Consider the following 119787-nt stretch of genomic DNA (forward strand, 5'->3'; position numbering starts at 1 on the left):
TCGGGATAGAGGGGGGATGGCTGCGCTCGGACCCCCTACCAGCCCCCAGCTTACAGCCGTGCCTCCGGGTCTGACTTTGCAAGGGGTGGAGAAGGGGTGGGGGTCCCGCTGGGGACGGGCTCCCTCCCTCCCTCCCCTCCCCGGGCCCCAGTTTGGGGACCGAAACTGGGGTTGCAAAACCCACCTCGGCGGCGGGGAGTGGGGCGGGGGGCCGAGCCGGGGGGCCGCCCCCCGGGGCCGGGGGAAGGCAGGGCCAGCGCCGGCAGAGCCGGCGGGGGGTGCGCGGTCTCCGGCGGAGCGGCGGCTCCCGGCGCGGCTGCGGGAGGCAGGCGGGGGTGTGCGCGGGTGTGTGTGCGGGTGTGTGCGTGTGCAGGGAGGCTCCTGCCCTGCCAGGGCACATCTGGCCGCCGGGGAGCTGCAGGGAGGAGAGAGCCGGAGCCGCGGGCTGCTCCCAGCCGAGGCGGCTCCGGGGGGGGGGGGGTCTGACACACGCACACGCACACGCACACGCACGGCAGCCCGGGAGCGGCAGGCGCCTCCTCCCCGCCGCATTAAAACGAGCCAAGTTTCCCCGGCGGGGGCAGCGGCCCGTCGGGGAGCGGCGGCGGGTGCGAGCGCGGCGGCGGGCGGTGCTGCGGCCCCGGCGGGGCCGGCCCGGCCCCGGGGATGCACCTGAACGCCACGGCCCCGGCCGTGCCGGGCGGCCCCCTCCACCCCTACCCCTACGCCAACGCCTCCAACCGCTCCGACCTGCTCCCCAAAGGGCCCGACGAGGAGGACCTGGACGTCAACACCGACATCTACTCCAAAGTGATGGTGACCGTCATCTACTTGGCTCTTTTCTTGGTGGGCACCGTGGGCAACTCCATCACGGCGTACACGCTGGTGCGCAAGAAGTCGCTGCAGAACCTGCAGAGCACCGTGCACTACCACCTGGCCAGCCTCGCCTTCTCCGACCTCCTCATCTTCCTCCTCTGCATGCCCATCGAGCTCTACAACTTCATCTGGGTCCATCACCCCTGGGCTTTCGGGGGGGCCGTTTGCAAGGGCTACTACTTCCTCCGGGACGCCTGCACCTACGCCACGGCGCTCAACATCGCCAGCCTCAGCGTGGAGCGCTACATGGCCATCTGCCACCCCTTCAAAGCCAAGAGCATCATGTCCCGCAGCCGCACCAAGAAGTTCATCAGCTGCATCTGGATCACCTCCTTCCTCCTCGCCATCCCCATGATCTTCACCATGGGGGAGATCTACGGCAAGGACCAGAATCCCGACTCCCTCATCTGCACCACCATCGTGGATGCCTCCACGCTGAAGACGGTGATCCAGGTGAGGATCCCGGCGGCCGGGGCGTCCCGAGCAGCCGGGGCCGGGCAGCCGCCCCCCTCCCCGGGCTCGGATGGCCGAACTTTGCGGTGACGGGCGGGGCGGGAGGGGGAGGTTGGGAGGCGGGGACCGGCTCGGGAAAGGGGTGTCCTGGGCAGCCCTGACGGGGCGGACCGGCCCGGGGTGCGGGCAGGCGGGATTTGGTGGGGGTGGGGGGTCTCGGCTCCGCTTGCTGTGCCCCACCCCGCACGCCCTCCTGGGGGCTGAGACCCTGCCCCGGGGTAGGTCCTGCCCTGCGGTTAATCCGGCCCCGGGCCGGTGCAAGCCCCCCCGGAGCTCCTCTCCCGGCGCGGCCGGTGCCCGGAGCTCCCGCTGTCCCGGAGCGGGACCCCCATGTGCTGCAGCCCCCGGGGCAGCCGGGCCCCGGGGAGGCTCGGGTCCTCCCCAGATGTGGCAGTTCATCGCCAGAAAACCCCCAAATCTCCACCCTTTCTCTGCATTTTCTGCATCTCCTTTCCCTCTGCTGGAAAACCGGCAGCAAGATCGAGGGAGATAAAACCCTCTCTCCCCCTCTCCCAGTTTCTTGGGTTGATCCAGACAGAGCCCATTTCCTCTGTGTAGCAACAGATCCTAATTTCAGAAAGTTTTGGGCACAAGGTGCAGCATAGGCATCCAAAAAGGAACTGCATCTTTAAAGCCAGAGGCTCGGTTTTTTTGCTGTTTTGGGGAAATCCGTAGCTGGTTTAACTAGCAGACCCCTCCTGACTTCAGACAGGCTTTGCTGGTCTCCACATACTGCTTAATCTAATATGCCCATGCGTGGAAAGGATTTCGGCATCAACGCTTGCTGCGCGCCAGTGCTCTGAGGGGTTGAGGCATTTGTTTACTGGAGCATCAGGCTTGAAAAATGTAAGAGATGTGGAAGGAGAGACAGAAAGAGCAAGACACCAATCTCCATGGTCCCTTTGCTGCCAGGCTCACATGTGATAGCATCTCAATCTTTTATTTTGAACATGAATTTCAGGTGGGTTTAATCAGCAGCCAACTAGAATTTAAAGCTGCATGTGTACTAAAGCCTTTGAGATGTTCCCACAGTTAAAGGGAGGGAACTTAAATGGAAACAACTCAGAATCATTTCTCCCAGTAGAAGCAGGCGAGGGTCCATGCGGTTAGATTTAAGCCCAGAGCCTGTGGGTGTTCAGACATGTTTGTCCAAGTTTCCCCCTGGACTGCTCCAGTGAATGAAAATCCACCCTGCACAGAAGCACTGGATCCCGTCTGCAGTTTGTCGTGATACCGAACTTTCATCCTGAGATGGTGGGGCTGTATTTCTCCTGCAGGTGCTCTGTAGATTTTGGCAGTGGCAGCCCAGTGTACTTAACCTAAATCCTTGACTCTCTAAGGAGACGTGAGCCATCCGATTTGAGAACAGTGTGGCTGAAATGCATTATTTCCAGTCATCCTTCTCTTAGGATTAAGCTGATGCTCATTGTTACTATGATAGGGCTAAAAAGAGAGGATTATTTCCCAGCCATGTTTTTGGAGATTACAGTTTAAACAATTCTCAACATATTTTACAGTCTTGCTATTATTCAGGCTATACCTTATCCTGTTACCCAAGTAAGAAGTAGGCAGACATGAATGCACAGTATGTGAAGTTCACCTGGGGGCTTTTCCTCATATATTTTCTTTTAATTTCACTCGTGAATTAATTTAGAAGTAAAAAGGAGGCAGCTGTTGGGGGGGGGGGGGAACAAACCCCACCATACTGTTCCTTCTCAGGGGATCTGGCCTCAAAAGTAGATGTGCTAAGATAGGAAGGTTGTTTAATGGCTTCGCTCCCCTCCTCCGAGCACAGGGAAGCAGCACACGAGGCAATGCGGGCCCCTGGGCCGGGGAAGGCTCCAGAGTGAATAAGCAAAGCAGCTGCAAGTCAAGTTTGAAGTGCATTAATGGAAACCATTGCACAGCGTGTGAGCGGGCATTCTCACGTCGTAAGCTGTGCAGAGGTTTAAAAAAAGACAAGTAATGGAAGACCTGTGAAAGAAAGGGCAGTGCTAATGTGGAGAGTGACGCGCAAAGGGCTTGCCAGCCAGAAATCTGGAGCCCTGGTCCTTCGCAGTGGATTCAAGCTGCTTTAGAGCAGGTCTTCGCATCTCTTTGCGTTCATTTTCTGTCGTTAAATTAAGCAGAGCAGTGATGCACTTGCTCGAGCTGGCAAATCACTTGTAATAAATCACTCAACATATTTCACTCCTCTTCCTGTTTGGCAAACTGTCTAAAGCAAATCGGGATTTTTTTTTTTGGAAGCCATTAGTTCTCCAAGAGGTTTTATTTGTTGACTGATTGAAAGGCAGTCCCAGAACAGAGCAATTGTAACCATTTATAGGCTAAGAGCCCAGTGTGAGCTATGGTTCTGCTTGGATCATTGCAGGAGAACATTCCTCCTTGGACTGGAACAAGCTTCCCAGGATGAATATTTGAGTGTATTAATTTAACATCTCTCTTTTTGCAAAAGTCCCTCACTATTTGCTTTGAATATTTAAGTTTGAATGACATTTCCGAGTGAAACTAGACTGTGTGTGAACAGTCAGGATTCCTTATAACAAGAAAAAAAAAAAGTGTTCAAACAACACTCGGTGTATTTGGTTTTTGCTCATATTACTTAACTTGTACCACTTGAGCTCCACAACAGCTGTAAGAAGTAACGGCTGATATTCTTCTAGTAATTACAGATTGCTCAGGGCAGCACGTAAGGATAAGCAGGAAGAGCAATTAAGTGCGATGTTCTTCAGGGCGTCACCATGGGTCACCATGATCACTACGGCCGGGCCCTGCACGTCTCGCCTCGTGCCATCGAGCCCTAAGCGCTCTGTGGCTCGGATACTTAAGTCTTGAGAACAGTACCATTTCCCAGCTTTGTTTATCACTATCCTTGCAGCTGCTTAAATCAGCCGGTGAATCTGGTTTATTATATATTCTTCACTGCCAAGCTTGCCTGTTACTTCTGTCAGTTAGGGACGTCTGGTTTGAATATTGGCATCAGCATGGGATCTGGTAGCAGGAGTAAGTCCATTATAGCCACATTATTTAGGTCTAGTTAACACTTTAACTGGCAGACATCCTCTAAAACACGCTGCAGCCAATCTTAGGTTTTTTTCCACAGAAATTAAACACCTCTTAAAGCCATCCCGATACAAGTAAATTCATGTTTTCGTGCCACTTCAGCTAGAGGAGGTTTTAAAAGCTCCTCATTGTGGCAGCAACAGAGAGGAGAGCTCCGAGGCAGAATGAAATGGTTCCTCTGTTCACTTGCGGGTTGGTACCTGTGGGTTTGGCTACTTCACGGCCGTGCTGCTGGCTCTGGGGCCAGCTCCCCCAAAACAGGACCCGGCTGAGTGTCCCATCCATCAGGCGCTGCCCTGCATGCCGTTAGCACCGTACACTCTCAGCCCTGTCTTTCAAATAGGTCTTAATTTTAATGGCCAGGTGGCTGTGCAAATAATTTTTCCTTTGTTGCTTCTTACTTTCTTACCTTTGTGCCTCTTTTCTGGAGTGGTCCTTAGTGGACCTGGGGAAAGAGGGGAAGTGGAAAGAAATACCTACAATCCTGGTGCACCGTCAGTCCCAGCACGCAGCGTCAGGCAACTCGTCAACCTAAAATCTCAGGATTTTAATTGAGCCTGGATTGGGCACACGTGCGAGGGGAGCCTGGGTGTGGGCAGCTCTCTTCCACCCTGCAACATGGGAGAGCGAGCAGCGTGTTGTCCCGCTGGCATGGCACGGTCTGTGCTTGGATGTCTCTGCTGCAAAATGTCCCCTAAGTTATGGCAAGCGCCTGGGTAGATAGTGTCTGACACATGCTAATGTTTTATTTGCACGGACAGCTGGTGTGAACCCATTTATTAAAACACATGGCAGCAGGCCCTGAGCCTCCATAAACTGTCACAGCTCTGTCAGCGCCAAGTTGCTCATTTGATAGGGCAACTTCTTGGGAAGCACACTGGGAGCTTCTCTGGACCTCCTCACGGGTTTGGGTGGACGGCTGCTCCAGCTCTGCTCTGCATCAGCCCACCCTTGCTTGGCTGCAGCTCGCCTGTCCCTCCAGATCCCTTGCTTATTATGTTTTGTGAAGTCTGCTCATAGTTCAGATGATTTGTAGAGTAAATAACTCCGCACGTGAAACAGCCGCTTGCCCAAGGACGTCCTCTGCTTTATTTCTTCCTACATCTCTTCTTGCGATGCCTTCGAAGGAATGTGCCAAAGAGCCTCAGGTCTGAAGGGGTCGGGAAGGAACGACCAGGTGATGGAGCTGGGAGAGACAAGGTGCAGCCTGGCCTCTCAGCATCCATTACCAAGCTCTCTACACACTCTTCCGAGGACATCTATTCAATTCCCGTTTGTGTGAGAGACCCACAAAGTTATTAATTCCATGCACGATGTTGCAATCACTCCCTTACACTTTCCTCTGGTGAGGAGCACAGTGGTGTGATGAGCTTTCTGCTGCGACAGCACACGGTCAGTGCCATGGACGGCAGGGCTCTGCCCACTGGCAGATCTGTGGTGCCGTGTCAATAAACATGACAAGCATCTCTCCGTAATACACAAAAATAGCAACCCATAAAACCAAATGGCTGAATTTTCTCCACGTTTGCTGGCAAATCATATCCAGGATTAGTCAATGGCTTCAGTTCAGGAATCGTGCATTTATACTAATGTTGACTAGAGGAATTGAAGTTGGTTTCTTTTCCTTAGGTCACAGCCAAATTCCTACTATAGCTTTTAATAACAGTACTGTTTTAAATCACTCACTACAGCTCCACGCAGTGATAATCCCACCCGTTGGGCCTGGCTGGTGAAACTGTTTTGGCTACACACACACACAAAGGATCTCTGCCCACCAGAGGAGCCCACGCCTGGGTGCCGCTGACCCCTCCGCCGGCACAGCAAACCAGCACCTTTGTGGCCGGACTGTGTCCCACGAAAGGTGTCCCGTCGGGTCACGGTGCTGCCAGCCCCTCGGGTAGACAAGAAAATGAAGATGTTGGTGTTTAAATGTGTCTGGATCTGTCCCCACAGTGATGGAGAGAGACACCCGCACAGTGGGGTGCTCGTCAGTGGTGGCAGGAGCATCCCTAAAGAGTTGCGTTTTCTCCATGGACTGTGCAGCAAACCCAGGGCTTTAATTCAGCATATGCATGGTGACAGCCCAGTTTGCCTAATCCCAGCCCGTTTACACTGTGGTCCATCTTGCAGCTAGATCTAAATTAAATAAGCTCTTGTGTTCATTGCTTTATATAACCATTTGGCCTGCTGTGTTTTGCCAGTTCTTACATAATTTCTTCTTTTTTTTCCCCCAATTGATTTTAATTCACTTGATTTCTTTTTCCCTCCCCCTTCCCGTGATGTCAGCTGGAGGGATAATAAAAGAATGAGGAAATGTGGCCGATCAATTTAGCTCTTAGGTTTTCCTCTTAACAGCAGTTTGTAAAGGCAGAAGAGACGAAGGTAATCTAGTGGTTCCTCTTCCCACAGAAAAAAAAAAAAAAACAAACCTGCAGCTGCCTTTAATCTTCTTCCAGATCGTTTAAAACAGCTATTTAATTGTCTTCTCCCTACTTCCCCCCTCCTTTCCCTTAAAGGCTTTTACTATCGTCTCTGTGCAGCATCTGCTTGAGACTCACAGATGGCACTTTCGCTTCCTGACGTTTAGAAACGCTTCTGTGTCCTGCCCGAGGCAGGCGCGACGGGCAGCAGCCCACTACGGGACGCACGCGGGGCAGAACAGGCCTGGGGCTTCGACGCTGTCGCCGTCGCGTTTTCCCTACTGTGAAATTACCCCTTGCTGACGGGCACGGGAGAGCGGGTGAGCAAAGGTATCTGGAGAGGCTGGGGAGCATGGTGGGGTCCAGAGCTGACAAGGTGGGAAAGTTTGAGTGTTGTGGCCATCTAGCCCTAAAGTAGATGTCATGAGATGCCAAACCCAACAGCCCCAGTGCTGACATCCCTCCTTTCCCTCGCATTAAGCAGATGAAGCTGAGTTATTGTATCCCCAGTCTGTCTGCTTGCCAGTATAAGCCACTTGTGCCGTATGAAGCTGGAGATGCTTCATCTTCCAACGCTTGTCCTCCCTGTATCTCCATACCCTGCGTCCCTCTCACGGGGGTGTCAGCACCCTCAGTCTGGCATGGTAGAGAAAATCAGATTATAAATTAATTCCGAGCTTTCCTAGCCTTTTCCCTGCTTCTATGCGCACATGAGCACCCTGCGGTTGCTTGTCTGGTCTGACCATCTGAGACCAGTCCAGTCTCAGCTCCTGGCCTTCATCACTCTCTGCAAGAACACATCCAAGCAGGGGACCTGGGCAAGCCAGTCTCCTGGTTTCATGAAGAGCTGCCATTCCCCAGGTGACAAATTTTGCTGCCTTTATTGTGGAATTTGAGTTGATATTTTTAAATTCCCTTACAAAATGTCATCCTTGCTAGTCCCAAACCTCTGTGCAATGCAAGCCAAGAGCGCTTTGCATCAGAATTAATGCTGGTCTGGCATCACAATGGTTGATGGCCCAGCAGCTCCCCTCCTGATGGTGGAGGGAGCACGGAGCTCCTCCAGCACGGCTGGGCATCACTTCCACCTCGTGTCCTGGGCTGCAGATGGCACCAAGCGCAAGGGCTGCTCCTTGGCGGTGAATGAGGAGTGAGTGCTGCAGGGCTGCAGCCTGGAGGGTGGCAGGACGTGTCTTGGAGGACGGGGGACGGAAAAATCACACTTGCATGAGCCCTGCCATGGACTGAGCAAGACATGGGCATGGGGCCACGTGCTGCTCCTCTGCCTGGCTGCGGGCACCAAGCACCCATGCCATCCCCTGCCCAGGCTGGGCTGAATAGCTCCGTTCTGTAACTCTGTGTGAGAGCGTGATCACTTGGAAAGGTTTGGGTTTTTTTCCCTTAAATGAAGCTCTTGGGGGAGCGGGCCGGCTAACTCATCATGCTCCAATAACATCAGCCCCCACATTTTGCCTCCTGTGGATGCCATTTCTTCTATTCAATTTCAAAGCATCTTAGGTGTGGGATTAAAAAAAAAGAAAAGCTGATGATAAATCAGTTGAGCTGCTGAGTTATTCAGGAAACAAGTGCTCGGGGCTGGTTTAGAAAAGGTGATGGTAATGGAGTACTAACCCTGTCTGGGTAGCAGAAATTTCTGAGCTGCTCCCAGTATTTTCCTGCATTCAAAGTATCTGTTGTTAAGTTTTCCATGGATGGGAGGGAAATAGCGGTGAGACAATTTGATATCCCTATACCCCAGTGCCCTCCTGGTGCATCTCTGCATGGAAGCCCACCCTCCTCCTCCCTCCCTGGGGTACCAGAAACCTGTGGCTCCCCCCAGCTCCTGCTGGGACAGGAGATGCTGCGGGACAGGGCTGGACCTCGCCGGGGAGTGCTGCTCTCATCCTTGGCCTTCGGAGAAGGTCCGTCTGGCGGGCTGGAGGAGCCGGTCACCCCCAGGTGGTTCGAGCATGTGAGATTTGCTTCTTGTCTCCTGTGGCTTTTTCACTTCAATAATTCTCAGAGCAGAGAGTGCACTGCCGGGTGTGACTTCATGGGGGCTTTTTGTCTCCTAGGGAGAAAAAATAATAGAATGAACAAGGTCTTTTTAACTGAACTTTTTTTTAGAGAGATAAAGTTCAGTGAGGTTTCTCTGAAGCTTTAAGTTCTCAGGGACTAGAGACAATTGTCAGTTGAAGACGGAAGCCAGAGATGAGATTTTCCTAGTGGAAATGGAAAAAAAAAAGGAAAAAACATAAACTTTCACTAAGTCTTCAGTATCTGAAAGGGGTAAAAAGGCATCTCTTTTATGCAAAGTGCTCATGAAAACTCTAGGAGTACCTCTAAGCTATAAAACCACACACAGAGCGAAAAGCTTATGCAGTATCAGTAAATCAGAGAGGCATCGGAGTGACAGCTAAGCCAGAGGACGTGCCCTGGTTTGGTGGCATCGCTCGTGGCCGCGTTGCCGGCTCGGGCGGAGCAGCCCCTCGCCATCCTCGCGGGCAGCCTCCCTGCCCGCCGGCTCCCCTGGCTTTACAGCCGCCCTGTGGATATACACCTCCCAAATGCTGAACTCTGTGCAGTAAATCTCCCTTCCAGGTGTCTGTTTGCCAGGCGAATTCCTAAATATATAAAAGAGAAACAGGCAGCCTAGTCAGGACTGGGTATATAGCCTGATTTCAGCATTTTCCCTTCTCTTTGAAAATACCTTCTGGTACTTTCCTGCCAATTATTACTCCCTCTAGATAATAAAGAATAAACTTCGGGCCACTGCTGTTACAGCCAACTTATGCTCTTGAAGCGAATGGTTTACCTTGTTTCAAGAGATTTGTTCCTGCTCCAGAGGAAACAAAGGAGATGATTAGCAAACAGTCCCTTAGCACGCGGTATGCCCATCAGGAGACTCCTGGGATCCTGGAAGCTGTCTGAGGACCTTCATTTCAGGGACTCAGGATGGATCTAGTTTAATCTTTCCATGCCTTCCCACTTGCTGAATGACCCCAGGAGAGATCACACTTCAGCACAACACTTCACTTGTGCCAGCAAGCCCTGCCTCCTGCCGACAGCAGGTTTTTTGAACTATCGTATGGTAAAATATCCTAAGTTGTCCAGGTGCTGTTTCTTTGGGGCCAATGAAAACCTGCTGTCCCTTTGCCTGGAGCACTTGCCTGACTTTTGGAGCCTGCAGGATGATTTCCATTGCAAGAGAAAGGGCTAACACAAGGTTGTCTTCTCTGACAGACACTGGCTTACAGAGCCGATGCACGGACCTCTATTTTCTGGGCAGGCAGTGGGACTCCAGGAGAAAGCTGCAGTCTGTTTGCCCTGGTTTCTGCCATGAAGTGGATGTGCTGGTTGCCTTCTCTTCCTGAGCAGCTCAGCCCTGCCGATGGGTCCTCTCCTGCCCTTGCAGGCTCAGCCTGACGGATGCTCACCCGCTGCCTTGGCTCTGCTGCTCAAGGCTTTGCACAGTGTTTAGCAGCAGGAGGAGCAATCTCATCCCTTAACCATGCCATTTTCTTCCTCCTTTAACCTTGAAGAAGGGGATCTACCAATTTATCAGCTTCACCCAGACCTGTGGAGCAAAGACCTGCTGCATGTCACCTATGAACACTTTGATGCAGGATGGCATTTAGCTCTGCAGACCACTATTTTTGATCAGGACTCCAAGGAGATAATTAATACAGTCTTTGCAATGCCCCATCCTATTAATTGTAACATAATCAAGAACAATGCAGGTCTGCAGTGCTGAACCAAATAAATGTGGTCTCAGTACTAAGTAGGACTGTCATATCACCTTGTTTCCTTGGAGAACTTGTTTAATAAGTCGTAAGTCTCTGAGGGGAGACCTTATTGCTCTCTACAACTGCCTGAAAGGAGGTTGTAGCAAGGTGGGGGTCGGTCTCTTCTCCCCAGTAACAAGCGATGGGACGAGAGGAAACGGCCTCAAGCTGCACCAGGGGAAGTTTAGGTTGGATATTAGGAAAAACTTTTTCACTGAAAGGGTAGTCAGGCATTGGAACAGGCTGCCCAGGGAAGTGGTTGAGTCTCCATCCCTGGAGGTATTTAAAAGCCGGGCAGACATGGTGTTTGAGGACATGGTTTAGTGGTAGACTTGGCAGTGCTGGGTTAACGGTTGGACTTGGTGATCTTAAGGGTCTTTTCCAACCTTAACGATTCTGTGATTCTATGATTCTATGTTCAGTACCAAATTAACCTGCTTTTCCCTCCTATCCTATGATTTTTTCAAACCCATCTTATAAAAATGCAACTCACACAGCTACTGGGAAAGTTTAGCTCATTGCTCGTATCACTCTATTGATTCCTCCTGCAAAGACCTTACATTTTATCCTCACAGGGACAATTTATACATTTTAATATACTCGTTTCATTCAAAAGAGAAACTCACAGGAATGAGTTTCCCTCCCCAGAGCCCTCGTTTCATTTTTTTATCACTGTCAGTCATGGGCTTGTGACGTTGTCATACGTACTTGTTCTTTAACTCCAAGGATGTGGTGTGATAAAGCACTGTAGGAGAAAGGGGAAATACAGGTTCAGACTAATAAATAGATATTTGCCCTGCTAATACAATGATGGGGTGATGTGTATGCCCCAAACAGTTAATAGACTGCAGCCACTAACCCAAGGGACAAACTCTACCCTGAGCTTGGTCTCCTTCACTGCTTTGGCAGCTCACAGGTGCTTCCCAGCCAGCTCAGGAGAGCTGCAGGATGGAAAATCCCTCAAAAGAGCAAAAAGATATGCAGGAATTTGGTCAGAAGGCGTATCACAGTGCAGCAGCCCAGCAGAGCAGGGCACACGGCCAGCCTGGCAGTCCTGGTCCAGCATGGAGACCAAGCCGTGCCAGGAAAGAAATCCTGTAATACCTGAGGCTCTGAGAGGCAGAGAGGAGCTGTGGCAGAGAAAGATGCTGGGGAAAAGCAGCAATAAAGTAACCGATAAGTTCACTGCCCCTTTGGGATATACTTTTTTTTCTCCCCTGAAAGTCTAATTGAATTTTCTTTGCTCCCATCCTCAGCAGTACAAGACGAGGTACAGGTACAGCCTCGTGCCTGCACGGTCGTTGTGAAGGAAATCCATAAGCAGAGCGTGGGGAGGGGGAGAGGAAAGCAAAGGGATGGGGGTTTGTGGTTTTGTAGGAGGTTGGTTTCAAATAAGCTAGCAGGGTCTGAAAGCTGCTCAGGGGGTTAGAGATGGATTAGTGGGCTGGGCAGCACCAGGCAGTCAGGAGGGCACAGAAGTGTGATGTTGCACTGATCGTGTACCTCCCTCCAAATATTTGTGATCTAATTTATGTCCTGGGGTGGAGGGATGTTTCAGGTCCATGCTGCCACGCTGTTGTCTGCCACGGATACCACAGCTATTCCCAGTGGCTATTACCAGGTTTGAAGCAAAACAGAATAACCCCAAACCCTTCTCTCCTGCGCTCAGGTCTAGATGGTCTTTCCCACCTTGCCGTCCTCCAGCCCAGGGTCCAAATCAGGCAACATCCTCCCACACCAGGGAGCAAGGGAGCCAGCACAACTCCCATTTCTTAATAGTTTACAAACTGCCTGACTCTAAAAATCACAGTGCTGGCAGCTGTGCTGCTGCGGCAAGGTTTGCAGGGAGCATGACATTTCTCAGGGTGATGGGTAAGTTGGGACCAGAGCCCCAGTTCCCACTGCCCAAATCTCCTCCTGAATTCAGGCCACTGACTGCTGAGGGGTCAGGTGGAAAGCAGGCGCAGTTTGTGTTGCACGAGCCGAGCCCCTGTGCCCATGCCACCGGCCGTGCTCGTGCCCTCGCTGCTCCTCTGAGCTCAGCTGCTGGCAAGACAGACCAGGGAGAGGGAGGAGAGCTGGCTCCCAAAGCTCTTCCCAAAAGGGTCTGTGCCGCAGGAGTCACGGTCCTGCCGCTGGAACACCCTGTGTTTACTCCAGGGATTTTAATTGTCATCATCAAAAGCTTCAGCTCTTTGACTTTTATGCAGTTAAACCCATCTATCAGTTCCTATAGTCTGAGGCCAGGAGCAGTTTTCTTTAGTTATTTGCCTAAAATACGTGATGAATTCATCTTGCTTTAGGACAAACTTTTTTTACCTTATTGCCAGAAGAGCAAGGCTGACTATGTTGCTATAATTAAGATGCTTATATATCAAATTAAAAACACTTGAGGTATTTTGCTGAACCTCAACTCCAGCAAACCTATACTCTATTCTGCCCAAGCCAAAGTGTCCACAATACAGCCAGCACTGCTAGAGTTTGGGCTGACACTACAAACCCCACTAAGGGGGTTAATTGCCCCCCCAAATGAGTTTCTCAGGGCGCCGATGATGGAACTTGCCACTACCATTTCCTCCAGCAAGTCAGGCAGCCGACCAGATCTGTCCGGTCCCCTGTGAACAGCTCTCACGCTTGAGTCTGCAGTCAACAGTGGGACAGTGTTTGACTTAAATATGGCCTTTAATTTATTTATAACTCCATATCCAGCACTCAGTATCATATTTAATGCAAATAACATTCAAGTGAAATCCCCACTGAGAGGCACATTATGAAGATTAACAGCCTGGCTTTTCTATTACTCTGGTTTATACGGTGCTGATTTGTGCTTGGTGCTTTATAGGCAAATGTTAAGATTATTTGAATCAAGAAATCTACATCTAAGACTGCCATTTTGCAAAAATCAGTGCCTGAAAGCCTGCTTGTGGTTCCACGGCCAAAGGAAAGGGCTGGAGGCATAAAAACCGCTGGGAAATGCTGACATCCAGGTAGGCAAGAACCTCGGAAGGTAACCTTCGCTGGTCACACAATAGGCCATCTGTGAGGGTTTTATTTCTTTTAATTATATAGCCTACTTTCCTTTTAAACAAGCTGTCAGGAAAATTAATCTCACCAAGTTTAAGATGACACTGAACATATTCTCATGCCCTGCAATTATCTGGAGCTGTTTTATTCCTTCGTATCTTCATGTGATGAATTTGTCAGGTGTAATGCCATGGGCTCAGCACCTCATTATGGACTTTATTAATAGGTTTGTGTCTGATCTTCTGTCTGGGTCCTTCTCTGTCCCTCCCATCCTCTGAGGAACTGAATGCCCTGCCCAAGTTCACTTTTCATGGAGGAGAAATGTGACCAACGTCACATTATGAAATGTGGCCAAACCCATTAGTTGCCAGGACAGGAATCAGGTTTGGTTTGCTTTTCACCATGGTTCAGGCTCACACTCCAGCTCTGCAGAGAAGCTGCTTCAGGCTCCACCACACTGAATAATGCAAAGGGCCTTTTGCAGGACCTTGGCTCTGCAACTTGTGTTGAGACTTGTTTTGGCATCTGCTCTGCAGGTTGCCATTGAGATGCAGTTCTGAGATGCGTAAAGGAAAGACACAAAACTCAGGGCCTAACCTGCTCCTTATTAGCTCCTTATTGCAGCTAAACAGCCATAGCTGTATGTATTGGGACCCCGAGCCCCCGGATCCTGTACACTCAGTCTGGCACAAACAACATTAAAGGATGATTCATGGAGGTATTTAAAAGACGTGTAGACGTGGCGCTCAGGGACATGGTGGACTTGGTAGTATTAGGTTAACGGTTGGACTCAATGATCTTAAGGGTCTTTTCCAAGCTAAATGATTCTATGATTCTATGTGCCAAAGAGCTCACAGTCTAAATAATCACCGGAGTGATGCCTCTCGTTCGCTGTGTTGTTGTACAGATTCTGGCTCTGTCACTGGCGTACTTGTTGCTCGCTAAGAGATTGCCTCTTGTTGCAAAGGGGAAGGGAAACCTCTCCCCCCTTTTCTCTAAGAGGGAGTCATGCAGTGGTGAGACCTCCTAAGGGCAGCTATTGCTCGAGGGCAGCGTTAGGGTATCGGAAAGGAATAACCAGCCCAGCTTTAACTGGAGACAAGTCAACGCAATGGCAGCACATCCAGAAACACTGCCTGATCTGCTGATTGTTTTCCAAGAGCATCCTGGAGCCAAGCAAATATCATTTATTCTTTAGTGTCTAGTGAGAAAGGGGGTTTGTTTGAAGATAGAGCAGTAGCAGCTACAATAGCCATTTTTCTGAGAGTCAAGGAAAATGGCAGAAGCCTATTAGACCTTCTAGCTCACTGCTAAACACACTCTGCTCGGGAGCAGCAAGAAGATCAAAGAATTTCCAATGAGCTCCATTATGGTTGTATTTTCCCTCAGTTCATCACCAAGCCAGAGTATGAGGGTCTCACTGACGTGTCTCAGGGCAGTGCTTCCAGTGAAAACAAAACCACAGTTATCCAGAGAAATGGACTTTTAAAAGGGGCCAGAGCAGAGAGGTGGTAATAATAGCAAAACACAGAGAGGCAGCAGCTCCCAGCACCCAGCTGCCCAAGTTCAGCTCCCAACCACAAACCCACCCCATCTGCCTGCCCCCTCCCTGCTCCTCCCAAATCCCACCGGGTCCAATCATGCTTCCCATGGTCTTGCCCCATTTCACCGAAGTTTCAGCTTGGTGCAATCCCTTAGCAACCTGCTCTTCAAATTCACCCTCTCTAGAGTGGCTTCCCACTGTGTTAGGGGAAGGCTGGGGGCTAAAGGAGGTGCTGGAAGCAAGAGGAGTATTTGAGGTTACAAGCATTGGTGGGGCTTTAGGATAGAGTAGCTGAGCTGTATCAGAGGGAGCTATTCTGCTCCTTTATAAGAAGGCACAGGCATCTGGTTCACCGGTGTTATTAATGCTAGGGGTCCACTAGGAAAAAAGAAGGAAGATGAAGCATGGCAGGAGCTATTTATTTCAAGAATGAGACGCCAAGCACATTACTGCTTGCCAGCTCTGTCTCTTCCAGCAAATGAGGTCTCCCACCCCTGTCACTCCCTGTCTAGCCTGAGTTCCTCTAAAAAGGGTTAGAGAGATGAGATCTGCAGGGAACGGCTGTATCACAGGGAGACGATGCAGAAGGTCTTCCACTTTTGTTAATGTTTCTCTTTTCCTTCTTCCCCCCCCTCCTTTTATCAACGGAGATGTTTCAGGAAAGACTACCACATATCAAGGGACAGGACAAGAGGAAATGGCCTCAAGTGGCATGAGGGGAGGTTTAGGTTGGATATTAGGAAAAATTTCTTCACCGAAAGGGTTGTCAGGCACGGGAACAGGCTGCCTAGGGCAGGGGTTGAGTCCCCATCCCTGGAGGTATTTAAAAGCTGGGGAGATGTGGTGCTTAGGGACATGGTTTAGTGGTGGCGTTGGCAGTGCTGGGTTAACGGTTAGACTTGGTGATCTTAAAGGTCTTTTCCAACCTTAACGATTCTATGATTCTATGATATATAGTGATGTTACAGCCAGAAATAAAGCTGGCTTTTTTCTTCATTCCTTTGAAACAAGTGTGTTTCGGAAAGGGAAAATTGCAGGTCATACTCTAGAGGTTTTCTCATATCGTGTAGTGCTGTGCTAAATTCCATCCCTTAAATTTGCCTGGGCAAAAGTTGCTTTTAAGGGCCCTCAGGGGCTGCCCCCCTCATTGAGAGGTTATGTCTCCTTGCTCTTGCACAAAACAAGTTCAAATAACATTTCTGTTTTCTACGCTGAAGGTTGCTGGTTTCTTCCCTGTGAAATAATGGAAAACTTTGTTAAACTCATCAATTATTTAGGAAAAAATGTAATTTACTCAGTTTCAATTAAAACAAAAAAACCTAAAGCAATAAAAAACCCACTGGCAGCCTGTAAAAAGTTGAAGCAAAGAGACAAGGGCAGAAACAGGGCAAGAAATGACAGTTTTATATACCTCCTGCTGGGTACTGATAGAAGAGGCCTTTGTGCCTGCAAAACAAAACTGGTTTTCTGTTAAAGCAACTATTGACTCAAACTCTACAACTGCAGCTGTAGCCTTGCACAGAAGCCGTACGCCAGCGAACAGACCGACTTCCTCGCATCTGCTCGCCCCCGCGCAGCCGGTTCCCCTGCCTCCGAGCTGAATTCAGCTCTTTTCTGAAGAGACAGGGGCCGCTTTCCCTTGCGGCTGTAAATCAGAGCCATGCCTTCAAACTCAGCAAAAAAAATACCCATTTCAGGTGATTTTTCAGGAGAAGGAGCTGGTTTGGGGGATTTGCATGACTTTTCCTATTTCCCAGTTTTACGGGGCTGGACCAGCATGGCTGTGACAGGTGGCTTTTGCTGGAGCTGTGTCTGACAGGGTGCAATCCCTGATTTTCCATGCGGATTTGCGCTAACGCCTTTCCTGAGCCATCCTCATGACAACGAAGAGCAGCTTGTTTTTAAGGCCATGCATATCGATCCAGCTGTAGAGATTATTGTGACTTGTGGCCTGTGGGTACTGTTGATACAAAATTGAAGCGCAGCTGAAAATCTTCTGGGCATTAATTCCTTTTCAGCAATGGGCTGCTTTCGTCTCTGGGAGTCTGGTCCACACCCCAGTGCTTTACACTAAAGGAAAACCTTAATAGTTAGCACATTTCCCTGTATTTCTGTCCTACAAATCTCACACAAGCACGTTTGCAAAACCTGCTTGTGCCGCATGGAGTCATTGCATCGACCGACTGGCTACTCCTCTTCAGACCCAGCATCCCCTTAGGAACGGTGCTGCTCTTCTGCCAAGAGCTAGCCCATGTCTGGGGCCTTTCAGGTCAGCGTCTCGGCAGCCCTGAACCACTCAGGTGGAGAATGGGTCTTTCTGCCTGGCTGCTTTCACTTATAAACAGACACTGGTCCCAAACACAAGGTTTGTGTCGCAGCGGGGCGAAGCTGGTTTCCTTCCTCCGAGCTGGGTGAGCCCGATGCTTCCAGCATCAACACTGTATCAGCTCGCCAAGGCTGCTTTTATTGTGCATGTGCGTTGCAACATATCTATTGGCATAAATCATGGACACGCAGTGAAGCGACAGGGGGATTCCTGGGAATCCCCCAGGAACGGGGTTGGCAATCAAAGACCTCTTCACCGGTGGTGAAGGGCTGTGCTCAGCATCCCAGGAGGCTGCTGGGGAGAAAATCCCCCACCCTTTCTGGGAATGAACCTGATGAAAATTGGTATCAGCAAACATCAAGGAAGAAGGCATGAAAAATGACTTTCCAGGCTGGGACAGTAGTTGTTTTGACAGAGTTTTCATACTTTCGTTCAATACTCCATTGAAGCTTTGCTGGAGATAAGTGATCTCATAGAAAACAGGGCTTTTGTGTCCAGTCTCAAAGAATGAATTGCAAAGACTGCTGAGGAAAGTGGAGTTATTATCCAAGGAGACAAGAAATTCAGCTAAAAATAAGCATGGCTTTTTCATTTATAATTCTAGCTGCAACTTGTCAGAAATCTGGCTCCAGCGAAGCTGATTGGGCTGGAAATGGGGCAAAACAAAACGTGCATTGGTCACCCCTAAGAAACCAGCTTGTTCCAAGACTTAATCACAAAATGCTTCCCGCTTCTCCTTCTGCTCACAACATAGTATTCAACAAAAATGGGATGTTTTTTAGGAGCACATGATTAAGGCAGTAATGTAGATATGAAGGGGCTGCCCTGCCAGCCTCTCCCAGGTGTTGGGTAAAGTTTTGTGTTTAAATTGTTTTAAAGTGAATGAGACAAGCTTGCCTGGAGCACCAGCATCAATCCCATAGCAAAAACGGACTGATTAAATAAACAGAGATTTTCCTGGTATTAGTGCTGTTTAAATAACTTTGAAATGCTTATTATTCAAAGTAAATGAATTACATAACCTTTTCCCCTATTTTTGGCTCAAGAAGGAGTCAGTGAATTTCCTTTTTCAGAGCAGAACATTTGTGCTTTTTACCATGATTCAGGGAACAGTCTTGTACTTTGAAACCGGTGCGTGGATGATTCACTGTGACACATTTTGTGTTGGCAACGGGCCTTGTCTCGAAAGCCTCGCTACGCCGTGTGGTCCGGGCTGCGCCTCTCCAAAATTTGGGCTTGCAGCTGCAGTGACCCTGGGGGAAGGAGCTACAAAGGGATTGATCCCTGGACCACACCAGAGTGCAAGTTAGCATCAGAGCTGACTAGGGCAGTCTTTCATTACCTTTTTTAGTTAGAGTACATCCTTATATTTGTGAAAAGTTTCATGGGTCACTTCACTTCCAGTTTTTCCTTTCTTTTTTCTTTTTTTCTTTTTTTTTTTTTTGTTTTTTTGCCAGCTTCATACATGCAGTAACTTCATTGCTTAGCCCCAGGCAGTGATGAGGGTGACCATCTCTGAGGCATGGGTACCCGCTGCTGCTCTCGCTCTTCCTCCCCATTCCCTGGCCAGGGACATGAGCCCCATTGGCAATGTGACCGCGCTCTTCTTCTCATCACCACGGCTCCATGTCAGGCCGTGTTTCTGCACACCCAGCTTTATATCCTGTAACACTTTGTGGGCATCATCTGGTTTGGAGCTGTGGGGCTTATTTTTTCTTCTTTTTTAATGCAAGACAGGTAATGTGGCAGGAAGGGTCGGAGAGTGGGCTGGCTCTGCTCCCCAGAGGGCTGTCCTTGCTGCACTGGAAGGAAAGTAATTTCGCAGCCTAGTTGTCCCTGGTTTCTAACACTGTAAGTGAGAAGAGACATGGAGTGATGCAAAAAGTATTGTGAAAACTGTGCTGTTTAACTCTCGGTTTACTGTGTTATCTATCAAAGTAATTACATGTGGCTCAGGAACCTCAGACTGCTGCAACGATATCATTCTCCTGTAGCTTTTCTACTTCCATTTAATTAAAATGTTATTGTTTCATTCACGTTAGTTTGCATTTTAAATAAGGAGATAGGGACAGAGTGGCTGATTGGTAACTTATTCTCTGCGTGGGTAAGATAAGCATTAATCACCCTGTCATACTCATGCTTTCTCTTTCCTTATGCATCTCAGACATCAAATTGCAAATAAAGGGGAGGAAAAGCCTGGGTCTCGATGACACTTGATTTGTTTCCTCTGTTGGGTCTCAGGGAGGGATGCTGAGATGCCCTTGCTGGCTGCTGGGGTAGTCACTGGCTGTACATCAGCTGCATTTTGAGGAATGAGGGAACTTTCATCCCAAAATGAAGCTCTGCTTTGGAATTTAATGTGCTTCCATCTCCTGTTACCTTTAAGTTGCATTACATGCTTTATCACTGCCATGCGCCTACCTCTTTGGTGTGTCAAGGCAGGGGAGGGAGAAGAGCGAGACTGGGTGTGTATGCAAACAATCCTATTAGAAACATAATCTCAAATAATCTCCCTAAATAATGCAGCGTGGCTCAGCAGCCCCTGTGTCCCCTCATATGCCAGGATTTGCTCCTGAAATGGCTGGCATGCAGCAGGCGCACATCCACACCACCCTTGGGAGGCTCAGCAGCCTCAGGCTCCATTGCCCTTCCCCGCTCCCTGGACACAAAGCACATCAGCCACGGCGGAGATGATCGATGGAGATCTGAGCATGTTAAATGGGAGCAGAAGTGCAATACTCAACACGGCTGGGTTTTGAGGTGGGGAGCAGGAATCTGATAATTTCAAATCTCCCCTGCTCCAGGTGTTTCTGTAGCCCTGAAGCACGTGTGCTTTTGTAGGGTATTTTTAGCAAATTTAAGTTTACTGAAGGTCACGGAGAAGTAGAGCATCACCATCTGGAAGAGCTGTCATTCCACTTCCAGTCTAGCAGGAGTAACACATTGACTTATTTATGAGAGCAGTCAGCTCCCTTCCCTCTGTGTGTAACAATCTGCTTTACCTCTCCCAGCTCAGAGAAATAATTTTATTGTCAACAAATCTGTGTCCTTAATAAAACCTTAAATCAAGTTAAGCGAGATTTGAGGGAAATGGAAATGTTCCCAGATATTATTACTTTTTTCATTCTTTCCAAAATATCCCACTCTTTCACTGTCTAAACCAACGAAGAGCAATCACTGCTCTGGCCAAAAGGAGGGGGAAGAAATTATGTTTCAAATCGTGAAGGCTGCTGGAGAAACCCTTGGCCCCAGCAATTCCCAGTGGCTGTGTGAGCCTTTGGGTGTTAATGCCATGCTCACATTTCCTAGTTTTCTTCTGTTTTGGATGTAGCTCCATCTTCCACCTCGGGAGAGGGACTGGCAGGAGGGCAGCATCTCACTAACACTGGCAATTCCCAGTTAGCTTTCCTTCCACCTCTTCTGAGCTGCACCAACAGCCCTTCCTTGCAGGAACAGAGGAGCCTGAGTGCACAGCAAACTTCAAGCAATTCATTAAATCTTGCAAGACAACATCCAAATATCTTGTGCCCAGTAGGAGAAGCTTGATCTGTTAGCTGGAAAATGCCCGTGTCAAGAATGACTAATCTCAGCCCAGATGATACCTGGAAAATGAAGCTATTTGATGCTCCCTGGAGAGAAAGATCCATCAAAATGGCAAGAGTAGCTCAACAAGCATGAAGAGGGAGAATGCAAGCCATCACAGCACTATCTATCTGGCTTATTTATGTTATTGTGTTACGTCATTGTGTGTTGATGCTATTGGGAGACATCTGGGAGAGGACATGGGGAGAAGTGTCCCTGGCCAGGCTGCCCTGGGCACATCGCAGACTCCCACCTGCATCCTCCAACCCTGCAGGACCTTCCCTGGAGCTGTGATTGTAGCAGCTCCAAATATTTTATTCCAGGCCTAAAACAGAGCTTGTGTGGCCAAGGATGAAAACTCAGAAGCAATAGGGAGGGGAGGCTGAAAAAGAAGCTAAGGAGAGAAGAAATTAGGGCTGCCCATGCTGTGCCTACCTGTCCCTGGGTAGGCGTGCACTGCTATTGCAGACTGTGGCCGCTGAGACGGGATGATTCCTGCCTGGTGCTGAGCTCTACCCTGAGCAGATCCTAAGTCTTCCCAGACCTCAGCACGGCCTTGCATAGCCAGGGAATGAGGATTCTCTCAGGACCTTTTGGGGTCCCACACATCCTCTTAATTTTAACCTTTTCTCCTGTCCATCCTCGATGAGTTTTGGCCATCAGAGTTTTTTTTCCAAGACAAGACCAATATCCTTCCAATATCCTTCAGACCAGTATCCTCACGTCTTCAGCAGCCAGAAGGGTTGGTTGTTGCGTGACACAAATCAGAGATTCTGTGCCATGGCTGTGTGAGCCTTGCCTTCCCCCAAAGGGAGGAGAGCCTAATCTGTGCAGGACAGTCAGGTCATAAAATGATGAAGAGCATCAGAGATGCTAATGACTAAGCATTCATAAACTTTTTCTAATAACCTTAATAATTTCCGAAGAAGTCTTCCCTGAGCTGAGTGGCAAGTGGCTGTGACTGGAGAGGTGCTAAGAAAGGAGGATTGCAGCAAAGGGTTGGGTTGGTTCCTCTTCCCATCTCTAAGCATCAGAAGTGTGTTGAAATTTTAGGCACACAAAAGTAGCACACAAATGACATGGCAGCATAATGATCCTTAGTTTCATTCTGTATAAATGATGGGACCTGATACAGCCCAGGCTATTCAGGGCCCCTCACCAAGACCCACTGTTTCCTCCTCCTTTGTTTCAGTCCAGATGAACTTTCTTCCTTCCAATACTAGATTTTTATTCTTTTTTTTGTGGCCAAAATACTCTGAAGGCACTGTTGGTTCACCTTTGAAAACAAGGTTGTCTTGTCACAACCTCTGCACCCAAATGCTGAGCTTCACAAAAGCACTGATGTTTGGGAGAAATCTTGACCTTCTGTATGATGTTAGGAGCCTGGAAAGATGTTGGATAAGCAGGCTCCAGAATGAGATCAGAGCAGGTGGGTGACCTCTATGGCACATTGCATAGAAAGAAGGCATGAAAAGCTGGAGGGGAATGAATGTACAGGGCCATGAAGACCTGCGACATCCACCTGCAATGTCCGATGAAGTTCTGAAGTCTGGTGGTGGGTTTTCTGCCTGAAGTAGACACTGTATTTGTGTTTATGGAGATGCCAGCGTGACTTCATTGATTACATTTTGATGTTACATCAAACAACACTTGCCATGAGTATGAACAGTCCAGAGCTGGTTAGTCAGGGTAATGTAGTTAGGCCTGTCAACCATCAAGACGTGCTTGGCTGAAAAGTCAGAGACTCTAAGCTGAAATGTCCTTGTGCTTCATCAATACAATTATTTTAATGAAAAATGCCAGTTCTCACTAAACAATTGCCTGTCATAATTGTCTCCAAAGCTGTCATTACCAAGGAGTCAGCTGTCACTTGCATAGATGTGCTTCTGGAGATATTTCTGCCTAATTCTAATGAAATTGCCCAGCAGAGCATTGCTACAGAATACAGAGATAGCCCTGGGGCGCAGAGGAGGGTGGTCTGTCTTTCCCCAGATGCTGGTGTGGTCTCTCTGGGCTGCAGCGGCAGGAGTTGATCCCTCCTACTGTTCTTATTCATTCTTTAGTGCTTGTCACAAGAAAACCAGGGTTGAAGACTGTGGAGATCCATCTGCCCATGGCAAGAGCTGCATTCTTGCTTCCAGCGCTTATGGGCTAGAGACGCTATTTCTCCTTCATCCCCTCTTTCCACTGGAGACGTTCCTCCTGCACTTGGGAGAACAATGGGGTTTGGGGTTGCATAGTGAAATAACTCATTTTCAAAGGGAAAAAAAATGTGTTTGTGTCAAACCGAGAAGAAAGAATTAAGAAATTTATCAGGGATGAGATAAACAAAGCCATTAATTTGGGGTTGACCTACAGCACTTTGTTTGCAAAGAAAAGATCTAGTTTGAGCTGAGGTGAATCACCCTGCTTCATTTTTGGCTTATAACCCATCTTTTTCTTCCTTCTTTTTTAGCTTAGGACAATTCTGAAACAAAACAGAAGTTCAGCATGTTTTTTTATTTAATATTTTGAAATTAAATGTGTTAGTGTTTCCAGAGAGAAGACAAATGTTTATTTGAAAACACTGAAATAGTTCAACATTTCCCCCACTTTCTTTTGTCAATACTGTTTATTGAATTATAACATGAATCCTCAAGTAGCTTTTGATTTCCTTCCAAAAATTCATTTTTCATCAGATTCACCATTCTCAGAAGAAGGTTAGCTGTCTATAACTGCTGCATACTTAAGCAAGGGCAGAATCACGTACCTCCGGGCTTGTAACTCCTCATCCTTTTGCGTCAGCCTTCACCTGGGTGACTTGTGTGAGTTGCTGGAGCTTGAACCAGAGATCTCCAGAAGCAAGAGCACAGCGTGTTACCACTTGCTTTAGAGGCTTCGTTCTGTAGGAGGTGGCCTTTTGCAGCCAGGGTGGGTATAGCAGCTACTCACAGGTGACAACACAGGTATAACAAGCTTCAAGGGGCACAAGATTTGCTCTTTCACTTAATCATGGCAATTAGGACTGCTTCAATTATTAGAAACTCCTTACAGGACAAAGACATTTTCAGTTGTTTTTATAACTTGTATTCCTGCATCTACTCAGTAGCTGTACTTTTCATTACCTTAAGACAGCGTGTAATATATCCTTAAATGCACAAAGCTTTTAAATTCTCCTAACAGATCTTTCTGATTATATTTTTCATACAGCTTTTACTATCTCACTGCACTGAGTCAAAGCATGTCTGATTTGGCTTTATCAACACTGAGCCAGGTTCCACTTCTTTTAAGCATTTTAATTAATGCATAATAAATAAGTAAACATAGACATAAATTGTCCCCTAAAAGTGAGGCGCAATCGTCTTAGCATTCTCTCTTGATTAATTTTATTTAAAGTATCTGTCTTCCAGTGTGTCTCTTTTTTAGACTGCTCATGTTCCTTCACTGCAAAAGATCAAATGTTTTTCCTTGTCTGTGCCAGGTATATGCCAGGGAGATCCTGGAGGAAGAGTAGTTAATAAGGTCTTTAATAGGCTCTAAATATAATAATCCAAATAGCACTCAAATGGTTGGTGCCTCTCCCTCTTTATGTTTGGTTCAGGCTCTTTATTTTTGTTCTCAGGTTGTGAGACTGACTGTATCATTAAAGATCAGACAAATCCCTTTTTTTCATCTATATGATACCTGCTTTACCAACAGCTGTGCAACAGAGCAGAGCTTCTGAATGCCTTTTCAACAAGCCCCAGACAGGTCCTCACCTGTGAAACATTTTGACGCACGCGAATTAGGTTTGAACTCTACCTTTAGAATTAAAGCTGGTCCTGGCATCACATGCACGCATTTATACAAAAAGCCATTCCTTCATGCAAAAGGAGAAAAGCTCAGAGAAGGTGGTTTCAAAATTGCACTGAAAGAGCTATTGCAGAGCCAACAGCCTTGGCCACTTGTAGCAACTGGAGCTGCAGAGCCCAAGGGTCTGGGGTGGGTGAGGAGTGACCTACACTTCTCAGCTCCCTTGTAGAAGCTGTGAACCTGATAAAGTGGTCAAAGTTGGCATAACCCTGTCATTGTAACTATGCTTTTCCAAATTAAGCAGTTCAGGAAATAGAAGGTGAAGTGAATAAGAGCTGTAAGTAATGGAGAAGAGAGGTAGTTTCAAAAACAGGCTGGGAACCCTGAGGGGGATTGCAGCATGATTGGGGCTGGGGATGGAAAGTTGCTATATGAACAAATAAAAAGGACAATATCGAATAGAGTTGGATCTGATGAGAAAGAAATGAAGGTAACCAGCAGCAAACCCTGTAAGATTCAGACGGTCGAGGAAGACAATGAGAGAAGGCAGGAGAAATGCGCCTGGGTGTGGAGATGTCTGGATCTGGGTGACCCAGCCGCGGCGCCGTGTCTGTGTAAGCAAGGAGAAGCAGCATGTCTAAAACATCCCCAGAGGAAAACATTTGCAGCAGTGATAAAGTGATGCACAGCAAATCCTCTGGGCTGGCTGAGATCTGGCTCTGCTTTGGCGATTGTCCTCTTCTCTGTCACTCACATGTTGATTGTAAACAACAGTCCAGCAGGGAGTTGAGTCTTGAGAACGTTTAATTTCTATCTTAAACAAAATCAAGTGATGTCTTCCTGAGCTGGTAATTCAATACAAGCTAAATGGAGGGAATGACTCACATCAGTGGTTCCCATTCCCACCAGCTTTACCTGCAGTGCTTTACCTTTACCAGCTCCGTTTAACTGCATCAGACATGAAGGAAGCATTTACAGCCTTGCTTACACCGTTTTTTGAAGACACTTAAAAGATGACAGACAATCAAAAGGAAAATGTGCTCCCACTCTTCTTGCTTTGCCCACGATGCCACCCTTGCTGAGCCCCACTTGCCCGAGTCTTTACGACCCATTGCTTCATGAGAGAGATCGACGTTCGGTGTAAAGCAAGCACTCTCCTTCGTTCTTGCCCAGCCTGCTTTAATAGCCCTCCTCCTCCTCCTTCAGCACTCTCAGTGCCAGTGGAATAATTGTGGACATGGATGTTTTAATTTCCATAACTTGGTTTCAGAGTTAGCAACATAAAGCAATTAGAAGAGTCACTTCTCTAAGGTACCGCAAATTCCTTTAAACAACCATGAACATCGCTAGCGGGCCAAATTGTCTCTCATTGGTGAGATGGCATGCTTTTTTCCTGAAATCTAAATTTTGCTTTATTAATTTATAATATCCGTGTACTCAGTCTGCCAGCCTGGCATTTCAGGTCCCCTGTGGATGTTTTTATTGCCTTTAGTCAAAGCAATATTACAGGGGAGTTGGATTGAGGTATGGAAAGTCAGACTTCCCAGGGCCACTTGAAGGCTTCATTTAAAAATAAACCGTGCTAGAAAACAGAGAAAGTAATTGTGAAAATGCTTGTGAAGAAGAAGTTTAGATCAGATCTAGTTATTTTCTGCCTCCATTTATTTACCTGAAAAACAGGAATAATAAAAACTTCCTTGGACCCAGAAGGGAATGGACAGTTTTGCTTAATGAATCACTTAATGTCTTTGTCCATAAAATGCTGAATAAATCCAATGTAATTCCACCAGTTCAGTGCTACGTATGCTATTCTCTCTCCATGAAAATTCATTGCAGTACCTGAATACTGAGCGCTAATGAGAATTCTCTGCACTTAAAGGGCTGAAATTAAAATACCGCAATTACTGAAGTATCTTCCATTAGATGGAATTATTTATAAGAACTTGTCACTTAAAAAACTCTGGGTTTTTACTGAATCAGAAATCAAGAAGTTTCAGGCTGTTGTCATATTTTTTTTCTACCAGACTGACACAGGAGCATCTCTTCCTACATTGCAATGAGTTATTTGGGAGAACAGAGTCCAAGATTTCTCACGTGTCTTCTCTAACCACTGTGGTTCAAGTGGAGTATCTCAAAACAATTCAGAGCTGAAGAGCTTCATCTTTACCAGTTTTGATGCTCATCCTTCTCATGACTGGTCCTTCATGGAAAGTGAATCTGGAAGGACTTCAATTTGTTGTGCTGGCATTCAGTTTAGTCCTAGGTGTTGACCACAGGGAACATCACCCCACCAAATAATTACATTTTTCAGTATTTTTCGCAGAGACAGGTCTGAACTTGGAATCCCAGGTCTTTAATGCTCCTCCTCGCATCTTCAAAGACGTAAATAATATTAGAATTAATTCTGTCGTCCATTGTGAGGCATGAGTTTGTAGGCAGAGAAAATATTTTTTATTAAAATAATGAACTGAACTGAAAAACAAGCAAGCAAACAAAAGATCTTGGTGAGTTCCTGGGCAAGCAGGTACTTCTTTGATCTCAGGTAGGAGCAGACACCTCAGGTATATATCAGAAAATCAATCCGAATGTAACTTACCTGTTCACAGGTTAGCAAGTGTGCGTCAGTTTGGTCCCTGTGGTGCAAAGATGCTGACACATAACACCCATGGGTGCCTGGCAGCAGGAGAGGTACATGTAGTCCTTGGGGTGGGGGTGAGCCGGGGGGTATCCTAGTGTGCCGTAAAAGCAATATGTGTCATATTCCGTCTTGTGTTAGTTAAAGCATTGACAGTGGCTTGTCTCAGAAGTAGCTGCTAATGCTTAAAATAGATTCCTTGGTTTAAGGATAGGAGGGGTCGCTGTGAATCTTGGGTTTTTAGTAGCCTTTTGCAAATAGGAATGTTTTTTGAGAAGTGAATAGTAATACTGCTGGTTCTCTGTGCCTGCCTTATTGTTGAAGGGACAAAAAAGGCTGGAGAAATTAATTGCATTTGAAAAAATATAAATATAAAAAAATTGAAGAAGTCGTCAGTCACTGAAATGAGGAGAACGTTTCATTAGAAAGCCAATTTGCTCTTTATTGAGACAGATGTGTGCAGGTACTTACTTGCCTGGCAGGATCTATTGGCTTTCGGCTGTGAGGCTCTGAGCAGAGCTAGCCCTCTCCTTGATGTATGGGCTGATCCTGTCCCTCTTCCCATCCCACATCGATGCATGTTCTCACAAAATCCTGGAGAAAAATGGAGTATCTTCAAAACATTTTGAGACAGAAATCAGCCACCAGAGAGACCCACACCAGCAAGGGCAGGGGCTGGAGCATCTCACCTCTCCTGTGTCTCACCTGGGTTTCTGCCAGCAGCTGAACCTCTGCACAAGGAAGACGAATGGAGTTTGGCACATCACTCCCGGGGAGGCTGCCAGTACCCATGTGAAGCAACACGGCTTTCTCCTTGGTCACTGAAATGGTGCCAAAGAGATGGAATGAATGGGGTGGCTGGAGAAGAGCAGCAAGAGCTCACCTCGCCGTTATGCTGGAGGGTACGGGGCTCCTTCCTTAGCCCAGCGCCTGCTAGGTTTAACTGGGATATTTGTGGGTAACAGGCTTAGGCTGACACACTGTCACCCTGGGGACAAGCTCAGGGCCAGGGAAGGGTCACTACATACAAGTGAGATCACAGGGTAAAAGCCAAGAAGCACCAAAAAGGCACTTTTTCACAAATCCACAGGCATTTCTTTTCAGCAGGCATCTCGCCCTTGCCAGGCTGGGGTTTGTGTGCACAGGGACGGCATCCAGGGCAAGTCAAGCATCTTCTGTTTGTATAACTGTGAAAGCCTAAATGCTCTGCCTGCCTGAGATGAGAGACCAGACCCAGCGATGCCAGCGACGGCACACGGCAGCTGTTCGTGCTGGAGATCTGCTTTCGTGGTTTGCACTGACCTTTCCTCGTTTCAGGCAGTAACAGACATGACACATGCTAAAACAACGGCAGTGCTGTCCAATAACTTCTACATAAAAGTAGCTTTTTGCAAATAGACCTAAGGAAAACAATTGAAGGATGATTTTGCCATCAAATTTTTGGTGTATGGGATGTTCAACAGCAGCGTCAAACAGAAAGGTAATGATGTGTTGGTTCAGTGTTGGGGTAGCAAAGTCAGATGTTCCCACTGATCCAAATAAAAGGTGCTTCATTTCTCTGTGCTTGTTCTGAAACTAGTTTTTAGTAATGAATTAAAACTTAAAAAAATTAAAGACTAAATACTCAATTCTTGGCTATGAATATTTATGACAATATTGGACTTGCAAATCTAAGGTAATTTAAATGTCAAAACTGGTGTAAAGTCTTTCCTTTGGAGGATAAGTCAGGAAAATTAATCTTGATTACAAGTCATAACAGTGGGAAATTAGCATCTTAGGGCATCAGTGATAAACACTTCTGTACTATCCCCTTTTTAAGCCATGTATTTTACAAAGATGAGAATTAATTTTAATAAAAAAATAGCCCCTTAATTAACCAGTTAGGTAATTAACAGGGAAATCCTAGTTGCATTCATGACACTGTGATTATTTCATCTTGCTAAATCACCTCCTCTTCTGCAAGGACTCTGCCTCCATTGCTGTTTGGAGAGGAATGGTTTCTACCTGAGATTGAGTCTTGTGGCTGGGAAGCCTCCCTTAAGGATAAAAGCAGTGATTTTTGCAGTGAAATTCTTATGCTTAAGAAGGAAATTATTTTAGTTAAGGCATAGCAAAGGCCAGTGTAAGCAAGTGCCAGCAACATCAGCTGCAACGTCTCTGTGAGCAGAGGATGATGTTACCAGCAGCCTCTGCAGCCACGCGCAGATCCTTGAACAGGACCATGAGTTACTGGGTATCTGCAGAGATTTAGCTCCTGATTCTTGCATTGCAGAAGCCAGGATGTTGGAAGCTGATTGCTGCTCCAGCTTCTAGGTCAAGGTTTTCAGCCATTCCTCCCCAGACCCTTATGGTTTTGAGAAAGGTAAATCTGAAAAACAACCCTACTGTTAACAGGCTGCAAATTGCTATACAGGAGGTTGAACTGCCATGGGGAAATAGTTAAGAGATTTTTCTAAACCTGCAATCAGAATCTTAATTTAAGGAATAGCAATTTATATCTTTGCAGGCAGCCGTGGCTCCATACAGAATCCAAAGAGTTAATTAATGACTTGCCTCATCCATCAGACTTTTAGCCAATCTCAGATGCTTTGGGGTAAGGTCCAAATAAATTTATAACAGAAAAGAAGCCAACTCACAGACAAAACATCTTCCTCATGCCAGTCACCTGATAGCTGAATTATGCCTTAAAGCAAAGTAGGTTACATAAGGACTGTATTCAGTAATGACTCCTCAGCAGCTAGACCAGAAACAACTCTGACATTTGGCCTATTAGTCTCATTTGCAGCCTTATCCGATAGCATTTGGTCCCACATGTTCATTTTGCACTTTAAAAAAAAAGAAAATCAATTTTGAGAAATGGAAATGCAATCAGGACTTCTCTTTGCTATGGTTTGCAGTAGAGAGCCATGACCTTCTTGATATGCTTTGCCTTAGGATCATCTTCTGAAAGACCATGCGGATTTGGGGTTACGGTGGCCTTCCAGCTGTCCAGTTAGGCTTTGGACCTGTAGCTCATTGGGACCTGACCTGTTCAATGCAGTGGGTTTTAATTAGCCAACAGACACATTGTCATCAGGGAAGGATGGCTCTCATATCCGCTTCCCTCTCTATCCACGCTGGATTTAGGATCTGTCTCTACTGTCGCCTTTCCTTGCTCGTCATTTGAGGCAGCGTGTACTTCCATACTGTCCCTACTATATGTGTATTTACCTGCTGATTTACCTTCATGGTGTTGTGAGGTGGCAGGTCAGCACGCTGAAACCTGTAGATCCTCTGAGCTCCTTGGAGATGCCAGGTCACTCTGCAGCCCCTCCGTTTGTCTCATCTCTCTGGCAAAATGGCTTTTCTCCAAAAATGTGCCCCCCTCCACCTCCTCAGGTTGACACCTGTAATTCTACAGTAAGAGCAGCAGAGTGCATAGTATTACTGTAAAAATACTAAATAGGCCCTTTTAAGTAGTCTGGAAGTCTGTGCATGAATAATCACCCCAGTTTCTCTTAGGGAGCTCGTGGTTTCCCATAGAACAATCTTTCGAGCCCCAAGGTGATGTCTCCATAGCAGCCCTGAGCACCCATCGCAGCACAGGTAGACCCATCTCAGCCAGCTTTAATACCCCTACTTGTGGAAGGTGGTATTGGCTGTGGATGGAGATGTCCAGGATGACTGTGTCCACCTGGGAACCTCTTGCAGCAGCTGCTCTTTTCCCTGAAAGCCCCACTCTTGCAGCACCGAGCTAGCTGAGCCAATGCTCACCGCTGGTCTCTCAGGCCCTGCTGCGGCTCCAGTTCCTGGCTGGTCCAACCCTTGCATCCATCTTGCATGGAGAGCGACCTGTCTTAAAGCTTCAGGCATGGAAATTGCTCACTGAAATGTAAATGCACAATTGCACCCAGTTCTCATGCCTCCTTTGAAAAAAAATAGCTCCGAGCATCTCCAGCTATCATGCTTTCACTTCTGTCCCTTGCTGTATTTATCTGAGCCATTTGTATTTCATCCTTACAACACAGAAAAGAAAAAGAACAAAAAAGTGATACACACATCGACTGAGAGTGAATGGGCTTTTGTTTCCCACCCTCTGGGCAGATTTCTTCCCTTTCTTCCTCCAGGTCTTCCCATCCTCAGCTCTCCATCTCTCCCTTGCTGTACATATCCTTAGCAATGGATGGACTCAGCAAATGTACTGAGGAACATGCAGTATTGTGGAGAAACCAACAGCCACACTCAGATCGCACAGGCTGGGCTGAGAAAGCACTTAAAAATGATGCAGATTATTAAAGGTCCTTCCCAGAACGAGAAGCTGTCCAAGATGGAGGCTTTCACATGCAGCCAGGATCTTTGCAGCTGAGGATGCTGGGGTCAGGAGGAGGACCAAGCAGCAGCCACCGTCCTGAGCAGGAGCTCTGGGAGGTGAAGGGGACACAGCTTCGTTCTGACCTCCCAGCTTTCCCCCAGGAGCGGTCCCTGGATTTGAGCACAGTGGCTACGACGTGCACAAATTTTCTGCTGGTCTATTTATTCAATAACAGCCACTGCAAGTACCCTACAGGAAAAGGACCTTATTTCAGCTGCTCCCAAAGTCAGCAGGAACAGACCTGAGAAAACAGACTGTAATATAACAATATAATGATATGTCTGGCAATTAAACCTGCCCAACAAAGGCAGAGGTACCAATGAACTCCCATTCATGCTGGGAGCACGGGAGGACCAAGTCGCTCCCAATTCACACTGTATTCCTATCTTTGTTCCGCTGGCATTCAGCTTACAAACTGGGGGAGGAAATGTAATTAGCGGAGGACACGCAGCTAGTGTGTGATAAAAGAAGAAAGACAAATCTGAGTTTGTGTTACATTTATGCCTTGCCCACAGCAAGAGTGAAAAAACAAAAGGATTTGGCCAGCGTAAAAGAGGTGCTCTGCGAAATACAGATGCGCTTTCCTTCTTCAAAAATAGAAAACTGCAGGGAAGTGACTGAAATTTTCTCAGGTTTAGTGAGATCATAAAGAATCTGAGACCTTCATGAATAGTCCCATGATGATAAATCAGTAAAACAAGTCTGTAAACAAAAATGTGCGTCTTGATTTGCCTTGGTCACACTGCTTAAGTGCAGCAGAGGGAGATAATTTTAGTCTTCCTCAAGACGCTACCTAGTCAACAGTTTTTCTTGGTAGCTCATCCAATCATCCTGATTAATAGATGCATAGTTGGGTCTCTCAGAGCAGCAGGAGAGAGATTCAGGAGAGATGAGCGCACACTCAGCGCTACTTGACCTTGCCTGTTTTCGAGAGGTCAGTTCCATTTCCGAAGCAGGAGAACATCTTGAAGGAGAGATGGAGATCTCTCCAGCCCACTTCAAAGCCTGATGAGAAGAGGGACAGGTACTGCCTCCTGGGAAGGACTGCCATGGAAATAGGGACTTCAAGAGGGTCTTACAGCATTACCTTACTCGAGAGAAAGCTAAAACCTCACACTGCTAAATGTCACCACTGTACCAAGGTTTTTATGTCGATCCGATGTTAGACTAGGATAGGTCCTGGTTGCTGCCCCTGGCTGGGGGACACTACTTTAGGCTGCAATTTATTTGTGTAAACTGGAAAAAAATAAAGACAAAAGATCTGCACTGCCACAGCTTAATAACACAACTTGGGGAGGAACTGTAGCATTTTCTCTGTAAATTAAGGAATGTTCCAAACTTTAAACTTCAGCTTTAAAGTTCAGACCCCCAGAGAGATTGTTAGATTTTAATTGCTACCTTAATCAACATTTATTAGTGCTAACCAAAGCTCCTCATGGATTTAAAATTCAACCCATTTGTCAACTACTAATTATTTTAAGCAGACAAGCTGTTATTTTACCAGCTCTATTAACATGACTTTTCAGCATATGTGAAATATTACAAATAGCTTCAGAAAATTTGATCCTGAAACATAATTCAACAGATAAGTCATTCTTTGCCATGATCTCACTTGTCTCTCAGACACCTATAGCACCTCTTACCCTCGTCTGCCTCCCCCTCACCTGACAGAACGTGCAAAACCAGAATCAGGTCCAATGTGTTTTTCAGCAGGAGAATGATTTGTTCTTTCCATTTGTTTTTTTTTACTTTAACTCTCCTTTAAATCCTTCTGTAGTCTGTGCCTTATGCATCAGGCTGAAGGCTTTAGTTGCTGTCTTGGTTTATAGCAAAGTTTCTATCTCAAATCTTCAGTATCGTCCTGGGGGATGAAGCTGATTTATTAATTACCCTGCACTGTGCTCGCCTGTCATCCAGCTGCTGGTTGCATCCCCGTTTTTCCCCCATGAAGAGCAGGAGAGGGGGTCACTGCTGCTTCGCACAGCCATGCTCTGGCCCCGCCGTGGGACCCCGCTGCCCAGACCCAGCTTGGACGCTGGTGGCAGAGGGGAGCCCAGCACCCCGCTCCTGCACGGCCGTGCTTGGCTGAGGTGTTGCCACGTGCCGAGAGTAAAACTGAAGTTTGATAGTCACCACGTGAGCAGAGCAGACCCACATTTTTCTCTGTCATGATCCATCTACCATACATTGCCAAGAGAGTGTGGGAAGAAAGAAAGCAAGCGCCACTTCATTTAACTGTTTACTGCTCTTCACAGTTAGAAATCTTTTCTTATTGTACTCCCATGCTTATGCCTTTTGCTTTATTCTACTCCTAAATCACTAGCTAGAAATCCCCACGCTGGCCTGCTCCCTGTAAGTGACTTCATACCCACGCAGGCAAAAGCCACCCGTTTTAATTATCAGGACTGAAATGACTCAATATTACCAGAACGAGAAAAGTTGGGGGATAATTGACTGTCACCATGGTTTGATTCTTTTTTTTTTGACGTGCTCTGTGAGAGAATATCCAAGCATAATGGTCTCATTCATTACAACAACTAACCCAAACACAAATTGAAGAAGTTTGGAATAACAAGCAGATGTTAGAGAAGCAAGGATCCCAGTATCAGCTCGCAAAATCAGCTGCTGTGATTTATTTGCATGGTGATACACCCCTAAAACGTACATGTAGTCTGCACTGTCATTAGGGCTTCAGTGGCTGCCACTCCTGCACGTGTCCCAGGCTGCAAAACCCACGCAGTGGGAGCAGGAGCATTGGATGTACTGAGCGCTTGCAGTCGTGGTTAACAGCATAGGAAAGAGGATGATTTTCTTGGTTTTGACAAGGACATCATTAGCTCCCCTCGGCAGAGAGCATCAGCCCACACCGGGGGAAGCACCAAGCCACGGAGGCACTTTCTCTGGATGAATCTCCACCACGTGAGCCCCCACGTCTTGTGTTAATGCGCGGTGGAAAAGGAGATAGGCAAGGGGATAGACACAAAATAACTGCAAAATCTGGACTAGGATTACTCAGATGTCGGGATGATTAGGCACTGTATGAACATTTATTAAATTATTTAGAGGGCTGACAAGCAGCAGAACTGGAGAAAACTAAATATATTGTGATAGGCGATGGGCAATATCCCGTTGGCGAAAACAAGTAGGAACCAAAATACCAGCAGATAGTGAGAACTGAAATCCAACTGCACTGGTAAATTATTTAAAGCCATATTTCCAACCTGTCATTTGAAGCTGAAGCATTATTTCCCCTTCAGCAGAATACAGCTGCTGGGGAGGGTGAAGGGGAAATAGTAACAAACACCTGCATGTTCAAAGGGAAAATCAAGAATGCTATTCACTGGGTTTTTGTTCAACCAAAAATATTGCCCTAAATAGTGCTATGGATAAACTAGATCTTAGGAGCAAAGCTGAGGCCAGTAAACTGACAGTATACAAATTGACATTATTCTCGCTTCCAAGCAAAATTGGGTAAATTTAATTAATTTACCTTGTAGCTCAATGTACCCAGTCTCAGGAAACTAAGAAGGAAGTTTTCCTGATGGAGGAAGGGGAGAAGAATTGAAGCTTTCAGGTTAATGATGACGTGATGGAGGATCATCGCTGCTGCTCTGTCACTTCCTTCCTCCCTCAGCAGGTACAGGGAGGCAGCAACCATCCTGGGCCAAACCCCTTCCATTTTAGCTTCCATGTATCCCTCTTAAACCGCTGGCAGGAGGCCCTAGATTAATTAAAGTGAGATGTACAAGTTCCCTAAACCCATCTACATCATCTTCATCAAGTGTAATCCTAGTGAGGGTTTGAGGGTTTTTTGTTTGTGGTTGGGATTTTTTGGTAACTGTTCTACTCTTTCATTTTTCTAAATAAGCATTCTTTTATCCTTCAGTTTTATCAAGTGATAAAGCTGGATATCCATGATGTACAACACAGCATTCTGCAACACAGAGTGGCAAACCTTAAAACCTTCCCATTTGCCCGTTATCCAGTCCATTATTTCCAGGATTTCCTGAATTTCACGGCTTTTCTCTCTTTTTGGGAGCTGGAATCGGAAGAACCATTCGGGTTTGAGACTGGTGTCCCAAAGATCAGGAGAGGAGGATGTTTTCTCTTATGAATAGTTATCATGAAGGTGGTTTTCTGGCATTTAGCAAGGTAATGAAGAGCTCTGAGGCTCCCAGGGAGTTTGATACTTAGATATTACCCTTGTGTACAATTAGGAATAATATGCTTTATATCAAACACTTATGTATGAATCATACCTTTTTGCCATTACTTACAATAAATCTGAAAATACTTTAGGCCACAGGATTGTAACTATGCATAGAAATGAGGTTAAATGATCTCTTCAGGTATCGAGTCAAGCTCAGGAATGCCACCATTCTTCACTGCTCTGACATCTTTGCCAACCCATCATGAGCAAGAGACCTGTTTAAGTTGTTCTGCATCAGATGATGTTTTTTATGAACAAACGATTTCTCCATGGAGGGAGATTTATGAAGGGGAAAGCTGGTGGAATGTTTTTGCCATAGAGATATGATGGATTTTTTGTCAGTATGCAATTTATTTCCATCTGTTCTGTATCTGATTAACTCCTGCAGAGTATGTGATTAACTTAACTTCTCAAGATCATTAACTGCTCTTCATTCCCATTATAGTTCATAAGTGTGGGACCACACACAGGCTTGAAAATGTTGCACATTGGTTACTCTTAATATCTTAATCCACACTGCCTGGTCATTCTCTCCTGATGGCCATGGATCTAAAGAGAGAAGGCATGTTACCAAGAAAACATCACTACTCTGGAGCAAACACAAAATGCTAATGAAAGCAGAGTTTAAGCAGATCCTCCTGATCGCAATGCTAGAGCTAAATTAAGCCCTTTGGAAGAGTTCATGTCTGGTGTAAGCCAGTTGGAGGCAACATGGGAGGCATCCAGCCAGCACAGAGAGCGGGGAGGACCACTAGCCTGTGAGTGGCTCCTGTGCGTTGCTACGTTGCACTGAACAAGTCCTGTTTTGCAGTAGGTGGCAGGTACTTGCACCTTGTAGATCTCAAAGTACCACACGGACTGCAAACAGTGCATGCTGTCACCGCAAGGCTTGTAGTAACATGCATTTTCTTCTGATATAAATATCTACCAATACAAAATCTGAAACATCTTAATAGAAGGAAGCAGCCAGAGCTCATGCACAAGTCTTTTGCATTGTCCTCTGAGTTGTCTTTTCAGGGGTTTTCCTTTCGTGAATAAGGCCAGTAAATGGATGTGTCAATAATAGAGACTCACACGTCCCTGCCATGCAATTAATTGAGTACCAGTCTCATTGATGTTAACGGCTGCAGGGCAGTAGCAACACAGGGACAGGACCTAGTCCAGTCACTTGGAGCATCCATCAGATCCATCTGATAGTTTATCTTCAGACTCGTGTGCTCTCTTTTTTCACCTAAGCAACAGTACATGCAGTCCTCTATTCCCAGACCCTATCCAAGAAGAAAACTGGGACTTCTGCAGAGGTCTAAAATACACGGGTTTGGCCAATTCAAAGTCCTGCAGCTGATGCCAGATGAGGTCAGCAAACCCCCCTGAGTTATTTAATCAGAGGTGGATTGGGCAAGATGTGCCTGTGTTTGAGGCTTTTCTTTGTTTGTTTTTTTTTTCCCCTTGAATGACACGCATGTGATGTCCTGCTCATCTCCGTGTTTAGATCGGGCTCACACCCGCATCACTGCCCTGACTCCCAGAGGTTTCGCTGCCTGTGACTGCCATCCATCACCCTGTCCCCAAGCAGCCGTGTCCTAGCTTCAAAGTTTGCTTCTGTAATTCGTAGCTGATCACAACATTTTGGCATCAGATACCTGTGCCTGTGAGCAATGTTTCATATCACCATAACCTTTATTTGAAATGTCTGGGTTTGATATTTAACGGTTTTGAAAAGGCCTCGCTGGAGCAGAGCGAAGGTGCTTCTCAGTCTTTCTGGTCTACGCTTACAGCTCCCAGAGATGAACAGGGGGGCTGTTTGGGATGGGATCAGGGCAATTCACACCATCACACTCTGTTACCTGATCAGATGTGTGGCATCCATACTCACCTATAGCTGGATAGAAGAGGTACAGGGCTTACAGTGTGATAAGGCTTTTGTAGTTATTTCTCAGAATGTTTTAAAGAGAAAATATTAGTTGGGTTTTGGTATCTTTTCTTTGGTTACTCATTAAGTTAATGATGGGATATAATGTCCCATCACCTGGATCTCCATCAGCTATTTACATACTGTTCCTGGTTATGAGGCAAGGGTCAGGTCATTTCACCCAGCTGATGAAGTCCCGAGGCAGCGTCTTTTGGGTCGCGCTGTCTGGTGGTGCAAGGGGACCCTGGAGGGACACAGGATTCGACCATACCCACCTGCAGCCGCCAAGTGAGGCTGCACAGGGCACCTAGCGCTACCCATCCACGTCACCGGGCAGCCTCCGTCCGAGGGTGACGTCTGTGTCACACCGTATCACGCTGTCAGGGCTGCTTGAGATAGCAGCCACCAGAAATAAAACGTGACAGGCAAACCTGCCTGAGTTAAAACCGGCAATGTGTACAGATCGAGCTCCTGCTCCAGTGTGCTGCTAGAGCTCCAGATCTACACACAGGCTTCAGCACTTGGCCCTATTCCTCTTTATCCAGGATTTGTGTTCGCACTCCAGGATGCACTTAACTGGGGTAAGGACCGGTGCCCGTATCCTGCAGTGCAGGTCCCGACTAGTGCTGGATACCCACTCGAGCATTTCAGATTCCTTAGTTTATTCTCTCACTTCCATGCTCTTTTAAGCTTCCCCCTTGAATCTGCAGATTTAATTTAGATATTTATTAAATGAATGACCAGAGAGAGGAAAGATTAGAACTATTTTCTACTAAAATCTAGTGCTAATACACTCTGAAATTAATAAAAGTTCTCAAAAATTTCCAGAAGAGCTGAATTCCCTTTCTAGACTGCAGTTGTTTGGATTCCACATTCCTCCCTGTGCCAGGTACTGGCTACAAAAGCAGTTGTTATTTTCTTCCATCACTCACAAACGCAGACCTCTTCTGCCCTGTTGTATCTAAGGAATGGCATTTAGCTGATAACCGCTAAATACTTGGCATGAAAATCTGGAAAGCTGTGCAGAGATGGGGTTTAATTAGATGGTAATTTATTTACTGGGGGAAAAAAAAACTTTGGAATTTTCATCAGATACATCCTGTGAACATCAAACACTAGTGCCATTGCCAAATGCTGCTTTTGGCATGCCAAAGCCATGTGCCTTTCTCCGTCCTGCTTTGTCTTCCACAGGTTGCCGTATCCAGGAATGTGGCACTGTGCTTATTAAAGGCTGAAATTATCCATTGGGTGTTTAAAAAAATGCTAATTCCGGCCACTGAGTGAGATAACCAGTAATTTTGTAAAGTACATTTAGTCAAATAAGATTTTTTGGCAGCCGAATGTTGATGTAGCAGAATGTGCTTTTCTGATTGACATATGCTAACAATACTGCCTCCACAGTCAGGGGGAGGATAATTTACTTTTCATTTCCATTGGAAATGAGGTGAACCAGAATGTGGTAGATGATTGTTAAATCCCAGCTACGTGGTTTAATTGATTTGCTCAAAACCACGAATCAAACGATACCCTGCATCCTCAGTCCTCTCCATCATCACTTCCAGGAAACCAGCAAAGACAAATCTCCTCCTGAGATACTTTTCAGCTCCTTTTGGGCTTCTCAATCATTTCCCCAGGCATGCCCTCAAGGGGTGGCTGGACTGGGGGAGAGTCTCTGCAATGAGAAATCCTCCCCAGCAGAAAATGGAAAGGCTGTCAGCCATTTTATAGCATTTCCCAGCCGGCAGGCAGGTGTACCACGGGGAAATGAAGTATGAGAGAAGCTTAGTCAGTCCAGGTGAAGTTTTACCGGCTCACCATTGTCCACATTTCTTCTCTATGTTTTACTTGTCCTTCTCACATCCCTGAAGAGGAAGGGGTAAAAATTGCTCTGAGCATCCCCGCTCACTGCTGGAAGGGGCCGTGTCTCCAGAGACGTGGCACTGACAGAGGCCAAGAATTTGGCTCTGCTGTCACCTCATTTATCAGGCAACGAGGGAACATCTCTGGTCTCTGCCACAAAATTGCTGTCATAACCCAGAGCTAAAATTGTCCCTAAAACTCAGCTGCCCTCTGTGTCCACTCTGGGGGTCTTGCTCCTGCTGGCAGGGGATCCTGGCGGCTGCTTCGTGGGATGCATGGGTGCCGTGCACCATGCCATGCTGCTGCTGCGACCAGCATTTCACGCTTCGTTTGCTTTGTGGGACTTCATTTACTTAGTTAGAAAAAAGGCCAGCTTGTGGGAAAACACAAGACGCAAGTTCAAAAGTCTTTTATGATCTCAGTAAAGGAACATTTTCTCATCAAAACTCTTTCAATTAAAATATTATGAATAGTTCTGGTTCTTGGCTTTTTTTATTATAAATACTTTCAGTGGAGGTGTTTAACTTGCTACTGTATCTCCAGGAGCAGCCTTTAGCCTAATTTTTTACTTTTAACTACTTAAGTGCTCCAAGACCTTGTAAAGCATCTACAAACACTCATGAACAGTTCTGTACCGCCCCAAAGCCATGCGCTGACGGACCATGGGAACAGTCAGCTCTAGGTGGCTCAGGCGATTGAGTTTTGCTGGGAGCAAAGGTGGCCTGTAAATGCCTGTAACATGTAATATTTCCCCTCCTCCCCTTCAGGTACATATAAGACAAAAGTCTAGGCTTGTAGGACAGATGGCAAAACCATCTTCTTCCAAAGTGGCCTCTGAGTCCATGTTCCTTAAGTCACCTTAGAGCACAAAAGAAAAAACTTCTGACTTACAGGACTCGTTGAAGCCCTCTGGGGAGTCCCTACGTGAAGTTACATGCTCATCTTCTCCATCACCGTTGCGAGTGAGCTGATGTCTGCTTTTAGTGGTAACCCAGGGAAACCACAGCAGGAAAATAATTTGAGGGACGACTTGGCAAAAGTAAATCACATCAGCATGAAGCTCAGCAGAGCCAGGGGAGCGGTTTTCCATACGAAAGATTTAGGAAAAGTCACAAACCTGAGAACTGGCTTCTGCTTTTTTGTCACTTGATTTTTCTGGTCCCTTCCCCCACGTCTCTCCCACACTCCTGTTTGGAAGGAAAAAGAAAGCTCACATCATGCTGAATTTTCTAGTCTCACGCAAAGTCTGATTTTTGTTGAGCTGACTGAGAGAGGCTGATAGCTGCATTTTTCCCTTCCAGAAGTGTGACTTAATTTCCATAAATTTCCATTTGCCTTCTCATGAGCTTGTGAAGCCCCATCCCCAGATTTTCTCTGTCTTCTGTGTCCTGCAAAACCCTGCATAATTTTAATGCTTCATATTTCAGCTGGAATTAAAATCACCTTTGGCAATAGAGGGCTAAGAGAAAGCTGGGATGAAAAGCATGTCATCATTAGAGAGCCAGGGAGCCTCAGTGCCCCCCATGGGGCAGGACCCCCATGGCCACCAAATGGGGCTGGGAAGGTCAGCGTCACCGCCCTGGGGGACCGTGCAGCCGTTGTACCTCTGAGGACTGCCTGAGTCAGAGCGGGTGTCTCTGCCATGTCTTTGCATCCCTCAAGTGATCAGATGTCTCAGGCATGCCTTCACGGGGACAGGGTCTAGGCAGAGATTTCTGCTGGAAGCTCACCCTCAGACGGCATGCACGTCGTCACCGTCCTGCACAGCGCAGCCAGAGAGGAGTGATTCGGGTCTCTGAGTGTTACTGCTCAGGCAGTGCTGGAAGGGAAGGTTGTTGTTCTGTACGAGACAAAACACGATTCGGTCCTGAGGACTAATCCCATCCCACAGATGCTGCCAGCCTGGTGTTTGAATGGTTTTTAGGACTGCACTGATTACAGGAGTAACAGCAGCATGGAAGTGGGTTAGTGTTTCATTCTGTCCTGCCAGTGGCAAACATTGTAGTATTGGATTTTCTTGGTTTTTTTCATGAAGATTTAGCACACAGTCACAGGGTTTGTGGTGTTGGTTGTTTTTACTCTGGAGAGCAGCCAGTGCTAAGCCTTTTCATGCACGGCTTTGTGCGTCTGCACTGTGCTCATGCTGCACATCACTGCCCGCCACGGTGCCGAGCAGAAACCTCGGATCTGGTGGGTTTACACTGATGCAAACACAGCAGTTGTAATGGAGAGGAGAATCAGACTGAACCGCACTTGGTGATAGCAGAGGTATGGTCAGACCACTCTGCTTGTGCATCCAAACAACCCTGAATACAGAATTAGTTTAGATCCACTATCACATAAGCTGTCCTTTCCATGGTGAGCCAAACATAAAGCCTGAGTCTTTCACGTCAAAAACGAACCTGGACACTGTCTAAATCCTCCTTCCTGGGGCCAGAGCAATCTGTAAAGGTATGTAAGAACCCAAAGGCTCCCGTAGGAGTCACTGACAGCCATAGCCACTTTAGTCCCACTGATGTTAGGAGTTTCAGTGCTGTAAAAAATGCCATTAAACACCTATACAAGTCTTCCTCCTGAAGACCTTTGAATGTGTAGTCTTGGGATCCCAGACTAGCTCCTCTTGAAGCAGGTGGGAAACTTTCCACGGGCTTTGAAAAGGTGTTTGAGGCATCAGCTCCAGCAGCATGCAAAGTCACCTGGCCATGAAGTGCTACTGCACTGACGTGCACGGTGCTCTGGGGTCCGGACTTGCACAACCCAGCAAGCAGCTCGCCAGAAAAACACTGAATACAGAGGGTTTGCAGGAGGGAGATTAGCTTTTCTAGCCTTTAGTGTCCTCGAGAGTTTATGTTTGCAAATAATTCTTTCCACAAATTAAAACCTTCTGCCTTTGGGGAAAATATTGATTTTTTTTTAACTGTATCAGAGTTTTGGTACAAATCAAGACATGGGAAAAATCTTTAAATATAGCCCTTTACAGAAAGCATACAATTTTCACACTTTTACCATAACAATTCATAAAAGGGAAAGTCAATGCTATTCTAGACAATTTCCCAAGCTCTTTAAAGACTTCACAATACAATTATAGAAGGAATCAAGGCTTTAAAGAAAGCTCAGAAAAGACTTCTTGAGTTCTGCATGATTATATTAGGCACTAGGGCAAAATTTTTGAATGAAAGCCAATAATCTCTGAAGCTGAGGTGACAGAGTGAAGCATTTCCAGAGTTAAGTGTTTCCTTTCGCTGATGTGCAAACATTGCTCAGCAATAGGAAAGAAGGACATTCAGCAACTAAAGCCATAGAAATAAGAGTGGGGAACTACAGGGCTCATTTCTTAGTCTGACCCGGTAAGTCTGAGCAAGTCATTTCACCCCTGTGTGCACCAATGCAGCCCAGCTGCATCCTGAAGGTTAAATAAATGGAGCAGGTTCTTTACAAGCAGAAATTACTCTCAGTGAAACTGTGTCATTTTGTACCAGCTGAGAACTTGGTCCCTACTGCTTGATGATCTTTCTTTGCGTCTTGAGGTGACTCCAAAAGAAAACTCTTCTTTATATGCAGGAGGCTGTGAGATGTGTTATCTTTTAGAAGCTTAGAAAACTGCTATATATTTAACAAAAGAGGCTATTAACAGCTTGTAATGGTGGGGTACATCTAGGAATTTCCTCAGTCCGCAGAGGAGTGCTATTATTATTGCCAGCATAAATGAGAGGTGATGTTCTCACCATGTGGGTTGCAAGAGACGAAACCCAGCTGGTACTTTTGCTAAACACGTTGAGCTCTGGAGCACAAAGCTGCATAGATATTTGATCCATCTAAAGAAAACTTTGGCAACAACAACACTGCCTGTCTTCACTGAAAGAGGAGTTGCATCTTTCTCAAGTTTATGAACAAAGAAACTTAAGTGCTTCTGATTGTCAGTGCACCTGCTCCCCATATGCTTATGTGCTTCTTATTTCTTTCTTTTATGGGTCCCCTGTAGCATCCAGGGGGTGTGGTTGGATTCTTTCTCCATCATTCCATTCATCTCTGGCATTTCTGAATCCCTATGGAGCAAAGAGACCACACATCTGCACTAGACGCTGGGTGTACAGCAAATGCTTGTACACTGAGGTGATGGGGCTGCGTGGGCGGGTGGGTGGAGAGGGGATGTCTTGATCCGAGCAGACGGAGCACCCGTGTGTAGATGAGGCTTTCCTGGTTTTGCAGTCTGCAGAGGGACGTGGGTTGGCTTGGGGTGCAGGGTTGCTTCTGTATTTTAGAGCACTGAGGTGCAAGATATGTGGCTATCTGGGGAAGAATTTAGCAAGCCTTGTAACCCTACCATAGAGCAAAGTTCCCTATTGGTTTTAGTAGTTTTATCTTTTTTGTCATTTTATCACTTTTAATAAAATTGCTTCCACAGCGATTTGGAGCACGCAGTTTAGTTCTTGTTAATATTTTGAAATTTTAAAACTTGAAGGGGCTTTTGATTTGTCCCACACTCATCTCAGTGACGTGCTGAGCCTCCTCCTGAGCCGTACGGTGGAGAGGACGAGCCCTGCGGGCACCCAGCCCCTCCGTGCTGCAGGGAGGGTCAGCACGGCAGCTCACCATCCATCCCACCGTGGCAGCCTTGCCACGAACGTGCAGGCAAATCCTACACATGCCACTGTTTCCCTGGGCTGCCGTTTGCTAAGCTCAGCTCCAGCCGGGTTTCTAGACAGCGCAGAAGGCCCTCACAAAGCCTTCCTGCTTTTATTTGGCACAAGCAGTGACTTCCACTTGATTCAATCACTGCTTAATTTGATCCTCCATTTAATTTTATCAAAACTGTAGTAATCAAATAATTTGTACTAAAAACATTACAACTTCCACTTGTTTATTCCGATCAATTTTAATCCTTTAAGGCACAAGGTTTATTGGCTAATTTGATTATGAGATAACAAAACGCTGTCATTAAATCTACAAGGAAAGGACAGAACACAAAAAAGAAAGTGAAAAAGATCCCAAGGAGTGCTCATAATAAAGAAAAAATACAGTAACATACTGTTATTTAGAAGTCATGCTACGCACAATGAAAGCTAAGAAGCGTCCTGCTGTTCACGAGATGAAAAGATCAATGGCGTGTTTCAGTCGAGACACTTCTGGCAATGAACTGCACAGAAAGGGGAAGACAACATAATTGGATGTGAATGAATTTGCCTTTTCTGAGTGTTGACCCACGTGAATGAATGTATGTCAGCAGTGTTTGAGTTTTCCTTCTGTGCAATAAGCCTTCAAAAGCCAAAGCCAGCAGAGTAAGAGGAGGGAAAAGATTTCCACTGCAGGCTGTTTCTCTATTGCTGTGAGAAATAAAACACAATCTCCTGCTCCACTGGTCCTTCCCATTCCTTGACTGCGCCATATCTCTCCCCTGCAGGTCAACACTTTCATCTCCTTCGTGTTCCCCATGGTCATCATTTCTGTGCTCAACACCATCATCGCCAACCAGCTCATGGTCATGTTCAAGCAGGCTGCCCAGGAAAACCAGGTCTGCACCATCGGCGGGCAGCAGACGATGCTCAGCATGTCCATGGAACCCAGCCGCGTGCAAGCCTTGAAGCACGGCGTGAGGGTGCTACGTAAGTATTGACATATTTTGGCATGGAACTGGCTAGAGGTGTCTTAAGTAAATATGATTTGAAGAGTAATAGGTTGAAATTGGTAAACGCTTTCACCCAAAAACATATTTTAAATGAAAATTAGCTCTTTTGGGAAATCCAGATTGCCCCCAAATGCTTTGACATTTGTCAGAATTGTCCAATTCTTGTCTCAAAGCTCCAAACTTTGGAAAACAAATTTGTTTGTTCTCTTGGCCTCTTTCCTTCTTCATCTATTTCTTGCTGAGTCACCAAGAGTTTTCTAGGGAATTTTACTGTCTATTTTCCACTATTTTCGTTTTCTCCCAGAGTCACTTTTCTGAGTCCTAATATTCCCTTAAAGGACAAACAAAAAAATCATGTCAAGAAAAGAAGCTAAAGAGATATTTGAGTATTATTTAATTAATTGTGCTCAATGGGGGAGAAGCTGATAAATGAACATTTCAAATTTAAGGAAAAAAATATATTTCATGTTCTGTGAAATAGAAACAACTGGACAACATCAGGTTTGCCTGTTTCTTTTTCTATTTCTGGCCAGCTCGAGCCTGAACGCCTCCCTTTCGGCTGGTGCTGGTTTTAGCTCTGATTGTGACCATGGGGACTGATCTAGTTTTAAAACCAAACTTGTTTTGTGGGATTGGGTTTGAGCAGCTCAGCCGGAGTGGACACATAGCACAGGGTATGCAGCCCCACTGGCATTGCCCATGGTAAATTAGATGTGCAAATTCCTCTCAGCTGTTACAAGGAGAGACTTTGGAAACCCGGTGCTGGTGGTTTCCTTCCCCTGCTCCTAAGGTAAAAGCAGGAGCTGCTCTGAAGGTGTTCCCTGCTTCATTAGAGGTGTGTGGAAAATCAGTTTTCCCCTGAAGATACACATGTAGGAGAAAAGAGTTTCTTGCAATCAGTCACAGCTTTAATTCAGATTTCAATTTTCCTCTCTCTGTTAGGAAAAAAAAATGGCCAAATGACTCAGATGATTAAAAAAAAAATACTTTTGATCAATTCAGACTCTTCCTAATGTTTCTCCTCTTCAAAACTCTGATAATAGCAACACTGATTTGATAGCAAAACATTTCTCATGTAATCCCATACACCTGGTGTTTTATAATATCCCAGAAATAACTCCACTGCACACTTGAAAACCTGAAGTGAGACAGTGGCCGGGGCGATTGCTGTGTTGTCTATGGTGAGAGAATTCCCCTATTCCTGTCCTGCACATAACGTGTCCTCAAGTCAAGTGTTCAGCTCTGGGGTAAGGTGACTTCAATTTATTGCCTTTCCCGGGGACCTAATGCCTCATTATAAACTCAGCAGAGTTCCCAAGGGACACGTGTGCACCCTTCTGTGAGTTGCACTTTACCTTCTCCCACCAGATATTGCACCCAATGTTTTCCAGATTCTGACCCAGCTAATTACGATGTATTTAAAAAAAAAAAGACATTTTTTGCCCCACGCCAAATTAGTATGTAGCAGAAATTTTTAGAAAAATGCTCCTTCTTATATGATTTTAACTAAATTTTGCAGCCCTTGGGGAGCTGGTTATCTAAACATATTTCAGTCAAATTCCCAAGCCCTGTTCTGGAAGATACCCTCATCCATATTTCACATGCAGTAAAGGGTTCACGTTTGCACACGCAACGTCTCAGACAACGCTGATAGCTGTGAGCACAAGTGGCTGTTTATGAACTGCTCGGGTGGGTATTCATAACTTCATGGAGAAACTCGACAGAACTTTGATCTCCATGGATGAAGACGGAAAGAGATTCTTTTTTTTTCATTATTATTCCAAACAACCACATTTAGGGTAATCACAAGTAATCCTTTTCTTTTGCCTTTGCTTGTTGTTATGTATTGCTAAAGAACAGACCTGCTCACACACAGAGACTCCCTGAAAAAGCAAAACTAGCACAGCATTTTCATGATTCAGTCAACAGCAACTTAAGCCTTGCATATATTGCTTTATTCCTTTTCTTTTTCTACAAAGCTTTGGTTCAGACAAAGGTTAAATAAAAGATCCTGCACCCACAATTGAGCTGTACTGCAAAATACTGGATGGCTTAATTCAATAAGCTGAGGAAAAGACCAAAGAATCTGGTAGCTTAAACTGACAGATGATAAAGCAAAAGCTCTTCAAAAATAGTACCCCCAAAAAATCTAATAAAGTATGCCGGTACCTGGTTATAAACTGTAAGAGTCCTCGTGCACATTAGATGGTGAGAGTTTGTTAGCAGAAAGCTTTTTGACCAGTGCTTTTCATGGCAAAGCTCTTGGTAAGTGAAGTGCTTTGGCCAAGGCCTCATTTTCAACAAGGAAAGACGTCCCTAGAGAAGGCACCAAGAACCCCCGTGAGATTTTTCCAGCTGTTTTTCACGAGGGATGCATCCCACGGAGTGCGCTACGCCCATGCCATAGGCAAGCCGCCGTGTGCGCCCCAGCTTCAAACACCATGCTGGGAAATGCCTACTGAGAAAAAGGAGAGAAAAACCCAGAAGACATTAAACTCCCCATAATTACCTTGTTGGGCTGCGGTTATTTACTGTCTCTGCACCCCGGTTAACCATCATCCACCCAGGGCTAAGAAGTGAGTCTTGCTTCGGCGCTGAGCCTGCAAGGACGGGGCCATGCAAGTCCTTCGGTTCCCCGCTATCTTTTTCTGTTTCTTTACGCTTCTGCCTACTACCATTAAGTGAGAAGCCGCCTTTTCTCGCTTGCAGTACGACATCTCACACCTCTCTCTCTCCTTTTAGTATTGTATACTCTTTTAACGTCAAAAGGAGAGAGCTCTTTATGAATAATAACAGAGACACCTAAATTTACACCTGCCGTTCCCTGGGCACTGGTCGGTGGTGGTGGAAGAGCATCCCTCACCAACAGGTCCACGTTTCCTCCGAGGCACTGAAAACCAGCCTTTCTTTCTCTGAATAATAAGCTTCATTTTCTTCTTCTCCTCCAGGCAAATTTTTGCTTTTGTTATGTACTGCAAAAGCTGAGAAAAGTTAGCAAAAGCGAGGGCTTCAGTCTGGAGCCTGAAATGGTGTAAAAGTGGGTCAGACGTGGCACCGTGGGGCCCCGTGGGCAGCGATGCTCAGCTATTACGTGCACCTCCGCGGTGCCACCCCGGCAGCAGGACTGAGCTCCCTTCCCTGCTGGGAAGGCAACGAGTGAGTGGCCGCTTACTCCTTTTCTGGACTGAGGAAGATCCAGCAAATAACAAATCCACCGTCAGCTTTGTCTGTGATTCACCACATCACGCAGAAAGGCTTTTTTTATCTAGCAAGCGTGAGTGAAATCCTGCTTCATTTCATTTTTCAGGTGCCCTTGATTACTGGAGGTGCTTGATTCACATTTACTTTTGTCACCTGTTCCTCACAACTTTTTTTTTTTTTTTTTTAAAATAAGCCAGGCCTCTGAGCTGTTTGAAAAGTAGCAAAAAATAAACAAGGACGCACATGATTTAGCCTGGGATCCGTAGAAGCCAAAACCATGTACACAGTTTAGGCTAGTTTGTGGAAGAGGATGGAAAAAGAAAAATGACACTTGTCCAGACTAATAAAACTGTTGGCACAAAATCAGAGCTTCATGGGTGTCAAAGTATTTTCCATTTCCAAAAGTGAACTTTGGCCTGAAGTACAGAGAGCTTGATTTTGTTTTAAGAGTGAAATGTTTCAGAACTTGCAAAACTAGTGCTCAGAAAAGAAATTTTTGCAGTTCCCGGTGCGCAGAGCTGTTGGATGAGATCAGAGCAGGAACCACCTTTCCTCCTTCCTCCTGATCCACTGAGATTATGTATTTATTTACATTGCAGTAGGAGCTAAATGAGGTCAGGCTAACAGCTTCATTCAAAACATCCACAACATCATTTTCTTCCTCTTTGGTAGCATTTATGTATTTTCTTGGCTCTGTCTGACTTTGGTCATGTATAAAATAATTAGGGAGATCAGGATCAAGGAACATGTCAGCCCTACTGCCTGGGAACCAGTTCGTTAATTCATTAAGTATGTGGTTTCTGATTGTAACTCTCCTGCTGTCAGTGTTCACCAGGTGTGAGGATCCCAATTCAGAGAGCTCGAGGCGCTGGCAGCTTCCCAGATCTTTTGTGAGGATAACAGGGCAATGTCTGCACCAGTGCTACCGCTAAAAATACCTCCCGCCAAGAGATTTCATCCCCTCCTTCATCCATCCAATATTCCTTCCATTTCTTCAATTATAAACCACCTCCATTTTTTGTTATTATTCCTTGGCTATATTGTAATGCTGGGAAGCTGAGTCTCTTGGGCGCTGTGTGATGCTTCACGGAAGGGTGAATATTCTCTGATTGCATAGCCTGATATGCCAATCATTTGATAACATCCTAAATAAATCTTAAACACACACATACACACATGCACCCTTCAGAATAAGCAGCCTTCAGCAGGTAAAACCTCATGTACACTGCCCAGACCATTGCATACTGTATCCAGCCATAGAGAGGCAATATAAATCTTCCCCATCTCAGTCTCACATTTCCAAACAGCAGCTCAAAAATGAGGGCATATTTGAGTTTGGCCCAGGCGGAAAGCACTGTTTGGCCAAAATGTCTTCTCGAAAGGGGACAGTTTTGTGACATGGACCAATTATCCCCATCAGTACACCAGCCTGCAGCCCGTTCTCCTCCGAGCAGCCCTCAACACCTCCCCGATTGCCTGTCAGATGGGTTCCCGCTGCGGATGGAAGGAAGGAGTTATTGAACGGCACAGCTGAGCTCTGATAGCAATGTTGAGACAAACGGATGGAGATCAAGGGGAGGCTTTGCATGTCCCTGGGTGGGCGTTGGCTAAGCCTATTAAAATGTGATCAGTTCCAGGTAGCATTTGCTCCGTTACAGAAGCTGCTTAGTGAAAGCAATTATAAAGCACTTAGAGAGGTTTAAGCAATTAAAAGAATATTCTTCAGTCTCCCACAGCTGGCTGGGTGATGCCTCAAAGACGCTTTTTAGGAGATGAAGTCAAACCATATTTTTATTGCATGTCTACGAATTTTTAAATTATGATTTTGGGGTCTCTGCATTTCTTCAAGTAATACTAGACAAAGGGCAAGTATTAATGAAATATCCATGTGGCCTGCATTTCATTAATTTGTGCATTAATAATTCCCCTTCTGAATAAATGTTTTGAAGAGTTCATTCATTTCTCCTCACCGATGTCCCAAGTTTGAGCTATCCGTTTCAGGAGGAGAATATTGCTATGAGACTTAATGTAACCATCCCACAAACAGGAATAACAAATAGCAAATACTTTGCAGCCTCAATACACAGAAGAGCACCAGTCTGAAAATCTGCTCCTTAAACAGTTGTATTTCATAATTCCTATATTCTAAGGAAATCAGATTAGTCCATGAATCATTTCTTTTGAAAAGGACCTGAATTCATGGCAGTTTGTATCCCTAATAAAAAGCCTGAGCAACTCCAAGTGGAGTTCAGCAAAACCCCTGTGACATTAAGCATGAGTGGAAGCTGAGTTTAACAGCTGAAGTGTCACACAGAAATTCAAGAGGATAAATTAGCTATATAACAGTTGTATATATTTCCCAGAGATGTTTGTAGGCGTAGATTTACTTTACAGCCTGCCAAGTGACATAAAGAGAGCAGTATCGGAGCGCTCTATAAACACCTTCTGAGGAGCAGAAAGGGACCACGGCTGCTCCTCTCGGGACAGGGAGCCTTTTTTCCCCTCTCCCGAGACGCGTCCCTTCGCTGGCACTGCAGCTCAGGCTGGCGAGGCATTTCTACTGGGATTCAGGCTCTCGTGGCTGCATCTCTGAAGACAACCCTAGGGCTGGTCAAGCCCAGCAAGCAGATTTTCCAGGTGTTAAACCCTGTCCATATCGGTGTTTAAAAAGCTAACTGATGTGTGTTTAAACATAAAGTCTGGCCAGGGCCTTAGTCGCTGCAGAAGCCTGCAGTAAATACAGCCCCAGGGTCCCCCTGGAGAGAAGGAACCATTCTGGGAGGAACAAAGGACACATGAAACTCAAACCTGGAGGGGAAAGAAGGAAGGGGCTGCAGAGGATGCCGGTTCGGGTTATACCTGATCGTACCAAATAGAAAGACCCTTGAACCTGGTGTGGAGAAGACAGGAGCCCTTATCTGTCCTTCAAAGGGGAAATTTTCTTTCTTCTTCCTTCTCCTCCAAACACCCAGACATCCCCAGGGGGAATGGCATGAATGAAGTTTAAATGGAATCAAGCAACTTCTTCTTTAATTTCCAAAAAAACCCAGTTACCTTAGAAGGAAACTGGGGAAGAGACCCCAGTTTGCACTGGGTCAGCAGTGCTGCTTGTTGAAGCCTGTTCTTGGGCTAGCTTTAGGGCTTTTCCAACCTAAATGATTCTATCATTCTATGTTTCATTTTCTGCCTTGCCCCTTATGGATGAAACTGGTGCCAGTGGACGATTTAATCACCAGCGTGAGCAGGGGCAGGAATTCACATCCATTTACAAATCTGTCAGCTGAAGCCATTGAAAATCAGGACTGGAGAATATAGTCTGAGTAAAATATGTTGGTTTTGCATGCCAAAAAGTTTTTCTATTCACTCTGCTGTCTTGCCACCATTAACAAAGAAGTATTTAGGGGAGCATGGCTCCTTTCAAGCAAGATAGCATCTACTCCATAATCCAAAAAGACACAAAAAGAGACAATCCTCCCCAAGTAGGAAAAAAAGAAGGAAAATTATACAGAAAGATAAACAGCAGATCTCTGGCTGCTGGGAATGGAAATTAAGGAGTCAAATCTAATGTTTACACTGCTCAGTAACATGTGCAAGAGCACAGGGGATTGTATCCAGCAAATGCTGTGTGTTTTCAGTGGTGCCTAAAGGAGCTGAGGGCTCCCCAGGCCCATTGCTATTCCCAGTTTCTCCTTCTTTGCTCTCCTGAGTACTACTGGTGCATACTGGTGGTCCCCAATCTCCGTTGGTTGTTATCGACTTTTATGGAAATCCTTTCTTCTGCAGCCTTGTGACCCAAATACCAGCATAAGCAGTTTTAATTTTACTAGGCTCATACCCACCCTTGCAGCTGCCATAATCCCTAGTTTGGAGCCCACTGGTATAAATATTGCCTACGACCTGTCAGGTAGTGCATCATGTTAATATAAACAGCGTCTCGAGGTTTAGCTAGGCAGTGCCAGCTACATCTACACTTGGCCCAGCTTTTACCATCTCTCATATCAAACGGCACGGTGACACTTGCTCCCCTTTGTGAGAGATTCTCTTGTAATGGCATCGACTAAATAAGTATATAAAACCCAGGAGCTTTGAATACACAAGGACTCTTTCTCCAGAAATCAGCATTAATGCAAATCCCTGACATGAGCCCCATAACACTGTCATATACGTTATTCTGTACCAGCTGGAGCTTGCATTCCTTGGGCAGCGTTGGAGACACACGGCCACTGAGCTGAAATGCAGAAAAGGCTGAGAGGTGTTGTTCAGATGGGTCAGTACATACCCAAACAGCTCCTGCCTTTGCTCAAAAATTAAACACGCTGTTGCCCAGCTGTATGCGTTTCAGCTCTCCTTGAAATGCAGAGAAAAAGAAATAAATTGGCCAAAATAATCTGGACAAAACTGTCAAGGAAGGATGGATCTGAGCATCTCTGGAGGCCTTAGCAACAGTGGAGGTGGTTAAAAGAGGAAGCAGCATCTCTTTTCTCCCTCTCCTGGAGAGAAAGGAGGACAGGACGGAGGGAGAGGGATACCCTCGCCGAGGGCCACGCCAGAGCCGCAGGGCTGTGACTCAGCACAACCTCAGAGGGGATGGAAGAGCTAAAACGAGGAGGAAAACACCATGCAAGTGCTTTGCACTGCGGCAGATCCCTGGGGTCCCGCGTGAGTTGGCAGTGGCACATTACCCACCGCTGTCCTGGTGCTCTGAGTCACGCCAAGCCTCAGATGGCCACAGAAGAGGGACAGGGGCTGAAAATCCCTCCCGAGCGTGGCTTCCACGCTCAGCCAGGCTGGCCGCCAAGCACCCGCCAGGGACTTTTTACATGTGATGTATTGCTCCATGCTCACGCTAACCCAACGTGAGTTTTTCAAGATGTTGGCCTTGGAGAAGGGCTGTCTCCCAGCCTCAGCCACAGGATACACACAAGGTAAAATATAATACTCAGTGCGATCTAATATAATTTAACTTCTAGGATTGCTTCCACATCTAGTTTAGTCTGAAAATCAAGACTGGCACAGTTTAAATCTTCTTTTGCACAATGAAAAAGATGTCACTCCAAATTTATGTTTCCCTCTGCAGGACTTCCTGCGCGATAAACAAACAAGGGCTCGTCTCTCTGCTGCTTCACCTTGCTCTCTCCCCTTCTTCCTTGGCATTCAAACAGACAGAGAATAGAGCCATTATAAGACAAAATAGAAAGCCACAGGATGCAATAATTCAGGTTTTAATACACTTTTCAATTGGGAGTTTGATTTAGAAGGGAAAGGAAGATGCAGCTCGGTGGAAGGATCATTCCCCAGCATCCCCAGCACACCAGGGTTGGCTTGCTTGGGTGTCCTCTCTGCTCCCCCGCCCTGGGCTTGCAGGTTTGGCACCTCATTTGCTCAAATGTGGGAAATATCAGAATTTCATGGAGCAGCCCTGCTCTTATTAAAACCACATTGAATTAATTAGAAGTGAGGGATGGGTCTGGTTTATTTTTAGTCAAAAAAATAGAGGCAGGAAAACTCCAGCCTTACTAATACCATTCTGGATAGTCACCCCCACCACACATTGGGTCGAATCCTTCCTCAAGCAGTGCTTGGCTCTACCAGGCTGACCTGCTCCATCTTACTCCACCAAAGAAACCCCTGTGTGAAGCCTCAAGATGATGGAGAACAGGAGCCAGTAACAATAATAAAAAATCATTTTGGCAGCCACTTTGCCCATCATTTGTTTTACAGCTTATCTGTTTTGATAAGCATGTGCCCGGGGAGGCACAAGACAGCAGCAAAAGGCACCAGGTATCAGGCAGAAAAGGGCACTTTCACGCTGCGTTAGATGAAAGTTAACACGTTCCCGCGTTTCAAATTCACCCCTGGGGAGGGGACCCAACAGGGCAGGATTGCCACCCTAAATCTGCTTGATCCCTTGTATGATAAAATTGAAACATACGGATTAAGGGTGACAAATACAGGTCAGGGTCTCCTAATCTGCGTGGCAGAGGCTGGCGGCACAGAACCGCACAGCGTGCTACCCAGCTGGGATTTCAAAATCAGACCATAAGTGTCTCCAATGCACTTAGCTATGCGTTTAATAGAGTTTTAATTGCAGAGTGATTGCATGTGATATTACAGAATTACCACAGATTACTTAGAATTGACTATTCATTTGCTGAGGTTAAGCAGATATTTCTCTCAATATGTGTTTTTGCTACTATAGATCCCTGCCTCCATATTATTTGGCACAGCATTGTCTGAGCAACAGAAGCAGAGATGCTTTACCAGGAGAAAACCACTTTCATTTAACACGCTGGTAAATTTAACAGGCAGGTGTTTGAGACTCTTAAAATTGGCTGTAGAAAGAAGCCAGATCCTGCCGTTCTTAAAGAGCTGCACGCAGGGGTAAGCAGCTGGGAAGTGCCTGTGCATGCAAGTTTCTGCAAAAATTATGATGTGCACAAATGAACTTGTGTTGGGAGCCATTTGGGAAGCTGCTTTCACAGCCTGAAAATCCAGCTAATCCTGTACAGGCACTGGGAAAGCAGATGGACTGGGGCTGTGATGTTGGCTCGTTCCCGTTAGCCTGAGGCTGATGGATGGAGGCGGAGAGGCTGGGGAGTATCGCTTCTCCTGTGGCCCCTGGGAGGGATCTCCTGGGGAGTCATGGGGGGACTGCTCCATGTAGGGCAAACCAAAGGTCTGTCCGACAGAGAAATTAATTTCTGGAGGTGGGCAAAAGCAGGTGCCCAGAAATGTGAAAGAGCAAGGCAGGCACCCAGCGCTCCCTCCGAGCTGCCTGGCGGACCTCCCCGCTTCTCCTGTGCCACGTGTCACTTCTGGGCTGTCCCCAGCAAAGTCCCAGCACAGCTCCTCAGGGCAGGATCAGACGTAGGTCAAATTCCTTCACCTGATGGCGTCAGAAGAGCTGCAGGCCATCTAGTGATGATTTACATCTGCGATCACGATGACCATATAGCAGCGAAAAACATTCACATTGAAATAATGAATTCACTTGGACAAGAGAATAAAAACAGACCGTCTAGCCTTCTTTCCAAAACACGTCCCTTCAGCTGCCTAAAACTTCATTGAAGAAATGGCTTTTGAAGCATTCCTGGAAGATGCTCTCATACATCATGCAGGCTGATGCTAAAAGAATATAACCATATCTCCATTGTTAGTTATGTGTTTAATAAAAGAGATAGCACGTGAAGTTGAAGTAAGGCTGTGAGTACGGAGCTGGACACCAGGAATTATTTAATTTCTGTACAAATTAGGCAGTGACTCTGCTAGTGATGAAACCCACAAAAATAGGGCACAGACTATTCCCTTCCCACTGTGTTACTGAAGCCTCCCCTGTGCCTCTTGGCTGAGTAACGGTCATGGGGAGATGCGACCACAGCCCGACTTGCTCCTCCTGGACCGTGTTTTTCAAGGGAAACACATCTTCTGCATATCTCCTCTATGAGCTATGGCATAGTCCCTGTGGGATGACGGCGTCTGGGTTTGGGACATATCCACATAAATATTTTCAATCCCAAGGCAGAAGGAGAAGCAGCCTTTGCCTCTGCATGCCAAATCCGCATTGCACTGGTGGTGCGTTGCTCCGTAAGAGAGCTTTGCTGCTTCCTAGCCCTTTACAGGTCACATAAAGGACAAGAATGATGTGGCCCTTATTCTCTGCGGAGCAAATCTGGGATAAAAAATTAACATAATTATTTTATTTAGCCTGGATTTTCTTCTTGTCCTTTATTGTGTTATGTTTTAACTGAGATTTCTTTATTTCCTGCTAGGATTCTGCCAGAATCCTGTCATTTCGTACGGAGGTTGAAATGCATATTACAAAAGGAAACAAATCTTTCCCTTGATTGCCTGATACATCTACTCATTAATCTAGATTGACAAACACACTCTACCAACAGCACTTTTAACCTTAAGAGTTGTTGCATTTTATTTTTCATTGTTTGATGTCCCTGGGCAGGAATTTGGAAAGGAAAAAACCATATTGTCTTTCTCTGCTTACCCTTTAATTAATCATTTTTATTATGGCAATGACCAGACCCAAACATCTTGTAATCACTGTCTCAGGTATTGGACAAACGTAGAACAAACGAACGAGCCCTGCCACCAGAAAGCAGCTCCTGAGGCTGTTTAATGATCCCCGGCACCGTGGGGACTGCGGCCAGTGGCTCCGCGTAATAAACTAATGGGATTATAGTGTCCCTGGCTCCCTGTCTACCTGGATGAAAAACATACACTAACTGTCTCTGCGAGTACTTTGGACAAAATACCCAGTGCCACAAGGGCATGAAACACAAGGACAGATGCAAATACAGTTTCATTTAAGCCAGTGTCTGAAGTAGGCATCAGCAGTCCATTATTTGTTTTGTACCTTCTTTTGTTCATAATGTCACTGCCGCCGTGCTTATTGCTGTTTTCTGTTATTTCTGTTACGCTTGTTTTTACAGACATTTGCAGGCTGGTTGTCCCTCAGGGTTATTAATTCTTTGCCCAACGGCAACAGAAGAACAAAGTGGGGCTTTAAGAAAACAGTTTACAGCGATAAACACCACACAGACAGGTCCCTTTTTCACCCCGATGAAGAATTGCTCATGAAAAGTAATGGGCTTTTTTTCATACCTTGCAGGTGCTGTGGTGATTGCCTTCGTGGTCTGCTGGCTCCCTTATCACATACGGCGTCTCATGTTTTGCTATGTCCCCTCCAGTCACTGGACAGAGTGAGTCTCGACTCGGGGGACGAGCTCCCCCCATGCCAGGACGGGGTGCGGGGTCAGGCTGGAGCTGGGGCTGCCGGGGCACCAGCGGGCTTGGGGACGGAGGTGGGGATCTGGGAGCAAAGGCGTTCACCATGCAAGGGGTTAAAGCCTCAACCTCCTAATTGTTTTGTTTTTTTCTTTTGGATTTCTTACCGTGATTGCCAGCCAAATTAAGAGTCGTAGTTTTATCATCAAAATCCCCCAGGTGTGGGTGAAGGAATCATCAGCCCCTCCTGCTTCTGTGGCTGCGGCCACAGACTTGCCCCCACGAACAGCGGTGATGGATATTCACCTCTGACAGTCCTTGATGCAATAACATTTGGACAGGGGGGTTTTATACATCCGAAGTGGATTGCTGTCTCCATGGCGGAGATATCGATCACCGGCCCTAAGACAGAGCAGCTCCTGTCAACACACAATTTAGCTCCACGATGCCACATTTCCTTAGTGATAGGAGAGATTACACAGGTGGGCAAATAACTGTGCTGCGTACTGAGTCTGGGGCAGGTTCTTTACTGGGTTTTGCAGGCAGTGGATCAAAATTAAATACTAGTAGTTGCCACTGATTAGAAAACGTCCAAATTCTCAGAGAATTTAGGGATAATTGCACGCCTACGCTGAATGCACGTGCGCTGTTCACAGATGTGCAAGGGTACACAAGCAGCTCTGTGCAGCCTTTCTGCTGCGTCAGGCCGGGTTCCTCAGCAAAGCAGCCACGGAACTGAGTATTCATTTTAAATACACAATTAATCATTAATGCTGTCTGGGGATATACACCGAGGCAGCCTGAGACGTCATGAGATGCGCTCAGTGAAAAATGTGTCTTTTCGCCCATGGTGTTATGTCCCTCTTGTCTCTGGGACTGGGTCTGTTTCCTGCAATGAACAGGAAAAGAAAATAAAATCTACAATACCAAAAAGCAGAGCAACTATGAGACATTAAAATTTCATAAACTCCAAGCACAAAAAATAGTAATTTACAATATAGCAGTCTACTGAATGGAGTCGTACATCCATCCATAGTAAAAACCAAAACCTATCTTCAGTCACGAAAACAGAGCTCTAGGCACACACTGGGACAAACTGTTGTTTCTTATTTGCTTTCCTATATGAAAAGCACTTAAAGAAGCAATCAATTATGTAACGACTGCATTTGCTTTGAGCAAGAGTCTGTCTGCAGTTAGTGTGAATTTATGCATTGTGGTTGCATTCACATATTTTTTTTCTTCTCTTAAAAGCCATGAGCCATTTTAGGAAAACGTTGAATTTACAGGCATATTATGAATGGTGAGCTATCAGTATGGTAGCTAATCAAGAGCTTGCAGCAGCTTGATGTGTTCATTTATAAATGCATGTGCCTACCCCTGAAGAAGGGAAATTTTTGCTATATTAACTCTTCACAACTACGTAGAGAAACTCTGCTTGTAAGAGCTGGACGGGCCATGCAGGACTTGGCAGTGCTGAGGGGGTGTGGAGGGATTGGTGATGTACTCCAGCACATGTCTATTTATCTTTTGTTAGACAGTGCTCAGACTAACAAAAAGGTCTGCAATTTCCACTGAGATAAATGATCCTGGGGAACATCTTCCTGAAAATGAGACCCATGATTTTATAAACGCTTTACCAGCTGAGAGCTGTGGATCTCAGTTGTCCCAAGGAAAGGTATTTCCAAAAGAAAAAAAAAAAAAAACTAGGCATTTTCAATCAATTCTAGTTGAAAACATGTGATGGTCAGGATATGTTTTAAACTCATGCTATCATCAGCTTGCCCCTAGAATAGAGAATGCTATCCCAGATTACAGACCCAGGGACCCATTGAATGAGCTGATGCAGCTCTCACTGCGGGGTGGGGGGAAGAAAGAGCTGCATCTGTTACTGAATCTTGGCTCTTCTGTAGGCTCTGTAGACCAGAACTGCAGCCAGAAAAGTCAAGCTAATGTATATGCATGACACAGAAACAAATTTCCATCTGGCTTCTCAGTTTCCAGAATACTATTTTTGAAGACAAAATGAACGCACGAGGTAAATATCACATCCGGACCCAGGGCATAAATAAGTTTCTAATAGCTAGTGATTGGCATCTGACCTATGTTTGGCCAGTCCCAGCTGAACACGTAGATGTTTTCCCGGTGCCTTGTGCATCATTGGTAAGCTCATGTCCCCAACCAAGAAAGGTTAGCTCATGTTTTTCTCATCCTTGTGACTTTGAATTATTTCAGGTGTCCACACGCTATTTAGATCTTTATCTTTCATCTGTCCTTGCAGTTTTCTTTTCAACTTCTACCACTACTTCTACATGCTGACAAACGTCCTCTTCTACGTCAGTTCGGCAATCAACCCCATCCTCTACAACCTGGTGTCTGCAAACTTCCGACAGATCTTCCTCTCTACACTCACACTCCTGTGCCTGCCATGGAGGAAGAAGAAGAAACGACTGGCCTTCACCAGGAAATCCAACAGCATCTCCAGCAACCACACATTTTCCAGCCAGGTCACAAGAGAAACTACATACTGAAGCCAAAGGAGGAAGGGAAATGCATTTCATCATGGAGTCAAAACTTGAGAGACGCCTCTGTGACTTTCCTGCATGGTCTCCAAATTCACATAACACAAGTGTGTTTAGCAAAGTCATTTTTGTTGGAAAAATAGGCTTTGTGCTGCCAGTAACTTTGAGGTTATTTTAAAGCATTGGCCTTGCCTCTTGTGAGTAATGTCTACAAGTTTTGTAACTTCAGTCTGGCATAAATCCAGGTGTGGTGTTAACTGGGAAACCAAAATATGTTAAACTTAGGCAAAACCATACTGCATTTCATCCTTTTCTCAGTGCAGAGATGCCATGTTCACATCCAAGGGTTTGAGACCATGTCTCTTGGTGGCACCGAGCAGAGAGTCTGATGAGGAGAAAGCAGTTTTGAACAGAAAGGGATATTTCTGGAGAATGGACATGCTCATCTATGGGATGTTCAACGAACAAGGAGTGAAAACTCAGGGAGCCAGGTGGTTATTTTAGAAATATATCTGAATTATGATTAATATGACCTAGGTGCTCCAGAGAGCCGCTCTGGCTCCTTGAAATTAAATAACAGCAGATGATGCCTTACCTAGACTGGGGTGGGTGTGGCCTGGGGAAATGAGGGTCATCTTTTCCTTTAGGGCATATATAGTGCCTGGCACCCTCTCTCACTGGTATTGGTACTGCAACACCAATAAATAACAAAGTCTCCAGCAAAGTCAAGAATGCAGAAACTGTGCCCAGCTGGAGTGCTGAAAATGAACAGAAATGGAAAATCTTACTGTTGCCATACAGCCAAATCCTATTTTTTACCAGGGAGAACAGTTAGCTGGCCTGCATTAAAAGGTGAGAAAACTCCAAGCTCATGAGGGCTCCAGGCTGCTGAGATAAGAGCAACCTGCCCCAATTCTGTGGGACCTTCAGATTTTTCTCATTCTTATTCCAGTTTTACTTGTTTCCTCACCATTTTCACAAGGCTGACATCTCATAGGTTATATCAGTTGTAGGCAACAGGGTCTCTACATTTCTTTTATTTCTTTTTGCTACCAGACCTGTCGGCACACTGATCTGCACACACAAATCTTCAGATAGTGCAAATGAAGAACACAAGAAGGTCTAAACTGGGGACTCTTAGCTCTAAAACAACCTTATTTTAATAAGCCAGAGGAACAGAAACAAGACTTGAAAATTCTCTTTGAAATTTCTCAGCTGGCCAGGATAGGTAGCGTGAGCTTTTCTCCCATATGGTTCCACCTCTAACAACCCACTATGTGATGCAGCAAATTGCTCCAGAGCCTTTAACGCCAGAAATCCCAGGCCTCTGGGACAAGCTAAAGGGCTTTCCCTGCTGTCACATCACCAGATGGTGACCTGCATGAACCTGGAACCAACCGATCAGCCTGTGCAAACTCTGCTGTGATTTTGCTGCTGGTAACCTTGCGTCCCCTTTCACACCACACTTCATTAGCAGAGCAGGGCTTGCCTCTTTATGACGACAAACTAGAATCATAGAATCATTTAGGTTGGAAAGGACCTTTAAGATCATCAAGTCCAACCGTTAACCTAACACTTCCAAGTCTACCACAAGAGTCACTTGGCTCAATTCAGCTTTCTGGGCTTTGCCCATACCCTGTCACTCTTCAACTAACAAGGACCCTTGGTACATAAGAGAAGTCTCAACGCTGGAGATGTGGATCTGGCCCCAGTGAACTGTCACACAATGATGGAGACCAGTTACTGATCCACTGGGTACCGGTGACTTCTCCTGGTACAGAGGTATCTCATGGGTTAGGCCCTGTTGGGCTCAGGGCATAGAGAAAACACCTGTGGGGCATTTGCTGTGAGTTGTGAGTGATGGCTATCTATTTCCAAGGCATTTATAACCTGGCAGTTGTACAGAGAGTTGTACAGAGTTGTACAGGTCTACCATGGTAGACCTGGCCACCATCAGCCAATGACTTCCAATCACACCTACCAGGGATGGGAGATTATTTTAATCCCTAGTACAGAACCGCTCCAAAAGAAAGGGCTCAAAATAGAAATCGGTGGGGCTTTAGTTTTTTTCTGATTCAGCCAAACTGCAAGCTCTGCCTTGTCATGCCTTCTTTTAATTTCTTGCCCTGGTTGTACCAGAGGGCAGAGATTATATTTGACAAAGCACTTTCATTGCTCATGCACAGTTGACTCCTCTTTGGCAAGAAAAACAGGTAATGACACACACACACACACAAAAAAAAGTCAAAAAGGAGACTGGTCTCTTTGGAAGGAACCAGCAGATGTTATCTGTGTGTGTTAGAAATGGCTTGGGCAGGTTGGAAGAAGCTCTAGAAGAACCGTACATACTGCTTTGTGGGAAAGTCCAGGGACGATGTGCAGAGGAAGAGGAGTCTTCATGTCACCCACTTAACATTGGCCTTCCAGGCAAGACACTTTAAATGTTTCTGGAGAGGACCCAAATTTTTTAACTTTACTTCTAAATAGAGTCAACAGCTGGGAGGCGGTTTCTGAAACCTCCCACGGAAGCTGTAACTGCGTTGCTTTGACTTTCATTAGGATTTAACATCCTGCGTGTCTCAGTTGCTTTTGAAATGTTAAACATTATTAATATACTTGTTCAACACCAACCTGCTGAAATGTGCTTTTCTTAGAAAACAGTGTACAAAAATTGTTGTTTCACATAAGATGCTTGGCTTAGATTTTCATCACTGAGATACACTGGCAGCTTACAGAATATTTGATCACAGCTCAGAGAAACTGGCAGGTTTGTTTTTGGTTTGACATGAAAATGGGAACAAGCTGGAGTAAAAATGAACTTATGATAAACTCTTTCCACAATGTTTGTTGGGCCACTCGAGTCCTGAAGAGCTGACTATTTGGGAGGATTTATGCAAGCGGTTTGCTGGCTTCTACAGCTCTGTTCCTGCCGTTTAACATGGGAGCAGACCTGAGTCTCTGGCCTTAAGCTGAGATTGCAGCTCAAAGCTACCTCTTCCACTGGCCAAATCTGACTACCTTGAGCTGAGAAGTGTAAGTTACGGCTGATTTCATCCTCTCTCCCCTCCTCACCTAGTTTTGCTGTATTTGACTGAGAGATTTAGCTCCCTTGAGCTCAGAGAAGTGAGGATAACTCACTGCAAGACCCCCATGGTTTTGTAAAGGAAAGCATGATACCGTGGAGAAGAAAAAGGTACAAACTGCCCAATATATGCTAGAAAAATTGTTCTTTCCATGCCTTTTAACAACGGTTGAACTACTAACCCAACAAGGTTTAGCTTTAAACCTAATCGAGTAGAAGTGGCTTTTGCCATTAGACAAAATGCATACTCCCATCCTTTGAATTCCTGTCTTGTCTGAACTCTCTACAGGGGCGGAGAGGTGAGCGTTGGTGCGGCACACTGTTAATCTATGCAAATTTCCTATAAGTGTTTTGAACTGTTTGTTTTGACTAAAAAAAAATCTGTTGAGCCCACAGATGTGAAGTGCTGCCAGATGGATTCTGAGAAATTCCCATCTGAAGAGAGTCTATCAAGTGACCTCTTCAAATATTATTTTGAGGTTTCATTTCTATTCACAGTGTTCTTGTCAGGGCCATCCATTTGGCAGCCTGTGAAATCAGAATTCCGAAGTCATTACGCTATTCAGAAATTTCCCCCAGACAGGAGTTTCTCACCAAAGGCCCAGTACCCATCAGTGTCTGAATGCTCTTCTGAGCTTGTCTTTTTTGTAAAGTGCATGAGACCTCGCTTCAGCAACTGCGCCCATAAAGGAGAAAACTAAATGGAAAAGTCGGTGAGGAGGGTTAGCAGGACACGCACTAGACATGATGCTAGGGACTTTTGCATTTATAGCGTCAGATGTTTAGTGAAATAAAAACCACGGTGCGCTGTTGCTGCAGACAGCTCATGTCGCAGGTTTGAACCCATCATCTGTGCGGCTGCTGTCGCTGCCTGCCCTCTGGGAGGGACACGCGTCCACACGGCGTGAGAGCGCTGGAGCTTTCCTGTGCAACGCCTTGAGCGTTAGTCTGCTATCTTCCTGGTTGTGTTGTTTGGTAGCTGTTTAAACAAAGCTGTATCTGCTAGAGCTCTGTCTGGTTCTTAACATTACAGCTCAACAAGTTCTTCTGTTCTCAGTCTGGATTCGTTTAGTACGAAACCAGAAATTGCTAATCCAAAAATTCATGATGCTGTGTCCTGGCTTTGTGATCAAGAGTCCTTCCCCAGCTGTGCCACCTGATAGTCCTGCACATATTGTATTTACGGCAAATATTTTTTGAAGTGCACCTTTTTTTTTCTGAAATACATAATGTTGATGTGCTTTATTTTCTGTGGCCTGTTGCACAATGGGAAAAAAAAAGAATGTTAAAAGTGTGTCAGCATCTCCTTTGTAATATTTTCTGTGACAAAGGGAAGGAAGAGGGTGTGAAAGCCTTTTGTGTAGCAATGGGAAACACTCTTTCAATGTACCGTGCTATTATTGATAGTGTATTTACTGATCAAACTGTAATAAAATGGTTATTTCCTGATATAGCCTTTGTACTGTATAGTATTTTATTGTATTTTATTTTGTCATTTATTGATCCTAAGAAATAAATATCCAAATTTAAGGCTTGGGTGAGTTATGCTTGAAATGGCAGCTGTGCCTTTATCCTACAGCCTGCTTACCAGCATAGGCTATTTGGCTGTGGTCTAAACTGGTGAAATCCCATCGACCTTGAACTGACCTTGGCACCTCCTCTGCAGAATGGCCCCCGCGTGCTCCTCTCCCACAGCCTGCAACCACTGGCGCCTCGGCACAACGCAGCAGCCAAACGCCAGCTGCTCTTTGTGTCTGCAAGTTGGCAAATAAATGGGGGGAAAGTCTGGCTAGGTCTGAGGGAGACTCCCATCAGTGAAGTTTGCCCTGAGAAATCCCTCCTGAGACCTGGCAAAACCAAAGAGGGTCCATGCCGTTACAGTCCTGCCGTGCTGTTAGGAGCAGCAATGGAGAGCATCCAGCTCCCTTTGGTTGAACCCCGGGGCTTTGAGCATGTGGCACGCACAAGCCTGAAGTATGGGAGTGGAGATCTTCTGGGCTTCAAGAAAGACCCGTGCTGCACAGAGGGCAGCTGCTGTGTTGAGATCCTGTGGCACTACAGGAGTCTGGCTGGTTTCTGAACTCCTGCCTTGCTTGTCTTGCCTGCTTGCTTTTCCCTGTTGTAGGGCAAACGTTGAAGACGTTGTACCTTGGCCATTATTTCTGCAGCAGCTCTGCCCAGAAACCTGAGCAGATCGGGGCTTTACTGCACGAGCAGCTGTAGGTACACAGCAAAGGAGACAGCCTTCACCCCAAAGAATTTGTTGCTGAAAAACAAAGCAGGTTGACTGTGGCTTAACAGTGAGATTTCCCTTCCTACCTTCCCCTCCTTTGCATGACCCACTTCCTCCCTGGCCGCCGTTTTTCTCACACAGATGCAATTTTGTGGGAACAGAATACTTGGGTATCATCGCCCACTATATTAAAGTGTCCTTACACTTAATGAGCAAAAATCAGTCACCTCCATTCTCCCTGCAGCGCCGTGGTAACGTTCTGTTGTGAAATAGCTCAGCTGAGCACCAGGAAAATCCACAAAATCTTCATCGTTTTTAGCCATTCAACACTATTGTTTTGATCTCTGGTAGAGGGAAAGGTTGCTTGGAAAGCAGCAACAAAATAAAATTTAAATATTTGGAATCATTCACGCCTGGGAAATTCATCCCCTAAAACCTAGCTGAAATGCACTGCCTCTCCAAAAGCATTTTGGTGCTGCTCCCAGATGAGAAGAGGAGGAGCCTCTATTGTCCCTACACCATCAATTATTAAAGAATCAAATAATTTATTTTATGGATCCTTTTATTTGGCATTCAGCCCTGCTCTGTTAAAAGGTGTATTTGCAGTCCACTGCCTAAAGAGCTGCAGTTAGTGTCTTCAGCAGTGAAAATCCACAACACGTGGCAACGTCCTTGTTTTCTGGCTGCAGGAGATTCTTGTGCAGGGCACAACGCTCCCAGTGGAGCCTCCATTGCTTATGCAGAAATCGAGACCACATTCAAGCTGGAGTGAAAATTGTTGCCCTCTTCTCTAGCTCAGGGCTAACTCCTTGAAAAAGCAAAACTCCTGGGAACCAGAGCTCCTCGCTTCAGCCGTGCAAACCTCCCACCCAATGTCACGCAATCGGGCATCACATCACGCCTCACCAACGCGAAGGAAAACAAAAGGCTGTGGAGACTCAATGAATTTCTTTTTTCCTGTATAAAGGCACCAGGATTGTGCCTCAAGCAATGAGGAATGCTTTCAATTTGGCCTGTATTTCTCATTTCAATTATAGAAGTAATTCCCATAGTTCACAAGAGGAAAATTTCAGGCGCCTTTTGAAACAAATGTTACTTTTTAGTAAATGGCTTCATAAAACTTAATAAACATCCATCCAGAAGTTAATTTATTTAAAATGTCTTTAAATCCTCCTCTGCCTTATTGAATTTGTTGGAACTGTAGATCAGGTTGGAGTATATTCATGAGGGCATTTCAGCAATAAGGCAGCGCACCCCGGTTATTATTGCAGGTCTCTTGTGGGCTGCGAAGCACGAAGCAGAGCATGAAGCGACTTTGGGCACTCAAGTGCAAAACCCCTCCAGAAGTACAGGAGCACAGACACGTCCCCGAGTGACGTGGGGTGGCCGAACCGAAGTGCTGGGATTGTTTCCCCAGGGAAAAACCACGCGGGGCGAGCGCACAGCAGCCAGCCCAGCCTCCGCCAGCTGCCAGCCCAGCCCCGGGCACACTCAGCCAAATGCCAGGGGAAAGGACGGTGATGGAAAGGTTAGGACAGGTCAACTGAGCCCACCAGTGACCGTAGCTACTAAGGAGAGAGAAAAGACAATTGTTTCGTTCTTGAAGACAGACTTACAGAAAGCAAATTAAGTGGGAGGATTCAAAAAAACTTAAATGAAACTTAAACATGTCAGAGATGGCCAGAATATCATCACAGGTGTGGATACAACAGCCACACACCTACCTGTGCATACACTCGCTACAAATTTTTGGTCTTTCCAGTGGGGACCTCTTTCTCTTGCTTGAAAGTACTGGAGGGCTCGGCTGGTTTGCATCACCAGTGACTTGACATTTAATTACGCTTGGCTGTTTCTCTATGAAATCCTGAAGAAATGGGAAGGAATATCCTTCACCCTTTTAATACAAAAATGTAAAACCATCTTGTAAAGCAGGAACAGTCCACTCCGCTTTCACACTGCTGCTGCTCCACTGTGCGCTGCTGAGGTGTCTCAGCTTCTTTGTAAACTGAAGTCACATAAAGGAACGATTATGAACATATAGCTTAGAGTATCTACTTCAAGATCTGCAAAGGTACAGAAAGAATAAAGAACTCCTCTCTTGTGACTAACATTAGTGTCTTGGATGGGCCATTTCATCCTACCTCATCTTGATGAAATGCAGCATGAAGATGAAAGGACAGACACACCGTATTTTGCCATTGCATTAGCTTCAGTCGCATTAAGGGCTGAACCAGTTAGCCCGGGATTTCTCTGTTCCTTTGTTCTGCTTCTCCTTTCTCCTGTCTTTGGAAGCTGCTCAGTAGAAAGGGTATGTCCAACACTTCTGCAATGCAGCTTTCAGCCTCAGGCACCACTAAAACACATCATAATTAATCAGGATGTCTGATTGCTCTGTATCTCATCACTACTCCTTAACTATGTCATCTCCAATGAAAATATTCACATACCATTTTTTCTTTATAAATGTCTCAGGGCTGAGCAGGTACCTACACTAGGTCACGCAGGCCTGTGGTTCATCTCCCTGCCAAAGACAAAAATGCAAGGGAAAGAATCCTAGGGCCAGAGCTACAAGGGAGGTTTGTAAAACTCATGTTTTTCCAGAAATGTGTGAAGGCAAAGCTCCTGCATGGCCAAGCTGGTGTTAATGTAGTAGGTACTCTGAATAACTGGAGTGTGGGTTGCACAACGTGATGCTCGCTCCTCTGAAATCACATTTGTTGTGGAATAGCCACCCCGGGCTCAGCTGGAGAGCAAACACTCGGCCACTTCTGCCATCCTGTACCTACATGCTGTACACAGGCACTTGTGGACTCACGAGCACCTCAACATTTCATGAACATAGTCGAGATGTAATAGCCATCGCTATCGAGATTTAATAGTACTAGCGCACTGCTAACAACCCAGCACACTCCATACCTTCATCGCTGCAAGGGTGCTCTTGTTTTATGATATGGTTTTCAGGCACAGAGAACATAAGGGATTTACTCAAGATCTCTAATGAAATCTTCTTGTAGACCAGAGATTTGAACCCCAGTGTTTCCAGCACAGTCAACTCTGATTCATCTTTCCCTTCATTCAGCTTAAGCAGGTAGTCCATGAGCTGTTTTAAGCCTCCATTCCAAGGCATATATTAGCAAAACATGCCAGTGTTCAACCACTTAAAAGCAACTTCTCGCTGGTTGTCAGCAACAGCAACAACCTTGGCATAGCACTTGGCAGCTTTCAAAGTGTTCTTGACGGTGCTGTTATCCTTGGTGTCTGCTTCCGTATAGAAAACACACAGGTTGCAGGAGGTGAAGCATTGTGTTCTGAATTTTAAAAATACCCAAACAGGAACAAACTCCATTAAATGGGAATGACCTTAGCGGTAACATGGAGAACTATAACGAAATCTGTGACACCTGACATTTTCAGTATTCGAGTTCTTCTGTCCACTTGAAAAGCAGCTACAACTGTCAACAGCATTTTTAGTACAGCTCCCACACAGAGTATGCATTCTTACAAAGTTCCACATTACTGCAATAAATCATTTTCATCTTCCTTCAGACTGGCAATTGGGATACGATTAATTTCTCTTCACCATCATCACAAGCATGAAATTAGATTTTTCGTGACCATCCCAGAAAAACACCTTACGTAGCCAATGGTGTTTCCTGACTCAGAACTTGAGACTTACCCCTCTCCTTCCCCTGGCCATGATCTGGATTAGGACAAGCAAAAGGTACAGGGATTTTAAAACTGGTCACCAATGACACCACAGCAAGGCAGCCAGATTGCTGAATTTTCTTGCCCAGAGAAGTGAGCATCCTTCCCGGGGAGGGGCTGATCTACCAAGACATGAAAACACAAGCCTATAGGCTTTTAAAATGAAAAAAAATGCAAATTTGTGGAGCATTTGTGAGCCCAGATGAAGGCCCACATGCACAACTGATATAATCAGTTTGCATCTGCAAAGAAACCCAGACTGCATTTTTAAGTGACCCAGTCTAGCTTTGTTTGTTTCTCATTTCTGAAGCTTTTCTTAAAAATATCATTTAGCAGGGGAAAAACGAAGCAGTTCATTATGTTCGCAGCTCCACAGCCAATCTTAAATGCCAGAGGCGCTGATCAGATTAAAACAGAAATCACAGTTTGTAGCTTGTGTCTGGAAGGAACAAAGACTCCGGTCCTGATTTTGATTGAATACAGGACGATATCTCTTGTTTATTGTATATATTACAACAGCAAGGAGAGGGAGTGTTTATCACAGCATGCCTCAGTGGGTTTTAATATACTGTTTATCATATGGAGCTCACCAGCATCCCCAAACCACCCTTCCAGATTTCACTTTGTATCTTAATAAGTTTTCATGGACTTTGGGCGACAGAGAAAAATGCATGTTCCCATGCTGCCACTCTCACTCCATTTATACGCCATTAAAACCAGCTCCTCGTCAAAGAGCAACGTCCTTGGCTTAGTAGAGCTAACCGGTAGAAATCCCCTTGCTCTAGGGTGATATGATCTCTGTGGGATCAGCCATGTTGCTATAAGCTGATTCCTGGGGAAGAAGGGCTGCCTTCTGCTGAGAAAACATTTCATCAGCAAGCTTGAGAAAGGAGTAAGTGGAAGGGGCAGTTTTATACCTGTGGTGAAGAGGAGAGCCAAAGTTACCCATAGATGAACGCTAAAACAGAAATCATGGAGGGCTCTCTCTGCTCCGCTCATCAGTCTGGGAGGCAAATGCAAAATTAATGAATCTCTGTACAGGGAGATAGAGGCAGAAAAGGTTTCTGCAGGGGGAAGATCTCGCTTTGTTTGGCCGCCCGTTGAAATGCATGCCAACCCAAAAGCTACTGACTTTTTAATGCTCAGCTTTGAGGAAGATTGTATCAGCTTAAGATGTAGGACAAAAGGTACAAAGGATTCCAAATGTCTTCAGAAAGCGTGGGAGAAGTAAGTACACAATAATAATTCTATTTGCTTTCTCTGTTTCTATATACATCATGTCATCACAAGGATTTGCAGACTTTTTCCAGAGAGAAGACAGTTGTGTTAGCAACATCAGCATATAACAAAAAACACCAGAAGAAGGAAAAAAAGAAAACATTCTGCTTCTGTCTGATTTTTGCAGCTTCACAAATCAGTCAAAAGCTTTTCTCTTCAACCAAAATCTCACTTCCACTTGTTTATGACAATTCATCCCCCTCTGCTATTCATTTTCCTTGCAGAGTGCCTCCAGGGCTCGGGGTCTGCCTATTTTTTATATCCATCTCTCCAGGAGGCACCGTAGGGTTTGGAGATTGGTTGCTTGATCCACAGGAAAATGCTGTTTTATGTAAGAAAGGGCTGTAAGTCACAGCAAGACTTTGATGAACCCAATAGACTTCCTTAGCGGTTGGCACCAGAGTACTGGAGAATTAGGAGCTATAGGACTGAAATGAAATACTGAATCAGATGACAGGATGGGAAAGATGTTTAGTGGGGCGACAGTTGATAAAGCTGAGGATATTGCATATTGATTTGAAATTGAGCCTACTTCTTGGGAGACACAGAGTGGAGTTTCTCAGGAAGCTGTTTAATTGTGCACAGACAGAGAAATACAGAATAGGACCATGATCAAAATGAACTAGAGGGGAAAGAGGGCTGGTCAGACAATGCCCCCGATGCAGTGGGATGAAGGAAGGGCATGGGTACAACCCCATTAACCTGCTCGGTAAAGCATCCCCTCCCCGAGCATCAGAGTAAAGCAGAGAAGCCAAGAGTTAAGTTTGCTCACGTCTCCCAGCAAATGCCTGTTCCCACAACTGCTGTCTCTTTTTGGCCAGAGTTCTGTATTTTTTAACTGTTCTCAACTGTCTCTTAGAGCAATTATTCCAAAGTGCAACTGAGGACATTTTCCCTTCTGCTCAGATGAAATTCACTTCTATTCAGTTTGGTAGTAGCTCCTTCAACCACTTAGAAGCATCTCCTATCTTTAGTTTCTAATCTGTACATACCCAACTGCAGGGAGAGCTGCTAAGCCACATGGAAAGTCAGTGGGAGAAGGCAGCAGAAGGGGAGAAAAAGGATCTGAGCTGATGCTGCAGAGGCTGAGGAATGGGACACTCACCTGGCTTACAGGAGAAAGAGGGAAGGGGGATAGCAAGGAAGGAGTTAAACATTCAAATTTGGGAAGGTTTGCAGGATTATCTGCTGCCAAATAGAGCTCCAGAGCATGTCAAGCTGCATTTTTACCAGTAACCTCCTTCCCATATCCATCTTTTCAATCGAAGATATTTTCACAGTCATCCCTATTCTACACGTGTTAAATTTGGAAAAAAATGGTCAGCCCCAGAACCTTAAAATGAGTGTGCGTTTGGTCCAATTTATTTCATCCCCACTGCAAATATTCACATCTTTCCAACCAGCTCCTTTTATTTAGGATTAACAAGTAGAAGTTTCACTTGAGCAGCTGTGGTTACACCCCATGAATGTTTAAATTGAGGATAATTTGTGTTTCTGTTCATATCAAAGTATCTGCTCTATAAAATGGCTTGAGTCCATTCTACATTTTTACTGTTTGTGAGCAGAAATATTTCTGGCTTATTGGCATTGTGGACAGATTTATTCCTAGCTTTGTTTTCTTTAATAAGACTGTAACTTTAACAAGATTTAACCACTGAGACTTACAGTATACAGATTTTAGATAAATTTGTTCACTGGTCAAGGCACAAAAGAGAAAATATTTCAATTAAATTGAATGTTAGCTTCTATATACTATTCTACCAGCAATAATGAATTGCAATCTAAAATACAATTCAAATCTAACCATAAATATTCAGAGCTAAAAGTCCCTATTTTCCCTTAAACTGTTCTGTGCTACTAGAAAATGTAATGTTTCAAAAGTCAAACACTGAGACCTCATCATAACCAGATGTGCCCAGAAAAACTGTGATACAGAAAAGTGGATTTCATCTCAAATAAATCATGAACTGTGGTGGGAGCAATGTTATGTACGGAGAGTTAATGCATGAAATTTGCATAGATACATAGAAAGCAGATCCAAGACAGGCAAAACTGAGATTGCAGCATCAGGATTAGGTGAAGACACCGAGATATTGCAGCCCCATCATGGGGATCATGAGCAGCCACTTGTGGATCTCACTTTTGCAGCTCATCTGAAGGATAGCACTCCTGCAAGCAGAGATCGGTTTCATTTTAAGCATTATTTTGAAAGAGGAGCTCACTTTTCAAGTGAAAAGTTTGCCTTCTCTAACATCTCCAACAGCCTCTAATCCTGGTTTCCCATCCAAGAGCTGACTCTGGCAAACCCCACTTAGTTTCAGAAGTGTCACAACCTCCTCCTCAAAATAATAGTAATAGAGAACGTAAGAGTCATAGAAAGCAGGGGAAGAGCATCAGAGATTTCTGATATGCAGAAGAGAAGCTGAACGTTAACGTTCGCACACCGGTATGTGAGCAGTCCAGATGTACTCTGCCAAAAGAGTTTCCACGCTGTCGATAAACTTACATCTCCTCAAGGGCCAACCGTGCAAACATTACATTTACCACCAGCTTCTTTGCAGGAAAGGGGACTAAGCTGCAAACAGCCAGGTTTTCAGCCAGTGTACCCGAGGCGGAACCAGACCTCACCACTGGGAACCATGAGCTGGTACTGCCTGTGTTGAACGTTGAGCTTGGCTGAGGGCAGCACAAGCTCACACCCCCTGTGGCATCCCTGGGCCACCCCTGCTCACTCACTTAATGCCATCTGACGGTGGGGAAGTGTGATGCCAAGTAGGAGTGCCAACCCTGTCTGTGTGGAGCCCGAGGGATTGAAAATAACTAGAAGAGGCTCAATCTACCTCTCTATCTCTGTCCCATCAAACTTCAAGAGGTGATCTAGGATCCTGGTGCAGGAACTGTATATTTTCTCCTCTCTGCTCCCATCCCATTGGCTGGCAGCTCACCATCCCTTTTAAACCACACCAGGAGTTTGCAGTTTGACATCCCCAAGAAGCAGGCAGCTGGGGACCGAGACATCTTGAACCAGTGCTCCCATCCTTAGACGCAGAGACAGAGGCACATTAGGCTATTTGCGAAGAGCGTTTGTGCGCACGACTGCATGGGGAGGGGGAAAGGAAGAAAGGGTGTCTTATAAACCCCATGACAAATGGGAAGACAAAGGTAATTCAATTGCTCTGCACAATGATGTTACCAAAAAGGATGAAGAACTTAAGTAGATAATTGTTTATCCTTTGTTTTCATTGTTGATTCAAAACTAATACAATTATTTGTGCAGGTGATGTCTCCGTTCTGATTCACATGGGGGAACAGTACTTCTTGTGCCTTACGAGCTGTTAATTCAACATGACAGGTTTGACCTGAGAACACTAATAATGTTGTCATCTCAGTTGTCTGTTGGCACAAAGCTGGACTGATACATTCTGTCTCACTAGTTTAGGCATTTTGTGGAAGCAGAGATCTCTTGAGTGACAACTGTGTACAAGGGGAATTTCCTTCCTTTTTCCCTTTTTTTTTTTTCTTTTTTTTTTTTTTTACACAAAATCACTTTCCCCATACCTTAAAGTTGTGGTACTCTTTCACTTTGGTTTCACCACCTAAGTCTCTCCTGTATTATAGCTCCAGTAACAGAACAGATATGAGTGGGAAAGTCATCTGCAGGGTGGACTTCGGAGTACAGCCACAATGTGGCTGTGGCTGGGCTGTTTACTCCTCCGCTTCCATCTTCTACTGTCAGCAGAAGAGAATCGTTTCCTTTCTCTCCTAATTATCCCTGACACTCAACTGGCAAAATCCTCACTCACATGTGTTTTCCACTTGCCCCTTCCCATGAGAAGAAGCAGGGCTGGTGCCAGGGTCCCTCCTGTTTGAGCCGTCCCAGTTGAAGCTTCCAAATCCTCCCACGCAGCCCCTGCCAGGTGGTCCCCTTGTGCATAAGTTGCAGTCCAACCACAGCCACCTGTGCTCCATGCTTTTGTGGTCCAGAAAGTACAAGAAGAACTTCCCAGGAACCTGAGCAAGCCTCCAAGCCTGCATGACCTTGAAGATATGATCCCTCCGGGAGAGGGAGGCTCAGCTCTTCCTTTCCTGTGTCCTCCTGTGATTTGATTTGATTTGACCCTGCCATGAAAAGTTTCCCACTTGTCTGGTATGTCCTTCCACCAGAGAGAGATCTGCAGTGAAAAGAGACGACTGTTAACACAGCTGCTGCATGATGCAGTGTTGAACTCACTCAGATTCACATGGTGTCATCTTCACCCTCCTCCAGAAACACAGCATTGCTGTAGGGGCCACGTTCAAACACTTGGAGCTCTCAAGATGGGTCTCTGAGGGAAGGCTGGAGGTTACAAAAGCTGGGTGTTACCAGTTGCTGGGTGCCTTCAGAAAACAACTCCTTTGCCTTATTCATCTCTATGGATCCATCTCAGTATCTTCTTTTTCCTCTTGTGCTGAATAGCTCCGTTTAGCACTAGGAGCCTTTATTTAAATGCATATTCCTTTAAATGAAGGAAAACAAGGAAGAGAGAATCCTCTTTACTTTCAGACCTCTGTCTTGAAACCTTTGCTTGGTAATTCTCCTCACCAACAGAGATGAGCATACACTTGCTTCTGGAGTTCCGAGGAAAGGAGAAAAGCTCTGTGCGCTGCAGCTGCTGCCTCATGATCTTCACTGCTGGGAACAGCTTCAGTTATTACATCAGATTTCCCATTTCCCCTTGCTGCCCCTAGCCGGGGTCATTATCGTGTCATTGGATGCAGAGGATAAAAAGCAAAAAATATATATGCACGCAGTGGGTATTCATTATTGTGGTAAGCACCTTGGCTGGTTCTCTTTTCTAGCTGATGACTATCCCTCACAGACCAATATCGTGGTACCTGGGACTTTCTGAAGATGGACAGATCATCCCGATCATCTCACCCTAGCTGTGCAGACTTGCAAAGCTGTTGCAAAAGCACCAGCGCACCTCGGGAGCTACCTGAGCCTAAAGGCTAAGGCATGGATCACAACAGATTCTCAACAGCATCCAAAGGAAACAATTCCCAAACACAGATCAGACGCAAAATATCCGCTAAGAACCAGAGCTGTGGGATGCCTCTTCTGACAAACTCCTCCACTCCTGCTGACAGCGGATGCTGAAATAAACTTGCTCAGATGTCACATTGGAGCCTGGAGACAGGCCAGGGGGAAGGGAGGAGGTGTGGGGGTGGATGAGGGGGAAGGATTTTTTTCTCTTTGCAAACATCCAGTTTCACCACTGACAAGTCTGACAGGTGGAAACCAATTAAAAAAAATCCTACTCACAGGTGCCCAGCTTCTTTGGAGAAGTTCCTCAGTTCTCCCCACTCCTTTGTAGCAACTGTTGGGTGCTGACGCAGGGCAAGTGAGCTAAAGCAGCCTTGCCTCCCTGGAGTCACAGCCCTCTTGCTTAAACAGGGACTGTGCTGAGGTCTTTGCCAGCTAACGGGGTAACGTGGCCCCAGTCCCCCTGCCTGCACACTTTGTGGGACCACGCATCAAGCACTCTGCTGCCCACGCTGTTTGGAACAACGCTGCAGAAAGGCTGATTGCAGTCTTTTGCTCCCATTTTCCCATGAGATGCTAACAAAGTGTCTCAGAAAGACAGAAGCTATTTCAGTTTGATGCTTAGCAAAGCAAGGACAAGGACTAGCCTATTAAGATGGGTCATTTGGCTTCAAAATTTCATTTTCTATCACATATTAAAAAGGATCTAAGTGAAAATATCTATGTCAGAAAGGCAGGTCCTGCCAATTCATCATCAGACAGGCTTGACACAAAAGCAGAAGATAGGTTCTTCCCCTCCCAGGATCAAGTTTGAGTTTAAACACACATATTCCTGGGAATCTGCATCAAGATCCTAAACAGCTCATAACAGAAAGAGCAAGATGGGCAAACAATGTTATTATTCAGCTACTTTTACAAAATCCCCATGCAAAATAAATGTGCATTAAATTACTGCTGCAGCATCCATGAATCACAGGCACCTTAACGTTTTAAAATTCCCTGATGAGCTTTGCTCTGCAAGATACTCAGCAAGTTTCCCCCTGCACCCTGAAGTCAGTAAGGGTGGGGAGCTGCCAACGCTTTGTTGGCAAAAAAAAAAAAACCAAAACATGAGATCTGAACCCTGCAGACCCAGGTAGAAGCAGTCTGGGTTTAATTTTCCACTTACAGATCAGACACCAAGAGTATCAGCTCCTCTTCAGCCCTGCAGCTTTGGGAAACATATCACCACGGGCTCTCTGGTTATGCTGTGTTTCTAAGCTGCTCCCAAGACAGGCTGCACACTGAAATGCAACAACCGTTCACCCCTTTCCCAGGGAGTCTTCTCACAAACAGGGTAAAGCTTGATAACAAACAGCTGGGTAACATCAGCAAACATGGTCAGCTGGCCACAGTGGTGTCAAAGGGCTTGGTTTCTCAGTACTTAAAATGATGGACTCAAATCCTTTGATGTCAGGAGAAATCAAGTCACTGTTCTAATTTAACAGTCCCCTAACCCCAGCTTACCCGTTACTCGCCAATGTCTCTTAGTCTGCACTCATGAATTTTCATCCTGTTGCCTTCCTCATAGGACTTTCAGAAAGCCAAACTGATTTTATTGAATGTGACAGGAGATAACAGTGCCTTATAATAATTGGGGTTTTTTTTTTCCATCATGAAGACTACATAACACAGCAACCTCTAGCTCGCTGACAAGCAAAGGGATGCCTTCCTAAGTCACAGGCTATAATGTAAGCAGCTAGAGCTCTACTTACCCTCATTATACCCCACGTAAAGAGGATGACCCAGGAGGTTAGCACTGACATCAAAAGGATCTTATGATTCAATTAGTCCCCTTTTGGACAGCAAAGGAGAAATTAGGATAGGAATAGAAACACACCAGAGTGCATCTCCCTTCTGAAGGACACCCTGCTAAGATGGGGAATGAACAAAATGGCTTGCTCTACCTTGTTATTCTAATTCATTCCTGGAGATGGGCGGTTAACTGTTGGATAATGCCAACAAGGAGTCTTCTCCCGTGGCCAAGAAAAACTCTGCCATCATTTGTGAGACTCAAAGGAATCAGTTGCTGAAAAGTTATCCAAAGCCAAAGGGAAGACTTCTGCCTACACCATCTGCCTCTCTGCGATGGGCATCACTCACCATGCATCAAAAGGACAGGAGACGTAGCAGGCTGGAACGTGGAAGGCTTGAGAGCAGAGGAACCAGGTCCACGTGTGCTTGAGTTGCGTGTCCAGTTGCATGTGTTGGCCAGGCAGAGGCCCCCAGGAGTGTCTGCAATTCATGCTACAAGCACAGAAAAGAATGGCTGCACATTTTGCTGGAAGAAAATCAGGCAGTTTAGTGAAGATTAGAGCCAGAGCAGGAAGAAATATAACTCCTGAGTTCTGCTTTTTGCACAAAACCACTGGTGCGGAGATATCAGTATCCTAAAAGAATGCTCACATACTTCATTTCTTCCTTTCAGCCCCATCGTTCTCCAGTGACTCTCAGTTTGCTCCACTCGTAGTGTTTTTCCTCCAACAATAATGAAATTTATGCTATTTTCATTACCCTCAATTTGCTGCACATTCTAAATAGCAGTCTCGGAAACTGGTACAGGGAGGGTACTGCTGTCATTTGAAAGCAAGAAATGATTAAGGGGCCTACAGCCAGCACTCAGATCTACTCCTTGGCTTAGCACAGCCAAAATGTGACAACGGAAGGATTACATCTGGAAAAGGGAACACAGCAATCACTCCTATGGCCTATGGCACTGAGCTCCAAAAAGCCCATCAGCCACTTCCACACATGCGCACACTGGAACATGCCCCAGGTTGTAGAGGCATACAGGCATGCATTTTGTGTGATCGTAGTATGGGTTACATGCATACTTCAAAAAATATACATGGATTCTTGCAAATGCATGTGGTAGATTGGCTTTCTGACTTGTTGCCCACACCAAAGCTTCGGTCTCTTTGTGCTGCCCACTTCACCATTCTTTGCTTGAGATGGTGGAATTTCCCCTTGATCTCAGAAAGGACCGGTGAGCTATGATGTTTTCTCCTCACGACAGCTCTCTGCATCAGCTTGACAGCAATAAGCCAGAGCAAAAGAGATGTAAAAAGTTCCTGAAAGCACAGCTGATTCTAGGTGCACTCACTCAGCAAAACTTTCTGTGAAGCTGCATGTGAAGGACATCGTGTGAAATTAATTGTACTGCATTTAATTAGCGCTCTGTCTCTTTTTCAGGTCTGCTACATGCATTTCCTTTCTTCCTGTTCAATTATTCTACATTACTCTCTTTCAACTCCGTTTTTCATTTAGCACTGTAGCTAATTCTGTAGCTGGTTGTTTGCTTAGGAAAGTGGAACTGAGGCAATTTGTACAGGAAAAAAATCCCTTCTGTGCTACAATAGGTATTTCTAGTGGCAGTCACCAGACACGGACTCTTTCTGCCTCCCCCTGTAGACCCCAAACAGCTAAAATCATCCCTGGCTGCACTATATGAAGCAGCATTGCAGCCTAGCTTAGATCTATGTAAATCCTACCTCCTTGACAGCATTTTAAAATCAGGAGGAGCCAATGTCAGTGGCCTTCTATCAAACTAAAAGAAGTACATCTATCCACCTTTGGATAGAGAATACGTCTGATTAATTTTCAGCTAAATACCACACCCAGTGCAGCTGTGTTATTCCGACTGTTTGGGCATTGTATCCCTGTTTGGATCAGCAGAAATTCATATTTCTGTTCTGGAATGATTATTATTCTCAGTACTCATTTTCAGCTGTACTGTGGTGTCTTTCACCAGACAGAAAGATACCTTGGCATAAGCAGAAGCACAAACAGAAGAAGCGACAGCATTAACACGAATATATTACATCCACAAACTGATGCAGAAACTATTGGCAGCCAAAGGATCAGAGGTGGAATAATCCAACGAGCATTCGCTAATCAAGGGCCTTGGATGAGCAAGCTCCAGGAAGGTGGCTGCTGAGATGATCTGTGCTATGCAGTCAAGGACAATAATACATTAACTTCTCCCATCATGGGCAAATACTGGTTAGCAAGCATATCCCCATGTTGATTATTATATCCCTAGAAGCAGCCCAACCTGCAGCCATCGCTGTTGGATGACGGTGACATTGAAGATAGACAGTAATATACTGTCTAACGAACTGATGGCAAGCAAAGCTGTGCAGCTTTGTTTTGCAGCCACAGTGAAACAGAGGTCTGCTCCCCTCCCAGCTCTCACTCTGTGAAAAATTAACTTTGATGGGACCTTGCCTATTTCTCCCTTCTCTCAGTTTTGCTAGAATTTCTTTGAGACATGGATACTGCTATAACAACCGGCTGAAGCGACCCTCAGTGAGCTCAGGTGTAAAGCCAGGCTTCCAAAGTTAGAATTTATGCAGAAGGGGAACAGGTATTTTGAGTTACTTTTGCCAGAATCTTAACTTTGATGTGCACAAATACACAAGCGTATTTCTTGGTGAAGAAGAGAAGTAAGTCAAGGTAGCAGTACATGAAATTGCAGTAATGCTCTCTTTTCTTTGCCAATAAGAATTAAAGCTTCAGGGCAAATGTCTATTCTTCACCTGATTTTATTATGTGGCCTGGATTTAATTGTGAGCATCCTTTATCAGCTCTGTTCGTTCTCTTCATCAGACTCCAGATGCACCCATAAAAACACCCATTAGTCTTCCCCTGCTATTTCAGCTGTCCCTGAAATACTGAAGCACCGGTTTTCAGGGCAGCATCCGTGGCTCCTGGGGTGCCAGAGGGCAGCTTAAGTGAAGCTGGACAAAAATGTCTAGCCAGTTAAAAAGCTGCCACATTACAGCCACATTAAATAAGTTGATGTGGTTGGAAGAAGCATGTCCTAGCATCAGGGTGTAATAGAGTGAGGATTTAAAAACACGAGGAAAGGATCTGTTACTAAAAAATCAGCCTGGGGAAATTATCACCTATTTTGTTTGCCCAGTTTTGCCTACAGATCTTTTTCTTTACTTATTTATCACTCAGCTTCACTATGTATTTCCGTAGTCATGCTGCCTATACACTATCCGATTGTTTTGGGTTTTTTCTCTCTCTGTGCCCTTACAACCCAGTTTCTGAAGTTCCCATCACAGCCTGGAAGCAAATGATACTGACAACGTGATTTTGTAACGCAAAATTTCATAATGAGGTTCTTTTCTTGCACCATTTCAAGCATATTAATTCAGAGGTGGAAGCCTCAAAATAGCACTACGGCCACAAGCTCGTACTGAAAACTGAGGTCAAATACATGAGGGGTCTTTACGAGTTCTGGTGTTAGTAAGCATAGCCTAAACCTCGAATCCAGAATGTAAGGAGAGCATTTTGTAATACATAAATACTCTTGGTCAGTGACACTGAATGTGCTACGAACATTACTGTAAGCGACCAGCTTGTAATTTTGGGTCAAAGCCAACTGAATTCAAAGGATGATTTCCTATCATTTCTGATAGGCTTTGGGCTCAGGCCCAATTTGCCTTAAATCGGGCATCTGGCACTTAAATAAACTAAAAGGTTTCTTAGTTTGTGGGCTTCCAGTCAGGCTAGCAGCAATACGTTGTGCAAAGAGAAAGCTCTCATGTAATATTCCTTCCTGGCTATAGCTCCGTCCCAAGATGACAAATTGTTTTCAAATAGACTCACATGATATAATTCCATTATGGATGCTCTGTGCATGTTTCATGATGGATCTTTCTACTTCTTTAAACTCCTTCAGGAAGCATATTTTCTATTGAGTGTATTGATTTATATATATCAAAAGCCATATGTTTAAGAGAAAAGGACAAAATAAGTTAATTTTTTTTTTTTTTTAAAGGAAAGAAAAGCAGGAAATAACAGAAAAGGACATAACTTGTAGTATGTTAGAGAAATTATCTGGTGAAGAAAGAGATAAAACCTGTTCCAAAGCAAGCTCGGGTAGGTGGGAACAGATAGCTCCAACATGAAATTAGCCCTTGTTTTAATTACAGAAGTGTCCTGTCAGAGATTTGTTTGTTCAATTGAAATCTGGTTTCTGCTCAACCCTTGGAAAACTGACCAAGCGTTTGCATGACCCGACTGGCACAGATGACGTGTTCGTCTTGGCCACGCAAGAGAAGGTTGTCAACGTGCTGCACTATACGTGGTCTTGGCTGACTCGATAAACAGAGACTCCTACATGTTGAGAGGATCTTGACAAGACCCTCCTGACACTGCTCCGCCAGCTTCAGGGCTTGGTTATTTCAGTTCTTTTACACATTGGACATTCAAACAGTTCCTCAACTGTTGCTGTTTTATCAGGAACAAAATGGCACAGCTTCGGTACAGGAGGGATCAAGCCCTCTACTGCCAAGAGGCTCTCATCTCAGTTTGTGCATCACTAATCTGCACTTACCATTTTTCATGCTGGGATGATCACGTATAGAAACAAATGTATGCATAAAACCCCTGGCACTCAATATCTGGAGGATCGGGTTTTGGCCAAGAACATTGTGCAAGAAATTCCATGTGTTAAATTCTCTGGATCCTTGTTAGAAAAGGCAGTCCCTAATATTTACTCTCTTTCATGTATATCCTTGGCTTTCACAGCCTCTTCATTCTCAATGACCCAAATAGTTCTGTCATGTCTTGCTGATAATCTGACTGTGATAAAACCTCTCTTACTGTTATTAATCTCTCATGCAGAACCACGTGAGCAGAGCCCTCAGACTTACCAAAGCCTGTTTCAAGAGCCTTTGAAAGCAATTCTCCCACTACATCCATCCCATAGACCAGGCTTCAAATATGAGAGCAAAATGTCAAGTTCATGTTAATATGCATGGGGACTCACTGCAAATTATATATACCAATGTTAGGTATGTGATTACCAACTATTATTACATCAAAGGCACCTGTAACTACTTCAGCTTTAATTATATTGATTAAACAACACAGGCGCAAAGCAAAAGGAGTTAATTGATTGCTGAGCACAGTGAAAGGCTCTTCCTTCATCTCAGGAAGATCCCGAGATGTAACTATAAAGATGCAGGTTGGCCCACAGTGCCCAAATTGTGTTAGGGCAATGGGCTGCCCTTTGCAATTTCTATCGTCTATCAGGCTTGTCTCCCCGTGTTCTTGCCTCTCCCAGATTTGTAGTGACATCCACAGCAGGAGCTGCTGAACCCTTGAGCTTTCTGCCATTCACTGGCTTATTCTGACATGAATTGGATGCACTGGGCAACGCTGGGGGAGGGTGGAGGGCAGGGAAGCAATTACCAATCGACCCGCTACAAGGATGAAACCATTTAATCTCAAGCAGCTGTGTGGAGGCAGTGGGAAGGAGTGCTTTCTTGAATGAGGCTCCTTCTTATTGCTCCCTTTTGGAAGGAGGACTAGAGGGCAGGGGTGAATTGGGATGTTTCTGTGTTTTTTGTTGTTTTTCTGTTTCTTCAGTCTCCCTTTTCAACAATGACAGGGTGTATGGCATGCAGCAAGGGCAGAGATGTGTGAAGGGATATAAATGGGGAAAGAGGTCAAGCCAAAGCATTCTTTGGAAGAAATGAAATCTCTCTGAGTTGTTGTATCTCTTCTCAGCATCTTTCTTTCTTGAATCTTTTGGCTAAATTACCAGGTCTGCTGTCACTGTTTCTCCTTCCCCACTCCTGGAGAGGGTGTTTTTTCTATTAATGGGCTGTTTTCTGGGGTTTGTGTTGGCTCTGTGTCTGCCCTGGAGGTGGAAGCACTACTGGCGCTTTTGGGAAGCGGAGACATGAAATGTGTATGAGCCATGGAAATATGATGTCTCTGTCTGGGTGCACCCAGTTAATAAGAAAAGCTGCAAAAATGTTGATGCTGGTAGAAGCTATTCCTCACAAGTATTACTTAGTTTACTATAGCACCTAGAGACAAGAGCAAAGCTAGAGTGCCTCTGGGTTTGATGCTAACTTGACAGTCCCTTGCCTGCGTTTGGGTTTCATTGCCTCTGAGATCCAGAGGTCCAGGAGCACCAGATGAAAAGCTTCCTTTTGGGCTCATCACTATGACAGGTGGGTGAGTTTTCTCCTTCCATGGTCTGAAGATAAGTCAATTTTTTTTCTCAAGTGTCAGCATAACTTTTATTGAGTCCTCACAATAAAGATTCTATTGTTCAGTCAGTTTTATTGTTTCTAGAAAAGGGATGATTGTCAGTGGTGCTGTGCACTGGCATTTTCTCTGGATTTGAATTGAATGAAAAGTCTAAATTAACAGTCTGCTACAAAAATGAAGAGATGGCAGCAGCTGTCATAAATCTGTCTCTCTGTGGAAAGAGAAGTGGAGTTTGCTGCTGATTTGCAGATGGCAAACCTGGGTCCCAGACCAGCGTGCAATATGCCAAATGGAGTTACGCTGAGGCCCAATGAGCTAAAGAGCTGTAACTGCATTGCCGAGAGGATACAAATCCTCTGTTACAATCAAAAAATAATCAGCCAAATTATTTCCACCTGGCTATTTCTTATGGCTCATGGTATGGCCTTATTCTTAGGAGAAAGAACAGGATGAAAGAGGACAGTCTGTAGGACTCCAGGAGAACGCTTGGAGCAGTTTCCCAGACATAGCGCATCATTTTGCATTGGCTTCTTTGTCAGCATGTCCAAGGCAGATGGGGGAAATTCTCATGGGAGGGATGTAATGGTGCCATAGCAGTAATGACTCGCAGAGTCCTGCAAGATAGGGAGCAAAAAGTTGCCAAAACCTTAGGGATCTTCTACTGTGAGCACCCTGGGGAGACAGAGGTAATGCGGAGTCTGTCCCAGACAGATATGCTGTGGGGACTGTGCATTGATGAGCAATCCAGACTCTGCAATTCTAAATTCAGTAGGGCACGTGGGGATGGAAGACAGAGGCAAGGCCAAAGCACTCAAATTTTCAAGATAGAGTTGTTTCTCCACTTAAGCTTTATCTCTTGAGGAAAAGGGAATATGGGATTGAAAGAGCTGTTGACAGAGCTTGGGATCTAGAAGAGCCATGTGACGTGTCAGTGGATTTTACCACGACTGCAACATAAACAGTTCATCTCCCTCTCCTTGCCTGCAATGTGAGTTTGTCATTTCCTCTGCTCAGGGGGGAAAAAAAAAAAAAAGATAGAAATGCTGTTCTGCTGCTGTAGCCCATCTCATAAAACATCACATCTGATGTGATAGCTGGAAGTGAAAGTGGGTCACTCTGCTACAGCAAGTGACTTTAATTAAACTTCTTGGCAGGGTCCATGAGGGCACTGTGTTCACACCTCTAATTTGATCTTTTTTGGGTGGTTGCATACGGCCGCAGGATCGCCCTGTCTCCCTATCCTCTGCTGGCACCCTCTGTGCCCTCTACTCCCTCTGACCCAGCTGGCCCATTTGCATGTAAGAGCTGTAGAGGGTAAAGCTTATTGAGCTCACTGGCAGGGTCTGGATTGGTGGCATCTTGAGGATTCCCCTCTGACAGCCCTTCTTCCCTTGCCGCTCTTCTCTAGATGGTCAAGAGGGGACAGGGTGGCACAGAAGCAAGCAGCCACCCGGCTGATACCAGCAGGTGCCTCTATCAGGCCTGCAGGCAATAGACAGGCTCTATCCACTGGCTTGGGAGATTTTGGTGGAGAATTAGAGCTCTTAAATAAGCCCTCTGCAAAATTTTACAAGATAATGCATCCCAGTATAAAATACTGAGTTGTGTCATGGTGCCTCCTACATCACACTGTATTAGATCAAGCTCAGCAGCAGGACAGCGTATTACACAGCACCATGGTGTATTAACTTGAATTTGTACTCAGTGTATGTGCATCATATGATAATGGTTTGCTGTCAGCAAAGGTTGTTGGAAAAAGGAAGACTATTAATACAGACGTAATGAAAACAGAGAGAGTGGGAATAATTATGTTTCCTAGTTCTTGTTGGAGGTCTACTGGGGCTGAGGGAGTGGCACACACCGCCTGAACATGGCAAGAAAGGAGCAATTAAGGGAACTCGGAATGGGGGGAAAAACGAAGTATTGCCACAGAAGCTGAGACCTGATGGACAACTTTTCTACTTTTTAAGTGAGGAAGGATCCTACTTTTTTTCTGAAACTATATGCCACCAAGTAAATAACTATTCATGGAGATGCTCTCTGGAAATAGCCTCATTTAGAAGCTTTGTCCCTGATAACAGACAAGCATTTATTGGGTTTATAGGAAGAACAAGGTGTTTCTTGGGAAAGATCTAAAGTTTCAGCCACCTTATTTCTGTCTTCCAGGCTTCTCATCAAAGGAATAAAACTTGATTTAGCACTGGATCGCTGTCTATGAGTCACCTGTAATTTAGACATCACTGATTTAGTGATATCAAGCATAAATGGACATGGAGTAAAAGCCAATGTACAATTGATATTTTTCTGTCAGAGATAATTTATAATACCAAAAACAGGACACGGCTGATTTTAAAGTGATCTCACTCTTGGAGAAGCAGTGAAAAACTTGTTAAACTATATCTTCTGCAGCTGTTTCCAACATGTATATATTCAGAAGACCCCAGAGGAACAGAGAAAACAGAACAGGTTTTTAGGATGCCACCTGACAAGTGAGGCTTGCAGTCAAGATATTAGACTGCAAGTTAGAAGAATATGCTTTAGTTCCTGGCTCTGCAAGAAATGCTCCCTGTGACCTCTAACATCTCGTTTATTCTCCTGCTGTCTCCAAAATATATAAAATAAGAAAAATCTTAATATTGTTGCCCAGCCTCCAAAGGGTACTACAGTGATAAATGCATTCATGCCTCTAAGGCACCTAAGTAATGCCATGACTACAGCCTTATTAGAACCAAGACAGATGCTTCATGCTTTGGCCCATCACTCACCTATGGGTCACCGAGTCAATCCATACCCTACAAATGGAAGTGACAGTCACACAATAAATTGCAGGGCTGTGGGAGAAATGGATCTGTCACGTGCTTCTGACCCCGTCACCTGCCCTCTGCCCACAAATGCATTTATTCCAGCCTTCCTCATCTTTGCAAGATCCAACCTGCCACCATTTGACAACTGAACCTCAGCTTTGACGAGAAATATTTTGAGAACTGCTTTGTGATAGCTGCAAGATGAGCGCTATTCTAATTCAACAGTGCTCAGATATCAGGGTAGGAAATGTCTCCCATCTTCTCTTTAACTCTATCTAAATTATTGCTTTGCATCGAAAGAATATTCAAGTGAAAGCCCTGCAGTCACCAACAACCAGTTTCATTTCCAGTGTCGTGGAATAAGTTACCATACATTATCAATAAATAGAGGGAGAATGTAATAATTCTAGGGAGAAATGTTGTTCAAAAGGAACTCAAGTGGACTCGAAGGGAATAATACAGCACAAAAAGATCACTGCGTCTACCCTTATCACCAGCTATTTGTAGCAAGCATAGCATCAGCCATATTACCCTAAGGCAGTCCTGTCAGGATCAATGACATCTTTAATTAATCTAGCCAAGAGAAAAACAAAGGAAAGAAATCTCTGCATTCAATACTTTCTTTACACTTTGTATATCCTGCTAAAATGAACTTTGGGGAAGGCAGCGTAATAAGGCATTTCGGTACCCAGCCATCCATCTGCCCTCCCCGCTCTTCCCTCCCAACTGCCTTGCAAGCTGCGCTGGGATAGGAAACAGTTGTCTGCACCAGAGAGGGTGTATTCATGCCCTTTCATGGCTCTCGTGCTTTTAGGCTCTAGTCTTTTAAGAGCCTGATTAGTCACAAAGATTTTATCAGCCCTTTGGTAAGGGCTAACCCCTATGAAATTTGGGGTGTCATACCCTTCGGATGAGGATATTTGCTTGTGTGCATTCAGTACCCAGTCTCTGCTTCAGTTTCTCTGAAGCAATCTAATGAAATATATTAATCTCTCAGTCTCTAGTCCCTAGCTTTTATTCTTAATTCTCCTTTGCGTTGTGCATAGAAGGCTTGAGAAGGGAAGCCGCCGGGGGCCAAATTTAATTTAGGTGGATCACGCACCTAAACAGACCTGATAAGCCACTGCATTGGCAACGCTACCAGCCTGGAAACAACGCTGCAGATGGCTGCATGACCTCAGGTAGACCAGATTGTTATTAAACATGATCTCAGAGCAGTTAATTCTTTAGAAACTAGAAGTTTATTAGGCTATATTGACATTCCAATCTCCAGCAGCTGACAGAACAAGCACAAATTCATCTTCTGGCTGACTGGGCAACCCTCTGTTCCTCTCATGTTGACGGATCTCAGCTGAAGCACGTTTTCAGTTTTCTTGGCAGATAAGTCAAGGATTTTTGCCATCTGAGCTCTCTCAGGCCAGATTAATTCACTGCCACGTACATACATGCCCAGCTCAGGACACTGGGCACATTATCTTGGTGCCAGGAAGCACATGCTAACGGACGGCTAAAAGAGGACATCTCAAAACCCAGGTGACCTGGCAAAAGTGTGGTTCCAGTCCTGTCCAGTTGTGGGCACTGAAAAAATCAAAGAATTTTATTCAATTTTGTTTGTGCATATACATATGTATGTAAATTTACACACACACACATGCAGGGGTCTGTGTGTGTGTTGGAGTACATCCATCCAAACAACCTAAGCAGAAAACAGAGCACTACGTTAAAGATGATTGGATTATGAGGAAATATTGTATAGTACAAGAGTAATAGAAAGCATTTTCCCAACTGATCCAGCCTCTCCAAATGCCTTTCCCTTTACCTAAGGGACTTTTTTATACTATATTTGGCATTGTTGATGATTTCCAATGCATGACCATGAAGGCCACGGATGGACTCTGTGCTCCTGTGCCATGGGGCTTCATGAATGCAATCATGAAGCAATCAAGACCTTTCAGATAGCTCAGATTGCCATAGGTAACAAACCCATTACCTAGGGTACCTGGCAACCCAGAGAGTCTGAGGGGCTTAAGGAGTTTCTCTGCTTTTAAACATGATAATGTTTTTCCAAAAGCAGCACCCTGTGCTTGTTATAAAGCACAGTTTAACAAACGGTATCTCGTAAAACCTCTTGCTACTGCCACTTCACACCTTGTTTTCATATTGTACGGGGTCACTCCGTGAAGCAGGGCTCTCGCAGACTCCTTGGGTTTCTCTGATTTCTCAGCAGGCAGAAGGGCAGATCTCGCTGCAGAGAGCACACACGGGAGGTCCAGACAAGGATCTTCTCATCGAGGGAACTGCCTGCTGTGTTTCTGCGATGCTCACTGGAAATTTGTGTCTATTCTTCATAAATTAACGCCAAAGAAGATACAAGTCAGACATCAACCACTTCTCATCCTAATGGAAAGAACTCTAAAAAGCTGTGAACATTGGCTAATCAACAAGTGAGAAGGGCAGCAATTCAATTAGCCAGCCCATTAATTATTAACACAGTATGTTTCTTCACTTTTCTGAGGAAAGGCAGCAAAACACTAAGAAAAAAGTCAAAATGCATGATAAAGGCAATCCCTAAGTGTGTATTTAGTGACACTCACTTTTTAATTGGCATAGAGCAGTCACCTGTAAGAAATAAAGTCCTCGTTTGACTCTCATTTCAATAAAACCCACGTGATATGCAGAGGGATACCCACCCTGCTGAATGCGGTGTCTGGCAGCCACTTAAGCTGGTTCCACTTCTAAACACCTGCTGGTGGTTGCAACAGCTTCATCTTCATCTGCAGGTTTCTTGGCTGGCTGTTTGATTGGGTTTTTATAACTTGTCATCCCTGAGAGATGAGGATGATCCCATCCTGCCATCCCCATCTGTCTGAGGCTCCAAGACTCAGTTGTCCGTCCTTCTGCTTCTCACAGCACAAATTTGTGCAACTTAGCCAATTTGCATCTTTCCTGCATTCCCCATATGAATCCCAGAGCAAGAGGCACTGCACAAACTTTTGCTGAGAGACAGGACCTGCTGAAAACACGTTGCAAGCTAAAGGAAGGTGGTAGTTAGGAGGAGTCATTATCTTAATTAAGCTTAATGCTAACCCATTTCTTGAATCCCAGCCCAGGGTCATAACTGAAACCCATTTTCTGAGCTGTGGTTGTGAAGGGGTAACTCAAAACCCACCCTTTTGTTAACTTCATCATTTTGGATCCCATTCTGTTACCTTTCCCCACACGGGACAACATTTAGCTCTGCAATTCATCTCACTTAAACCCTGGGAACTCTATGGAAAGGGCAAGTCACTAATCAACTTGAGAGCAGACAGAATCTGGCCTTTAGAAAGGGATGGAATGAAAACGGGAAAGCAGAGGATCTCAAGGGAATTTAAAGTGTCTGTCAAACACACACCAAAGCTCCAGTTAAGTGGGCTGTGGAAAGTTTAATCGGATGGCATTATCCCAAACTGAATTCATTTGCTAGTGTATAATGTTAATGAACCTCGGCTGCTCTTGCTGAAAATAGAGTATGAATGTGCATTATTTTGAGTGCATGCATTAGCCACCGCTAGTTCCTTAATTATTTTTTCAAAGACTGCGTCTGAATGGAAAGGTTATGGAATAATAAGTGATAATGGACTCTTATTTTATTTGGTGCTTTTTCCTAATTTATGAGACATTAAAAGAATGGTAAAAATTATTTCTTTTCATCAGGGGTATCCATGTGGATCCATGTTGAGGGCAAAATGAAGCATGTATGTTTTCCACAAATGATCTGAAACTCTCTGATCCAGACAAGTTCAGCTTTGATGGAGCTCCCTTTTCAAGGGACAATTTGCCTGCCAAAAAGGAGTGTATTTTTCATAAAGCCTTTGGAACCTGCCAGCTTTGCTGTAATCCACTTGACTGATGCTCCAGTTCTCTTTAAAGAGCAGATCTGCATCTAAACGGCTTCAGATGCAAGGACAAAGGAAACAGTGAAATTCCAAGAACTGAAAGCCATCAAGGCACTGGCAAATGCATTGATGTCCATGAAAAGAAATGGATCTGGAGCTACAGGGCAGGCTTTCATGGAGAAAGAGGGCTGATTATGGAAACACAAAACAGGCCAGGGTCTTACACAAAGGCAGTGTCAGATTTCCTGTAGAAAATGGGAACAGTTCTTGAAAGAGGTTTTTTTACTAGCAAAGACCTTTGCATTTTTTTAAGCCAGATTATGTAGCAGTGCTCACAAAAGCAGAGACAATGATCTACCTGAAACAGGAGACCCAAACTCTTACCACTGAGCAGTCTCCTGACAAAGGGACTGAAAGCTGCACCTCTTCTTTCCCTAATCAGGAACCCCATTACGTCCTTTATATCCACAGACAAGGGAGAGATCCCCCTTACCCTGACATGGGTGAGCAGTGAATTCCCCCCCCCCCATCTTTCTCCCGCCCCTTGCTGAAGGCTGGGTGTTGCTTTAGGGTTTGCTGAGGAGGGAGCAAGGACCACTGAGCAAGCAAGAGCCATCCATGCTTCGCAGTCAACATTTGAGGGTGGAAGCCAAGAGAGAAATCTGAATACATACAGGCTGTGATGGCGTGGCCTGGTGTATGGGGACTGTATGTGCAATGGGGCCCATCCATGCAGAGAAGCAGAGCTGGATTGATCTCAGTCTCTTTCAAAAATAGTTTCACTGCAAGAGTTCAGAATGCAGATGCCCAAATACTGTCTTTAATCTAGTTTGTAGTGGGTTTTGCGCTCCCCAGAAAATTAAAGGCACAAACTACACGCACAGAAATGTTTGTAGGGATGTCCACGCATGCTCCACTTTCACCGAGCCATGTTTAAATCACACGGTTAGTTAAATAAGCCCAGCTTCGTGCATCAGGCAGGCATTAATCAGACCGCAGGGCACTGCTGAGATCTGGCAGGAGGGCTGTGCTTCAGCCCATGTGTGTCGCAAGGAAGGATTTGCTTAAAACTCTGCCAAGAAATCATCCATTCCCTGTGCTCCCTCTCTGAGGATCTCACAGAGGTGGGATGGGGTTGTCTTCATTGACTATCGATTGCCCCGATGGAAAAGTTCAGATTAAAACTTTTGACAATATTTTTTGATATTTAAAAAAACCCCAAACAATTCCCAGGCTGTGTCTTCGACTCATGAAAAGTTGGGTGGTACCTTATCACATAACACAACGATCATCAGCTTCCACTGACATGGCTTATGGCTCAGTAATAAATGACTTAATAAAACAGTAGTAGCCACTTCTGGCTGTAGGAACCTCTTTTCTGCATGAGAGATCCTTGAGGACATTCTCATGCTAGAAACGCGTGAAATTCAGGCCCATTCCCTCCGGTGTGTTATAGCTGTTCTGTTCACATCCATTTCCTTCACCCTCATATAGAACCTCTTTTACCTTCACTCCTTTTGCTATCACTTCCTTATCATGAACTCTTGACGAAGCAAACTGTGTTTTGACTGAACACATACAGAAAAGTGTAAATATCTATGTTTATCCCACATAATTGTGCCTCAACATAATTGTGCAAGGCTTGATTTTGCTTGTAAGGGATCCATTTGCACACAAAGACTCTATGCCTTAGCTATTTCCCTTTGCTTAGAATAAAACATAAACACCACAGTCCCTGCGCGGTTGTGCATTTCACTGTATCTCATTTCCATACTTTGGGTTTGCGAGCAAGTCGTACTCTGTGATTTAAAGAAAAATATGAGACTAATCTGTCAGCCCTGTCATTGAAAAGCTGACACATTATCATGTCTAGAGAATTGCCCCTAATCAAACAATTAGTTAAATTGCAGTGTATTTAATTATTGGTAAACTTACCAGATACTGTAGCACAGAGCAGTCAAAACCCCTTCAGAAATCATTTTTCCATGGAAAGCTGTTTTCTTGTGTCAGGATAATATTTGCCATGTTCAAACTTCTCACCCTGGATTAGTAGAGTCTTTAATGTAGACAAGGATTACTGTATTATTTGCAAACTTATTCAACAAATGCTGATGCCATGATGAATAGAAGCAGTATTTTCCTGAAAGTCTGGGATATAAATTAAACCCTGAGGGAGACTAATATCATCACAGGCTGTTCTGAAGATCATGAAGGGACAGTAAGGCTTACTTAGATGCTCTTTCATTTCAACCAGAAATTTAGTTTTTCAGAACACTAGAACCAATCTCTGACAAAAGCTTTATACAAACTGTTTTTTTCTCTCCTGTGATGGATTCCTTTCCAAAGAACCTGCTTTTTCCACCAAAGACATTTCTCATTAGCTCCTGCTCACAATCGTGTCCCAAACATATGTAAAGAAGGGAGGGGATGCACAGCATCAGCCACAAGAGAAAAAAAAAACATCTGCAGCTGTATCTGTCAGCCAGATGCAGAGCACCCTGAAATGCCCCGGCTGTTCGAGAGTTTAAAGATGAATCATGGCCACCTGCAACTGGCAAAGAGGGAGAGTGAAACTACCAGATTGAAGCATGAAGAGCCCTGCCGCAGGCTTGCGTCCTTGCTCTCATGGTTAGAAAAGAAGCCTTTGTATCAGCTGCCAGAAGATGGGTTTATTACTCCAGACAGAAGCTCATGAGCCTTCACTCCTAATTCAGGACTTTAATAGAAGAGGGGAGAAGAAGGGTTGGAAATGGGAGATAAAATGAAAATCCCTTCTTAAATTCAAGTGATTAATAGAAAATATTTTATTGAGGTTTTTCCTGCTTTTACCTGTCAAGTAAAATGCCAGGGCATAGTAGAACCTCCTGTGCTGCCGTTTTTTTTGTCTTCTTTTGCCCCACAGTAGGGAATTACTGGCAGAGGAAGAGTGGAATTGCCCAAAACCCTCTTTGAGGGTGACCATGATGGTCTCTGCCATCTCTGATACCTGACGCATACTTGGTTCTGCGTTGCTGTCCCAGAGGCACAACAAGACCCAGCACCTAAAAGTTGAAGCAAGACACTGCAATGGAGTAAATAAGATCTTGTTATCTTCAGATCAATACGGGGTATCTTCCTAGCCATGTATCAGTCAAACATAAGTAGGTCCAATGCAAGGTAAATGGGTGAAATTTCATGTCTGGGATATATCTGAAGTAAAACTACGGGACTTGATGTCCCTTCTGGCTTTAAGCTCAATAGGGTTGTACTGCAGTACTATGACTATAAAGTAGTCCTTGGTCAGAGCTTTTATATTATTTCATGTAATAAATACCATGGTGGTACCCAAAGGACACGGGGAATTTGTCTTGATGGAGGAATTCAGTCCCTCGGGACCCCATGTCTTCACAATATTTCTTTTCTGGAAAACAAATCTCATTTTCTATAAACTAACTGCTGGACCTTTTTGGTGTGCAATGCTGAGAAGGAAGGAAACATCTGGAAATTTCATTTAACAAATTTAAGAAGTAAGACTGGTTTTTGGGGCTGCATGTTCTCACTGGAACACCTCCAACTCCTTACTCAAGGCTCTTTTTGTCTCCTCAGGGGAAACATTATAGCAGCGCTGATGTCCTGATGGATTAGACAATTTCTTAATAATTAATGACAGTTTCCCTGTGCAGCTTGGTCAGCATCCCACTAAACAGCACAAAACAAATGAGGTAACAACAAAATGGTTCACCAGTAGGTAATGCACGGCAAGAGCTCTGAATCTTCTTTAATTTTGCCATGCACCTTCAAATTCCAAGTGTGGGAAACCTGTTTAGGGTTGCATTTTTTCAAATAGGTCATTAAAGACCATCAGGAAAATGAGCTCAAAATTTTGCTCTCAATAATATCCCCTGAAGTACTGTAATTTATGTTCCTTGAGTGCAATATACTGTAACAACTCTGTAGAGACTTCCTCACTGCAGTGTACTGCCCACCCAGATGTGGAGATGGAGTAGGGCTGACTGCCCACGAGGGAAGAGCTAAGCATCTCCAGACAAGCCAGAGAAGTCTAACCTAAGTTACCCTATAGAAAAACCTCTCCATTTCTCTCAGCTGAGTATACGGGCACTTAAGTTTAGCCTTCTACCCGAAGAGCTGTTTGCAGATGTATCCCCAAGTCTCCACAGCCTGTACAAGGCAAAACACAGTCATCCTGCCCATGCTGGGCTCAGGCCTCATCGCCACGGTTTCTGATCTCCTTCAGCAGCACCAGGGACTGACATGCCGATGAAGAGACATAACGTTGCCATCAGAGAGGCACCGCCTTGTTAAATTATTAATGCACTGCTGTTTTCCGGAATGTTACCAAGAAATTATTATTTGAAGAAATAATGAAGTATACTTTATACATATATGTATACACATACACACATAAACTCTATACTTTACACATATATATATATATAAGGATAAAGCATTAGGAAAAATTTTCAGGAGCATCATGTGTTGGTTCCCATAGACTTTGGTTATACGTTTTCACTCTTCAATTTAATTATTTGACAATATTATTCCATTCTTTATCGTGAAGAACACTAGCCATATGGAATAACCAAGCATAGAGAAGTGTAGATCTGTTACTTACTGCAGAAGAGGAGCAAATTATAGATGAAATGGAAAAAGGTTGAAATATTTCATAGCTGCTTTGCTATACCTTCACAAAAAATAAATAAGTGGAAACCAGGTACGTGCCTCCACCATTTTCACACAGAGTGAGAAGTGCAGGCCACACACAGATTAAATACTGTGTAAGTAAGGTGGGTAATTGAGTTTGGCAGGACCTGCAGAAATCTCTCCTACAGTGTTTAAGGAAATGCTCAGATTTAAATAACTGACCATAGGTTATCTTATATTTTCCCACAGTCTTTCCTGAGTATTCACTATATAATGGAAGCAGAAGAAAATTACAACTATTGAAGTCATCATATCCATTTACCGACTGCGGTGGGTAAACACATTTAAAAAAAAAAAAAAAAAGAGAGAGTTGGATTTGGAAATATTTTTATTCTGTTGGAGCTTACAGCCTCATTCTTTACTTGTACAAAAAATCAGTACTGGGATCTGTTTCAGCAGAAATCAAAAGTCTTCTAAACCTGGGAACAAATTCTGTGCTGACTGAAAATTTCTGTTACCCCAGAGAAGCACATGGCTGGAAGCCAGTGCAGATTTGAGGCAGACCTCAAGTCAGAGTGCATATAAACTTCTTATGCTGCGATCAAGTCCAGCCCCAGTTCAGGATTAAGGTTATGAAATGCTAAAATTATGTAATCAGAAATGACGGCAGCAGATAATTTATGAAGCTGTTAGAGAAAGAGGGCTGTTCCAGCTGAATCAGATGTGTCTTTATTGTAAATGTTCTCCAAGCAGAACTACAGGATCTCTGAATGGGAGGGGAGAGCAACGACCAAAAATTGAAGCTGCTAATAAAAATCAGTAGGCTGAATCCTCAAGTATGGCTCAGCAAACTGCTGCTCTGAAGAGACTAAAACACCAGCAAATGTAACTCATCTTCTGTGTGCAAGAGTATTCACCCAGAGCCAGGACAGGCCGCATGACACCCAGCACCCAGGGACACCCAGGGCCAGAACGCCTGTAAGGGCATGGGCAAAGCAACCTATGGAAATATATTCTAGGAGCATTAGGGCTACCTACCCTTCTCCAGCTCTGGATCCTGTGCCTGATGGCAGCTCAGCCAGACCGACAGATCTCCCAAAGAGCTTTTAGCATATTTTATTGTCCATAGGGATTGCAATTCTAGCTAGAAACTCTCTCACCTCACCATCTTTCTGTCCCTGAGTAACCCACTAACAGGTCATGCTGGGTGACATACGGTCCCATGCTTGGGCTGCGCAATGGGGACTGCCAGGCAACCCAAATCTGCAGGCTGTTGGAGGGTGGCCATCAGCACAGTCAACACGACCAATCTTGTCACTCAGGGGAGCGGGGGCCCTTCAGAGATGTTATCACCCTGTGACTGCAAACCAGGACTGGTGCTCGCAGTTCTCGGAGCCATGCCATACCAGTCTGCTGACTCTCAGCCCCCCTTGCACCTTTTGCTGGGTGACCACTAGGGCAGGAGGTTTGGCCACTCACCCTTTACTACTTTATCAGCGAGTGAGGTACTTCCAATGAAGAGAGCCGTCTTTTGCTTCTAAAAAGATTTCTCAAATTCTCTTGTATCACAGGTGCCTACATTGCCATCTCATTAATAAGTAAATATGATCACTGATTAGGCACTAATAAGAATTTCATGTTAGTGTTCTGGCAAAAAATTGGTGCCACCAACTTTCTGAAAGCATTGAGATGTTGTAAGCTTGGTAGGAGTTTGATTAAACTGTAAGTGAAAACGCTGCACTGCCGCCAAAAAGCTCCCTGGAGCTGTAGTCCCAAGTAGCACTTAGTCACCTGCGGGTACTCTAATTGATCAGAATTACAGAATTTCTCAATCGGAATCAGAATTCCTTGTTCCCCAAGCAATACTCTGACTAAGAGTCTTCAAATACAGGAGACTGAGAAGAGGCAGATCACTCTGCAGACAAACAGACAGATGGATGGATGGATGGATGGATGGATGGATGGATGGATGGATGGACAAACAGACAGAGGTGAGCTATTGCACTTACCACTGAGGGTAGGTCCCCTTTGGGGCTGTAAATCAGCTTGAGCTGGCTTTAAACCACTCAAGTACCATGAGCACTATGGAAATCAATGGGGGCTGGGGAAACCCCCTGTGGAAATTAAGTACGCATTGCAGCTGTCAAGTAAATTATATATTGGGGCAATGCCACCAATTACTCCTGATTTAGCTAGTTAAAAGGTAATCTGTATGACCTGACAATTTTCATAGTCTAAGTATAATTAGGCATAATTAGGAAAAGATGCCAGCTGGTAGGTATGATTTAAACACAGGTATCAGTTAAACCCATTCTGTATAAGAAGAGGGCCGTTGATGCCAGACAGCTCTTTAATCTCTCCTTCACACTTGCCGTTTGCTCTCTGTTATGCATTCATCTCTGCAGTGCACTGAAATTTCATATTCCAGTTTATCCAGCCTTTACCTTTCAAGTCTTGCCAGTTCTACTGTAGCTAACTAAACTCGTGGGTTCTTGAGGCTGTCCTTAGTATATTCCTGTTCTGGAGACAAATCCTGGTTGGCAGTGGCCATCTCAGGATAGAAAAGGAGATGAAGCACTGAGCATTGCCCCAAACTTTGCAATTTGCTGTAGCCTTCTTGTAATTGCCGTGCACTGTCTTTGGAGAGTTGCCAGCACTGCTTTGCGAGCGGCTTTGCCTTGACTGATGGTTCTTGTGCTCTGCCCTCTGGGGCAGGAGATTCAGGGACACGCGTGCCCAGCACCAACCAAAGGGGCTAAAGGGGTTAATTCACATCATTTAACAGCCTTCCCCTTGGCTGACTCAGGAGTGATAGTGAGAGGTTTGTAATATGGCTTTGCCTAGCCATCCCAACCCTGAATGATGCCAGTTCTAGGAAAAGGTTTGAAATTAGGGTCATGGCTTACAGTCGAGGGGACGTTCCCAGGCTAGGGAGCCCTGCGGCAGATCCTGGAGGAGCAGGAAGAAATGAAAGGTTTCTATTGCTGTTCATCAGGCAGAATAATCACAGCCAGCAAGATGCAGATGACAAAGGTGTCCCATGTTCCCATGTTCAGTAGGATACCTGCTTCATGATTAAAGACTTTCACAGCAAGAAATATTGCACAGTGGATTTTATAGCAGTCTGTAAAGAAGCAGAAGGGCACCGTTTGCCTTCCAAGGTCAGCTGGGAAGCCTGTACTTGGACAAAAAAGTTGTGTAACTTCCCTGCTTTCTGCTTCCACCGCCTAACGTCCCTACCCTAAGGAGCTCACAAAATCAAAGCACTGACAGGCCAAGGCATGGGATAACAGCTGAGGAGAAGAAAACTGGATGCTCCCAGGATATTTGTGAGCACGTTGGTCTGTGAGCAATGAAGCCTGGTAGCCTACAAACTGGTGTTTCATGGCTGGATTCTCTAGTATTTATTAAGGCATATTTTTTGGTCTGAAGTCTTCCCCAAAGATTGCGATATTCATAATGACTCTTTCTTGTGTGTCTTCTCTGATGTCTACTTAGGGCTGTGCTCATACTGCAACCATTCCCCAATAAGGACACTGACAAAGTCCATCCTCCTTGCCAGGCTACCTTCAGCTAAGAGGTTTACCAGACATTAATTTCTTCAGGAACTCTTTCTATCATATGAAATGAAATAAAACCAAAACTGACCATTGGGACACAAACTCAGAATTCATCTACACAAGAATTCCTATGGAAAATGAGTTAAAAGCTGAAAGATGTGAAATATCTCAGATCCACTGAAAGTCAGCCTTTCTTTCTTACTCTTCAGGACTCCTAAGGATTTCAAGCCTAGCAGGGCAGCCATAGCTTGCTGTAAAACCTGGCTTTATCCACCCTGTTGCTTTCAGCAGCTAAAGACTATAAGCGCGTGGGAACAGAGTCTGGTTTTATAAGACACATCCACAAATTCCTGATGCAAAGGGATTCTCACTGGATATTCTGGCTGCCATCACAGTTATATGAAGAAGAAAAACACTTGGACATTGAACAAAAATCCATGTCTTTTCAGTCACAAGATAAGGCAAAAGATCATTTTGAGTGTAGCTGGGGCAAAACGGAATTAGTACTTATGACCTTTTTATGTTTTAAATTAATAAACACTTTATTTTTTTGAAAGTTTCTCTGTTTGTGGTTGTTTGAGAATTGCCTGCTATTGCCTCAGGTTAACAATAACCAGAGCAGAGCATTCTGCAGATGAGCTCAGGACACTTTCCCCAAGACATCTCTCAATCCATCCTTTGCGGACCAGTGTTTTCAGCTTCCCTGTCTGTGGCTCTGCATTAACACAATATATCTGGCTTTCGCTTGCCTTGGCCATTGAACCTCCTTTGGCCATCCGTCACTGCTTTTCACTGAGTAACAGCAGCAGCAGCATGTATCCTTGTGCTGTAAGAAATAATGTACTTTCTAGTCCTTCATGGTGTTAATTCACCAGCTAAACTCAATTAATTCCCATTGGGACTTAAGGGTAGTGAACAGCAGCCTGGAGAAAGGGCTACGGCATGAAAAAGGACATTTCTTGTGTTGAATCCATGGCTGCTCTGTGTAGATAATGTAAGTATTGCTTATTTAGCTGACAAGAGTAATGAAGATTTTCTTTTCTGCAGGCCAATATCAGCACGTGTTAGCACATCACTGCAGCGACTCTGGTTCGGGGTTTTTTTTGTTTGTTTGTTTGGGGGGTTTTGGAGGTTTGTTGCTGGTTGGGTTTGTTTGTTGGTTTGGGTTTTTTTTCCAGAAAAACCTAACAGAATGGGCAGGTAGAATAAATACTGGCAGAAGCCAATATGGAATGGAGTTTAGGACGAGTAAAGGGAAGGACAAAGGAAAATCCATCCTGAGGACGCTCCTGCTCCTGATTTCCCAGGATACTTGGTAACATAATAATTTTGGGCTCAGACACGCATGGAATAGGCTTGCTAACTGCCCATGCTGGTATACAGTTTGTAGAAATTGTATAAGAATACGAGTTAGCCTAGCCCTGGAAAAGGCAAGGTAAATGTATTCAAATTTATCTAAAAACTACTACATAATGAGATCAGTATTTCATTAATTCAGGAAGAAACTTAAGAACTGTTTTGATTTCAGAGGAGTTGCTCTTGACACACACCAGTGAAAGCCGCGTGTGGTGTTAAAACAGTTGAGATAGCTTTTTAAAGCTTCTGGCGGAATCCCTTGTGTTTTGTAACATAAAAATTACACCTTAAGTGAACTTCTGAAATCCCTGACAGAACCAAAAGACCTTATTCTCCTTTCATTTTTACTGGTAGAATTACTCACAGTTTATACTGATAAAAGAGATGAGAATAAATAAACCCAGGTTGTGCACTAACACTCTCCAAAGAGTCGTACAGCTAATTGTGGCTTGTTCGCAGGGGCCCGATTCCAGGCTCACCTCCCCGCCTCTACACCAGCACAGCCAGGGTCAGCAGTTTGTTTTATACGCCCAAAGCCAGCATTAAGATAAGCCCTAAGGAAAAGTACGGTATTACTGAAATGCAGCGCGGCAGTAGTCTTAATATTACCACACTTCGGTCTGTTCCCCATGGATATGCAAGGATTGTAATGTATGCAAAGCACTCAGTGGGACCATATTTCCTCTGAAAATGTTTCTCGCAGGAAGCCAAATTAGGTTTCTTTATTCAACTCAGACTAGTTAAATTTGCATTTGCAAAATGAGTACCAATTTCTTCATGATTTTTTGCTCCTCCAAGAGAGATTTCTTATGCTATGCCACATTTCCACCACATGCACATATTCCCCACCCAGAATCGTGGCTTACCACAACCTTGTGCACACAAGGCAGTTACTCATCTAATGGAGAAACAGCATATATATTATAAATATCAAACATGCAGACCTGGCATGCAAATATGAATGTTAGTCTGAAATTCAGGATCTGTCTCTACCAATAATGTTAATGCAAATAAACAAAGGTGACCTACTTTAGCACAGCAGCTCTTCCCTGATATAGATGGTTCTTCCAAGATTTTCTTTTTGCTCTAGGTTAGAGTTTAATCTTCCTTACACGGGTGTGACTATGCATCTGCTTAAGCAACTTCAGCAGCCATTGCATTGATCCCGAAAAGAAGATTTGGACTATATCGACTTGCCCAGTGTGTCATAGTGGATTTGTGACAGAGGTGGAAAGAAAATCCATGAGTCCTGGTGCACTCCCTGCTGTTCTCCTCCTTACACAATACATTGTTACATAAAACTTTTTCTGGAAAAAAAAAAAAAAAAAGAGGGGGGCAGGGAGAGAGATGGAAAAAAATAACATCATCTTGGTTGAAAGCCAGTTTTCTGTATCAACATGGCAGTAGCGTGTGAAGTGAAGCAAGATTTCCTTATAGCACCATGTGACAAAGCTAATCAAAATAAACATCCAAAAAATAAAGAAATTAAGGATGAGGTAGCAGACTGTGGGGAGAGCAGATGGTTATTTAAAATAACAGCAAATTTTGCATGCTGACTGCAGCTATAGCTCTTGTCACAAAACATAGTTGTTAATGGCAAAAGAGAAGGCAGAAACATCATCAGGGTATTTTGTGGGGTTGGTGAAAGCAGAAGGATGAAAAATATATGGGGAAGAGGGTATTTTCAGCCCTCTGCAAAATCTGCCCCAAATATCATGGCACTAGAGCAGAGGCAGGGGAAACAGAAATGCGGTAGGTGGAAGGAACATCATATTGATCAAATTTGTCACACGATACAAAAGGTCTCTCACAAGCCCAGGGATCAGGCACTGAGCTAAAGAAGAATCTTTTGACTCCCCAGGAAAAGAAAACCACAAAATCTGTAGTTTACGGTAGTTTGAAACCCAGAAAAGAGGGTCCAGACCTTGAGAAAGGAGCTGGGAAACCAGGATTGCACTGACAGCTTAGCTCAAGCAGTGATTCAGCTCCAGCCACTAGCACAGTTCCCATCCCTGTGCACAAACCCACAGCTTGAGTTCAAAGTCATGGATTTAGCCACGGGTTTTGCTAATCCTGTCATTTTATGGGCTTTTACTATAGGAAAGGGTTGTTGCCATAGGTCAGCCCCCATACAGGGCTGTTCAGCCACCATAGCGCGTAGAGGCGTGCCAGGTTATTTTATCTTAACCTGAGCTCCCAAGGGATGGGGCAGCAGCCATACCTGCCCTCCCGAGTCCTTCCATCCCCTCTCGCGATTGCCACTCCGGCTCGGCGAGCATCAGCCAGGCAGCTCAGCACTGCTCTGAGTTACTGCTGCGGGTGGACGATCCCTTGGTTTTGCTAGGATACATAGCAAAGAGAGGGGCAGATTATTGCTAGGCTGCAAATCACACTAAATAACAAAATAAAAGCCAAAGATGGGTCCATTAAGAGGCAGGCAGGGGCATGAGGCAGTTCATAAACACACTTTGTCGCGCCCAAATTTGTATCGAGTATTCAGGTGGCTCATAGACTCTGATTAGGAGCAAAACACTCACTCAAAGAGGTTACCACCACCTCAGAAGGGCTCCCAGTCATCTGAACATCCTCCATTCATTTTGCAGATGCCATTCCCTGGGCTGAAAATTACCCTTGAAATGTGCCTGGTTTAAGGGGAAAAAAAAAAAAAGCAAACAATCTCCTCCTGACATGACTGTTGTGACAAATTGAACTGCAGGAACAAAAACTTCTCTCGTACAAACTAATCGCCTGACAACTGTGTGGGAAGGTGGGCAGGAGCAGGAGGGGAAAGTGGCTCAAAGCACCCAAAAAAACCATCTTTGTGTACTCCAGCCTGCAGCAGCTGCTGTGGGAAGTGCTCTGGAATAGCAACCTCCTTCTACACATCCCAAATCATGCTACAGGACGAATCCATCTGCTCTTGGAGACCTGATCTTCAAATGTTCTGCAATCAAGAGGAGCTCCAGGTCTGAATAACAAGGCAACAAAGAGTTTAGCTACACGGACATCTCTGACCAGGCCACGGTTCACCCCAGACTAGGGAGGACACAACACTTCACTGAAGACCATGCCCAGACTACCCCCTCCTCCCCAGACCCATGTTCCTTATGCCTAAGCCTTCCACACCCACCTCCGAGTCTTTCCTAGTGGATTGTAAAAGAGTGTGTCTTTCCAGTTCTGCAGGAGGGACTCTGGGAAGGAGAGCTGGCAGGGGTTTCAGCTGGCATCACCATCGCAAAATGGGCAGCTATCAATATGAAAAAAAATCCTTAGATTTAAACGCACCCTTGTTTCACGCTGACTGGCCACTGCCAAGTGCATTCCCCCATGCAGGCAGCACCAGGCACACCGGCTGCTTGCAAGGGCAGTACATCCACCAGCACGTTCTTTTTTACAAATTCAAAGTTAAATGCGTTGCTGGAATCTCAGGTAAAAACAGGGAGCTGCAGCTTTTGAGAAAGAGAGGGTGCTGCCAAGCAGCATCTTGGGTGTCCCAGATTCAATGGAGGGCACCTGGGAGCCTCTGCCTGCAGTTTCTCTGCACCCTGGTGTGGGCTGTTTGCAATTTGCCCAGTGTTACCTCTGCTGACTGTGAATTCATTGCTGACCCTCTGGCAAGGAGCGCCAGCAGGTTGCTATTGTACCACCACCCTGTCCCCTGGGCCCAGCCATCCACGTGCGGTCAGCCCAGCAATGGTATCAGCTCAACAAAAGACATCTATGCTTTCATAAGTTCACAGAAAATACCTGTTTCCTCCTGAGCCGCTAACTCTAAACCGCCTTTTACTGTGAATCCCCCTTTAAGACTGAATAATAAAAGTAATAATAAGAAACTGCAGACAAATTGCTTCCTCTCTACAGTTAAAACTTCCAGAAGTGAGCTGTCAGCACATTAAAAGAATGGAAAGCAGCCGGCTCTGCTCTGTGCTATTAAGTGTTTTTAGCACATCAGACACTTTAGGATCTTGGCACAGTGAGCAATAAATGCAGAAGCATCATCTTTTCTGTCTCCTGCAGAGGAGGGGGAAGCAGAGGGACATATTCTAAAGCCTCAAAAGCTGGAAATGACAGTGACACAGAGGATGCAGCTGTACGCTTTTTCCAAGGACGACGGGTTTCCATGGAGTTCACACCACACATCATCTGCCGTTTTGTTGGTCATGTGTGGTACCCACCCCGGTCTGGCCTTCTGGATGCGGGAAACCCTGCCAAGTGTCTGTACATTTTAAAGACATAGATACAGCAACACAGCCCTTTCCCTGACACCTGAGCACTGACTTTGTAATTGTATCTATCAGAAAGGTGGAAATTGCCAGTTTGGATCACTCCCAAGGTCCATTTACTCCAGTCTCCTTCTCTGACAGTGGCAGCACCAGATGCTTTGGAAGAAAGTGAAAAAAATCCCTTGAGTACTGCAAGCTGGGCAATGCCCTCAGATCTGGGAAGGCATCATCTGCCTTATTATCTGCATTTTCCTCTCCTTCCAGCTGGTTTTCTGCCCTAATAGAAACGTTTGTGTTTTCCATGGCGGCGAGACAGCTTTTCTAGGAGTTATTTCACTCCTTCAGCAAAAAAATAGGGTTCCTGAGTTTTCTGCTGAATGGAAGCTTCAGATCTGTTGCATCAGGCTTCTCCGGACTCATCTCAGTTCTTGTCTCACACAACTTCTTACTTAAAAATACATTTAGCAGATATCTCAGCAACAAAAAGGACAAAGGCAAAGGCTTATTGCCTGCCTAGAAACACAGGATTTTTCATCTGGCTATCCTGATAAACTACCGCAGCTGAATAGCAAATGAAATTAAAGCATTTTTCTAATTCTCTTCCCCCTAAGTTATCATCATTGTAAAAATTAACTGTGTGGATGCTCACAGTATTTAAAATCATGGTCTGCTCAGAGGTTTTTTCTGAAGAGAAAGGAAAGTTTTGCTGAGAGTCTCAATTCCTGGTGACCGGACTTTATACAAGATCCTTCTGCAGCATTATCTAGACAAATTATAACTCTGAATTTCCTCAGGAGTCGTGCATCTTTGTACTGGCTTTGTACACCCTTTTCTTTAAACTCTCCGGTACTATGCAACCATTTTATAGCACCCCTCATCAGCACGGTATCTGAACACTTCCCACATAAAGGCTGAGAGTGAATGAAAACTTCGGTTAATTCTTTGTGTTTGGAGTAAAACTTTAGCTTTGATGGAGGTTTTACTTATTTCATACGTTACTATTTTTTCTTCATTTAATATTGCTTGATTAAAAGGCATTTCTGTAGTGGAAATGTTGTTTCCTAAAGCTGGGACTCAGGGCAGGATAAATCTCATCACTAGGAGACAGAACAAGGATATTTCCAGGGTTATGATACACAGGTGGAAAAAAGATGCTGGTAACCCAGAGCAGAAGCCCAGAACCGCAGCTTGGAAGGCAGTCGAGCACAGTCAGAAGGACCCGGGACAAATAGCAATAAGGAAAGCTTTAGGAGAGCTGACAGTGTTAAATCCTCTTAGGAAGCCCTGCCTCCTGTGTGTCACAGGCAGATGTGGCGAGGCATCAAACTGCTGCTGGGCAAGCAGAGCTATAGATACATATATATGTAGCCTAATACTCAGTTTTCTACTTCCTGCCAGAGCATTTGACTAGAGCTTTTCACCCTGTTTAATTCAGTTTTACCAATAGATCCTACCTCAGTGGTCTAGTGAAACAGAGGATTACAGCTTTCTTCACTGCCGAAGGCCTTGAAATTCAGCACAGCAACTTCATTACGGAATCAGTTTATCAGATTACATTAGAGTCCTTCAGATTTAAAAAACGGACACCTGGTGAGCTTCTACATTACATTTCCAAAACTTCTTGCCTTTAGTAGCATTTTCAATAAGTTTCTTTGCAAATTAATCGGCAGTGTGATTAAATTCTTATTCAGGTACGCTATACAATGATTCAAGCACCCATGTGAATATGTAATGAAACATAAGATTAGACTCACTATAGAAGCAGAACGGGAACAGTGACTGGCAATGTTTGCTTGGATTTTTGCTTTTGAAATTAAAGTTCTTGCCAGGTTCTACTACCCCCAAATTACACATCTGTGCCTCTAATACCCTAATAAACATTTGCTTTGCAAAACATCCAGACTAAAGGTTAAATTATTGAGTACAAGCCCAGAAGATACAATGGAGGCTACTGCTATGTTTACAGGCTTTGCTTTTCTTTTGAAAAATAGGAAGTCTTTCCATCTGATGTTTTCTGTCTGCAGGCCCCTGGCTTGCTCAGTGAAGTACCAGACAGGTAACAGGTAACCTTCAGTTTATTTTCAAACCCTGTGGCCTCAAGAGAGCTGTGTACTTAAAATATCTACAAAACATTGTTTTTCCCTCTACCTACATGGCCTGAAAAAAAGAAGGAAATCACCAAGAAACAAATTCCCCTGCCCGCTGTCTAGATTCGTTTGGGCTCCTCCTGCTCAGTGCCACCTCTCCCACCCATCTCAGGAACCCTTAGGACCAGAACTAGCAGGGTTTTCTGAAGCCCCGGGTTGTTCATGGGATGGAGGAGAGGTCCATCCTTTTTGCTCAGGTGGGAGGCTCTAAAGCTCAAATCCCCCCTCTCCTTTTGCTTTGCCATTTAACAAGCAATCCCCCTGATACTCGTCTCTGGTTGAAGGCTTAGCAGGTATCATTCTGTGCCTGCTTACAGAGAGATATGCAAAAATACCTAATGCCTTCTGGCTGTGAATGAAGTCACCTCATCTGCAGACACCTGCCTTGCCAACAGCCTGATCAACAGTCCACAAAGGGCTATGGAAAGTCTTCACCAATTTCACTAAATCCCAGGCTTGGATGTGGCTCCTTCTTCTGGAATTTGGCACGTTGAGCTCATACCCACGGTAGCTGTCTAATATCACAGAGCACCACCCTGTCTAATATCACAGAGCACCACCGGCACTTCTGCACCAGCCCTGATGGCAGTGTAAATGCAGATAACAATCAGCAGTCCCAGACTACACCATAAAAACAAGTGATGTTAACTGCCCGTGAAGCCTGATGAACGGTACTTATCTTCCCAATTAAGGGAATAATGAAGTAGATTTGGATTTGATGATCACAACCGTTGTCGCTACAGAGCTCAGGAGCCCGGCCTGAGCTCAGCCTCCTTGTTTTTATCTCCAGGCACCTGAACTAGAAACATTTTCCCTGTTGTCCTTCTTGCTGCCCACCAGGATGACGCAGGCACCGCTGGCATCCCGGAGCTGCTGCCACTGATGCCACCCAGCACCCGCCAGCCAGCCGTGGTAAAGCAAACGCAGAACTGCTGTTGCCGTGCCAGGGCTTCAGATTTTCCTAGTGAGTTGATTCCAGTGCAAAGTTGCTGTCATTAAAGCCTATTATTTTCACAACACGTCCACACAGGGCACTTTGTCATTCCCCACTGTATACTAAACTGTTCTCTCAGTGCTGTGTCTGGCTGATTCACATGAGTCCTGATGTGTAGTTTGTTACAGAAACAGAGAATGCAAAATCAATACCTAGGAGGGTTTTATAACTGAAACAGAAACATGTTCTTGGCAGAGGAGCGGACGAGAGAGAAGAATGAAAACAGAGCTGTGGGAATACCCGAGTCCTGCCCCACTTGGATATTTAGTGTGGTATTAAAAAAGGCAGGTATGGGTTTTCTTCTGTTAGTTCATTTGTGAAAGACGGGGGCATTTTTGTCTCTGAAGCCTTTGAAGCTCCTCTATTAGTCTGTTATTATGAATTTTTAAATATTACAAATTATTTTCAAATCCAGTAAGGAGGCTTTGTTCTCTACAACTTGTTTGTGGTAAAAAGTGGAGAAGGTGCTTCAGAACAGGCTTCCTACCAGTAACAGCCCAGCAGGACCAGGAGTACAATCCATTGCCATGGGATAATTTGTAATAACAACTCAGAATCCAGACCCCGCTCTTCCCAGCAGAGTGGCTCCTAAAACAGGTCTCCTCCAAGCAGGTTTGTCACCTCTTGTGGATGTTCATTTGGAAAACCCTTGCAGCTCTCGGATAAACCAGTTACAAGAAGCTCTGATGCCCTTTTTAATAAGGAATCACTTGGCAACGGTGGGAACACAGCACCCGCTGTCCGCCACCCATCATCCAGGAGAAGGAGGGGGCAACAGCCACCTCCCAATTCCCAGGAGTCCCAGCAGCACCCATCAGCCAGGGCAAGGTGCGAGGAGCCGGTCCGGAGGCAGGGAGCACTGAGACCAGACAGCCCGCTGCTGCAGAAACACAGGCACCTCTAGGGGCTGTTTCCAAATGACAGCTAATGCAACAAAGGGGACTAAAAATAAGTGGTTTGCATGTAAAACAGCAATCACAGGCAGTTCCACTTAAATGCTGTGAAACCAAATATTTTCCACTTACGATTACAGCCCATAATGGCATTTCCTAAAGGACCTCACTGTGCTGCTGACACAGACTAGAAGTGAATAGGATAGTCCCAGTAAAGCCTGATGTCCAACGGGTTGCTGGAAATTATTTACGCTAAATGGTTCCCTGAATAGCCTGTTCTCCTTCTGCAGAAACCAGGCAGGAGCTCACCTCCAGCGTGACTTGGCTGCTTCTCTTCATCTTGCTGTGCCCCTCCGCAGGCACCTCAGAGAAACACGAGCACCCAGACAACAAGCTCTGACAATCTTAGTCACAGACTTACATTTAAGGATGTCTGGGATTAATTATATAGGAAAAGTTATACACCAGGAGTCGGAGACCTGGGGTTTTATGGTGGGAAGAAAATCAGAGAAAATCAGAAAGCTTGTTTTCATTAGAGTGGGGAAGCACAGCATGTAATCATCATTTTTACTGCACTTCATCAGTGCCAGACAGGTTGGCACTAGCACCTCTCTTGCAGCTTCTGTTTCAAGATGTAACCCTGCACGTATCATGGGGTTATCGGACAAATTCACCCCTGCCATCTTAAACTAACCCAGCACCACCGCTGCTGCTCCTTCTAAACCTCCAACAAAAGTACTTCTTTTCTGCCAAAGGTGCTCTTTTGCTTTACGAGGAGTTTAAGAAAACTATGTACAGAGACTAAAATCCCAATCCAAGTTCACGTCGAAACTATTTCTATAGATCAGACATTTTAAACATGTTGTTTGTTTCTTAAAACAGTTTTACTCCAAACACTTCCAGCTACTTAAGTGTTATCTCTGTGCCAGTATTTCTTCCTAGAGGTAGATTTAAGCATGAGGACTAATATCAGATCTTTTCTGACGTTAGAGAAATTTGAGTCCAAACCCAAACTGCCTGACTAAAATCTATTCCAGCAAGAATATAAACCAGAGCACAATTCCAGATTCTAATCCAGTAAACCAGGCATTTGGATCTGCACCCCAGATTACATTTTGCACTTCAGTCTCATCCCTTAAAATCAGTGAACAATCGTATTTGCTGAATATAAGGTAGTCAGAGTGGATGGAGACTGAAGATATGTAACAGGATATACTAAAAAAAATCTTCGGTCTGGAATGATTTAACAGTTAATGATCCTCGGAGTGGGGGAGTGGTAACCTGTGAAAAGATTAGAGAACTAAACCATTCAGGCTAGAAAGCATTACTCCTCTGCTCTATCGCGTACAACAGTATCACAGAAAGGACAAGTACAAATGAATTCAAAGATACGTAATTGGTGTTAGTAGTGCTAATTCCTCAGCCACAAGAGAAACGGTGTCGCAGAAAGCAAGGAAAGAACGAGAACTTTAAAACGCACTGAATTTCAGGGGGTGTGATGCAGGTATCCAACCACCCAGCATCATCGGCAGGGCTGCACTTAACTGCTTGACCGCTCTTAAAACCACTTCTGCATTACAAAGTCAGATCTATGTTTAATTACTTGTAAAGTTACACTGAATTTGGAAAGGAAGAAACCTTCCGAGTGTACCAAGAAGCCAAGTAATTAGCCTGCATTAATCTTTGGTTGCCTCCATTCCCTAAGGTGACCTGAATTAGTAAGTTATGGGAGCTCTGAAGTCTGGGTAACCACTGGCTCAAGCCACGAGGATTACAAAGTTTGCATTCGGAGGCTGAACGCAAATGCACAGAAAGCTAATGATGATTCTGAAGAACATTCAGGTTGCCAGTTGTTGACACCAACGGAGCTTATCAAGCAGCAAAAAGACAGCTGCTTCCATCAAACAACATCAATTTGAGATCTGATGCTTGATCCCACTTATCTTAATTATAACCTTTCATTAACCATCTAAAGAAAAAAACAATTTTAATATAGAATCTCTTGGCAGAAGACTCAACTGAACAGTAAACTGGGGAAAAAATTCAGAATCACAATGCAGTTAATAGTCATAATGAAAAGCTTTTTCTCTCAGCAGCCCTCTCATTGTAATAGATCACAAAGTTTTAAAATTACATTATCTTCAATGATCGGTCATTTTTTACAATGTAAATAGCAATTGTTCCAAACTGAAAATTAAAATGTACGGTTTGGCGACAGAAGACGTTTCTTATATTAGGACATATCATAGATACTAATATTACTTTTTAACAGGGTTTTAAAAATTTTTATTGTCTTGTCTTCTTAGATGCTTGAGGAATACGGGAATTTAAACCTCTTGGACAACCCTTGCCCTGTTGTGAATCCACTGGAATGAAACTGCTCCCAGTGCTGTCCACTTGGCAGGTTCTCGTCTCTCATACACGTTGAAGGGTGTTTCGCAAGGGAGCTGGCCTTGGATATGAAACTACCCAAAAGAGCAAATATCTAAGTCTGAGGGTTTGAATTAGATCTGCCTGTAATGAATAAAAAGAGGATAAACAAAAAAAGCATTGTGTAAACCAAGGAGCTACGTGGTGTGAATCGTACTGCCATATAGACACAGCATCTCTTTCTGTTTGCACCACTCTGAATCGGGAGTAATTCCAGGGACTGAACGTAGTAGATTTAGTCCAGTGCCGTAAAACAAGCAATCATCATCACGTGTAATTGTCTGTTGTTTAAAGCACTGTCTGTAACTAAAGACTAAAGGGAGCAGTGCACAGTGTGTATTCACGGTTCCAGTACGTTTACGATTTTCATCTTCTGGAAATCTGTTTGTCAACACACTTCTTATTATGAAGCTGAATGTTACCTGTATTAGAATCAGGAGCTTCAAACAGCCGTTGTCAGAATTCATTTTATAAATTGGTCTGGAAGACAAGTATAAACAGACCTGATCAGCAATCCTATCTAATAAAACTGATTAGAAGAGCACAGTTTTGCATGCGCCTGCCTTGATCATGGTGAGAGCAAATAGAAACCGTTCTGAATTTGAACAAATTAGAAGCAATCCCATCAGGGCACAGAGATAAGGTAATATACAGAGATGAACTGCAGCAATAAAAGACAAAGTGGAAAAATGAGATAAGATTATTTTTCTTAACAAGTCGACTAAGTTGATCCAAGAAGAATAACTTAAAAAATTCAAAGTGGTGAATGCAGCTTATTACATTCCGGGGTTCCTCTTCCAGAACAGACTGTAGATATAGAGGCAATTATCAGCTCTCCCTAACCTCCCCACCTGTGTTGAAAATAGATTATACTTCTGCACATGGGTACATAAACAGCTACACACCTTTTACGTGAAGCTATTTTCTAAGGGTGGAAATATTCCTGTTGCATCCCACCTTTAATCATGGAGGCTGCTCAGACGGAATCAATCAGACTCCCCTTCAATGGAGAGAAATTACAGGAATGTGGTAGCGAGACCCTTTAAAACAGCTTTAGAAACTGCTATACACAAAATGGGGACAAACTGCAGTAGCAGAATAAGAAAGGCAGTAGCAGATTAAATGTTGTCCTGTGCAAGAGCAGAGCTTCAGAAATGAGAATACCATCAAAATCACGCCTGAGGATGAAAGTTTGGCAGCTGTGTAAGGACAGCAGTCGTGTTAGACCCAGGGCTAACTCTACACCCGTATTTCTATCACTTTCACCAATGAAAAATCCTTCCCATAAAAAAAAACAATTATGAGACTAAAGTGGATCGTTTAACAAAGGCAGTGAATGACCTAGCCTTTTAAATTTGCCGCAAACATTATTTTTTCCCCCTCTCATTTTAGGTCTTTCTCTTCTTTGGCTGTTGAGCATTTGGTCTGCGGGCTAAGGAATGAAAGGGAGGACAGCAGAACCAGATATAGGGAAAAAAAGACAGCATGAGAGAGGCTAGCACAAAAGGGAATTTCTGAGAAACTCAGCTGATAAATAGATTTGGTGGAAGGCTCTCGCACTCAACAGAGCTGGATGATTTTGTCCTCTGACCAAGGTCAGGTGGTTCTTCTAAGGGCACATGAGTCTTCCTCTAAAAGCACCAAACAAAACATTGGTAGATGCAAGTTCTCTACTAAACTCACCACAAATGTAAATATTTTCTAGTGGAGACTTCTTCATTCAAATGGAAAATTGTGGTGATTATGTTTAACATCACCAAAAGCAGAGAGCACTTCAGGTAATAGCTTCCAGGGAGGGGAAATAAAACACTGGGAATAAAGCCATCCTTTTAATCTTGCAAATATTTATTATCATTGCAGGAGCAATTCAGAATTCTGGTGTGCAATGTTAATAGGACCCATTATAGTTCACCTGAGCCCCAGATTTCCTATTGCTAAAGCGAAACAGATTTGTTTTTATTCTTATTATTTTCTTGAAGTACATTGTACTCTGTTATATGGTAAGATGTGTAAGGATTCCAGATGAACTTTCGTTTGCTTCTAATGGTGAATAAAAAAAGAAAAACTTTTGAAAGTCAGAAATATAATGTGATTGAATAATTCCTATCTTAGGAGTGTTAGTGAATCCAGGGCCTAATTTAATGTCTCTGAAGTCGCTGCAGAAAAAACCTTCTATTTTTTTAGGTTTTGATATTTTTTAGCAGCAAAGCGAGCTGGGAAAAGAGCTGTGTTCTGAAATACCTGGAGTTAGCTCTGACATATAGTAAGTTGGGCAAATACAAATTAAAGACATCAAATTTTCCTTCACGGGTAGACAGTCCCTAAAATATAAAGTGCACAGATACCTGATTTGAGGCATGTGAGTTAACAAATCGTCCCTCAACCAAGATGACATTAGTAGTTAAGAAATGCACTGATTCTGTGTGAATGAAGGGTCAGCTTTGCCTCTATCCCATCCAGCCAGATTGAGACACCTTGGCAAATCTGAAAACTAGCCAGTGAAGACAGAGTAGAAAAAAGGAGGATTTTTATCCTCCCTAGTTCTTTTGACCATGCAGTAGCATCTCTAGTGTGCTAAAGGACCTACGGGGTCTAAGACTTACAGATAGGTATGAAGTGGTTGGGGAATCACAGAGCTCTGTCATTCCCTAGGATATTCTTAAATTACTTCTCCAACCCCAAGAGGACAACCTGTAGCAAATGCTGCTTCTCTGCCTCCCATTCCTAATGGCTTCCTAAGGGCTGACCCAAAGTCTTCTGAAGCCAGGAGAAAGCCCCCCCCAGACATCAGCACGTTCTGTACCAGCATGTCCTTCGGACAGTGGAAGTCCTTTTCTAACGATAGGAAAAGCGTGAGTAATTCAGATCCTCAGCAGAGACGGTTTTAAGAATGGGATGAGAGCAAGAGCTACTTGATAACTCTGACACGGACTGGAGGGTGAGTCAGTAGCACCAGGATGTGTAGGTGGATCCAGAGCCAGCCGAGGCACGATGTGCACCTCGGTATCGGTCTCTCACGCCTCACCTTCCTGGTCCAATCTATAAAGAAATAGTGAGCCAGCTTTTAAAAGTATGCCCCCCCCCCCCCCCCCCCGCACACAAGATGAAATCAAAGAGATATTTTCTTTATAAGTTTCTCACATAGTTAAACGATGAAGTTATCTATTAGGAAAGAAATTGGGGCCTTCCTACCATTTAGAAAATTGCTTAAATTTGATACTTTACCTCTGATATTGTGTCAAGGAGCATAAAGCCAGCATGAATGACTGAGGCAATTGAGAAATCCTGAATAGGAGGAGAAGCTCTATCTCTTTCCGAAAAGCTTACAGTCGCAGCTTGCTGGGAAAAGCTGTGAAATGTGCTCACTGGCTTTGTCACTAACGTGATTATGCAAAGTAGATGATAGTAATAGCGCTGCCCTGCCATCACTTACAATGGCATCTGCTCTCTTTCAATTTTATGTAATTTTCATTGAATTTAGGTCCGTCAGGTTGCCCTGCCATAGGATTCATGTGAAAATGAGATCCTTATTCTAAGCAACTGATGCAGTTGAAGACACGGGAAGTGTTAAGGCTGATATCCATTAGGTAAAGGGAGGAAGATTATTCCAAAAATGCAAAGAGATAAAATCTATTTAAATGTGCATGTTTTCAGTTACTTCCATTGCAGAAAAAACGGAGGCTATTCTAAATAAGAGGCCTGTATATCCCAGCTGGCCTCAGAATACTCATAACATATGTGTTCAGATGGGAATTATGATATACATGTAAAATTGCTTACAGACCTGACCCAGCAAAGAATGCATTCTGATAGGAATCCGAGTTGGAGTTTGGAGTGAACACTCACTTCTGCTCGCTTGAAATAGCAGCTTTGGGGTAGAGGCTACCGAGCGAAATAAATAATGGATAAAGCAGGACCGGTAATTTAAAGATGGACAGTGATCTTAGCAGAGCAGAAGAGCAGATTGGCCAAGTCAGTCTGTGTAAATCCACTATAAATTCCTCCAACAGCAGAGTTTAATTGCGTAGTGCTCCTGGTAGGAAACAGTGCAGAAGGTTGTCATTAGAATTTTGGAGTGCAGCAGAGAACTGCTGATCCAGTGGGCAGGTTTATGTGATTAAGTCTCTCAAGAAGGTAACATACATAATTTGCCAAACTTCTTAAGCAATAGCTCATTGGCATCGTTGACTTTTACATCAACTTATATCATCTCTGTACAGTTTATAAAATCAGTCAGTTATGGTATACAAGCAGCAAGGCACTGAAATAAAGTTCTGCCTGCTGAATCAGAAAACAAAAAGCGGCTAAGTGCGTCAGCCCATAACAAAAAGAATTGCACATATTACCTTGGTAATATCGTTAGCTCTATCTGTTCCTTTTTACAGGAACAGATTTATATATGTATTTGTATTTTTATATAGTCATGTCAGTCACGACAGTGTTGTCTACAGCCTTTCTTTAAACCTGTTTATTTATTTGAGGGGTTTTTTGCCTCCTGAGACGCCCTAGGCATGCACATGGTGAAAACTGACACTTCGTTGGCTATGAAGATGGAAACGCTTCCCTGCTTCAGATCTAATCCAAATACTTGCAATTACTGATATAGTTACTTTGGCATTTTTGTGCTGTTTTAGAAGGAATAACAGGCTTTGAAATATGTGGTGTAAATTGCAACCAAAAAAGTAAGAGTCACAGGCCTGAAATATAGTAACCAACTGTCTCCTGTCTCTTCTTACAGGTGTCTCCTAAACTGCCAAATAAATAGAAACAAGAATACAGTCTATATGAATTTCCACCTTCACTGAAATCAATGGATTTTTTTCACCTTTGATTAACACTTAAGCATAAGAGAACTATTTTTTTTTTTTGTAGTCGGTCTGTTTTAGGGTTATTAAAGCTGGTGGTGGATTCATTGAAAACGGTGAAGGACAAAACTCAGAGACTTTAGGCAACACCAGTCGAAATTGCTCCTGATCCAGGACAGTAGCACCGGCTGGTTGAATGCAAACTCTGCCCCATGTTAAGAGCATCTCCTACCAGTGGAACCACTGCAAATATACTGATGATTTTTGAGAATCCAATTTCTTCTCCATGTGATGGACTTCACTCCGTACCCAGCGAGGAATTTGGCTCAACAGATAAAGCTCCATCACCAGATATGTTGGTTTATCAAGCATTCCTTACTGTGAGTAATTATATTCTTTGCACATGAGGATAAACCCAGAATTTTACAGCGCTGGTTTGGTTCTGTAAATCAAACACAGGCTTGAAATTTTGGAATCAAAACAGAAGTGTTTGTAAAACAAAACAGGAGACAGGACAGGCCTGTTTTCCATGACTAGTGAGGAAAAAAGATCCTGCTACTAGCATTTTGTGGACTCTCTTGTTTCAGAGACGTGCCGAATCCAGAGACATATTTCTACACATCAGACAAGTTCAGGCGTTCTTTGACAAGTTACTTGGCTCCCTCCTGGATGCTGCTGCTCACTTATCATCACTGCAAGCCAAATTTCAAGCTAACCGGTTATTTCCACAGCTTTCTGTAGCAACAGCATTGCCTGGCTGGCTGCAGCCGCAGTTTGTTCTTAACACATTATTGCTTGCCAATGCATAGGGTCCATACTGGGAAGCAACCTTAAACATCACCCAGCTGTTGTAGCCTAACGGATGACGCTGAAGGGCACCTGTGAGTACTCTCAGGTAGTCAGAGTTAAAAAGCAAGAAAAGAGCCCTAACATCATCTCCCAAACCCCTGACTTGCGTAGTTCTGCCAAGGTTTGTATGTGCTTAAAGGAGCACACGTACTTGATGAAAATCTGCTGCCACCCTCCGCCACAGCGAAAGGCTGAGTGTGGTTGGCATTTTAATGTCAGCTAGACGGGTTTAGTGCTTGTCTGCTTTCCTTCTGAAGATCCTTTTTTCTTTATGCTGGCTCTTTTTTACATTAGAGAGTAGTGGTTTTGTTTCAAAAAATAAATTTAAAAAAATGACCCAGAGAAGAAGATGATCTGAACAATCCCAGTCACAACACCGACCCTGTCAAGGAAGGGAATGCCTTGTAGGTTTATGCTGACCGGCTGGGCTAGTGGGAGTTTAGTTTGGCAGACACTTTAGGCTCTATCAACAAAAATCACCTTCAGTAAAACATGCTACGGTCTTCCAGTGTTGGCTTGGGATAGCCAGGCGTTCATGAACTGTTTCTTGTGCTCACCTTGAACTGGTTCGTTCTAAATTCACTGGGTTTTCTTCATGCTTCTTTGTAAGCCTGGGACACGATGGATTTATTAAACTGAAAAATCAGTAAGATGGCTTTTCCTTCCCCAATCCCCACTCTGCACAGGGATATTTTGAAGCGTAACAGTAGCAGTAATGAACGTTTCTGTGCGTGCTTAGAGATGATTATTTGCACTGTTTTCAATCTATTTTTCTGAGGCTTGCCATCTGATGCCCATCTAACACGTACCCTCTCTCTGCTGGGAGAATGAGCACAACCGATCACAAGGGAGAAGTTCAGCTCAAGAACATATGTCTCAGCAAACAGAAGGTATCCTCGGTCTGACAGCTGCTTCCCTCTTCTTTGCTGCTTCACATCTCCCCCGCTTATTTTGAATTAAATTCCATATTTTTGCCCCTGTAAGAAGCCATGCAGGCCAGATCTGAGAGTGAACTCCCCCGTCAATGTTCTTGTTCAAAATAATCAAACACACCTTTTTGCTCAGAACCTGGGTAACTGGAAGAAAGCTGGGAGGTATCGCCTTGCCAACCGCTGGAAGAGGCAATGCTGCTCTAAAGGGCTGTGTGATAAGACTCTAACAACAAAGAGCCTTATCTTTTTGGCTCTTCCTCCTTGACGGGTTTAATGGGGAGAAAAGTATGTCTGTATCAAACTACCTTCATTGGTTTATTAAAAGATGTGCAAAAGGATCAAGCTCCAACTTTTGGACAATTCCCTATGCAGCCCTGTTAAGCAAACCTTCCTACAGATTTCACACTGACAGAACGGGTTTTGGAAGTACAGGTAAAGCTTACAAATCAGATCAGAACTCCTCTCTTCAGGAGGTCCTCATCAGTCAGAAAGGATATTATACTTGGAGATACTAAATTATGTCAAGGCAGTGAGATTACTTATCTTGTAGGAGGATTTACGGACCTGAGAGTAATTTTGGTACTTCTGCATCTAAAAACTACGCATGCAATGACAATGTCATAATACAGTAGCTAATTGCCCAGTCTGCCAAAAATGAAACCCAGCTATGGCTAGCGACACACACTCAGCATCGGGCGGCAGTGACTGCTGAGCACGTCCAGCAGCTTTAGCAGGGATCCCTGTCCGTGAGCTCCATCAAACCGCAGTACTTCTCTCTCAGTTCCTATAGAATAAAGCTGGTAACGCTCTCCGGGGCTCTCGGGAGGTTTCATCCACCTAGGTAAGAAAAATTCTTTTAGATTCTACATCACAGATGTACTAAAAACCGCAAGCAAAGGTTAAGTGACTGGTTTTAATGCGAAAGTATGCAGATAATATTCTTTTACAAACGTTCATGTGGCTTACCAAAAATTATCCGGGATTCGGCATGAAGTTTTGACTTTGTTAAGGGCACTACCACATGGTGTTCTAAAATAATGACAAAAATAGCTGTAGCCATATTGCTTATCCCAGAAATCCAATGCTTCCAGAGAGAATGCCAAATGCTGGGCATATTTCTCCGTTGTTGCAATGTCTTATCAAATATCAGATCATCTTCCCGGGGGACACGACCTGATCTGGCAAAGGGCTGAGCACCCTTAGTTGATAGAAGAGGCAGCCAGGTTTCTAAGGGTGAAAGCGGCCTAAAGAGTGGGAAGAGAAAGAGAGGAACTAAATTGTGCGTTGCTGATATCTGCTTAAAACCAAAAGTAAGATTTAAACTTGAACAAGAGGAGGGTAAATTTTTCAGAATCTGAAAAATCTGTTCAATGGCAGGGGGGACGGGACATCTAAAATGTAAAGAGAGAAAAATTTATCTCTGGTCCGAATCCAGGTAGAGGCTGTACGTGGCATTAATATCGGCTCCCACATGGCTCCTAGAGGCATTGAAAGAGGCAAGGAAATTTAGACACAGCGAAATGTAATTATTTGCGATTGAAACAAAATAGCAGACAGTTTGTGCACATAATCTTCCTGTTGAATTAATGTTATTCTACTGAATTAAATTATTTTCATATGCTATTGTACTTTCAGAGGTAGCCATATGTTTTTTCACATTCTGTTTCACATGCTACTTTTTTAGTCATCAGAACTTAATGACATAAAAATTGCTATCTGAGTTGACACAGTTATTCCCCCTTGATGACAGGCTTTAAGTAGAAGCATAATGTGACAGATGAGAGGGCTGAAGCTCAGTGTTTCACACAGACTTAAAAATAATTTAAAAAAACATTATTCCCGCAAAACTTTGAAAACTATTCTACGGGGGAACAATTTTTCTACTCTGTAATTTATCTGCTTTTCTTTCTTCTTTCATTTTTCTATGCCTAGAAACATGTATGAAAACAGGAATTTAGTTGTTGAGGAACTCATTTGCTCCTGCTGCGCAGTCACCACAGGAAATCATAACCCTCTCTTTCAGCAGCAGCTTAAGACTACGGAGCAGCATAGATCAAATAAACATTGGAAGATTAAACAGGTCTGAGAGCCATACTGGATTTAGGGCTGGATTTCCCTGGAAAAGCATGCAGACTTGTATTCGAGATCAGCAAAATCTTGTTGATAGATAATTTTGGCTCAAAATGAGGGAAGCAGTGTGAAGCCTGAGCTGCGTAAAGGCAGGTTCAGCGCAAGCAGGACACGGGTGTAGAGGTGACAGCAGGCAGAAGAAATATTTCTGGAGATTCCTGTAGTCTTGATGCAGAAAAGTCATTCCAGCAAGATCTCTGTCACTCTGAATGGAGCTCACACAGAAACAGTTATTCCTGGAAAATTTCACCAGCATCTAAAGCAGACTGGAGTGAGAGATTCCTTTCCATTTTGAGAGGCTAGCCTGAACCCCGCTGGAAATGAGGATTTGTATCCAGGCATCCATATCCAGGATCCCCACCACCAAACTTCCCAAGGCTTCACATGTGAAGTTTTGGGTTTAGCTCATTTCAAATGTTTACTTAATGTTAGATTGATCTGTTTTGGATATGAGCATTACATCAAGGACCAAAGAATGATATGAGTTAAGTAAATTCCTTGGGTATCAAAGGTACAAAAGGTTTTCCATTTCAGAAAATTGCATCTTTCCCTTCCTATGTTTTATTATTTGGATAATTTGCATGAAAATAATATCTCTTTGTCTGTTTTGCCCCCACTGCTTTATTATTCACTCAGAACAGTCATTCTTTGCGTATGATGTCATTGTTATTTGCTATTGAAATAATTTTAATGTCAGAAAAAGGATTAAGATTTCAAGTGGCGAGCAATAGGAAAGCCTGATCACCTAAGCAACAGAAGTCCTGTTTCATGCCTCTGTGTCTAATAATACCTAACAAGGCAAAAAACCCT

General features: G+C 44.7%; 1 protein-coding gene and 1 long non-coding RNA gene across 2 annotated transcripts; one reads left to right on the forward strand and one right to left on the reverse strand.

Annotated features, from left to right (window-relative positions):
- The first annotated feature begins 663 nt into the window (after nucleotides 1-663).
- On the forward strand, nucleotides 664-64568 carry NTSR1 (neurotensin receptor 1). The gene is made up of 4 exons (XM_009461592.2): nucleotides 664-1329; nucleotides 45273-45474; nucleotides 57322-57412; nucleotides 59716-64568. The coding sequence occupies exons 1-4, from the start codon at nucleotides 667-669 to the stop codon at nucleotides 59963-59965; spliced, it is 1206 nt and encodes a 401-aa protein (XP_009459867.2). The 5' UTR covers nucleotides 664-666; the 3' UTR covers nucleotides 59966-64568.
- A 22832-nt stretch (nucleotides 64569-87400) lies between these two features.
- On the reverse strand, nucleotides 87401-102834 carry LOC148056554 (uncharacterized). The gene is made up of 7 exons (XR_015703100.1): nucleotides 102705-102834; nucleotides 101796-101914; nucleotides 100604-100881; nucleotides 91953-92073; nucleotides 88830-89152; nucleotides 88288-88482; nucleotides 87401-87717 (listed from the first exon to the last, which is right to left on the reverse strand). It is a non-coding gene; the product is annotated as an uncharacterized LOC148056554 (long non-coding RNA).
- Between the last annotated feature and the right edge of the window lie 16953 nt (nucleotides 102835-119787).

This window comes from Nipponia nippon, unplaced genomic scaffold (assembly GCF_047370975.1).
Source record: "Nipponia nippon isolate SJK-2023a ecotype South Korea unplaced genomic scaffold, ASM4737097v1 scaffold_13, whole genome shotgun sequence".
In the NCBI taxonomy this organism is placed as follows: Eukaryota; Metazoa; Chordata; class Aves; order Pelecaniformes; family Threskiornithidae; genus Nipponia; species Nipponia nippon.

What these genes read in the sequence shown, in the direction of transcription:
- NTSR1 (XM_009461592.2), top strand. Translation starts at nt 667, where the DNA reads ATGCACCTGAACGCCACGGCCCCGGCCGTGCCGGGCGGCCCCCTCCAC. An exon ending in CGCTGAAGACGGTGATCCAG is followed by an intron (nt 1,330 to 45,272) that starts GTGAGGATCCCG and finishes TCTCCCCTGCAG; the next exon opens with GTCAACACTTTCATCTCCTT. An exon ending in GCACGGCGTGAGGGTGCTAC is followed by an intron (nt 45,475 to 57,321) that starts GTAAGTATTGAC and finishes CATACCTTGCAG; the next exon opens with GTGCTGTGGTGATTGCCTTC.